Below are 144,179 nucleotides of genomic sequence, written 5' to 3' on the forward strand. Positions count from 1 at the left end.
TCTGTACCTGAGCACGAGGCTATGCGATCCTATATTAAGGAGGCGTTGGAGAAGGGTCATATTAGACCATCCTCGTCACCCTTAGGTGCCGGTTTTTTTTTTGTAGCCAAAAAGGATGGATCATTAAGACCTTGTATTGATTATCGTGCCCTCAACAAAATTACTGTTAAATATCAGTATCCGTTACCCCTGATTTCTGATCTATTCTCCAGAGTTAAAGTTGCTTGCTGGTTTACCAAGCTTGACCTCAGGGGGGCGTATAATCTTATTCGCATTAAGCATGGGGATGAATGGAAGATGGCGTTTAATACTCCGGAGGGACATTTTGAGTACCTGGTGATGCCTTTTGGGCTCACTAATGCCCCTTCTGTCTTCCAGTGCTTCATGAACGATATTTTCCGAGATTTTGTCGATAAATTTTTGATTATCTATCTGGATGATATTTTGATCTTCTCCAAGGATTGGGATTCTCATGTGGAACATATTCGGCCTGTGTTCCGGATCTTGAGGGAGAATTCCCTGTATGTCAAAGGATCTAAATGCCTTTTTGGAGTACAGAGGATTTCTTTTTTGGGATTTATTTTGTCCCCGTCAACTATTGAAATGGACCCGGCCAAGGTACAGGCCATTTACGATTGGGTTCAGCCCACTTCTTTGAAGGCCCTCCAGAAGTTTTTGGGTTTTGCTAATTTTTATCGGAAATTTATAGCAAAATTTTCTAGTATTGCCAAGCCATTGACTGATTTGACTAAGAAGAGTGCTGATGTGTTAAATTGGTCTCCGGAGGCTGTTTCCTCCTTTCAGGAGCTGAAGCGAAGATTCACTTCCGCCCCGGTTTTGCGGCAACCTGATGTCTCACTTCCGTTCCAGGTAGAGGTGGATGCTTCTGAGATTGGTGCAGGAGCTGTTTTGTCCCAAAAGGATCCTGTAACATCTAAAATGAATCCCTGTGCTTTCTTTTCCCAAAAGTTCTCTCCATCTGAACGTAACTATGATGTGGGGAATCGGGAACTGTTGGCCATGAAATGGGCATTTGAGAAGTGGAGACATTGGTTGGAGGGAGCTAAGCATCAAGTCGTGGTCCTCACTGACCACAAGAATTTGATTTACCTAGAGTCGGCTAAGCGCTTGAACCCTAGACAGGCTAGGTGGGCCTTGTTTTTTACACGTTTTGATTTTGTGGTTTCTTTTCTTCCTGGAACTAAGAATGTCAAGGCAGACGCCCTCTCTAGAAGCTTCTTTGCTGATTCTCCTGTGGTGACCAAGCCTGCTACCATCTTAGGCGAAGGGGTAGTTCTTTCTGCCATCTCGCCCGATTTGAGACGTGCTCTGGAAGAGTTCCAGGAGGACAAACCTGAGCGTTGTCCCAGGGGAAAGTTGTATGTTCCTGACCAGTGGAAGAAGAGAGTGATGTCTGAAGTTCATTGCTCTGCTTTGGCTGGTCATCCAGGTATTTTTGGTACTAGAGATCTGGTGAGTCGGTCTTTTTGGTGGCCCTCCTTGTCTCGTGATGTCAGGAATTTTGTGCAGACCTGTGGGACGTGCTCCCGGTCTAAATCGTGCTCTCGCTCTAGTGGGTTGTTGATGCCTTTGCCTGTCCCCAAGAGGCCATGGACCCATATTTCAATGGATTTCATCTCTGATATGCCTGTCTCTCAAAGGATGACTGTTATTTGGGTGATTTGTGATAGGTTCTCTAAGATGGTTCATCTTGTACCACTCCCTAAGTTGCCGTCTTCCTCTGAGTTGGTGCCCCTGTTTTTACAACAGGTGGTTCGCTTGCACGGGATTCCTGAGAACATTGTATCTGACAGAGGAGTCCAGTTTGTGTCTAGATTTTGGAGAACTTTCTGTTCCAAGCTGGGAATTCAGTTGTCCTTCTCCTCTGCTTTTCACCCTCAGACCAATGGGCAGACAGAGAGAACAAACCAGACCTTGGAGTCATATTTGAGATGTTTTATTTCTGCTGATCAGGATGATTGGGTTTCATTTTTGCCCTTGGCCGAATTTGCTTTAAATAATAGAGCTAGTTCTGCCACTTTGATGTCACCTTTTTTTTGTAACTTTGGGTTTCATCCTCGATTTTCTTCAGGGCAGGTGGAGCCCTCTGCCTGCCCAGGTGTTGACACTATGGTGGAGAGAATGCACCAGATCTGGGACCAAGTGGTGGATAAGTTATCTCTCTCCCAGGAAAATGCCCAGCGGTTTTCCAACTGACATAGGACCATTGGTCCCCAGTTTAAGGTTGGTGATATGGTGTGGTTATCATCAAAAAATATTGCTATCAAGGTGGCTTCTCCTAAGTTTAAGCCTAGATTTATTGGACCTTACAAGATTTTGGAGATTATTAATCCGGTCTCTTTTCGTTTGGCTCTTCCTGTCACATTTAAAATCCATAATGTGTTCCATAAATCTTTGTTGAAGAGGTTTGTTGAACCTGTTGTTCCGGGGGTGGCACCTCCAGACCCTGTATTGGTTGAAGGTAACATGGAATATGAGGTAGAGAAAGTGCTGGATTCCCGTCTGGCTAGACAGAGACTCCAGTATTTGGTTAAGTGGAAGGGTTATGGTCAGGAGGATAATTCCTGGGTCTCTGCCTCTGATATTCATGCCAAAAGATTGGTGCGTGCCTTTCATCGGGCTCACCCTGATCGCCCTGGTGGCGTGGTTGAGGGTTCGGTGACCCCTCCTCAAGGGGGAGGTACTGTTGTGAGTTCATTTTCCCCTTCCTTACTGAGGCCCGGGGAACTCCCTCTTCTGGTAAAGAAAGGTAGTGAGCCTGATTATCAAACACCTGAACCTGATGATGATGACTGGCTGAGTGGAGTTACTGACTGGATATAAGGCTGCCGACGCCCTTCTGCCCTGCGGGTGATTTCTCTGTGGGATCCTTGGAGACCAGTCTGAATTCCTGCTCTTCTAAAGCTAAGTTTTCTGCTCGGCTTTTTGCATTTGTGCTTTGACTTTGTTTTGCTTTGTTTTTCTGGATTTCTGCCATCCCCTGATGGGGTGTGCTGAATTCCTTTAGCTCTGTCTTCTGAAAATACCTGAGTGCTGATTTAGTTTTTGAAGCCTAGCTGCTTCAGGGTCTTTTTCCATATCAGCTTGTTGGCTTATGTCTTTGATAGGGTTTTGGCAGATTGCAGACAGCATCCTTCCTTTCCTGTTCTGTTTAGTTAGCTTGGGCCCCATCGTTTGCTCAGTCTATCTTTCTATCTGTGTGAGTGTTTTTTCATCTTGCTTCACTGTCATTATATGTTGGGGGCTGAATTTTACTTTGGGGTCTGCTCTGGGGCAGTTTAGATTTCCTTTTCTGTCTTTAGGCTATTTAACTCTCCGGCTGTGATCGAGGGGTCTAGGGCATCTTAGGAACCCCCCACGGCTACTGCTTGTTGTGTTGATAGGTTCAGGGGTCTGCAATCTGATAGTTGCCAACTTCTCTGGTTTTCTGGACGTAGCTTCTATTTTTGTGTCTGCCTCCTACGGTGACTCAATCATAACAGTGAACCTTGCCACTCGGCATTGCTGACACCGATTCTCCTCTGCACAGCTCCATTAAAGAGACAGCTGCCAGCTCTCCATTGACACCATGACACAGCAGCAATGTCACCTTTCCACAGGACAGCTCCTCCATGTTTTCAGACTGTGTTTGAATGCTGTAGCTGCCTTTACCCAGGACCTTCAATCTTTACATTGCAATCGCCTGTGCTCTCTGGCACTTCATGCCCGCATTCTTCACCAATTGTAGGGATTCAGGTAGGCATTGGGTAGCGTCTACACAGGCAATGTAGTTTGCTTCAAACAGGTGCGGTTTTATTGCTTTTATAAAACTCCAAGGGATTCAAAACCAAAAACAGCCTCTTCTGGGCACAAAGGTATCACAGCAAATAAACAGTTAATTCATCAGGCACATATATGTCAGTGTGGCTCACACTAACAGAGTACAGTTCTTTCTCCAGGAGCAGACTTCATACACAGAAGAGGTACGGTCCTACCATTTTCAGTATTCCCTTCAGACCAAGCTCCTGCAGCTTCTAGAACCAAACAGAAATGTTCAACTCCAGATACAGTTCACACTAAATAGGCTGCAGCTTCCACACATTACTCTGCAGCTCCAAGTCATGGACGGATCAGCTTTCCTAGCTGTCTTGCATAGTCTCCTTTTAAGCTACAACTCACATTTTGGCTGGTCACTCACCAGTATCAGCATTCTCGACTCTGCTCAACATCCAACAGACTAACACAACATGGTGAATCCATTTCCTGGTTCTTAGTCAAAGCTAGCCATGTGCATCTCATTAAGTTCTGCAGTGCTTGGATTTAACCCAGTTCTACCTGAGTTTGCAACAATTGTTATTTCTTCTATCCATGATCTGGTTATCAAGAACATCCACTTCTATTCTTCCAGGTTCCCTGTAAATGTGGTGCTTTACATATTGCAAATAAGTTGAATTTTTTGCTGTAAGTTCATGCATATTACAGCAAAATTAATAAAACCAAACATTTTTCCCATGAACTGTATACTCAAAAATGGTCACCTGTTTGGTTTATGGCCGAGATTTTTTTCCGTGTTAAGGTCCGTTACCTTTTAACCTTAGGTAATGCTCCACCATAATGATGGGATGGAGGGGTTTATACAGTAAACCTAGTTAAGAGAAACCTCTTTGAGATAGAGTTGAGCGACTTTGGTCGGATAGAGTTGAGCGACTTTGGTCGGATCGGGTTTCATGAAACAAAATTTGAGTTGGATGAAACTGGTCCGACTAGGGCAAAAAAAGTCGGAGTTTCATCTGAAACCTGATCCCAATGCAAGTCAATGGGGAATAAAAATCGGCATTGAGCGGATGACATTCATCCACTCAATGCCGACTTTTATTCCCCATTGACTTGCATTGGGGTCGGGTTTCGGACGAAACTCTGACTTTTTTTGCCCTAGTCGGACCAGTTTCATCCAACTCAAATTTTGTTTCATGAAACCCGACCCGACCAAAGTCGCTCAACTCTACTTTGAGACAATCGTCCAAAGCTGCATTGATTGGGCTTCAAGGGAATGGACTTTAGAATTGAGCAAAGATTCCAGCGGCCATGTTGTTAGTCCATGGCTACAGAACCAGAGCCCTAGAACCTGCTGCCACTTGCCGGCATCCTGGCACCGATGCAACGCCATGCAGGTGTAGTGCTGCGATAATGACATCATGCTGGGCCTACTAAACAGAAGAGGAGCCAGGTACCCCAGCAGGGAGGAGGTGCGGGGGGCTCACCCAGCCATGGAGTAGTCTTGTCAAAGTCTGTTCTGGACTAGGGGGCCATCCCCGTGTAGAGGGGTTCTTTTGGAGAGCTTTCTTGTATTCTTTGTAGAGAATCTTGTAGCCAGATTGTTACAACTTTCTGCTACAAACATGTAACCACCGAGCCATAACTGATACATTATTACATCGCTGCTTCCCATGTCATCAGTATCCCTACAATACCTTCTCCAGCATGTTCCCTGAATATGGCAGATCTTTCAGGACGGATGAGCTCGGAACGAGGTTTCAATTTCGTCCCCATGTAATCAACACCGACTCCCTATCTCTGATCAGCGCCAACATCTGTAACCCAAGTCAAGTTGGCAATACTTCGACATGTTGGTGAATAGGGTCTCTTCACATCCCCCCTAGATGCCTGCACTGTGCCAACCAAATGCCAATAGCAGCAGAATAAACAGGGTCTTAGGTCCCCGGGGGCTTTGTATTAGGTAAACCTCTGACATTATGTTATAAGCTACATTTGGTGGCGGTGGTGGCAGCGGCTCACCACGAAACGAGGGACTCGGTGTTCCGTTTCCTTATATAACAGAGCCCTTGGATATGGACACCCGATCGGTGTCTGGTCTGCAAGTATTTTTAATTACACTTGTATCTGACCACCTGGTCTCCACAGCCAGTCTATGAATTGCACCATTGATATGGAGCCCTGCTGAGCCCCTGCACCCTGCAATCACATCCCTATAGCATTTGCAAAAGAAAAAGAAATTGATAAATGACAATGGAGAAGGGGGTGCAGCTGGGGTCTCAGGAAGTGGCGCAGGATCATTGGCTTGTGCTGCTGGAGAATTAGGAGGCATGCATGGAATCTGTGTTATGACTAGCAATAGATGCGATGTAACCAGAGCCTGGAGCTTTCCAGGAGCACAGGCTGGAGCACAAGGGGGGCAGTGCAGGCTTGGAAATTTCAACTTGTCGTTGATTTGTGCCCTGTTTCTCTGTCCTTCGGCATCCCCCTTATTTGTCGTCACCCCCCACCCTCTCTACCTCTTTCTGCTGGAGCATAAGGGAGGCATTGAAGATGAAATGTTCTTTCTGCAAGGCAGGGGCTGGTGCTAATGTCTGCAGGAGCCCGGCTGCATGCAGAATAGGGAGCCACAGAAAGCCAGAGACTAGTGGGGAGCGCTCAGGTGCCTGGAAGGAGCAAGAGGGGGTGCGCAAGGTAAGGAAGGGGCCAGGGAACGACCACCGGGCACGGCTCGCCCATTATTACCATGTACTGCACATTAAGGGGCTCAGATCTACAAGATTAGCAGCCTGTGTCTCCCACGGAGACTCCACTTCCCCGGCCCCGGCGGAGCTGCCCACGGACCGTACTGGCCTCAGCCTCACCTTGCTGGAACCTGTCCACACAATTGGTTTTATTGTCTGGTTTCCCTCTTGTTTTCCACTTTTGCCCCCTTTAAGTTCCAGGTAGGAAGACGCCCCCCACAGGGGCCCCCCCGAGACGACATGAAAGATGAGCTGCCTCCCTGTGTGTGAGGGGCCAGCAGAGGTGCGGGCACTGGGCACTAATGGCTGCAGGGTGGAAGGATGGAGGTGCTGAATGCAGGGTGGGATGCGAGCCTTCTCCCTCCCCCCTATTTCTTCTTCTGAGTTTAGTGGATACAGATGCTCTGATCGTTCCCTTGACGAACAGCCAAGAAGCAGTGAGGCCCCGTGTCCAGGGCAGGGATGTAGAGGCTCCATACACTGCAGCCAGGGCAATGATTGGGCAGAGGCTCCAGACTGGACCTTCTTGGGGTGAGCTGGGCCATCACTTGGTCCCCCCCATCCCCCACTAGTGAATGAGGGGCTGCACCCCATCTCTAGTTATTCAGCATCTGAGTGGCTGCATCCTTAACCCCTGCATTGCTGCAGCAGTGCCGAGGGGGTCGTTTACTTTCGTGTTCCTCTCCCAGTAGGGGCGTGGAGGAGCTCTGCACCCCTCACATTCCCTGAGACCCTAACTTGTGATGTTTTGCTTGTGATATCCACGGGTTGGGCTCTCGGGAGCTGGGAGTTGTGCTTTCTGCATCAGTCATAGGCTCCAGGATACTATCTAGTGCAATTTTGAAGGACCACAGTGATCTGTATGGCACGGCCATGGGTGGGCTGCCGGCACCGTAACCTCCTGTGCACTTTGCAGAGGATTAATACTTGCAAAATTTGCATGGTACTTGTCGGAGCTCCGCCCCTTTTATGCAATTAAAGGGATAGCATGAAGCTGAATAATGTAAGCCATCGCAGACAATGATCCAGTGAATATATTTCCTTTTCCTCCTTTCTTTTTTCAAACCTTTCTTCCTTTGAGAGCAGCGCAAAGTACCCCGGGGCGTATCCAAAGCAGCTCAGTACAGTGCAGCCTGACCTCATAGCATCTCATCTAAATTCCCAGCGTGCCTCGTGTTTAAGAATTCTGCCATGTGGTGCAGGTCCCCAGAAATGCCACCTGCACCTGGCGTGTATGACGAGTGTGGTGCAGGGGGACACATTGCGACCACTCCTTTGTCTCCGCTTATTAATCTTCTGATTGCATTTGTGAATGAAATGATCGAGCCGCTCTTTGTTCCATAGGATGAGGCCATCGGGGGACCCCAATCTTCCATTTGTGCTCCATTGCCCATCCCTTTAATAATTTGCCTTTGTGTCTTTTCCTTTGTACTTGTCCCTTATTACACTGAGCAGAATGGAGAATACGGCCCCTGTGCCGCCAGGTATTGGGGGGCTGTCTAGACCGGAGGATCCTACTTTTACTCGTGTCATGGAGGGATAGAGGACGCCTGCATTGTGATCTTATATGGGTGGTATATAGAGGGTCAGATGCTCGGGACCCTATATACCATGGTCGGTGTTCGGTATATACCACTCATCCCTCTCTCTACACAGGTATATACATGCCCCTCCCATATATACACCTTTCATACAGTAAAAGTGTATAGATATATACCCACCTCTCTTACAGTATAAAGATATATACCCACCTCTCACACAGTATATACAGTGGTGAAAAAAATATTTAGTCAGCCACGAATTGTACAAGTTCTCCCACTTAAAAAGATGAGAGAGGCCTGTAATTTACATCATAGGTAGACCACAACTATGAGGGTGTGTGCACACGTTGCGGAATCTGCTGCAGATTTTTCCACGCAGATTTTACAAAATCCGCAGGTCAAAAGACCTGCGTTTTATCTGCGGATTAGCCTGCGGTTTTCCCCTGCAGTTTGACACCTGTACAATGGAGCAAGTGTCAAACCGTTGTAGATTCCGCACAAAGAAGTGATATGCGGCGGATTTAAAACCGCAGCAAATCCGCGCATAAAAATCTGCAGCATGTGCACTGCGGTTTTCATTTTCCATAGTAAATAAAGGTACTGTACAACGCAGCAGAAACTGCTACGTATCCACAGGGCGAAATCCTCTACGGATCCGCAGCAGAATCCGCAACGTGTGCACACACCCTGAGAGTGAAAATGAGAAAACATCCAGAAAATCACCTTGTCTGAATTGGCAAGATTTATTTTGCAAATTATGGTGGAAAATTAATATTTGGTCATTAAAAAAAGTTCATCTCAATATTTTGTTATATATCCTTTGTTGGCAATGACAGAGGTCAAACGTTTTCTGTAAGTCTTCACAAGGTTGGCACACACTGTTGGTGGTGTGTTGGCCCATTCCTCTATACAGATCTCCGATAGAGCAGTGATGTTTTGGGCCTGTCGCTGGGCAACACGGACTTTCAAATTCCTCAAAAGGTTTTCTATGGGGTTGAGATCTGGAGACTGGCTAGGCCACTCCAGAACCTTCATATGCTTCTTACGAAGCCACTCCGTTGCCCTGGCGGTGTGCTTGGGATCATTATCATTCTGAAAGACCCATCCACGTCCTTGCTGATGGAAGGTGGTTTGCACTCAAAATCTCATGATACATGGCCCCATTCATTCTTTCATGTACACGGATCTGTCGTCCTGGTCCCTTTGCAGAGAAACAGCCCCAAAGCATGATGTTGTCACACCCATGCTTCACAGTAGGTATGGTGTTCTTTGGATGCAACTCAGTATTCTGTCTCCTCCAAACACGACGAGTTTTGTTTCTGCTAAACAGTTCTACTATGATTTCATCAGACCATATGACATTCTTCCAATACTCTTCTGGATAAACCAAATACTCTCGAGCAAACTTCAGACGGGCCCAGACATGTATTGGCTTAAGCAGTGGGACACGTCTGGCACTGCAGGATCTGAGTCCCTGGCGGCGTAGTGTGTTACTGATGGAAGCCTTTGCTACGGCGGTCCCAGCTTTATGCAGGTCATTCACTAGGTCCTCCTGTGTGGTTCTGGGATTTTTACTCACTGTTCTTATGGTCATTTTGACCCCATGGGGTGAGATCTTGCATGGAGCCCCAGATCGAGGGAGATCAGTGGTCTTGTATGTCTTCCATTTTCTTATTGCTCCCACAGTTGATTTCATCACACCAAGCTGATCGTCTGTTACAGATTCAGTCTTACCAGCCTGGTGCAGGGCTACAATTTTGTTTCTGGTGTCCTTCAACAGCTCCTTGGTCTTCACCATAGTGGAGTTTGGAGTGTGACTGTTTGAGGCTGTAGACAGGTGTCTTTTATACTGATAACAAATTCAAACAGGTGCCATTACTACAGGTAATGAGTGGAGGACAGAGGAGCATCTTAATGGCAAATGAAGATAATAATACCAAAGAATTTGTGTTTGCAATCATTTTCAGGAAGAAACTGAGTATTATCTGACAGAATTGCAGGGGTGTTAATACTTTTGGCCACAACTGTACATACCCATGTCTCATACAGTATATAGATATATACCCACCTCTCATACAGTATATAGATACATACCCACCTCTCATACAGTATATAGATATATACCATCTAACACATAGTATATAGATATATACCAACCTTTCATACAGTATATAGATACATACCCATGTCTCATACAGTATATAGATATATACCCACCTCTTTAACAGTATATAGAGATATACCCACCTCTCATACAATATATAGATACATACCCACCTCTCATACAGTATATAGATATATACCATCTAACACATAGTATTTAGATATATACCAACCTTTCATACAGTATATAGATACATACCCATGTCTCATACAGTATATAGATATATACCCACCTCTCATACAGTATATAGAGATATACCCACCTCTCATACAGTATATAGATACATACCCACCTCTCATACAGTATATAGATATATACCATCTAACACATAGTATATAGATATATACCAACCTTTCATACAGTATATAGATACATACCCATGTCTCATACAGTATATAGATATATACCCACCTCTCATACAGTATATAGAGATATACCCACCTCTCATACAGTATATAGATACATACCCACCTCTCATACAGTATATAGATATATACCATCTAACACATAGTATATAGATATATACCAACCTTTCATACAGTATATAGATACATACCCATGTCTCATACAGTATATAGATATATACCCACCTCTCATACAGTATATAGATACATACCCACCTCACATACAGTATATAGATATATACCATCTAACACATAGTATATAGATATATACCAACCTTTCATACGGTATATAGATATATACCCACCTCTAATACAATATATAGATACATACCCACCTCATACAGTATTTACAATGGGGAAAATAAGTATTTGATACTCTGTCGATTTTGCAAGTTTTCCCACCTACAAAGAATGGAGAGGTATGTACAGTAATTTTTATCATATGTTTCGCTTCACCTGCGAGAGACAGAATCTAAAAATAAAATCCAGAAAATCACATTGTATGATTTTTACATCATTAATTAGCATTTTATTGCATGAAATAAGTATGTGATACAACAGAAAAACAGAACTTAATATTTGTACAGAAACCTTTGTCTGCAACTACAGAGGTCAGACGTTTCCTGTGGTTCTTGATCAGGTTTGCACACTCTGCAGCAGGGGTTTTGGCCCCCTCCTCCATACAGATCTTCTCCAGATATTTCAGGTTTTGGGTCTGTAGCTTGGAACATTGATTTTCAGCTCCTCCAAAGATTTTCTATTGGGTTTAGGTCTGGAGACTAGCTAGGCCACTCCAGGACCATGAAATGCTTCTTATGGAGCCACTCCTTAGTTGTCCTGGCTATGTGTTTTGGGTCATTGTCATGCTGGAAGACCCAGCCATAACCCATGTTCAATACTCTTACTGAAGAAAGGAGGTTTTGGCCAAAATCTCTCAATACAATATCCCCATCCATCCTCCCTACAATACGGTGCAGTCGTCCTATCCCCTTTACAGAAAAGCTCAACCAAAGTATGATGTTTCCCCCGCCATTCTTCACGGTTTGGATGGTGTTCTTGGGGTTCTATTTTGATCTCCTCTGACCACATGACCTTCTCCCATGTCTACTCTGGATCATCCAGATGGTCATTGATGAACATCAAACGGTCCTGGACATGTGGTGGTGTGAGCATGGGGACCTTGCGTGCCCTGCAGGATTTTAGTCCATGATGGCGTAGTGTGTTACTAGTGGTAATGTTTGAGACTGTGGTCACAGCTCTCTACAGGTCATTGACCAGTTCCTGCTGTGTAGTTTTGGGCTGATTCCTGACCTTCCCTGAATCATCTTTACCTCACAAAGCGAGATCTTGCATGGAGCCCCAGAGAAAAGAAGATTGACAGTCATCTTGTGTTTCTTCCGTTTTCTAATAATTGTGACAACAGTTGTTGCCTTCTCACCAAGTTGCTTGCCTATTGTCCTGTGACCCATCCCAGCCTTGTGCTGGTCTACAATTTTGTCCTTAGTGTCCTTAGATGGCTCTTTGGTCTTAGCCATGGTGGAGAGGTTGGAGTATGATTGATTGTGTGCACATGTGTCTTTTATTTAGGCAACGAGGTCAAACAGATGCAATTAAAGGGAATCTGTCATCAGTTTTTTGGCCTATCAACTAAAAATATCATCTAATAGAGTGTGAGCTATACATTCCCCAACTACTTGTGAAACCCCCTGACTCCCCATGAATCCCCCATAAAAACCTTTTATATTGCTCCCGCACTGTATGTAAATATCCTCGGTCCGGTCCGATGGGCGTTGGTTCTGGTCCCTCTCCCACCCCAAATCGGCGTGCTGTACGCATTCCATTCTGTGAATAGCAGTGTTCCCTTACAGGTTCCGCACGTACGCAGTATGCTTTGCCCAACTGCGGGCAAAGCCGAAAAGCATTAGTGCGCATGCGCCGCTGAACTATGTCCCAGAACACAGGAAAATACTTCCGGGACATGGTCCTCCCCGGTCCTCCTCGCGCGGTGGCTGCTACATTCCCGCATCTCTCTCTGTTTTCCCGGCTTCCAGCAGCACTTCCTGTATTCAGCGGTCAGGTGATGCCGCTCATTAAAGTAATGAGTATGCGCTCCACCCCTATGGGCGTGGAGACATGTCCATATTCATTACTTTAATAAGCGATACTACGTGACTGCTGAATACAGGAAGTGCTGCTGGAAGCCGGGAAAACAGAGAGATGCTGGGACGCTGCAGCCACCGTGCCAGGAGTGGGTGAGTATGCTGTCACAGCTGCTCTGTCCTGCCGCTCCCCCTTCCCCGCTTGCTTATACTCGAGTATATACCGTATGTCACTTGCGCAGGCGCAAGTGACACTGCCGCGGTGCCTTACGGGATTCGGTGACAGCGGCCAACTGACAATTATATATGTAGATTGTGTTTCTCACAGGTGAAGTGTACCTACGATGAAAATGACAGACCTCTTCATTCTTTGTAGGGGGGAAAACTTGCAAAATCGGCAGAGTATCAAATACTTATTTTCCCCCACTGTATATATATATATATATATATATATATATATATTGTAAGGATTCGGACTCGCTTAGGTGCGGCGGGAGTCAAACATGAGGCACGTTCCTTTAAAATTTCACAGGGTTTATTACTCCATAAACCAGAGACAGCACATAAACAGTCCTTAGCTGGGCTGTGTTCCCTCAGGTCCTGTGCACACAGGTCAGGGCAATGTCCAGAGCAGCGCTCTATCTGCAGCCGCAGACACAGGAAGGCTTCTCCTTCCTTGGAACACAGACCACTCTCTGTAGTGTCGCACCTGGACACATGGAAGTCTGTCCACACTCTGCCAGACTTCCTCACAGTCTCCCTCACATGTGCCAAACACCTTAATTACATAGCCCTTTAACCACACCCATAGGTGAGATATGGATCACATGAGCTGGTCACATGGTCAGGACTTCACCACAGGTCCTGAACATACACATATCTTCAGGCAAAACGGAGTACATTCCGCACCCAGTGCACTAAATGACATCTTTAGTGCTCATGTACACTATAGGCAAAATACTCCGGGTTGCATCGCAAGGAGCATCCCTCCATGTGACATATCTCCCATTAACCACGTGATCACCTGTCACACCACATATCCCCCTCCTCTGCCTAAAGCCGTGGGGCTTGGCACTTTCTATTACTCGACCAGAGATCCTTCTCGGTCGTCTCTGCCAGTCAAATCGTCTATCAAAGTCAGGCCCTGCTAGTGAACTCTTCAGTAGGCGTCCCTTATCCGACTCTGTCTTGTTCTTTGATAAAGATGTGCCCACGTCAGACCACCCGCATCCCTGGCGGTCAGTATGGTGTTGCGACTCCCTTGCCCCCATACCTCTTGTCTGGACTGACTCTTTGTCACCACGTCTTCTACAGGGTCTCCTGCCTAGGTCACTCAGCTCTGAGCTAACTGAGGCATCACTACTTCCTCTTCCATCAGGCCACCTACTGTCCTCTCTCTACTGGCCATTTCTCCTAAGGTCTATAAGGTCCCGAGAGCAGCCCTTCCATTTATCTCTATGTACTCTCTTATCTCCATCTTTAGGACTTCCAGTCTTAAGTGAACCTCTTTGCCTTTTTATACCACGAGTTGAAGGAGGCGGCCATCTTCTTTCCATTTCCTCCAGCTCTCTACTGATCTGCTTCCTCTCAAGTCTTAGCTGCTCTACTTCTTTCAGGTATGACACGCGATACTCCAGGAGCATCCGGATATTCCCAAGGCTCTCCATGGACCCGACAACGAGGAATGGAACCATCCCATCTTCACCCTTGTCCTGGGTTTCGTCATTAGCCGGAATCCTCACTCTCATCACGCCAGACCTGTTCACCATGTCCTGCATCACTTTCCCAAACCTTCCGATGACTTTCCTCACCAGACCTCCGGGCACTTGAATGATGTCTTCTGCAATGCCCTGCTGACTTTGAACTTTCCTCGCACACTCTAGACATCGAGCGGCTTCTTTTTTTCCCAACAGGATCATCTGCCTTGTGCGGAGGCATTGTAGATGCATATCCCTCAGGATAGTAACCCGCTTCCTTGTGACTTCCTTAGATGACAGTATGACCAGCTGCTTCGTCTCTGGTGCCCAGATCACACTACATGCTTCTATAGCCTTCCTAAAGGCCTCATGCACACCTTCCTCAGCACAGGCTTCCTGCATGTCTTCTGGTACATCAAATACAACCTTGAAGGTCGTGGACTTGCTCTCATCCTGAACAGATGGCTCTGGGTTCCCTACGGACACTTCCCTCAAGATATCTGTCACGATTGGATGACTGTCTTGTGCAGCCCTTGGCTCACCATCTTCCTGAGATTTACAGTCTTCAGGACCCTTTTCCAAGATGGGCTTTGGCAGTTCTGCCTTGCTATCAGGCAGGCACGGCTGCTGTACGTCTTCGCCCATCCACTTCTCCCGTAGAAGACCTTTTCCTACTCCACTGAGTTCTTGCAGAACTTTATCTCGCTCCTCTGCCAGGTAGCGACGCTCATCCTCTCTCCTGAGAATCTCCTGTTGATACTTCTCTTGGGCCTCTCTGAGCACCTCCATATCTTCCAACAGGGTCTTGTTCATGGTTTTACACGCTGACAGGTGACCTCTGAGCTCAGAGACTTCCTTCTCCAGCTCATCCATTCTGTGCTCAGTCACTTGTCTCAGTGCTTTGCCTGCCAAGAGCTCGGACTCTAGGTGGTGCAACCGCTCCACCTGCGCGGAGTTGGCGACTTCCAGACTCGCCACCTTCAGACACTCCCTCGCCAGCTGCTGACACATCTCTTCGCGCCCTTACTCCAAGTCTCGTAGGTGCGCTTCTACCTGGTGCAAACTGTCATTACACTGGATTCGTGCTTCTGTCTGACAAACACTGTCTTCAGCCCTAGTGGTTGCTACTGGCAATAACATATTACAGTCACGCCTGGTACCTGTGTCACACCCCACCGCATGGGAAACGTTCATGTTGCTCTCTGTTCGGGTGTCAGGTCCACTCTTTTTAATTACCACACCACTATCAGTCTCTCTCTGGTACCCGTCAGGTGACATCATGTCCGTAAGTGGGGCCGACGCACTGTTCTCTCTGGTCATGCTTAACTTAGGTCTGTCAACTTTAGGAGGCGGACTTTTCACACCATTACCTCCCATACACATTATATCAACAGACACTTCTCCTTTTGTCCACCAGTCCCACAGGGCTTCTAAGTCCCGCCCTATTACCATAGTATACTGTAAGTCTGGGTCTACTGTCACTACATGGTACGTGGAACTCTCAGTCGTGTCAATGTAGAGGTATGCTGTCAAAAGTTCTTTATCGTCCCCACCAAACGTCATCAAACAAAACAAAGTCCCGGCCCCTCTCCCAGGCATAGACTAAGTCCCGTGGTATCCCTCCCCCTTGGCACTCACCACCTTTGGTCCCCTCAAACACTTCTCTGTCTACTGCATAGTTCACCGTGACCCCGTGTTTACAGCGAACCCTGACGTTTTTCTCGGACAGAGAGAAAGTGAGAGGAGTTCCTGTCAGAGTCACCTGATTCTCTGATTCCAGCCGACCAAAGGCTCCTTCCCGGTGCAGCATCACTGTACACATCTGTGGCCTGTCATTACTACCTGGAAAGGATATTCCACATTCTGAAAAAGACCTGCACATACACTGCGGTACTCCAGACGTACCCAGTGCTGTCACTTCTTCAAACTTGGCCCCTTTCTGGACCACCACCCCGCTTTGGGTTGCCGCCCCCTCCCGGGACTCCACCCCATTTTGGGTTACCACCCCAATTTGGGCCACCGCCCCCTTTGGGGACTCCACCCCTTTACGGGCTACCACCCCGAATTGGGACTCCACCCCTTTTCTGGATGTCCCCATGTCTGTCCTGCAGAACCTCTTAGGCCACAGTTCACACAGTACAGTTTATGCCTTTTTCTGGTACTGGCCCTTTAAGCACGACACCACACCAATTCCATCTGGCACTGCCCCAGCTCCTGCCGTCGCTCACAAGCAGCTGCTGGTGTCTCTGCAGCTCCTGCTGCGTCATCTTCGAGGACCCGCCGATCCACCGGAAGCCACTTGTCACCCTCAAAGATAAAAAAACCACAAAAGCGCGCCCATAGGGCCTTACCAGTGCAGGTATAATGGGTATAAGGACATAATACAGGGTACTCACCCTTAATAGTTGTGTAAAGCCACAACTACTGTATCCGCTTAGTCATATGCAATAAAGCTGCAGCAGGATGGTGTAGACAGACAGCGTCTGCTACCAATGCTCAAATAGGAGATCCCAAAAAGAAAAAACATCAGGTCCCCGCGCTGCGAGACCTTCGTGAGCGTACTGAGCCACAGCAAGCACTTTCAGGATTTTTTTTTTTTTTTTTTGCAGAGAAGCGAGGAAAAGGGAAAAAAAAACACAAGCACAGTCTCTCACTGACTCTGGTCAGTGCAACACGGATTCCGTTACCTGCTGGTGTCAGCCACACAGGTTCTCGGGTACCTCTTCTCCTCATAGGCATCCCACAAATCTCCATACAGTCATTTCCTCTGACCTCGATCAGTATTACTCACGATTTTCCATACCGTCTGTGCTCCTGGGAGCCGTGCCCACATTCTCCACCAATTGTAAGGATTCGGACTCGCTTAGGTGCGGCGGGAGTCAAACATGAGGCACGTTCCTTTAAAATTTCACAGGGTTTATTACTCCATAAACCAGAGACAGCACATAAACAGTCCTTAGCTGGGCTGTGTTCCCTCAGGTCCTGTGCACACAGGTCAGGGCAATGTCCAGAGCAGCGCTCTATCTGCAGCCGCAGACACAGGAAGGCTTCTCCTTCCTTGGAACACAGACCACTCTCTGTAGTGTCGCACCTCGACACATGGAAGTCTGTCCACACTCTGCCAGACTTCCTCACAGTCTCCCTCACATGTGCCAAACACCTTAATTACATAGCCCTGTAACCACACCCATAGGTGAGGTATGGACCACATGAGCTGGTCACATGGTCAGGACTTCACCACAGGTCCTGAACATACACATATCTTCAGGCAAAACGGAGTACATTCCGCACCCAGTGCACTAAATGACATCTTTAGTGCTCATGTACACTATAGGCAAAATACTCCGGGTTGCATCGCAGGGAGCATCCCTCCATGTGACATATCTCCCATTAACCACGCGATCACCTGTCACCACAATATATATACACAGGTATATACGTCTCCCTCTCCTATATACACCTCTCATGCAGTATATAGATATAGACACACATTATGTCTCGCTCCCTCCATTTTAGGTCTGGCCCACGTAAGTTATGGATCAGTATGGGGCTTGTGTCTTATGTGCTGCTCATCAAACGGTAACTGCCGGCATCGGTCTTCTTTATACTGGTACCAGTCATATGCTACTGTATATACAGTATATTCTGGGTATCTCCTCCCCCCGATCTTGCTTAGGTTCACACATTTCAGTGTCACGTCCTGGAATCTCTAGGATGAGCGCTAGAAGAGAGGTGAAAAGGGTCAATATAGAGGCAAAAACAGAAATCAATCAGCCTAATGACGCTGACACTTGGGGAAAAGGATAATGACGCTGACACTTGGGGAACAGGATAATGATGCTGACACTTGGGGTACAAGGTAATAACACTGACACTCAGGGTACAGGATAATGACGCTGATACCCGGGGTGCAGGATAATGACGCTGATACCCGGGGTGCAGGATAATGACACTGACACTTGGGGAACAGGATAATGACGCTGACACTTGGGGAACAGGATAATGATGCTGACACTTGGGGAACAGGATAATGATGCTGACACTTGGGGTACAAGGTAATAACACTGACACTCAGGGTACAGGATAATGACGCTGATACCCGGGGTGCAGGATAATGACACTGACACTTGAGGCACAGGATAATGACACTGACACTTGAGGCACAGGATGATGACGCTGACACTCGGGGAATAGGATAATGACACTGACACTTGGGGTACAGGATAATGACACTGACACTTGGGGTACAGGATAATGACACTGACACTCGGAGTACAGGATAATGACACTAACTCTAGGGGTACAGGATAATGACACTGACACTCGGAGTACAGGATAATGACACTAACTCTCGGGGTACAGGATAATGACACTAGTACGCTGAAGTATTTTCTTATTTTAGGGTATGTGGGTGTAAATGGCTTATTTACAGCTGTAGATCATGTAAACCCCCCAGGTCTGATAATGATGGGTTCCCAGGATTTTGACTTATATAATACACGTCCTTAAAGTCCAGGAAGCACAAGGGTTAAACAGAAGCGACTCTTGTAGAAGGCAGTGACTGTGTGTAAAGGCCTCCGCATCTGTGCTCGGGTGGTCGAGTGCCTATCATGTAATTGTGAGAAATCTCAGGACAAGTTAGGAGTTTCAATTCATGCAGCTTTTATATAAGGGGCAATTACGAGGCTGGAAGAGAACGCAACACGAAGCCCCCACATGTTAATTGTCCTATGTCATTCACTGCAATGGAATAGGACAGCTCCATTGTGAACAGCTAAGAATTCAAAGAAATGTAAAATAAAAATACATCCCCCTCCGACAGTAAGTGAATGTGAACCGTCTGCTAATATCAATTCACCTGCATATTATTACGTGGAAGGAGCCTCCGTAGTTACCCCCAAGCTACAGGCGTAACTATAGATTGTACTGCCAAGTATTTTCTGCCAAACAAGAGAACAGAATTATTAGTTACGGTATATCTAACTATAATACTGCCCCTATATAGAAGAATATAACTACTATAATACTGCCCCCAATGTTCAAGAATATAGCTAGTATAATATTGCTCCTATGTACAAGAATGTATTACTGTAATACTGCCCCTATATACAGGAATATAACTAATACAGCTCCTACGTACAACAATATAACTACTATAATACTGTCCCCTATGTACAAGAATATACCGTACCTACAATAACACTGCCCCATGTGCAAAAATATAAATACTATAATACTGCACCTATGTACAAGAATATAACTACTGTAATACTGCTACTATGTACAACAATATAGCTACTATAATACTGCCCCATTTACAAGAATATAACTACTATAATACTGCCTATTATTTACAAGAAAATAACAACTATAATACTGCGCCTATGTACAAGAATATAGCTACTATAATACTACTCCTACTGTATGTACAAGAATATAACTATTATAATACTGCTCCTATGTACAAGAATTTAACTACTATAATACTGCCACCCATGTAAAAGAATATAACTACTATAATACTGCTACCCATGCACAAGAATATAACTACTATAATACTGCTCATATGTACAAGAATAAAACTACTATAATACTCCCCCTTATGTACAAGAATATGACTACTGTAATAGTGCTCCTATTTATAAAAATATAACTACTATAATACTGCTCCTATGTACAACAATATAATGACTATAATATTGCTCCTATGTACAAGAATATAACTACTATAATACTGCCCCTATGTACAAGAATATAACTACTATAATACTGCCCCTATGTAAAGGAATATAACTACTATAATACTGCCCCTATATACAAGAATAGAAATACTTTATTACTTCCCCCTATGTACAAGAATATAACTACTATAATACTGCTCCTATGTACAAGAATATAAGTACTATAATACTGCCTCCTATGTACAAGAATATAACTACTATAATACTGCCCCCTATGTACAAGAATATAACTACTATAATACTGCCTCATATGTACAAGAATATAACTACTATAATACTGCCCCTATGTACAAGAATAGAACTACTTTATTACTGCCCCCTATGTACAAGAATATAACTACTATAATACTGCCCCTATGTACAAGAATATAACTACTATAATACTGCCCCCTATGTACAAGAATATAACTACTATAATACTGCTCCTATGTACAAGAATATAACTACTATAATACTGCCCCTATATACAAGAATATAACTACTATAATACTGCTCCTATGTACAAGAATATAACTACTATAATACTGCCTCCTATGTACAAGAATATAACTACTATAATACTGCCCCTATGTACAAGAATACAGCTACTTTATTACTGCCCTCTATGTACAAGAATATAACTACTATAATACTGCCCCCTATGTACAAGAATATAACTACTATAATAATGCTCCTATGTACAAGAATATAACTACTATAATACTGCCCCTATATACAAAAATATAACTACTATAATACTGTTCCTATGTACAAGAATATAACTACTGTAATACTGCCCCCTATGTACAAGAATATAACTACTATAATACTGCCCCCTATGTACAAGAATATAACTACTATAATGCTCCTATGTACAAGAATATAATACTGCCCTGTGTTTACTGTATATAATTACATATTCTGAAATGCTGTATATGGTCAGTGTGATGATACATTTTCTCTCCTCCGCCCTCTTTCTTATGTGTTGGTCCTCTATGCTCTGGCCTTTTGTATATGTGATCCTTGCGCCGAGGTTGGTGGGTCTCTGTTGCCCCCTTTGTCTACACCTCCCTGTCTTTTTGTACCTGCCTCTCTTTTATTGCCGTCAGTGGAGGGCAGGTTACAAATAGAACAAGTACCGCCATCGCTCCCCCCCCCCACCGTTCTCGGCTCGGTTTCTGCTGTGAGTTGCTTTTCAGTGGCGCTCCATGAAATGAATAATTAGCAGCCGCTTCCCTCAGAGCACGTCGCCTTGGCTGGGTCTCACCAATTAAAGGGGGCTCCATATTATTATTTATTCCTAACGCATGATAATTGTGGGAGACGTAATCCGGTTCTTGTGCCCAATCGTTTAACATCTACATGTAGAAATGGACGAGCAATAAAACCTGTTATGGAGCCTGCGGGGAGCAGAAACAAAAATGCGTCTCCTTCTCCCCCTCGTGAGTTCACTGAGGACATTGGCTTGTCTGAATCTCTCGCTCGCTATACGTCTCCCTATGTTATCGCCTTACAGAAAGGCTCTCTGAATGCGAAAAAACACAGAATTCTGCCACTATTTCATAATCCATGAAAACCGCCACCTGAACATGGCAGCCGTGGAGGAGGGAGACGCCTTACAAACCGAAAAACCGCTACAATATTCCTTGTGTCTGTAGAATTCTCAGGAAACGTTACCTAAATAAAAAGGAAAAAAGCAAATTGGCACAGTCCTGGTCTGTAGGGAACCAACACTGGGGTTTACTGAGCAGCGGGGGCTCGACTGTGCCCGGGGGTCCACAGCTGAGTAGTCATTATATGACTCCCCTGGACCTCAAGCTTTAAGTGCTTTCATCTCTATGGTCAGTTGACCATGGAAATAACCCCAACATATGGAAACTGCCTATACCCCACTGCATTGTTACAGAACCTTGCTACCAACCAAAATGCAAGGATCCTCGAGCACTACGGTAATTTAATATCTATGGATAACATGCGCGCATAATATATAAAACTGTGAACATCAAACAAAAAGAAGTATGCAGCTACATTGAGATCACCATCCGAAAATAGTCTTTATTGCAAATAACAAAAGGAGCACAAAATACAACAATATAAGAACATGTAAAAAGCCACTAATCAGGTATGTCTATAATGTGACGGCCTCCGGTTCTCATCTGCCCGGTGAAAATCGCTACAAAGGAAATACAAGACAAACCCTAATATAAATGCAATCAATAAGTTATGTATCACATGCCTGTATAAGACAACAAAACACCCAAAACAATGAGGTAATACAAGCGAGTAGGGTCATAAATGGTGATGCCAGATCATATGTGTCGTGAAAAATCACACATTATTCAAGAAACTGAAACATAATCACAAAACAAATCAAGTGGAACCAATCAAAATATGTGATAATATGGAAGAAAATAATGCGAGAGTATCACCAAGGACGGGGTAAATGCAAATGATTATAAAGAAGCCAGAAAAATGCATGAATGGGTAAATATAAAGGAACTAAGCAATAGATAAGTCAAAGTGTGTTATCAGGCAAGAGATAAGACAAGGGCTTGTTCCAGTAGGTGTACACGCGTACACGAATGATGCACGGCACAGAGCACGTTTGCTCGTTATAGTCTATGGCCCCGTCAGCACATGCGTTTAGCAGGGATTCGGTCGTCAGCCCCGACGGAACCACTGAACGGAGCCTGAACGCAGTGTGATAGCCCTATACGGGTTTGTCTTTATTATCCTGCTGTATTTCCTTTGGACCGATTTTCACCAGGCAGATGAGGATCCCTGGTGGTCTCCTTACAGACATGCCTTTATAAATGTTTTCATATTTGTGTATTTGTGTGCTCCTCTTTGTTATTTGCATATGGTGATCCCAGTGCATTTAGTTACTTCTTTTTCTTTGATGTTGGTATTTTCTTAAGTATGTGCTTGGCTGATCCCGATGTATTTGGTAGCACGCGCCCTCAGTTACTCCTTTTTCTAATGTACAGATCTGAATAACCAATGTCAAGCAGCTGCTGCCAAAGCACACGCAGTATTGAGGAACATAGATAAGAAACTAGATACATTTCTAAAATCCTAGACAGATTACAATTGAAGTATTTGGCACTTTATCCCTATATCCATGATACAGCAATCTGCTTAGCGATCATTTCACACCCAGGCCAGTAAATATAACTTGGAGGCACTTTTTTTTTTGTACAACAGAAAAATGTTTAGTGGTCCAATTAAAAAATGGCTTTGACTGTAAGTAGAGTCATACTATGGAACTGCCACACTGGCCGCGTAATGTCCCTTCTAGATATAAACAAGAATGTCTCCATTCATTGACAACAAGTAAGCCACAAAGTTTGCTGGAAAGTCACACTACTTTTCCTTAGGCTGTGTTCCCACGTAAGCGTTTTTTTTTTCGTGTTTTTTGCAGGGAAAAACGCTTCAAAACCGCATACATTAAGCATCCTATTATTAGAATGAAATCCGCAATTTTTGTGCACATGATGCGTTTTTTTCCGCAAAAAAACATTGCGGAAAAAAACACAGCATGTTCATTAATTTTGCGGAAAAAAACGCATTTCCAACTATATTCTATGAACATGTGGATGCTCCTGCAAAAAAAATGTGCGTTTTTCCTGGAAAGGAGTCCGTTTTTTTTTCTGCATACGTGGGTACATAGCCTTATTTGCAAACACTGGACCTGTTCCTAATAGTTAACCTAGGAGGGGAAAGATAGTTACTGAGAAATATTTTGAGAATTTCTGGTGCTGTGGGGTCACGTCTGTGGATTTAGCTGCAGATAATGTTTGTAGGGTTTGGATAGTGTCGGGTGTGGATGTTACATAATATCTACTGTTTCACACAGACCCCAATGTGTTTAGGGGTCGGGCGGCCGTATAACTAATATTTCCCACGCATGAATAGTTGGGGATCTCCAGATATTATTGAGACCACAATAAGGTGCAGCCCCATGTAAAATCCTTCTGAGGGTAAGTGCACACGTAGTTTTCAGGGTGTGCGGATTTTGTTGGAAAATCCGCAGGTAAATCTGCAGGACTATCTGCGGATTAGCCTGCGGTTTTGCCCTGCGGTTTCACACCTCACAATGATAAGGTGTGAAACCGCAGCGGAAACCGCACAAAGAATTGACATGCTGCGGATTGTAACCCGCAGCAAATCCGCATGGAAAAATCCACAGCATGTGCACAGCATTTTTTTTTTCCCATAGGATATAAAGGTACTGTACAACGCAACAGAATCTGAGCCAAAACCGCTGCGGATCCGCAGCAGAATCCGCAGCGTGTGCACATACCCTAAATCCCAGCTTCCAGTGGAATAGCCAAATATGTATTACTCGTGAGGCACAATGGCTCTGAGGTCTGCAGCACTAAGGTTTTATTTGACGCATCATCTAAATGACGTGCAGAGCTGCAGTATAAAGCACAGCGATCAGTAGCTTGAGCATCTGATGAGCCAAGAGATGAATTTCAGACCAACATAGATGGGGCGACATTGGCCCCAATTCATCGTTGTTCTTGTGCCTGTTTTTTGGAATAAAAATGGTTCTGCTAGTAAGTTTTTATTGGCACTTCATTCATTTTTTAATTTGCACCTTTTCGTGATCATTTTACGTAGTTTCAGCTCTGCTTTTTTTCTTTCGATGGTGTGGGTGTGCTTTCAGTTACTCAGATGTTTTCACCTAATTCAGTATTTGCGACTTCTTGAAATGTCACCAACTTTTTGCACAATTGTAGACAGGTAACCATGGAAAAAAATCTGTCTCAGTATTATTTTTGTGCACTTGAAGAATCACGAGTGACATTTTAAAGATTTAAGCTGCTTTCTGCTCTAAGAGGCACAAAAAAGTACAGTACTTGAAAAAATGCAAATCAGGGAAAATACTTTTAGCTTTTTTGGTGCTTTGTTTTCCTTCCCATGTGCTGTAATTTACAATTTCAATACTTTTATATGACGTATAGAGAAAATTATTCCAGTATTTGCTTCAATGTAAGTTTTTTATGGGCCGACATATCACTTTTTGTAAGTCACTTTTCTTTTTTTAGTCTTATGGTATCCAATGAACCTATTTTTTGAGCAAATTCTTCAAAATGGCCCAGTATTATAGTAGTTATATTCTTGTACATAGGGGCAGTATTATAGTAGTTATATTCTTGTACATAGGAGCAGTATTATAGTAGTTATATTCTTGTACATAGGGGCAGTATTATAGAAGTTATATTTTTGTACATAGGAGCAGTATTATAGTAGTTATATTCTTGTACATAGGTGCAGTATTATAGTAGTTATATTCTTGTACGTAGGTGCAGTATTATAGTAGTTATATTCTTGTACATAGGAGCAGTATTATAGTAGTTATATTCTTGTACATAAGAGCAGTATTATAGAAGTTATATTCTTGTACATAGGAGCAGTATTATAGTAGTTATATTCTTGTACATAGGAGCAGTATTATAGTAGTTATATTGTACATAAGAGCAGTATTATAGAAGTTATATTCTTGTACATAGGAGCAGTATTATAGTAGTTATATTCTTGTACGTAGGTGCAGTATTATAGTAGTTATATTCTTGTACAAAGGGAGCAGTATTATAGTATTATATTCTTGTACATAGGAGCAGAATTATAGAAGTTATATTCTTGTGCATAGGAGCAGTATTATAGTAGTTATATTCTTGTACATAGGAGCAGTATTATAGTAGTTATATTCTTGTACATAGGAGCAGTATTATAGTAGTTATATTCTTGTACAAAGGGAGCAGTATTATAGTAGTTATATTCTTGTACATAGGAGCAGTATTATAGTAGTTATATTCTTGTACATAGGAGCAGTATTATAGAAGTTATATTCTTGTACATAGGAGCAGTATTATAGAAGTTATATTCTTGTACATAGGAGCAGTATTATAGTAGTTATATTCTTGTACATAGGTGCAGTATTATAGTAGTTATATTCTTGTACAAAGGGAGAAGTATTATAGTAGTTATATTCTTGTACATAGGAGCAGTATTATAGTAGTTATGTTCTTGTACATAGGAGCAGTATTATAGTAGTTATATTCTTGTACATAGGAGCAGTATTATAGTAGTTATATTCTTGTACATAAGAGCAGTATAATAGTAGTTATATTCTTGTACATAGGAGCAGTATTATAGTAGTTATATTCTTGTACATAGGTGCAGTATTATAGTAGTTATATTCTTGTACAAAGGGAGCAATATTATAGTAGTTATATTCTTGTACATGGGGCAATATGATAGTAGTTATATTCTTGTACATAGGTGCAGTATTACAGTAGTTATATTCTTGTACATAGGGGCAGTATTATAGTAGCTATATTCTTGTACATAGGGGGCAATATTATAGAAGTTATATTCTTGTACATAGGGACAGTATTATAGTAGTTAAATTCTTGTACATAGTGACCAGTATTACATACCAACCATCCCGGATCTGGTGGGACAGTCCAGATTTTGACCTCCCCCCCCCACGCTGTTCAGCCCAGGAGCTCATTTTTTCCGCATTGTACTGAGCTGTCACGCCCCCCCCATGCACCGACCCCTTCCTCGCCCTCCCAGAGAGACCCACCGGCCACCGCTGCCTTTCACTGATAAATCCCAGCAATGACGTCGCTGGGCTCCTCTGTGCATACAGGACCTGTGATGAGGTCACAGGAGGGGAGGAGTCAGGGATCACATGATCAGGGACCTCAGTCCGAGACCCCTGATCGTGTGACCCCCCTGACTCCTCCCCTCTTATGACCTCATCACAGGTCCTGTGCGCACAGCCCTCGGTGTATGCAGGACTTTGCTGTGCTGGTTGTCATCGTGCTGAATGGGGGAAGTTTACATGTGGGGTCAGGAGGGGTTTACAGGGTGGATGTAGCAGAGCCATGTGTGTACAAGGTGTACGGAAAGGAGCCGTGTGTGTACGAGGTGTACGGAGCGGAGCCGTGCGTGTACGAGGTGTACGGAGCCGTGCGTGTATGGAGCGTAGCCGTGCGTGTACGAGGTGTACGGAACGGAGCTGTGTGTACGAGGTGTACGGAGCTATGCGTGTACGAGGTGGAGCTGCGCGTGAACGAAGTGTATGAAGCAGAGCCGGGCATGTACGAGGTGTATGGAGCAGAGCCATGCGTGTACCAGGTGTACGGTGCAGAGCCGCGCATGTAAGAGATGTATGGAGTGGAGCTGCGCGTGTACCAGGTGTATGGAGTGGAGACGCGTGTGTACGAGGTGTACAAAGCGGAGCCGCACGTGTGCAAGGTGTACGGAGCGGAGCTGCGCATGTACGAGGAGTATGGAGCGGAGCCGCGTGTGTACGAGGTGCACGGTACGGAGTCGCGCATGTATGAGGTGTACGGAGCGGAGCCGCACATGTACGAGGTGTACGGAGTGGAGACGCTCGTGTACAAGGTGTACGGAGCAGAGCTGCGCATGTATGAGATCTACGAAATGGAGCCGTGTGTACGAGGCATACAAAGCGGAACCGTGTGTGTATGAGGTGTGTGGAGTCATGCGTGTACAAGGTGTATGGGGGGGAGCATTCATACCTCCCAACCATCCCGGATCCAGAGGGACAGTCCCGATTTTGAGAGAGAATCTGCCCCACTGCCCCAGCCGGGAGCTTACTTTTCCCACGGACACAGGTGTACACAGCAGAGCCCAAAGGAGCACTTTAAAATTCGCACGTGATGTTCCACTGGAAGTGAGATGCTGGAAGCTGACAGGAAATGAGGTAATTTCGGGATGAGATTGCGACGGAACCATGGAGGCACTTCAGGGAATGCTTCAGATCCATCACTGTGTCCTCTGACAGCGCGGACAGCAGGATCACCTTGGATTCGGGGATGTCGGCAATGTGAGCGGATCATGATATGTCCTGCACCGGGAGGCTCAGGTGGGCATTACAATGAGAGCCAGGCTGCTATAGTATCTTTATAGAATCTTTCTTTCTCGCTCTCTAATCTTTCTTTCTCTCTCTGTTCCTGTACTTTCTTTCCTCTCTTTCTCTCCTTTCTCTCTCTCTCTGTTCTTTCTTTCTTTCCCCTCTTCCTTTCTCTCTCTGTTCTTTCTTTCGCTCTGTTCTTTCTTTCTTTCCCCTCTTTCTTTCCCTCTCTAATCTTTCTTTCTCTGTTATTTCTTTCTCTCTTTGTTCTTTCTTTCTCCCTCCCTATGTTCTTTCTTTCTCTCTCTGTTCTTTCTTTCTCTCTCCGTTCTTCCTTTCTCTCTCTCTGGTCTTTCTTTCTCTGCTCTCTTTCTTTCTTTCTTTCTTTCTTTCTCTCTGTTCTTTCTTTCTCTCTCTCTCTGTTCTTTCTTTCTCTCTGTTCTATCTCTCTCTCTGTTCTTTCTTTCTTTTGCTTTCTCTCTCTGTTCTTTCTGTCCCCTCTTTCTTTCTTTCTTTCTTTCTTTCTTTCTTTCTTTCTTTGCCCTCTTTCTTTATCTCTGTTCTTTATTTCTTTCCCCTTTCTTTCTCTCAACCTCGCTGGTCTTTCTTTCCCCTCTTTTTTCTCTCTCTCTGTTCTTTTTTTCTGTCCACTCTTTCTTTCTCTCTCTGTTCTTTTTCTTTCTTCTTTCTTTCTTTCTCTCTTTCTTTCTTTCTTTCTTTCTTTCTCTCTGTTCTTTCTTTCTTTCCTTCCACTCTTTCTTTGTTTCTCTCTTTCTTTTCCCTCTTTCTTTTTTTCTCTCTCTGTTCTTTCTTTCTCTCCCCTCTTTTTTTCTCTCTCTAATCTTTCTTTCTCTCTCTAATAATAATAATATTTAGAATAATAATTTTATTTCTATAGCGCCGACATATTCCACAGCACTTTACATTTCAGAGGGGACGTTGTCAAGGTACAACTGAGGGGCGCCCTGAGTCTAGATGTAAAACAGGCTGCAAAAAGCGTGTTAGATCCCAGAGTTCCCCCTCATATGAGAGACGTAGAATCGCTGGTGCTCCATGGTAAAATGTGTGTTAGAGATAATCTAAAGTGCAGGAATGTATCAGACAGATCCTGTTCCAGAGAAGAGTGGCCTCATATACTGGAGATGATGGACCATCTGCTGTTAGAGTGTCCCTTTAGTATGCAGGTATCAAAGACTGTGTCCTTGTCCCTAAAGTTACTGCACCTGGTGGGACAGTGATATGGTCAGAAGCACTCTGTATATAATATACACTGCTCAAAAAAATAAAGGGAACACTTAAACAACAGAATATAACTCCAAGTACATCAAACTTCTGTGAAATCAAACTGTCCACTTAGGAAGCAACACTGACAATCAATTTCACATGCTGTTGTGCAAATGGAATAGACAACAGATGGAAATTATTGACAATTATCAAGACACCCTCAATAAAGGAGTCGTTCTGCAGGTGGGCAACACAGACCACATCTCAGTACCAATGCTTTCTGGCTGATGTTTTGGTCACTTTTGGATGTTGGTTGTGCTTTTATACTCATGGTAGCATGAGACGGACTCTACAACCCACACAAGTGGCTCAGGTAGTGCAGCTAACCCAGGATGGCACATCCATGCGAGCTGTGGCAAGAAGGTTTGCTGTGTCTGTTAGCGTAGTGTCCAGAGGCTGGAGGTGCTACCAGGAGACAGGCCAGTACACCAGGAGATGTGGAGGGGGCCGTAGGAGGGCAACAACCCAGCAGCAGGACTGCTACCTCTGCCTTTGTGCAAGGAGGAACAGGAGGAGCACTGCCAGTGCCCTGCAAAATGACCTCCAGCGGGCCACAAATGTGTCTGCACAAACGGTTAGAAACCGACTCCATGAGGATGGTCTGAGGGCGTAACATCCACAGATGGGGGTTGTGCTCACAGCTCAACACTGTGCAGGACGCTTGGCATTTGCCACAGAACACCAGGATTGGCAAATTCACCACTGGCGCTATGTGCTCTTCACAGATAAAAGCAGGTTAACACTGAGCACATGTGACAGACGTGACAGGGTCTGGAGACGCTGTGGAGAGCGATATGCTGCCTGCAACATCCTTCAGTATGACCGGTTTGGCAGTGGGTCAGTAATGGTGTGGGGGGGAATTTCTTTGGAGGGCCGCACGGTGTTGGGCTGAGAGAACAACCCCCATGTGTGGATGTCGGGCACTCAGACCATACTCATAGAGTCGGTTTCTAACCGTTTGTGCAGACACACATGCACATGCATTTGCTAAAATGGATCAGTTTATGGTAATTAAGGATGTTTTTCTCTTCGCATGTAAACTTCTGCTGAAAAAATATCATAATGATCAACGCTCATCTGATGGCATTTTTTCCACAGAAGAAGAATTGGCGGCGATACAGACACTAGAAGTTCCCTGATTTCATTAAGAAAAAATCAAAAACCTTTCCTCCATTGACAATGAACTCCTCAATAGAAGTTTTTGTAAGAATGGTCTGCAATGAATTACAAGATATACCGCTATATAGACCATATGACAATCTTAGTCATGAACAGAGAATTGCCTTGGATGAGTTGAATAAAATGAGAGGAATTGTTTTCAAACCATCTGACAAAGGTGAAAATGTTGTGATATGGCCATGTGCGCAATATGAGAGAGAAGTCTTCAGACAGTTACATGATCCAGTATGTTATCAGTATCTACCACAAGATCCAACTCCTATCAGAAGGAGTTATTTGATATTTTTGACTCAGCATTAGAAGAGGGTATTTTGACGAAAAAGGTTTAGGAAGGCCTACGCATCACTTCTCCTTCTGTTCCAAGATTTTATGCACTATCAAAAGTGCATAAAAGTGTTAGGAGTCGGATTTCTGCGTTTACTCAGCAGGGATCCAGATCCTCGCATTCTGCGCTCTCCTCCAATTTTTCCACTGCAGAGGAGATTGCCTTGCAGCAAATCTCTCCTGAGGCTAAGTCCTTCTGTCCTCTTACTGGGCATGCTCATGGGACGATCTCCCATTGGAGATCGGGAGTCATGTGCTCAGGTCCCGCTCCAGTTCTCATTGGTCCATCTCAGAGATCTGGAAGCGTGCAGAAGGTCCCGGCTGCTATAAAAGGCGCGCATGGCTGTTCCGCCATTTGCTAGTATAGTCTATACTTGCTATGTGTGAACAGGGGTGGATTAAGGGTAGCCAGGGCCTGGGGCAGTTCAGACTCTGTGGGCCCCCCTCGTCACGTGACGGGGGTCACGAATCGTAGAGCCACACTCTACATAGAGAATAATGGGGCCTCCAGCACCGACCTCCACCCGCAGAGCCGCACTCCACATAGAGAATAATGGAGCCTCCAGCACCGACCTCCACCCGCAGAGCCGCACTCCACATAGAGAATAATGGAACCTCCAGCACCGACCTCCACCCGCAGAGCCGCACTCCACATAGAGAATAATGGAGCCTCCAGCACCGACCTCCACCCGCAGAGCCGCACTCCACATAGAGAATAATGGGGCCTCCAGCACCTACCTCCACCCGCAGAGCCACACTCCACATAGAGAATAATGGAGCCTCCAGCACCGACCTCCACCCGCAGAGCCGCACTCCACATAGAGAATAATGGAGCCTCCAGCACCGACCTCCACCCGCAGAGCCGCACTCCACATAGAGAATAATGGAGCCTCCAGCACTGACCTCCACCCGCAGAGCCGCACTCCACATAGAGAATAATGGGGCCTCCAGCACTGACCTCCACCCGCAGAGCCGCACTCCACATAGAGAATAATGGGGCCTCCAGCACCGACCTCCACCCGCAGAGCCGCACTCCACATAGAGAATAATGGAGCCTCCAGCACCGACCTCCACCCGCAGAGCCGCACTCCACATAGAGAATAATGGAGCCTCCAGCACTGACCTCCACCCGCAGAGCCGCACTCCACATAGAGAATAATGGGGCCTCCAGCACTGACCTCCACCCACAGAGCCGCACTCCACATAGAGAATAATGGGGCCTCCAGCACTGACCTCCACCCGCAGAGCCGCACTCCACATAGAGAATAATGGAGCCTCCAGCACTGACCTCCACCCGCAGAGCCGCACTCCACATAGAGAATAATGGGGCCTCCAGCACCGACCTCCACCCGCAGAGCCGCACTCCACATAGAGAATAATGGAGCCTCCAGCACTGACCTCCACCCGCAGAGCCGCACTCCACATAGAGAATAATGGGGCCTCCAGCACTGACCTCCACCCGCAGAGCCGCACTCCACATAGAGAATAATGGAGCCTCCAGCACTGACCTCCACCCGCAGAGCCGCACTCCACATACATGGCTTATCTCAGTGCTCTGTGCTGTGCGCACAGGACCTGTGATGAGGTCACAGGAGGGGAGGAGACAGGGGTCACATGATCGGGGGCCCTGACACCTTCCCTCCTGTGATCTCATCACAAGCCTTTGCACGCTACCAGCAGCATCAGCGTTCACGCTACTTGTAGATGCTGCTGGTAGCAGAGCACATAGTGCCGCCCCCACGGTCACTCACTTTTAGGTGGGGAGAAGATGGAGTGCCATTGCAGCAGCCAGCAGGAATGTGGTGGGGGCCCCGGGGCTGAAGCCCCGCCTGCCCTGCCTATAATCCGGCCCTGCGCGGTGGCGGATTATAATGGGGCAATTTACTGGCCTGGGCTGTGGGCCCCTTAACCCCACTGGGCCCGGGGCAACTGCCCAAATTGACCTCATTATAATCCGCCACTGTGTGTGAATGGTGACGGATGTATGACTCTGGTGACTGACTCATTTGAAACCCCTTCCCTCTGATATTACGCATGGTGATAGGTAATTAGTTTAGTAGTCAGCGCGAGTCAGTGGCAAGCCTTAAGCCACTGTTCTCACCGCTATCTGGCTTTGTCGTGTAGCGGCAGTGTCCTACGCCGCGCTGCAGTTGCAGCCCTTCTAGGCGTTCGCAGCAGCGACGTCGCACGCACGGTAGGTCTAGATGGACGCAGCTCCTCTGTCTTGGGTCCTGCTCCTGTGACCAGATACCGTGTGTGCATCTACCTGAATCCTGTGTCACTAACAGGTTCAGCGTTTTGTGTGTTTTTTGTTGCGGCACCTCTGTGTGTGAACAGAGGCCGCTCTGCGCACTCCGGGTGAAGTTTAACCCGTGTGCATTATACCGCCATATTGCTCCTGCCACCACTTAGCGGTTATATCACCTACTGCACGGTGGACCCTGAGCGGCGAACGCACTTTATTATTATTTTTATTTTAGTGCATTCCACCGTTCCTAACAAAAAGCATGACTGACCCTCCAGGACGCCCAATTATATCAGGGAATGGATGTCTTTTGGAACCCATCTCTCAATTTTTGGATTATTATTTAAAATTGATCGTATCCGAATTACCATCATATATTAAATATACAACGGAAGCATTACAGAGATTAGATGGTATATACATGAGTGGGGACATGTATATTAGAACCTGTGATGTAGAATCCCTATACATGTCAATACCCCACCAACTAGGCCTTGATGCAGAAAAAAGATATCTATGTAGCCGAAATGTTGATGATTCCCTGATAGGATTTCTTATTAAAGTTTTAGAATTTGCTTTGTCTCATAATTATATTGTTTTTAAAGATACATTTTATCTTCAAAAGAGAGGTGTGGCAATGGGTGTGGCTTTTGCACCCTCTTTTTCAAACCTCTTCATGAGATCATGAACATGTATTGAATATTGACACTAATTTTATGGGATCAGTAACATCTTGGATGAGCTTTATTGATGATATTCTATTCATATGGCAGGGACCAAGAACTGGACTGGAAGAATATATGAAAAATTTGAATAATAACACCGCCAATATTGAACTTACCTGGACTATTATGCAGGACTCAATCAATTTTTGGATTTGGGAATTTCGGTGAATGAATCCAGCCAGCTTCATATGAAAATCTACAGGAAAGAAACAAGCGTTAATTCATTTATTCATGCCAGATCCTCTCACCCTGCCCATGTCATTCGAGCCATACCCAAAGGTCAATTTTTAAGAACCAGGAGGATATGTGATCAAGATGAAACTTTTGAATTGCAAGCTAAAGAACTCACCTCTAGATTTCTGCAAAGAGGTTATCATGCCAATGATATTAAGAAGGCATATACAGGGGCCAAGGAAATGGATCGTCAATCTCTTTTAAGATCTAAAGTGAAATCAAAGGAGAGTGATGGACAGGTTCGATTTATTACAAACTACCATTCAAGATGGCGGGAAATGAGTTACAAAGTTTTGGCCAATCCTTTTACAAGATCCAACTCTTGGTAAAATATTGCCAGAACATCCATCTATTATTGCCAAACGTAAGAAGACCTTACGTGATTCTTTGGTTCATAGCCACTAATGTTCCTCCGATTTCTCGATATATGTTTGAGTCTAAAGGTCCAACATGGGGGTCTTATAAGTGTGGCACATGCAAGGCTTGCCAGTATGTAATCAAAACAAACACTTTTTGTGATTCATCTGTTATGACATAACCGTCACTATTGCAATCAATGATGAATCAGCGTCGCCATGGCAACAATTGTGACATCATAATGAAGGGCGGGGCTTGATGCACACACTTTTTCCCCATTATGTAGACAGGGGCAAAATTGTTTGGTGAATTGGAACGCGCGGGGTTAAAATTTTGCCTCACAACATAGCCTAGGACACTCTCGGGGTCCAGACGTGTGACTGTGCCAAATTTTGTGGCTGTAGCTGCGACGGTGCGGATGCCTATCCCGGACATACATACATACACTTGAGCTTTATATATTAGATAAATTTAATTTTTCTCTAATTTTTTCCTTGCTTGCTTATTCTTATTTTTTATGTTATTTTTTAATTTTAAAGTATTATTTTCTTCTATGAGCAGCAGTAATTCCTATTGCAGAAACGTTTAATTATTCCACGGATATATTATGATGGGCTAATTATATTGATGAAAATAATATAATATTGCCATATTTTCCATTACAGTATAAATGGATTATTCCTATTAAGATTTTTCACTATGAGCACCTTTATATTATTTAATATAATTATACATATTTTTATATATTATTTTTCACTCATTATTATTATTTTTTATTTACTTTTTTATTTATATTTATTTATTTTAATATATTTATGTTTTCATATTTTTTGGATAATTTTTCCCTATTATTTTATTATTTAGTAGTGAGAAATATTATTATTATTATTATTTATTGTTATAGCGCCATTTATTCCATGGCGCTTTACATGTGAGGAGGGGTATACATAAAAACAAGTACAATAATCTTAAACAATACAAGTCATAACTGGTACAGGAGGACAGAGGACCCTGCCCGCGAGGGCTCACAATCTTCAAGGGATGGGTGATAATACAGTAGGCGAGGGTAGAGCTGGTCGTGCAGCGGTTTGGTCGATCGGTGGTTACTGCAGGTTATAGGCTTGTCGGAAGAGGTGGGTCTTCAGGCTCTTTTTGAAGGTTTCGATGGTAGGTGAGAGTCTGATATGTTGTGGTAGAGAGTTCCAGAGTAGGGGTGATGCGCGAGAGAAATCTTGTATGCGATTGTGGGAAGAGGAGATAAGAGGGGAGTAGAGAAGGAGATCTTGTGAGGATCGGAGGTTGCGTGCAGGAAAGTACCGGGAGACGAGGTCACAGATGTATGGAGGAGACAAGTTGTGGATGGCTTTGTATGTCATGGTTAGGGTTTTGTAATGGAGTCTCTGGGCAATTGGGAGCCAGTGAAGGGATTGACAGAGGGGAGAAGCTGGGGAATAGCGGGGGGACAGGTGGATTAGTCGGGCAGCAGAGTTTAGAATAGATTGGAGGGGTGCGAGAGTGTTTGAGGGGAGGCCACAGAGCATGAGGTTGCAGTAGTCAAGGCGAGAGATGATGAGGGCATGGACTAGGGTTTTTGCAGATTCTTGGGTGAGGAATGAACGGATGCGTGAAATATTTTTGAGTTGAAGTCGGCATGAAGTGGAAAGGGTTTGGATATGTGGTTTGAAGGAGAGATCAGCGTCAAGGATTACTCCGAGGCAGCGAGCTTGTGGGACTGGGGAGAGTGGGCAGTCATTTACTGTAATTGATAGGTTCGTAGGTGGGGTCACGTGAGATGGGGGAAAGATGATGAATTCTGTTTTGTCCATGTTGAGTTTCAGATATCTAGTGGAGAAGAAGGATGAAATAGTGGACAGACATTGAGGGATTCTGGTTAGTAGGGAGGTGATATCTGGTCCAGAGATGTAGATCTGTGTGTCATCAGCATAAAGATGATACTGAAAGCCATGAGATTCTATGAGCTGTCCCAGGCCAAAGGTGTAAATAGAGAACAGCAGGGGCCCAAGGACTGAACCTTGTGGGACTCCGACAGATAGGGGGCGAGGTGAGGAGGTGGTGTGTGAGTGGGAGACGCTGAATGTCCGGTCTGTTAGGTATGATGAGATCCAGGAGAGGGCCAAGTCTGTGATGCCAAGGGATGAGAGGGTCTGTAATAATAGGGAATGGTCCACTGTGTCAAAGGCAGCCGACAGGTCCAGGAGGAGGAGGACAGAGTAGTGTCGCTTGCTCTTGGCAGTTAAGAGGTCATTGGTGACCTTAGTAAGGGTAGTTTCAGTGGAGTGGTGTGACCGGTAGCCAGATTGTAAGCGGTCGAAGAGGGAGCAAGAAGAGAGATGGGAGGACAGTTCAAGGTAGACGTGTTGTTCCAGTAGCTTGGAGGCGTATGGGAGAAGTGATATAGGGCGATAGCTAGATACAGAGGATGGGTCAAGAGAGGGCTTTTTGAGGATAGGTGTGATGGAGGCATGTTTAAAGCTTGAGGGGAAAACACCAGTTGTTAGTGATAGGTTGAAGAGATTGGTTAGGGTTGGGATGAAGACTGTGGTGAGGTTTGGGATGAAGTGGGATGGGATCGGGTCGAGTGCACAGGTGGTGAGATGTGATCTTGAGAGTAGAGTGGAGAGTCGATCTTCTGTAATGGTGGAGAAGTTGGTTTTGAAGGTGGAGGGCTGGGAAGTCGGGAGGAAGGGCTCTGGGGGTTGTTGACCAAAACTGTCCCTGATGTTATCAATTTTCTGCTTGAAAAATGAGGCAAAGTCTTCAGCTGAGATGAGTGGGGAGGGAGGAGGTGCTGGGGGGCGGAGGAGAGAATTGAAGGTGTTGAATAACTGTTTAGGGTTGTGAGACAGGGAGGATATGAGAGATGAGAAGTAGGTTTGTTTAGCTGTGGCGAGTGTGGTCTTGAAAGTAGTGAGGGACTGTTTGAATGTGATGAAGTGCTCGTTGGAGTGGGATCTTTTCCATCTGCGCTCAGCAGCCCTGGAAGCTCGCCTCAGCTCTTTGGTCAGGCTGGTGTGCCAGGGCTGTCTGTTGATTTTGCGAGTTTTGGTATGTGTAAGTGGGGCAGCGGATTCCAAAGCTACAGCTATTGTGGTGTTATATAGAGCGGCAGCGTCATCCGCATTGTGTAAGGAACTTATATCTGTAAGAGGGAGGAGGGATTCAGAGAATGAGTGTAGGTCAAGGTGTTTAAGATTCCTGCGAGGGTGTGAAAGTTTGTGGGGTGGGGATTGTAGACATGGAGTGAAGAGGGAAGAGTGAAGAAATATGTGTTAATATGTGTAATCTAAATTAGTATTTTTACTGAATTTTACCAGCGCTACTATTTCCTGCCCACAGTATGGGTGTCTTTTGTTATAAATACTCTCTTATATAAGATGGCTGAGATACCTTATATGCCATGCTGTGTATGCGCCCGCCTTATTTTATGGATTAGTATTGTTCAGGGCCGCATCATTCATGAGTCACTGTGAGAATTCCGCTCAGTCGGTGCTCAGGCTCTGAAGACGGGGCGGCAGAGCGGCGCCGTCCCCTGCAATCAGATAATGTGGTGCTGACGCCATGCTCCTGCAGTGCTGCTTGCGGTGATGGTGGGTCACTCATTGTGTTTGTAGGTGACAGTGTGAAGCAGTGGCGTAGCTACCGGGGGAGGGGGGCAGAGGTTACGCTGCTGCCTGTAACTGTATCTGTGGCAGACCAAGGAGAATCAATCATCTCCCTGCTCTGCCACACTATATTGTCTCTGCCACAGGACCTGTGATGAGGTCACAGGAGGGGAGGAGTCGAGGTCACATGGTCAGGGGCCTGGTGCTGGATGAAGGGAAGTTTCTGTGTGAGGTCAGGAGAAGTTTACAGGGTGAATGTAGCAGTGCCGTGTGTGTACGGGGTGTACGGAGCAGAGCCGCGTATGTACGAGGTATACGGAGCGGAGCCGCGTGTGTACCGAGGTGTACGGGGCGGAGCCACATGTGTACGAGGTGTACGGAGCGGAGCCATGTGTGTATGAGGTGTACGGAGCGGAACCGCGTGTGTGCGAGGTGTACGGAGCGGAGCCGTGTGTGTACGAGGTGTGCGGAGCCGCGTGTATACGAGGTGTACGGAGCGGAGCCGCGTGTGTACGATGTGTAAGGAGCGGAGCCGTGTGTGTATACCTCGCACACACATGGCTCCACTCAGTACACACATAGTCCACTCCATAAACCTCGTGTGTAAGGATTGTACGGATACGGAGAGGAGCTGTGTGTGTACGGGGCGTACAAAATGGAGCCATATGTGTACGAAGTGTACGGAGCTGTGTGTATGGAGCGGAGCAGAGCCATGTGTGTACGGAGTGGAGCCACATGTGTATGGAGTGGAACCGCGTGCACGAGGTGTATGGAGCAAAGCCGCACGTGTACAAGGTTCACGGAGTGGAGCCATGTGTGTACAAGGTGTAAAGAGCATGGCCACGTGTGTAAAAGGTGTACAGAGCAGAGCCGCATGTGTACGAGGTTAACGGAGTGGAGCTATGTGTGTACTGAGTGGAGCCGTGTGTGTGCAAGGTGTATAGAGCGGAGCCGTGTGTGTACGAGGCATAAAAAGCGGAACCGTGTGTGTATGAGATATGCAGAGCCATACGTGTACAAGGTGTTTGGTGGGGAGCATCCATACCTCCCAGCGGGACAGTCCCGATTTTGAGAGTCTGCCCCGGCCTGAAGCTTACTTTTCCCGCGGACACAGGAGTACACGGCGGAGCCCCGAGGAGCACTTTAAAATTCGCACATGACGTTCCACCGATAGTGACATGCTAGAAGCTGACTGGAAATGAGGTAATTTCGGGAGGAGATTATGACGGAACCATGGAGGCACTTCAGGGAATGCTTCAGATCCATCACCGTGTCCTCCGACAGCGCGGACAGCGGGATCGCCTTGGACTCGGGGATGCCGGCCATGTGAGCGGATCATGATATGTCCTGCATCGGGAAGCTCAGGTGGGCACTACAATGGGAGCCGGGCTGCTATAGAATCTTTCTTTCTCTCTGTTCTTTCTTTCTCAGTCTAATCTTTTCTTTCTCTCTCTGTTCTTTCTTTCCTCTCTTTCTCTCTCTCTTCTTTCTTTCTCGCTGTTCTTTCTTTCTTTCCCCTCTTCCTTTAACTTTCTCGCTGTTCTTTCTTTCCCCTCTTTCTTTCTCTCTAATCTTTCTTTTTCTCTCTGCTTTCTTTCTCTCTGTTCTTTCTCTCTCTGTTCTCTTTCTTTCCACTCATTCTTGTTTTCTCTCTCTGTTCTTTCTTTCCTCTCTTTCTCTTTGTTCTTTTTCTCTCTGTTCTTTCTTTCCCACCTTTCTTTCTCTTTCTGTTCTTTCTTTCTTTCCCCTATTTTTTTGTCTCTCTCTGTTCTTTCTTTCCCCTCTTTCTTTCTTTGTTTTTTATTTATTTCCCCTCTCTCTCTCCCTCTCTGTTCTTTCTTTCTCTTTCTTTTTTTCTCTCTCTGTTCTTTTTTCTGTCCATTCTTTCTTTCTCTCTCTGTTCTTTCTTTCTTTCTTTCCCCTCTTTCTCTTTCTCTCTGTTCTTTCTTTCCCCTCTTTCTTTCTCTCTGTAATCTTTGTCTCTCTAATCTTTCTTTCTCTCTGTTCTTTCTCTCTCTCTGTTCTTCCTTTCTTTCTCTCTGTTCTTTCTTTCTCTGTTCTCTTTCTTTCCCCTCTTTCTTTCTATTCTTTCTTTCAATCTCTGTTCGTTCTCTCTCTCTCTGTTCTTTCTTTATTTCTCTTTCTTTCTCTCTCTGTTCTTTCTTTCCCCTCTTTCTTTCTCGCTCTGTTCTTTCTTTCCCCGCTTTCTTTCTCCCTCTCTGTTCTTTCTTTCCTCTCTTTCTTTTTCTTCTCTCTCTGTTCTTTTTTCTGTCCCCTCTTTCTTTCTATCTGTTCTTTCTTTCTTTCTCTCTGTTGTTTCTTTCTTTCTTTCCCTTCATTCTTTCTCTCTACGTTCTTTCTTTCCCCTCTTTCTTTCTCTCTCTGTTCTTTCTTTCCCCTCTTTCTTTCTCTCTCCCGCTCTGTTCTTTCTTTCTTTCCCCTCTTTCTTTTTTTCTCTCTCTGTTCTTTTTTTCTGCCCCATCTTTCTTTCTCTCGCTCTGTTCTTTTTTTCTGTCCCCTCTTTCTTTCTCTCTGTTTCTTTCTTTCTTTCTTTCTTTCTCTCTCTGTTCTTTCTTTCCCCTCTTCCTTTCTCTCTCTCTTCTTTCTTTCTCTCTCTGTTTTCTTTTTCCTCTCTCTCCGTACTTTCTTTCTTTTCCTCAGTACCGGTACCCACAGTAACGGTAGAATAAGAGGGGTAGGAAACTAGGTGGCACTGGTCACATTGATCCTTTCATACTTTTTACTGGTGTATAATCATATGCCCTGAGCACCCCCATAAGGTGAGCCAGCCCCAGACAACAGGGTACAAACAAATCACTATTACTATCAGTCCAAGTGGACAATTATTTAGGTAAAGTTAATGATGTCCCTGTGCCAAGCAGTGCGGAGGATCAGAATACACTGAGGAGACCAGAGCAGCGGGGTATGGTGAGAAGAATTATATGGGGCCCATTATGCTGTATGAAGTAATATATGGTGCCCATTATACTGTATGAAGTAATATATGGGGCCCATTATACTGTATGAAGTAATATATGGGGCCCACTATGCTGTATGAAGTAATATATAGGGCCCACTATGTTGTATGAAGTAATATATGGGGCCTACCATGCTGTATGAAGTAATATATGGGGCCCAATATACTGTATGAAGTAATATATGGGGCCCATTATGCTGTATGAAGTAATATATGGGGCCCAATATACTGTATGGAGCATTACATGGGGCCCATAATACTGTATGCAGTAATATATGGGGCCCATAATACTGTATGGAGCACTATGTGGGGATAGGGGATGACTTTCTGTTTGTTGTGGATCTGACCGCTGGGACCCCCATGATCCTGGGAAACGTAGCTTTGAAGAGCACCATGTAAATGGAGCTGTGGTCAATCATACGCACTGTGGTGCCATTCACATGTGGCTCTTCAAATAACTCCTTTAAGAGAGTGATGAAGGGACGACAAAGTATAGCAAAAATTCACTGATTGGGGCTGAGGAGTGTTATAGTTTGTGGGCTGGTGGGATTTGTGTGGCAGGGCTGCATTTTTGTCCCAGTCCGGCCCTGTGCCAGGCCTACCATTGCCATTAATGACCCTTGTTCTGGATACTTCTGTGTTGTTCTTGTATGTGCGTGTGATGGCGCTGACATCCTTGTGTTTAGACACCTTTTTTTTCTATTTATCTAAATAAATCAAAATGTCCACTATTGAACTCAGTTTTACAGGATAGATATGAAAATTTACTTTGTGTGCGGGGGGGGGGGTCATTTTGCTGCTCGCCTCAGGCATCAGAGAGGCTAGGTTCACCCCTGGTATTGTTACAATACTATATATTGTTTGCCCACAATATAGGTGTTTTCTGTTATAAACCTTCCCTAAATGAAGATGGCTGCGGGACCGTCGTGCGCCGCACTGCGCATGCGCCTGCCCTTTCCTGCGGTTTGTTGCCTGGATCTGCATCACTGACTGTGACATCAGTCGCACTCACTATTGCATTTCCGGGTTGTCGACCCGGGATGGCGGCGATTGTGTATGTCGGTGTCGGCGCCATGGCGCTCTCAATTATTAATTACAGCTGCCAGCACATCATATAAGGTGAAATGCCCCTGCTCACTTCACTCCCTGACGAAGCGGAAGCGAAATGTGCGTTGGAGTGGTGTGTGCAGGGGGCAGGAAGGAACCAGGATCAGTATGATTCTCAGTGTGAGCGTCATTTTCACAATCTATTAAGCGTCACTTGTGGTATGCTATTTGTGAAGTGCAGGAGATGTGTAAGCACTTAGCACTTTATTCTCTTACATGCACTGTTTCATGGAGAGTAATTGATTGAGAATAGCACTCTTTTCATAGCTGCCATCATATTATTTATAGGTGTGGGAGACCTATATCATATTGCACACAGCACTTTATATTTTTTCATATGCACTAATATATGCAGATTCTTGTATAAATTCATCCTAGGAGCACTTTTTATGCTTATTACGATGCACTATAATTATATGGATACATTTTGATACATGATATATTATTTGCTATTTATGCACCTTATTTTTATATTGGTTATTTCTGGGTCTTCTTCCTGACTGTTGGGATTCTTTTTGTGCCCCCTGCACATATTTGTATTTTAAATGCTTATGATTTTATTGATTTTGTGAGAATAAAAATAAAATTCTTTTTGTTACATCTTATCTCTGTCATCATTAAATATTTTATTATATAAAGGCTATTTTTGGTGGTATCTAATAAAATTTAGTTGAAATATTTTGCAGGGCTCTGGCAGTGCTCCTCCTGTTCCTCCTTGCACAAAGGCGGAGGTAGCGGTCCTGCTGCTGGGTTGTTACCCTCCTACAGCCCACGTCTCCTGGTAGCGCCTCCAGCCTCTGGAGACTACGCTGACAGACACAGCAAACCTTCTTGCCACAACTCGCATTGATGTGCCATCCTAGATGATCTGCACTACCTGAGCCACTTGTGTGGGTTGTAGAGTCCGTCTCATGCTACCACGTGTGGGAAAGCACAACCAACATTCAAAAGTGACCAAAACATCAGCCAGAAAGCATTGGAACTGAGATGTGGTCTGTGGTCCCCACCTGCAGAATCTCTCCTTTATTGAGGGTGTCTTGATAATTGCCAATAATTTCCATCTGTTGTCTATTCCATTTGCACAACAGCATGTGAAATTGATTGTCAATCAGTGTTGCTTCCTAAGTGGACAGTTTGATTTCATAGAAGTTTGATTTACTTGGATTTATATTCTGTTGTTTAAGTATTCCCTTTATTTTTTGAGCAGTGTATGTGGTGACCATCTACCATCTGTGGTGTGCGCGGTGCTGCCTACTCATCAATAAGGAAGTCCTGTCCTGTGATACTGTCAGGTATAAGATCCTAGAAAGTCTCAAGGCTGTATATAAGAAGGATATAAAGGGGAACCCAGGTAATGTGGCCTGGAGGAACATCCATGTGTCAGGATTTGTCAGTGTTTGCCAATGCTATTGTGCAAGAGATGTAACAACACAAAATTTATTTCCTTTATTTATTGTTTTGAGATTTTAATGTAATATTTTGTAATATATGGTTGTCAGTTTTTAAATAGAAAGATCATTTAGTAGTTATAGTCTTGTACATATGGAACAGTATTACAATAGTTACAGTGGGGCAAAAAAGTATTTAGTCAGTCAGCAATAGTGCAAGTTCCACCACTTAAAAAGATGAGAGGCGTCTGTAATTTACATCATAGTTAGACCTCAACTATGGGAGACAAACTGAGAAAAAAAAATCCAGAAAATCACATTGTCTGTTTTTTTTTCATTTTATTTGCATATTATGGTGGAAAATAAGTATTTGGTCAGAAACAAAATTTCATCTCAATACTTTGTGATATATCCTTTGTTGGCAATGACAGAGGTCAAACGTTTTCTGTAAGTCTTCACAAGGTTGCCACACACTGTTGTTGGTATGTTGGCCCATTCCTCCATGCAGATCTCCTCTAGAGCAGTGATGTTTTTGGCTTTTCGCTTGGCAACACGGACTTTCAACTCCCTCCAAAGGTTTTCTATAGGGTTGAGATCTGGAGACTGGCTAGGCCACTCCAGGACCTTGAAATGCTTCTTACGAAGCCACTCCTTCGTTGCCCTGGCGGTGTGCTTTGGATCATTGTCATGTTGAAAGACCCAGCTACGTTTCATCTTCAATGCCCTTGCTGATGGAAGGAGGTTTGCACTCAAAATCTCACGATACATGGCCCCATTCATTCTTTCATGTACCCGGATCAGTCGTCCTGGCCCCTTTGCAGAGAAACAGCCCCAAAGCATGATGTTTCCACCACCATGCTTTACAGTAGGTATGGTGTTTGATGGATGCAACTCAGTATTCTTTTTCCTCCAAACACGACAAGTTGTGTTTAGAATCATAGAATCCTAGAGTTGGAAGGGACCTCCTGGGCCATCTGGTCCAACCCCCTGCTCAAAGCAGGATTCGCTAAATCATCCCAGTCAGATGTCTGTCCAGACTCTGTTTGAAGACTTCCATTGAAGGAGAACTCACAACTTCTCGTTTCTACCAAACAGTTCCAGTTTGGTTTCATCAGACCATAGGACATTCTCCCAAAACTCCTCTGGATCATCCAAATGCTCTCTAGCAAACTTCAGACGGGCCCGGACATGTACAGGCTTAAGCAGTGGGACACGTCTGGCACTGCAGGATCTGAGTCCATGGTGGCGTAGTGTGTTACTTATGGTAGGCCTTGTTACATTGGTCCCAGCTCTCTGCAGTTCATTCACTAGGTCCCCCCGCGTGGTTCTGGGCTTTTTGCTCACCGGTCTTGTGATCATTCTGACCCCACGGGGTGGGATTTTGCGTGGAGCACCAGATCGAGGGAGATTATCAGTGGTCTTGTATGTCTTCCATTTTCTAATTATTGCTCCCACAGTTGATTTCTTCACTCCAAGCTGGTTGGCTATTGCAGATTCAGTCTTCCCAGCCTGGTGCAGGGCTACAATTTTGTTTCTGGTGTCCTTTGACAGCTCTTTGTTCTTCACCATAGTGGAGTTTGGAGTCAGACTGTTTGAGGGTGTGCACAGGTGTCTTTTTATACTGATAACAAGTTTAAACAGGTGCCATTACTACAGGTAATGAGTGGAGGAAAGAGGAGACTCTTAAAGAAGAAGTTACAGGTCTGTGAGAGCCAGAAATCTTGTTTGCTTGTTTCTGACCAAATACTTATTTTCCACCATAATATGCAAATAAAATGAAAAAAAAACAGACAATGTGATTTTCTGGATTTTTTTTTCTCAGTTTGTCTCCCATAGTTGAGGTCTACCTATGATGTAAATTACAGACGCCTCTCATCTTTTTAAGTGGTGGAACTTGCACTATTGCTGACTGACTAAATACTATTTTGCCCCACTGTATATTATTGTACACAAGGCTAGTATTATACAGTTTTGCTCAAAAGTTTACATACCCTGGCAGAATATTTGCTTTCTTTGTCTTTTTTTCAGAGAATATGAATGATAACACCAAAACTTTTCCTCCACTCATGGCTAGTGGTTGGGTGAAGCCATTTTTTGTCAAACTACTGTGTTTTGTCTTTTTAAATCATAATGACAACCCAAAATATCCAAATGACCCTGATCACACCAATGGCGTGGCTTCCTCAGGGGAAATGGAGGTGGACCAATAGTCACAGAAGCAGAAGGCGTCCTTTTAAGTATCGTGAAATCAATAAAAATTACCTGAGGAAGCCACGCCATTGGTGGCGATACGCGTGGGATTTCCCCTTCCTCCTCCTGTGACACCATGCGGGCATTAGGTCTTTGTTCATGATTTTATCAGAACGCAACCCTCCTTTGGGTTTGTGGTTTATGGGCATAATTTTGCATTTTATATATATCTTTCTTTTGAGAGTTGTTTAAGCTTTGCCATTCGACCTTCCAGTCAGCTTATTTTTTGCTCATACAGTTCTTTATTTTTGTTTCCACTATTTCCCATATGGGAACCTATAGGTTTTATAGTGGTCTTGTATGGTATCCATTTGTGCTCGTTTGGCAGCTTGCAATGGTTATATTGGTGACTTGCACTTTATTGCTTGTTTGCACATAGCATTTTGTCATGCCATATATTGTTCCAATATCTGAACAAAAAATATTTTTTGGCAGTTTCCATTAGCATTATCGGCTTATCCGCATATATTTGCACTTTGTTGCTCATTTGCACATAATGCCTTGTCATGTCTCATATTGCTATCATATTTGATATATGCTATATATGAGCCCTGTATTGTGAATATCTTCCTTATAGCTATATTTATTATGCTATATTCATCTTTTTCCTTGCATTTTGGAGGAGATGAGCTTTGGGTCCTAATTTTGGGACCTTTTTTGGAGTGTAACTTATGCCAGACAGTTTTGGCTTTTTAATTGTTTTTAATCCAATCAATGTCACTTTTTGTGTGGAATTTTTTGGTATGTGAATAAAATGTATTATTTGTTTCATGTTAATTTATGGTTATGATTATGGGGTTGATCGCGTCCTTTATACACACTCCTTTTCTCTTTTTTCTTGATTTCTATTACAAGTGTGTGGTCAGCGGTCCCCTTTAATATTTGTAGTGCCCTCAAGTCATTTTGCTTTCTACAATTGTTTTTGTTGGGTAAGCCTAACCTTGCTTGCTGCACTATGCCAATGGGACGGCTGTTTTCTAGTCGGTTATCAGTGGCCATGGGGGTAATTAGCCCTGCACCATTTTATATGCATTAACCCCTTTCTGCCATGAGACGTACTATCCCGTCTATGTGCCCTGGGACTTAATTCCCAGGGACGGGATAGTACGTCATAGCGATCAGCGGCGCTCACGTGGTGAGCGCCGCTGATCTCGGCCGGGTGTCAGCTGATTATCACAGCTGACACCCGGCACAATGTGTCAGGGGCGGTCACGGACCCCGACACGTTAACCCCTTGTACACCGCAATCAAACACGATCGCGGTGTACCGGGGGTTAAAGGGGAGCATCGGCAGGGAGGGGGCTCCCTCCATGCTTCCCTGAGCCCCCCACGGCAGCGCAATGTGCAGCGCTGCTGCGGGGGGCTCTTTCCCTACCCTACAGGCCCCCGGATCCAAGATGGCGACAGGGACCTTCGGGGGCCTGTAGGGAGCTGACTTCCTCACTGCCTGCAAAGCGCAGGCATGAGGAAGTCTGCAGCACTGCCTGTGACAGATCGCTGATCTGTCACAGTGATCTGTGATGTGACAGATCGCTGATCTGTCACAGGACAGTGATGTCCCACCTGGGACAATGTAATAAAGTAAAAAAAAAATGGTAAAAATAATTTTAAAAAAATCGCTAAATAAATTAGTAAAAAAAAAAAAAATTCCCCAATAAATTCATTTTTTGAAAATAAAAAAAACAATAAAAGTACACATATTTGGAATCGCCGCGTCCGTAACGACCCGCCCTATAAAACTGTCCCATTAGTTAACCCCTTTAGCGAACCCCTTAAAAAATAAAAATAAAAAACGAAGCAAAAAATAATGATTTATTATCATACCACCGAACAAAAAGTGCAATAACGCGCGATCAAAAAGACGCATATAAATATCCATGGTACCGCTGAAAACGTCAGCTTGTCCCTCAAAAAACGAGCCACCATACAGTGTCATCCGCAAAAAAATAAAAAGTTATAGCTCACAGAATAAAGCGATGCAAAAATAATTATTTTTTTTATTTAAAATAGTTTTCATTGCATAAAACCGACAAAACATAAAAAAAACGACATAAATGAGGTATCGCTGTAACCGTACTGACCCGAAGAATAAAATCGCTTTATCAATTTTACCGCACGCGGAACGGTGTAAACGCATCCCCCCAAAAGAAATTCATGAAACGCTGGTTTTTGTTCATTCTGCGTCCCAAAAATCGGAATAAAAAGCGATAAAAAAGTCACGTGCCCGAAAATGGTACCAATAAAAATGTCAACTCAACCCGCAAAGAATAAGACCTCACATGACTCGGTGGGTCAAAATACGGAAAAATTATAGCTCTCAATATGTGGTGATGCAAAAACTATTTTTACAATAAAAAGCGTCTTTTAGCGTGTGACAGCTGCCAAACATAAAAACCGCCATAAATAGTAAATCAAACCCCCCGTTATCACCCCCCTTAGTTAGTGAAAAATAATAAAACTAAAAGAAAATGTATTTATTTCCATTTTACCATTAGGGTTAGGGCTAGGGTTAGGGCTAGGGTTATGGCTGAGATTAAGGTAAGGGGTGTGTTGGGGGTAGGGTTGGAGTTATAATTGGGGGGTTTCCACTGTTTGGGCACATCAGGGGCTCTCCAAATGGAACATGGTGTCTGAGCTCAATTTCAGCCAATTCTGCGTTGAAAAAGTCAAATGGTGCTCCTTCCCTTCCAAGCTCTGCCATGCGCCCAAACAGTGTTTTACCCCCACATTTGGGGTATCAGCATACTCAGGACAAATTGCAAAACAACTTTTGGGGTCCAATTTCTCCTGTTACCCTTAGGAAAATAAAAAATTGGGGGGAAAAAATATCATTTTTGTGGAAAAAAATGATTTTTTTATATTCACGCCCAGGCGTTATAAACTTCTGTGAAGCACTTGGGGGTTCAAAGTGCTCACCACACATCTAGATAAGTTCCGTGGGGGGTCTAGTTTCCAAAATGGGGTCACTTGTGGGGAGTTTCAATAGTTTAGGTACATCAGGGGCTCTCCAAAAGCAACATGACACCCGCAGACCATTCCATCAAAGTCTGCATTCCAAAACGTCACTACTTCCCTTCCGAGCCCCGACGTGTTCCCATACAGTCGTTTTCTCCCACATATGAGGTATCAGCGTACTCAGGACAAATTGGACAACAACTTTTGGGGTCCAATTTCTCCTTGTACCCTTCGGAAAATAAAAAAATTGGTGACTAAAAGATCATGTTTGTGGAAAAAATACGATTTTTTTATTTTCACGCCCGGGCGTTATAAACTTCTGTGAAGCACGGGGGGGTTCAAAGTGCTCACCACACATCTAGATAAGTTCCTTGGGTTGTCTAGTTTCCAAAATGGTGTCATTTGTGGGGGGCCTCTACTGTTTTGGTACATCAGGGGCTTTCCAAACGCGTCATGGTGTCCGATCTCAATTCCAGCCAAAAACGTCAAATGGCGCTGCTTCCCTTCTGAGCTCTGCCATGCGCCCAAATAGTGGTTTACCCCCACATGTGGGGTATCAGCGCACTCAGGACAAATTGCACAATATCTTTTAGGGTCCTGTTACCTTTGGAAAAATAAGAATTGAGGGTGAAAAGATCATTTTTGTGGAAAAAATAAGATTTTTTTTAATTGTACGGCTGTATGTTATAAACTTCTGTGAAGCCCTTGGAGGTTCAAAGTTCTCACCACACATCTAGATAAGTTCCTTGGGGGGTCTAGTTTCCAAAATGGTGTCATTTGTGGGGAGTTTCCACTGTTTTGGTACATCAGGGATTTTCCAATCGCGACATGGTGTCCGATCTCAATTCCAGCCAAAAACGTCAAATGGCGTTGCTTCCCTTCCGAGCTCTGCCATGCGCCCAAATAGTCATTTACACCCACATATGGGGTATCAGCGTACTCAGGACAAATTGCACAATAACTTTTATGGTCCTGTTACCCTTGGGAAAATAAAAATTGGGGGTGAAAAGATCATTTTTGTGGAAAAAATATGATTTTTTAATTGTACCGCTGTACGTTATAAACTTCTGTGAAGCCTTTGTGGATTCAAAATTCTCACCACATATCTAGATAAGTTCCTTGGGGGTCTAGTTTCCAAAATGGGGTCACTTGTGGGGGGTTTCCACTGTTTAGGTACATCAGGGGCTCTCCAAACGCGACATGGCGTCCGATCTGAATTCCAGCCAATTTTGCATTGAAAAAGTCAAACGGCGCTCCTTCCCTTCTGAGGTCTGCCATGCGCCGAAACAGTGGTTCCCCCCACATATCAGGTATCTGCGTACTCAGGACAAATTGCACAATAACTTTTGCAGTCCAATTTCTCCTGTTACCCTTGGTAAAATAAAAAAAATTGAACCTGAAGTATTTTTTTTGTGAAAAAAAGATAAATGTTCATTTTTTTTTAAATATTCAAAAAATTCCTGTGACGCACCTAAAGGGTTAATAAACTTCTTGAATGTGGTTTTGAGCACCTTAAGGGGTGCAGTTTTTAGAATGGTGTCACTTTTGGGTATTTTCTATCATATAGACCCCTCAAAGTGGCTTCAAATGTGATGTGGTCCGTAAAAATAAAATAGTGTTGCAAAAATGAGAAATTGCTGGTCAATTTTTAACCCTTATAACTTCCTAACAAAAAAAAATTTTGGTTCCAAAATTGTGCTGATGTAAAGTAAACATGTGGGAAATGTTATTTATTAAGTTTTTTGTGTGCCGTATCTCTGTGATTTAAGGGCATAAAAATTCAAATTTGGAAAATTGCGAAATTTTCAAAATTTTCACCAAATTTCCGTTTTTTTCACAAATAAACGCAAGTTATATGAATGAAATTTTACCACTAACATGAAGTACAATATGTCACGAGAAAACAGTGTCAGAATCACCGGGATCCATGGAAGCGTTTCAGAGTTATTACCTCATAAAGGGACAGTGGTCAGAATTGTAAAAATTGGCCCGGTCATGAACATGCAAACCACCCTTGGGGCTTAATGGGTTAATCAGGAGATTATGGCCAATCTGGAGGTTTGGGATTCCTATGTAAAAGAATACAATGGTCGTATGTTGTGGATGGATAAGGTGGTGTCCAATGGTTATTTGCAGCTTTACACGGATGCCACAGGTTCTGGTTTTGGTGCATTCTCTCAGGGTCACTGGTATGCTGGGCATTAGCTGAAGTCATGGCAGGCAGCAGGTTTAGTGAGGAACCCTTTCTTTGTTGGAAGCATTTCCAATAGCTGTGGCTATTGAGCTTTGGGGGTCGGCATTTACTTGTAAAAAGATGTGTTTTCTTTGTGATGCTCTGTCGGTGGATCACGCATTAAATTCACTTTTGGCTAAGCCTCCTCCAGTAGCAGCTTATTTGCGTCATTTGGTTTTGTGGTGTTTGTAGTGGATTGTAGACGTAGTAGCCTGACAAGTTCCAGGGTTATCCAATGATGTGGCTGATGCACTATCTCGTTTTCAGTTGTACAGCTTTTGAGGCCTGGTACCATGGGGGGATGAAGTGGGAGCCAAATGTCCCAATTGTGGAGCCTTGTATCGGTGTAGTATTTGCGTTAATCAGGCACTCGGTGACTGAGTTTACTTGGGTCCATTATCAAGAAGTTTGGAAGGAATGGGAGGAATTTAGTGGTAATACAAATGTGAATTCTTCTGTTAGGGATAGACAGTTTTTAGTATTCTCCTTCTTGGGGCGGGATTCTGTGTCCGGTAGATCAATGTCAGCAGTGACACAGAGTTTGGATGTAACAAAGGAATTTTTGGTGAGCCAGGCGTTGGAAGAATATTTGTAAAGTAGTAAACAGTCGGAATAGAAGGAGACCAGTTTCCTTTGAACTGTTGGGTAGGTTGCTGTGTTCTGTGAGGTCAGTTCACCTTTCTAAATATGATGTGTTGTTTTCAGCAGCTTTTGTTTTGTCTTTTTACGGCGCTTTTTGTATTAGTTAATTGGTTAGTCCTTCAAGGTTGGTTGAAGGTGGTTGGTAATGGGTGATGTCTGCCTATGGAACGATAGGGTAGAATGTTTTTTACGGCATTCTAAGACAGATCAGAGCGGTCGAGGCAAGTTGCTGGTCTTGTATGCAGTTCTGGGTCATAAGACTGCCCTATTGCGGTGGTAAAACATTTCATGGAAATCCGGGGTGGATAGCCAGGTTCATTCTTGAGTCATAAGTTTGCCTCGTCTCTTTCAAAATATCAATTTATTGCAGTTTTTCTGAAATGTTTATTGCGTATGGGTGCAAGGCCTGAGGAATATGGGTCATATTCCTTTCACATTGGGACAGGGACTGCAGCTTCATGTGGGTCTAGGTGAGGAGATTGTTCGCCATGTTGGGAATCGGCACAGTTTCGTTCTTATTTTGGCCCTCATCTAGTGCGTTTATCATGTGCGGGTCTGGAGTCATGTTTTATTTTTGTAATAATGCGAGTGTTAATTTGGTGATTGTTTTGTTTCACAATAAGTGCTTGCTTACTGTAATTTGGATCCTGGACTACTTTTAATTGTTCTGTGGGGTGATGCGGGCCAATGTTAGTCCAGATAATCGGCAGCTCAGGCAAGCTGGGTCCAATGCGCTGATCAAATGACTTGGAATTCGTGGGATGACTTTGGGGGAGGGTTTTGCCCATAGTCTCTTACTATTGCAGAATGGATCAACCACCGAATGTGCTGGTGTTGCATGTGACCTCACAGATCATCTCGGGAGTTAATTAGAGACATTAAGTTTAATCTTTTAAGGTTGTGGTCCTCCTAGCCGAGATCTATCATTGTTTGGTCGGACGTAGTGGCACGGTGTTACGGCTCTGTTGTTGGGTGTCCCGGGACCAGGGGTTCCTTACCTATCCCTAACACTCGGGGCACCTTAGCTTGCCCTATTCCCCAGATTACTTCTGATGGTGAAGACACCGGGTCTGCATGCCTTGTCTCAGCTCCTGAATCCACTCTCGGTCTGTACCCTTTCCCCACACAGGGAAGAGGGGAGTAGTAGTGTACCATAATATACTGACCAGACTAACAGGATAATACGTGCAGGGATAAAGAAAAATACCAATCATACAAATATACTCACACAACAGCAGTATACACCGGTGAGTGGAGGCTGGGGTAAAACCAAAGTAGGAGAAGAAAGAAAATGATCACATACTCAAAACCTAGCAACAGTCACAGATAAATCCACCAAATGCCTTCTCCAATAACAACCACCAACAACCTCCAGCCATGCAGCATAAGCTACTCTGGCAATGAGTGCTATCCAGGACCCAGATTATATCGGAGATGGGAGTGGCTAACAGTGAACAGCTGTTTTCTTAATGCAGGAAAGCTTCCAGGAGTGTTCAACTGAGCAGATTAACCCCTGCACTGCTAGAAGAAATCTGCAAAGTTTAATATGAAGGTGAAGTCCTTCTAATCAGTGCAGGAGTAGGAGGAATCAGACGCTGCAGTCTTCTGGCTCCTCTCTGTCGCGGTAAACCTGTGACATGTGGCTTATCTGAAGTATGCAAAATCAGTGGAGCGGATTAATAAGACCATTATTATAGTTAATAAAACAGTGGCTCGTTTTGTTGCAAGGAATGGCAATATAGTGGTGAGACACAAGGAGTTGGAGGTGCCATCAAGTTAGCACTTGAGGTTGGATGGAGTTCATTTCAATGTGATTGGTGTTGATTTATAGATGTTGGGTTTAAGGGAAGGAATCGAACAAGCCTTGGAGGTTTGGTGGGTCCAGGCCATGTAAGGTGTCATGTGACCAGGTCTGTTGTGGAGGAAAGGTCTGGTTCAGTGGCTGGTTTATTGGTAATGTCCGTTTGGGTGGAAAGTCACTAGTGGGGAATAGTGGCTTCTGTTACAAGCCAAGGTAACTTACGGTGTAGGTCCTGTAAGGGAAGGGGCATTAATTACTGGATATTAATACCTCATCCCTGGGCTAGTGTGCTGCGGTGAGGGATTCGCATTGGGATTTGTTTCTGGACCAGGATTGTTGTTAGGGCTAGGGTTAGTTTGGTGAAGAACACGGGAGTGGACCCTCTGGGTCGTGGCTCCAGAGCCCCCAAGGGCGAGCGGACCAGGTGAAGGCCACCCCCTATACAGGGAGTGTTAAGAGCAGGCCCAAGGGAGATAGAACCACAACAGCCGGAGCCAAAGGGCGATTCAGGGCAGGGCAGAGTGAACTGGATGCAGTACTCTGGAACGGAAGGCACGGGGGGGGGTCAACGGAGCCAGAGAGACCAGGGCTGGTGGGGCTTTTATGCTGAAAGGGAAAAACGACAAAAATAAGGAGGCATCGATAGGACGGTACCGGGGATGTGGGCCCACCACGACGGATACCGGAGTGGGGATGAACACGGATGAGACACAGGGCAGACAGGCACGACAGACACAGGACCGAGGCAGGGCAGACAGGCAAGGCAGAGGCACGAAGCATACAGGCACGGCAGACACAGGACTGAGGCAGGGCGGATAGGCAAGGCAGAGCCACGGAGCACACAGGCATGGTCGAGGCACAGAGCTGACAGGCATGGCTGAGGTACAGGGCTGACAGGTACGGCTGAGGCAGGGGACCTGAGGTGTGAGTCGGCGCTAAGCGCAAGGACACCAGCGCTAACCCGCTGTGATAATCAGGCGTCTTACCTTTGCTGACGCCGTGCAGAAATACCCGGTGGGCTCCGCCATGTTGGAGGCGGAGCCACCGGGTCAGCGCACCCAGGGACCCTTGCGGAGGAGAGACAGCAGGCGCGTATGCGCCAGGAAGTGAAGGGAGCAGCTGCCGCAGGGACGTGCTAAGGGGCGGCGAAGCACCGGGGAGCGGGCACGCGCCGGTGAGTAATGGCGGTGTCCGTGACAATTTTCATCTGTTATTATATGGACCATTGTGGCTGCTGCAGGTGGTGTGTTATATGTAATAGAAGGCTGCTGTGTCCATGTAACCCAAGTCACAAGCAGTCGGGGGTTCATTTAACTGGGTTAGTAAGAAAGGTGTTTGGGAGGGAATGGTATGACTAAATCCCTCCTTGATTCTCAAGAAAAGTTGCTGATAAATATATTGCAGCATTGTGTGGCCAGCGTCTGAGCTGTATGGAAGTCTGAGCTCTGTGCTTCTCTCCAGGGCGGCCTACCAAGCGGGGAAGGAAAGCGAGATATAAGCCAGGACTGGCGTGGAAAGTTTGCGGAACCTCCACAGACACCAGCGGTGCCCTCACATCATGGATCCGCTCAGTAAAAGAGCAGAAAAAACAAGAAAGCTGGAGCGCTCTCCCCTTATGCTGAGGAGCCAAGATGGCGCCCGCCTCACAGGAGCCACAGCCTGCAGCCCCAGCCTGAGCGGCGCACAGCAGGAGAGAACGCCACAGAGGCTGAAACATGCGGCATACAAGTCAGGGGGTAAGTCTGCCCCCATCCCTGCTAAAACCGCTGCTCTATCAGATAAAGAAAGCGGTAATTTTAATGTTAAAAGCAGCGCTGTGAAGAAGCAAGCGAAATATCGCGAGACTGACCGGGGGACAGGCGGGATTGCGCAGCAAGTACGCAAATTGCGCACCTTAAGCCAGAATCTTGCGCAGTCTACAAAATCTAGTGCAGCAGCAACGCTCACCGCTGCAATCAAGGAAACAAATATAATGAGAAGTGCCTCTTCTTGCCCAGACATTTCTAACATATCAGATACCCCTCTAACGCCGCCACAGAGGGAACTGTCCCCTTCTTCACATTATAGTCGCAGATTAAGCAGCAGCTCGGCTGAGCTGCAACAAGAGTCACAATTGGAGGACTCATGCTCCTTAGACATTCCCGTATCTGAGAACATTTTACATGTATTAACAGAGGTAGAGGCTACCAGCAATGCAGCCTCAGAATTATTCATAAAGAATATGATATGCCTTCTTGCAAAGACATTTCAAAAACAAATAGAGGGCTACAACACGAACCTCCAAAATAACATAGACAGTCTGGGCCAGAGGGTGGACCACTTAGAGTCCAAAATGGAGGAAATGGTCAAGTCTCATAATACCCTAATAGACGAACACTATGCTTTAGAAAAAGAGGTTACTTTTTTAAAGTCAAGGTTGATAGAACAAGAGGACAGAAGTAGAAGAAATAACCTTAAATTCAGAGGAATACCTGAAAATATCAAAGACAGGGATCTTAACTCATACGTGCAAAAAATGCTCCATACTATGCTCCCGGGGGCCACCAAAGGGGAACGTATACACAGACTCCCCAAATACAAGTATGCCCCGGAAAAGGCTCCAAGGGATGTTATTGCTTATTTTCACTACTTCCCGACAAAGGAGGACATTCTGAGGAAAAGTAAACAGTCACCTATCTTACCAAGGCCGTATGAGGACATTAGGATCTTTGCAGACTTTTCAAAAGCCACTTTTCAGAAAAGGAGAGACTTTTTCCCTATCACTACCCACCTGAGGGAGCACAAGGTGTTGTACAGATGGGGCTTTCCCACGAAAATATTGGTTATGAAGGAGAACACTACCTTTGCCTTGTCTAACATTGATAATTGTACCAGATTTTTTCAGGATTTAGGTATTCCTCCAATGAAGACTCCATCATCATCATCCTACAATCAAGAGAGGAGCAACTCCCCGCAACATCCAAGACGTCTGTCACAGTCCTGGACCACACAAAAGAAAAGATAATGGACTTGGTAGGTGCTGACCCTGGCTCTTGGCCTGACCTTTTTCACCCCCCACGTGCTAACTGAGAGATTTTCTCTTGGTATCATTTCTTTTGAGAAATTTAACCTTCCTGTTAACAAGTTTTTGTTCTTTCTAGGTTGTAATATGTTTTTATTCACAGGCACACCAGGCACTGACAAAAAATACACCAGGCACTGACAAAAAATTTCTAGAGAAACACCATATTCCTTGGGTACATGTTCAGGTTGAATACTCTATCTTATTGAGTAATTTAATGCATTTACTCTTTCTGATATATTATGGAGTTGAAAATCTTGTCATTTAATGTAAATGGGCTTAACAGTCCCTTTAAAAGATTTGCATTGTGGAGGGAGATCAATAGATTGAAAGCAAATATTGCAATGATACAGGAAACCCATCTCCTGGAGATTGATAATATAAGATTTAAAAACACAGACTACCCTCAGATTTTCTTCTCTAATAATGAAGGAAGAAAGAAAGCTGGAGTAGCCATTGCCTTCCACAAAGACCTACGTGGTAATTTCAGATATATATAGAGATAACAAAGGCAGACATTTGGCCATCAACTTTACGTTAGAAGGTATGGAATATACTGTAGTCAATGTATACACCCCTAATGTAAGACAAATTAGCTTCCTTAACAATGTCAAAAGAAAACTATCCAACTTTAGTAAGGGACAAATCATATGGGGAGGGGATTTTAACTGTATTGTTAACCCAGACACTGATTGCTCTTCCTCTGCTCCATACTATAGGAGTGTGAATCTGGGGAAGTGGTTGGGAAATTCCAACTTACACGATAGTTGTAAAATATTGAACCCTACCTCAAAAGAATACACCCGATTCTGCCCCCACAATAAATCTTATACTAGAATAGATCACATATTTACCAGTTTCTCGTTACTGGACTCGTATATAGACTTTCAAACTGGCCCCATCACATGGTCAGATCATGCTCCGATTCTGCTGACATTACGTATTTCCTCATTAGTTCAAAGACACTACAACTGGAGATACAGCAAATTTGTTGTAGACTCTCCAGATAATATATCAACAATAAGAAATACCCTAATGAATTATTTTAAAGAGAATAATTCTCAGGAGATCACACCTGAAACTTTATGGCTGGCACATAAGTGTGTCATCAGGGGTCATTTGATTCAGATGGCCTCAAGACAAAAGAAGGAAAGAGAAAGCAAACAAAGGACTTTACTTGAACAAATCAAAAAATTAGAGAGCCAAGCCAAAACAGATAAAAATTTTACCAAATATAATGAGCTATATTCTCTCAGATTGGAACTTAGAAATCTTCTTATAAATATTTACGAGAAAAAGACTCTGTTCAACAGAGCAGGGTTTTATGTAAACAATAATAAAACCTCAAAGATTATGGCTAATAGATTTAAACCCATAAATAAAAAACATCTAATCAAAAAAATATCTCAGAACTCACTGACTATAGAAAAACCAAAAGAAATAGCTTTGGCCTTTGAGAAATTCTACTCAAACTTGTATAACATAGGGGAAAGTGGGGCTCATCCCCCCCCTACAGAAGAGATGATAAATAACTTCCTGGGAAAGGTAAAGTTGGGATCCCTATCTCCAGAACAGAGGGGACTCCTTGATGCACCTTTTTCGGAGGGAGAAGTCTCTCTAGTAATTAGTAATCTAAAAAGTAATAAGGCTCCAGGCCCAGACGGTTTTCCTATAGAATATTATAAAACATTTCAAAAAGATCTTGTCCCACACTTAACAAATACCCTAAATTTTATAAAGTCAAAAGGTACATGCAGTGCAGATATGCTGAGGGCCACAATAGTGGTAATTCCCAAGCCGGACAAAGACTCCACAAAAATTGAAAACTATAGACCCATATCCCTTCTGAACGCAGACATCAAAATCTATGCAAAAATACTAGCAGAGAGAGTGCAAGATGTTATTCCATGTCTTATACATCCCGATCAAGTGGGTTTTGTAAGATATAGACAAACTTCTGACAGTTCTAGAAGTGTCCTGCACCACATACATTTATGTAATAAGGAAAAAATTCCCAGTCTGTTTGTAGCCCTTGATGCCGAGAAAGCCTTTGATCGGATCAATTGGGCTTATGCATTTGCAGTACTGGAGAAGATGGGTTTTGGTGAAGAGATGTTGAGGAGTGTTCGAGCTTTGTATTCTCAGCCGTCTGCCTCTGTGCTGGTCAATAGTACGATGTCAGAAAAATTTTCTATAACAAATGGGACAAGACAGGGCTGTCCTCTGTCCCCAATTATTTTCATCCTGAGTCTGCAGCCATTGGCTCAAATGATAAGAGATTCGGATGGGGTACATGGTGTACGGCTAGGAGACTCAGAGCATAAAATAAACCTATATGCAGATGATATACTCACACTGACGGATCCTGTTGATTCGTTGAGGGAGATTTGGGATATTATAGATTTGTTTGGTTCGGTCTCATACTACAAACTTAATGTAAAGTAAACTAACGTTTTGTCACTTTTTATTTCAGCCCCCATTAAGCAGCAAATAAGGGACAAGTACCCTTTCAATTGGGATTGTACCAAGATCCCATATCTAGGAACTTGGCTTACAGGTAACCTCACAGATATGAGCGAGATAAACACTGATTGTCTTTTGCAGTCTCTCGACCTTAAGTTGGAAGAACTGTCAAAAACCCCGGCCACTTGGATGGGTAGAATAGTCCTGTATAAGATGTTCTGCCTTCCAAAGGTGCTGTTTTTTTATAGGAATGTTCCCCTACCTCTTTCAATGCAGTCCATACAGAAACTAACTCACCAAATGAATAAATTTATTTGGAATAATCGGAAACCTAGAGTGAGGAAACATACACTACTCAAATCCAAGGAAAATGGTGGGATAGCCCTTCCAGATCTAGAGGCATACTACTTTGCCACCACGACTGAGTTAACAAAAATGTGGTTCACAAAACAGACTGAGTTGGGATGGCCAGAGATTGAGAGAGACCTGATGCCTAACAAGGAACCGACACTATTTATATCCTATTTCCTTCTGCACAGAAAAGAGATCATGAACATAAAGAACCCAATACTTAGAGCATCTATGCTTTGTTGGTCACACATATGCAGAAGAAGGTTTAATATTTCTCCTCTTTCAACTAAAAAGTTGAGACTCCCTTTTTTGTCACCTGTTAAGATTTCTTTAAGACCAATGTTTGACAGTTGGACGAAATTCCCCAACACATTTGTGGATGACTTACTGGAGAATAATAGAGTTGTGCCCTTTGAGCTGGTTAAAATCAAGTTTGGAGTCCCCAATACTGAATATATGAAATATCTCTTGCTCAAAGAGGAATATAGTAAGTATAAGAAACACTTCTGCGGAGTGGTTTTGATTAACCATACCATTCATAACTTAACTAATACATCTCCAAGTCACAAGAGTTTTCTTAAACCCTTATACAGCATCCTAACTGGTAAATACACCTTTTCTAGTAGGGGATGTTTTGAGAGGTGGGAAACCACTCTGCAGAAACAGATACAAATCCCCCAATGGACAACATCTTTTAAAATTGCGACAAAGTCCACAAAGTGTATGAACATACTTGAGACACACTATAAATTGGTCCATAGATATTATCTTACCCCGAATAGACTCAGATATTTTGGAGGGGGGGGATCTGGACTATGCTGGCGTGGATGTGGATCTCAAGCTGATTTGCTCCATGTTTTTTGGGGATGCCCTGTATTGAAAATATACTGGCTCAGGGTTTTTAACTTAATCTCGATCATATGTAACGGGTGTGTCCAACCACACCCTGCCTTAGCCCTGCTACTCATTGGTATTCACAAACTCAAAAAAGAAAAGTTTCTGGTCGCCCACATTCTAATGTCTGCAGTGTATCTTATAGCGAAAGGTTGGAACAACATGCAACCTCTGGATATTGTCACACTGATTATGCTGGTTGATAAGCATTGTACTTATGAAAAAATTCACTATATTAATAACCTATCAATAAAATTATTTGGTGACAGATGGTATAAATGGTTGAAACTCAAGTCTAAAATAGAAGAGGAGTTTATATCCTGAATCTTTGTTTTCTCTCTTTTATTCATTAGGTGCCAAAATTTTATATATCTAGGTGTCTGCCTGTGCTTTTACAATTGTCTTTTTGTCCTGTTCGGTTCATTGTTAATCGCACTCATTTCAAGTGCTGATATGATTGTAATAGTATTATACTGTGATGTTATGATTTACATTACTCCAAATTTCATTTGGATATGATTATATGAATGTACATTTTACATTTTATTACTCTGGAAACTCTAATAAAAATATTGTTTAAGAAAATAGAAAAGTCAGCCTCTTATTTCATCCTATGTGAGTCTGCGACGTCTGCATGGTCTAGTCCCGCCATGTCTGCAATTCAGCGACTTTCAAATTTTTTTTAATAAATGTACATATACATAGAAAGGTTCCTGCATGTGGCAACCCCTTCTGGTATTGGTAATTCCACCCCTGGTGCCTCCTGAAATCAGCACCATCCATGGGCACCATACCCCTAATTCTCAACTGGCAAAATCCACAATTTGAAGTCTTTCAGCCTTATGACACAAAAACATTAGTGTACCTGGATGGATTAATTGATTTGTGCGGGACGGGTGAACAGTAAAAAGGAGTTTAAAAAATAAAATCTCTTCATTAAAGTCTTGTCTGGTCTGTATAAATCAGAGCACATGCAAAGTGTTTATAAAAGCACTGAATGTCCCAACTTGCCTCTTCTTAAAAATCCTCTTTGTTCTCAGAAATGGAGGCACTGTCAGTTGTAGCGCGCACTGATCGGTGCTTAGTTACGTATAACCACTGCAGTCTATCAGAGCTGGTCGGTTTCCGAAACAGGAAACAGGACTTTTTCCTATAGCTACCGTTGCTCTGAAACTGGACAGATTACTGGATGCGACCAGCTTCAATGCCCCCAGGGTTTCTCCATTACTGGATCCCACCAGCTTCAATGCTCCCCAGTTTTTCCATTACTAGATCTGACAAGCTTCAGTGCCCCTACGTTTCTCCATTACTGGATCCCACCAGTTTGAGTGCCCCTACGTTTCTCCATTACTGGATCCAACCAGCTTCAGTGCCCCGAGGTTTCTCCATTACTGGATCCTACTAGGTTCAGTGCCCCTACATTTCTCCCATTACTGGATCTTATCAACTTTAGTGCCCCTATGTTTCTCCATTACTGGATCCCACAAGGTTCAGTGCCTCTACGTTTCTCCATTACTGGATTCAACCAGCTTCAATGCTCTGAGGTTTCTCCTTTACTAGATCCAACCAGCTTCATTGCCCCAAGGTTTCTCCATTACTGAATTCAACCAGCTTCAGTGCCCCGAGGTTTCTCCATTACTGGATCCCACTAGGTTCAATGCCCCTACATTTCATTACTGGATCCAACCAGCTTTAGTGCCCCCCAGTTTCTCCATTACTGGATCCAACAAGGTTCAGTGCCCCTACATTTCTCCATTAATGGATCCAACCAGCTTCAGTGCCCCGAGTTTTCTCCATTACTGGATCCAACCAGCTTCAGTCCCATGAGGTTTCACCATTACTGGATCCCACTAGGTTCAGTGTTTCTACGTTTCTCCATTACTGGATCCCACTAGGTTCAGTGCCTCTGCATTTCTCCATTACTGGATCCAACCAGATCCAGTGCTCCAAGGTTTCTCCATTACTGGATCCCACTAGGTTCAGTGCCCCTATGTTTCTCCATTACTGGATCCAGCCAGGTTCAGTGCCCCTACGTTTCTCCATTACTGGATCCCACATGGTTCAATGCCCCTACATTTCTCCATTAATGGATCCAATCAGCTTCAGTGCCCCGGGGTTTCTCCATTACTGGATTCCACTAGGTTCAGTGCCTCTACGTTTCTCCATTACTGGATCCAACTAGATTCAGTACCCCGAGGTTTCTCCATTACTGGATCCCACTAGGATCAGTGCCCCTACGTTTCTTTATTGCAAGATCTGACAAGCTTCAGTGCCCCTACGTTTCTCCATTACTGGATCCAACCAGCTTCAGTGCCCTGAGGTTTTTCCATTACTGGATCCCACTAGGTTCAGTGCCCCTACATTTCTCCATTACTGGATCCAGCCAGCTTCAGTGCCTCAAGGTTTCTCCATTCCAGTAGGTTCAGTGCCCCTATAATTCTCCATTACTGGATTCAACAAGCTTCAGTGCCCCGAGGTTTCTCTATTACTAGATCCCACTAGCTTTAGTGCCTCTATGTTTCTCCATTACTGGATCCAACCAGCTTCAGTGCCCAGAGGTTTCTCCATTACAAGATCTGGCAAGCATCAGTGCCCCTACTTTTCTCCATTACTGGATCGAACCAGCTTCAGTGCCCCTACTTTTCTCCATTGCGGGATCCCACCAGCTTCAGTGCCCCCAGTTTCTCCATTACAAGATCTGACAAGCTTCAGTACACCGAGGTATCTCCATTACTGGATCACACCAGGTTCAGTGACCCTACTTTTCTTCATTACTGGATCCCACTAAGTTCAGTGCCTCTACATTTCTACATTACTGGATCCAACCAGGTTCAGTGCTCCTATGTTTCTCCATTACTGGATCCCACCAGGTTCATTGACCTTACGTTTCTCCATTACTGGATCCAACCAGCTTCAGAGCCCCTATATTTCTCCATTACTTTATGTGACCAGCTTCAGTCCCCCCAGTTTCTCCATTACTGGATCTGACCAGCTTCAGTGCCCCTAGGTTTCTCCAATGCTACAAAGTCCAAGTTTCCTCTGTTTGCAGCATGAGAAAGCACACAGTTCAGACCAGTGGCAGCAACATGCAACTGATCCAAACTGTTAATCATCAGGAGCTCATTGCTTTGGCAAGCAGAAAGCAAGAGCCAGAAAAGCGCAGTGCTCCTCAAGAAAGTAGATTAGAAAACCCTTTGAGGAAAACCAATAAATCTGTGAGTGATCGGGTCCTGAATAGCTGAAACCGAAGATGTTATTATCTTCATTTTATTGAAGGATTAAAATCCACATTCACATAAATCCACAGTCCGGCAACAAGAATCAGAATAGTAATGTGTGGAAATTTGCAACAAGTGTATTGTTATTTGTATGTATGATATATGTGTCACTATAAAAGCTTTTTGCTTAGAGACAATGAGGAAAGAGTGGAGAAGTGAATATTGTTAAGGTAGGAATGTCAGCAGTCTACAGGAATAGGATTTATGCAAATAAAAACTGATAATTACACTGCCACTGTGTAATTTAATAATAATAATCTTTATTTATATAGCGCCAACATATTCCGCAGCGCTTTTCAGTTTAACAGTTTCAAAACACAAGTCATAAGTAACAATGTTAACAATACAATATGTAATTTATGTGTACATATGTAATTTATGTGTACATAAATTACATTACTGATCCTGTACTGATCCTGAGTGACATCCTGCATTATACTCCAGAGCTGCACGCATTATTCTGCTGGTGTAGTCACTGTGTACATACATTACATTAATGATCTTGAGTGACATCCTGTATTATACTCCAGAGCTGCACTCACTATTCTGCTGGTGCAGTCACTGTGTACATACATAACATTACTGATCCTTTACTGATCCTGAGTTACATCCTGTATTAAACTCCAGAACTGCACTCACTATTCTGCTGGTGCAGTCACTGTGTACATACATTACTGATCCTGAGTTACATCCTGAATTATACTCCAGAGCTGCACTCACTATTCTCCTGGTGCAGTCACTGTGTACATACATTACATTACTTATCCTGTACTGATCCTGAGTTACATCCGGTATTATACCTCAGAGCTGCACTCACTATTCTGCTAGTGCAGTCACTGTGTACATACATAACATTACTGATCCTTTACTGATCCCGAGTTACATCGTGTATTATACCCCAGTACTGCACTCACTATTCTGCTGGTGCAGTCACTGTGTACATACATTACATTATGGATCCTGGAATCACATCCTGTATTATACTCCAGAGCTGCACTCACTATTCTGCTGGTGCAGTCACTGTACATACATTACTGATCCTGAGTTACATCCTGTATTATACTCCAGAGCTGCACTCACTATTCTGCTGGTGCAGTCACTGTGAACATACATTGCACTACTGATCCTGAGTTACATCCTGTATTATATTCCAGAGCTGCACTCACTATTCTGCTGGTGCAATCACTGTGTACATAAATTACATTACTGATCCTGAGTTACATCCTGTATTATACTCCAGAGCTGCACTCCCTGTTCTGTGAGTAAATATATTTATGTTATTTCTTGTTTAGATGGATGTAGCAGAAACTTGCTCCATGAGGACAGATCCTTTCAGCAGGCCGGAGACTGTGGGGTAGTAGGGTCTGGAATGATTTGTTGTGGTCTCTTTTCTCATCTTCAACTGTCTCCATGGTTACAGAATCTGATCTGTCAGTCATGGGACATAAGTTATCAAGTAGTGGAAAAAGATGGAGTCATGAGAACTGCAGAATTTGTCTAAAGTCTGTCACCATGGAGACACATCAGTCTGCATTGGGACTGTTGACACAAAACAATAGGAGACCTTTAATAAAGAGTTTGTAAATTTGCCTCATTTTTCTTTCTAGATGAATTGGATATAAAAGTATTGATTCACTGTTTATTGTTCCTGGGCTGTGTATCTCTCCATATGTTTATTTGTTACATTGTATATAAATGTATTGTTTTCGTCTTTCCTCACGTGTCATTATTTCCTCTGCGGATCACATGAATGTATCGGCTGCAGCAACCTCTGGACGTCTCTGCGCCCCAACGTGCTCCCTCTTCTATCTGTGTGACAAGTTCTCTGTGGCCAAAATGTCTGTGAGGATTTCAAAGGAGGCCGGGAACTGAGCGCATGAAATTCCACACGCGGTTCACAAAGAGGCCATGATTTGGGGGAGGACGAGGAGCGAAATCCTGAAGTGACATAGATGAGAATGATGGCGCATGTGACATGACAGAAAGCACACACTGAGATGCACACATGCAGGGCATTTACATGGAGGACCCCCACAACACCCATGGAGCCCCCATAAGCTACAGACAACTGATAAGTAGATAGATTAAACCTATAAATAAAATGAAGTCTTACGCCAAGTACATAAAATTATATTGAATTCTTTATTAGGACACATACATACAATAGTTAAAAAAGTGCATTTTCTGGGGTTGGATACAAATACAAAAATTTACTGCATTCGCGGAGTGTGCACTAAGTTCATCATCATGATTAAATAACATCATGTTTCCATGATTAACCAGTTAATCTTAAGGAATAGTTTACAGGTTTGTTTATGACCAATGTAAGTACATTGAAAAAAAGTCCATTAGAAAAAAGGGGCATCACAAGGTGCACATAGTGCAGATAAATATACTTGCTGCAATTAAATTGAGTATAGGTAAAATGCCTTACAATTGCTAATTTTTCCTTTCTACCCAGATATTTGTTCTCTTTTCCATTAGGCCTATGACATCACATGATTAATAACAGAGGAACTGAATCCTTCTAAGCTAGAATGAAGGTCAATTTTTTCTGCATGAATCATAAGTCACCGCAAAGTCCCAGGGTGGGGGTGGGGGCAGCTGGGATAGGAGGGGAATGATAAATGCAGGGACAAGAGACTCCCAACCTCTGCAGCTGAATGAACAGGACTAGGTCAGGAATGTTTTTTAACCTCTAGCTGTATTAGGAAAGTTTGTAATCAGTGACAGCAAGCAGAACTCTTGGTTAATATTTATTGTATTATTGTATCTTTTTCCGTCGTTGTAGATGTTTTTACATTACAGTAATTAGAGGCCATGTGTCAGTCCAAACTGACAGTATACATTAAGCACACCCCCTTGTAGCAGATATTAACTCTATCCCACCTATATTGATCTAATTGCTGCTTTTGTTGTGTAGAAACTGGTTTATTCAAACATGCTAATTGGGATGATTTATGGACCCTGGGTGTGGCCAAGAGGCTCATCTGCCCCGCCTCCCTCACTGATGATTGACAGCGCTCTTTCTGTAGACAATGTGCTCTCCAGACAAGTGTGAGTGTCAACCACAATTGCAGGAGGCAGGGTATGTAAATCCAGTGGTGCAGCAGTACAATGAGCCTTTTGGCCACGCCCAGGGTGCACACATCAGACTAATTAACATATTCAGTTAATCTTCAGTTTCTACAGAACAGAGGCAGCAATTAGGTCACTACAGGTGGGATTTTTGTATCTGTGATATACTCTACAAGGCAATGTGCTTAGTGTATATGTATACTGTCAGTTTGGGCTGACACACTCCCTTTAAAGATTCTTTACTAAAATCTCTTGCCTGGGGGTAAATTGAAGATCGTATGGCTCCTATGCACATTGTGCTTCAGATCTGCAGCGATTCTTCACTTTATGACATGGAGACAATCATGACGAGACATCTGTATCTGTGCTGAGCTGTCAGTCACAGGGCGGCCATGCTCAGCCGCTGGCAGTGTACACCGGGGGCTGCCATGGCCTGTTCCAGGCATGTCTCACAATACTTGCACATTTATAGTGGGATATTGCTCTGTCCTATTGCAACGCCCGCCGGGGGTACTCGGTCCGGGCTGGTCAGTTCTTCAGCGGATGTCACGGCAGCAGTGACCCGGTCCGTGGCCCTGGGCGTGCAATAAAATGTAAGGGGAAAAGTTATAGGGGAAAGCTCATGATGCCACCCGTGATGTTCGGCAATAAGAAGATGGCTGACGCTACAATTCAGATCCACTGGGGCGGTTGGTGACGCAGCAAAGATGTTACAGCTCTCCACAGGTAGAGCTAGGCCCCAGGGCAGATATAAAATAGTAGAGGATAATGATTGTAGTGCAGGGCAGATGACGCAGTAAATCTGAGGACACAGCGGGGTACAGTCTTCACACTTTTACTCACGGTCTTTCGGGTAACAATCCCCAGCCAGGGTGCTGTGTCCTCCGGGTTTGTGGTCCACCCAGCTCTCGGGTAATTTGGGGTACACTTTGCCAGAACTCCCTTCCTTATGTTCCTTCCCTGGTCGTCTCTCTGCACTGGCTCCCGCCTCTCCTGCCCTGTGCCTCACACATAGTGTCCCAAGCCTGCAGCCTCGGATCCTGTAGGGCGATGATCTCCTGGCTCCCTTGAGTGACGCTATATGGCTGCCTTTTCAGCGAATGTGTGTGGATTTGGCTATCGCACATACACATACTTCAGCCTCTCCACTAGTCTGGGGCCGGTCCCCAACTGCGACCTGGTCCTTCCACCCGTGTACGGTCGGTGTGGATTCGGGTGCTACGGGTTGATTCTTCACTTCCTTGGCCCCTAGGACCCCTTTAATCCACTTTACTCTCCAGTCCTGGGATGAGCTCCTGACTCCTTCAGTCTCCTCCACAAACTGTCTTCTTGTCCTGACTCAGCTTTCTCTCCAGCTGTCCTACCCTTATCTACTTCCTCCACCCACACCCTCTACCTATTTCCTCCCTGGCCTAAAGAGATGTTGTGTTGGGTGCTAGTGGGTGGGTATCGGGTAGTGCCCCCCTCCTTACCTGAGAGTGGGGTACCACACCTCTGGCTGAGGTGCAGTATCTCTGTGGCGACTGGACCCTCAGGGGTGTCACACTATGTCCAGAGGTGTGAAACTACAACCCACAGCATTTCCTGCAGGTTAGAAATGACAGGCGCCTTCTTATCCAGTCACTTGTGTCCTGTCTAGGATTTTTCCCCTCTGCTCCATAAATGGTCCATGACTCAGAAACTGCGTCCTCCTCGGCTTCCTGAATAAAATCCTAGGATCCGCTGCTAATGGATGATGAGGGTTATGAGTCACATTCAGGGGTGCTAAGGATGGGAGAGATTTAGGATCAGCTCCATGCCTTGTGCTGATCATCATCACCGTCCCTCCACTCACCATTCCTGACTTCTTACCACTACAGCTATGATTCTGGAAGCTGCAGATGAAGAATGTTGTTATCTACCTTGGATGGAAGGACACCGCTGGATCATATACAGTGTTCCCACCACTTGTGAAGCATGTTGTCATTTCTTCGTTCATCCTGAGCCTCCAGGTTCATGAATTGAATGCCAGACTAAAGTAAAGACTGACACACAGAAGCAGAAAAGCAGAAAAAAGGGAGGGTGTATCTAAGTAACCATAAAGACTGATGGGCCATTCATTCAAAATCTGTGGTTACACATTATTCCCTGTGGCCCTCCCATAGCGGCATGTCATGAAGGACCGGGCCCCTCCACCTCATCTCAGCCAGCTCACACTTCCTCGGATCCCTGACTCACATTCATACTGAGGTTAGTATAGGGGCTGAGTCGTACTTGATGGAGTGGAATATTCTAAGATGTGAGACTTATGCACTGATCAAGGAAGTGTTGCAAATGATTCAAGTATGCCCGGTGGCACAACCTCAGGGAGAACGCCAAAGATGCAAAAGGATCCCAATAAAGAGGTCTTACATTCAATAAACCTTTATGAATTTTGGTGATTGTAGCCCAGTGTAGTTCTATGAGGCTGTACCACACACAGCAGGCTTAGATACATCAGCGCAGTATATAGTATTACATATGATTCGTGTTCTGTCCAGCCATATAATTGCTGTCTAGAAAGTCATTTTTGTGTGTATTAATCCTTCATATATTTCATACTGTAAGGTAACAGCACCACCTGCTGGCCATTTAATGCATAGATTCTAGTTTAATTTGCAATGTATTGTGGGATTGTTCCTGTTACATCATAGTCTTGTTTATGACACTGTGAGGGGAACAGCAGCCATTATTCCTCCATATGTTTTAGGAGAAACTACACCATTTGTGTTCTTCATGCTTCTTAAACAGCCTGCTCTAAGCATAGTTGGTAAGCACTATCTAGGTGTTATAATCCTGTCTTTATAATGTTGTATTAAATAGGTAATCATCAGCTATGTATTACCTCATGTTACCTATGCATTACCTCATGGTACCTATGTATTACCTCATATTACCTATGTATTACCTCACGGTACCTATGTATTACCTCATGGTACCTATGTATTACCTCATGTTACTGTGTATTGCAGACTATTTGTATTTTTATGCTCTGCAGTTATATATTCTGAAATGCTCCTGTTATTGCATCCTATAGTTTCACCCTTTCCTGTCACATCTGCAATCAATAAAAGAATGTTACAATTTTACAGCCCAGGGGGTTTAGCTACGTCTCATTGCACACCCTGCTAACGTGTATGAGGACAGTATAGTTAGATACACAGCTCAGCAGAATCACTCCCATGATAAGATTAGATACTCAGCTAAAGAAGAATAACATGGTGGGCCACAAGGGTGCCAAATCCTGTGGGGAGCAAAATTTTACCCCATCTTGTCTGACGTTCAATTTTAGAACAGCGCATGGGCACAGTGAGTTTTTAAATGAGTAAAGTCCATTGTCTTCTGGGTTGCTGCCTATCCAGAGTGCAGAAGTTGAAAACAAACTCATCATGGCTACTGCACTCTGCATAGGCAGTAACAGAGATGATAGAGGATAAGCAAGATATCCGAAACGTGAAATGCACACGTGCTACATTTTGCTCTGCTGCAGTTTTCTGCCTCTTCTCTCACTTGTAATTTTGTGAAAGGAGAAACGGAGAACTGGTAGTGAGATGTCCGATATTTATCACATTGTCCTTTGTAAAAGAAAAAACAACACAAATATAATAAAAGTTTAGGGATAAGGATGTGGATGGGGTTAGGGATAAGGCTGTGGATGGGGTTAGGGATAAGGCTATGGATAGGGTTAGGGATAAGACTGGATAGGGCTAGGAATATGGCTGTGGATAGGGTTAGGGATAAGGCTGTAGATAGGGTTAGGCATAAGGCAGTGGATGAGATTAGGGATAAGCTCTGAATAGGGTTAGGGATAAGGCTGTGGATAGGGTTAGGGATAAGGATGTGGATAGGGTTTGGGATAAGGATGTGGATACGGTTTGGGATAAGGATGTGGATAGGGTTTAAAGAGAACCTGTCACCCCCCAGGCTTTTTTATGTAGAAGTGCCACCTTGTGCAGCACTAATGCTGCATTCTGTCAATGTGGCTCTGTTACTTAGCTTCCGTTCCACCGCATAAATCTGTGGGATCTGTGGCCGCACGATATGAAGGCCAGGATGTGATCTGAGAGGACGGGCACGTCGGGTAGCGCTAACTGCGCATGCCCACGAAACTATAGTACAGCGCAGGCGCCAGCATTTCAAAAGAAAGCTGAGGAGGCGGCACCAAATACGAAATGACTGATGGATGCGAGGCGTCTGTCAGAGGGGGAAAGACCTGCCCCCCTGTCAAATTTCAGGTATTTTTGAACAATTTTATAAACGATTATTTCTGCGGTGGAACGGAAGATAAGTAACAGAGCCACCTTGACAGAATGCAGCATTAGTACTGCACAAGGTGGCTCTTTTACTTAAAAACGCCTGGGGGGTGACAGGTTCCCTTTAAGGTAAGGCTCTGGATTGGGTTAGGGATAAGGCTATGGATAGGGTTAGGGATAAAGCTATGGATAAAAATGGGGATAATTCTGTGGATGGGGTTATGGATAAGGCTGTGGATCGGGTTAGGGATAAGGCTGTAGATAGGGTTAAGGATAAGGCTGTGGATGGTGTTAGGTTAAACGCTATGGATGGGGTTAGGGATAAGGCTGTGGATAGGTTTATGGATAAGGCTGTTAATAAGGTTAGGAATAAGGCGGTGAATAGGGTTAGGGATAAGGATGTGGATGGTGTTAAGGAAAACGCTATGTATGGGGTTAGGGATAAGGCAGTGGATAGGGTTAGAGATAAGGCTGTTAATAAGGTTAGGAATAAGGCTGTGAATAGGGTTAGGGATAAGGCTGTCAATAGGGTTAGGAAGGTTAGGGATAAGGCTGTCGATAGGGTTAGGGATAAGGCTGTTGATTAGAGTTAGGGATAAGATTCAACCGAGCTATCAAGACTAGCTCTCCAGAACCTCTTAGCCGACCCAAGCTTGGACTCTCTGTATTGGTCCAGCCCCAACGATCCCATTGAGACATCAGTCGTCCCATTTGGACCTCCACCTAGGAAGTTATGACCCATCCTAGATATTGAGAGTTATTTCAGCTAGGAGGTCAAGGGAGAATTCAGTCCAACCCAGAGAGGCGGTGGTAAATATGTGAGGGGGTGAGCTTGGGATTAAAAGCTAGCTACACACCTTTAGCCTTTGTCATTGTTCTGCCATGGAAGCCGCATCATGCCACGTGTGGAGATGGACCAGAAAATAAGAGGGTGCATGTAGATAAGAGAGCTTCCCTTCATCCACAAGTTAAAAGGAATGTTAACGTGACACATACAGCTAACTGCAATCCCCAACCTGTACCCTACTTTTATCTGTACTTCTGGATGTAATATCTGTATATTACTCTGTATATATTTGTATTATCTTTCGGCAATTACAATATCAATTAGTTTTGGGCTACTTTTTTTATCTCAAAATCCGATTTCCTGGGTCTGTTTTTCTGCGTAGTACTTACTCCCCATCTGGGGTTGGATTCTGACCTCACATAAGCTTGTTAATGGACCGAGCTTATATCTAATGAGGAACTGGCGGCAGCATACCATTCTGGTGTTATTTGGGGATACTGGCAGTGATGGACTGGAGGTTTACAAAATGTATTCCCGGCCTGGGACTGGTGATATATATACTGCCATCACTGCAGAGTGCCCCAATAACCAGGACAGGGCAGCATCTCCAGAGACTACTTATCTTAGGTGCAGTTCCCTGACTGAACTGAGGGTAAGGGGGGCGCCAGAGAGCTGTGACTGTGTAAGCTCTGTCACAGATTGGTAACAGTGGGGAGAAATCCATATCCTCTGGCTCCCTCTTGTGTGGTTTCCTTAAAATAGGGTTAGGGATAAGTCTACGGATGTGGATAAAGATAAGGCTCTGGATGGGGTTAGGGATAAAGCTGTAGATAGGGTTAGAGATAAGGCTATGCATAGGGTTAGGGATAAGACTGGATAGGGTTAGGGATAAGGCTATGGATAGGGTTAGGGATAAGGCTACGGATAGGGTTAGAGATAAGGCTGTTGATAGGGTCAGAAATAAGACTGGATAGGGTAAGGGATAAGGCTATGGATAGGGTTAGGGATAAGACTGGACAGCATTAGGGATAAGGCTATGGATAGGGTTAGGGATAAGGCTATGGATATGGTTAGGGATAAGGCTGTTGATAGGGTTAGTTATAAGACTGAATAGAGTTAAGGATAAGGCTATGAATAGGGTTAGAGATAAGACTGGATAGGGTCAGAAATAAGACTGGAAAGGGTTAGGGATAAGGCTATGGATAGGGTTAGGGATAAGACTGGATAGGAATAGGGGTAAGGCTATGGATAGGGTTAGGAACAAGACTGACTGTGGATAGGGTTAAGGATTAGGCTGTGAATATGGTTAGGGATTAGGCTATGGATAGGGTTAGGGATAAGACTGGATAGGGTTAGGGATAAGACTGTGGATAGGGTTAGGGATAAGACTGGATAGGGTTAGGGATAAGGCTATGGATAGGGTTAGGGATAAGGCTGAAGAAAGGGTTAGGCATAAGGCTGTGGATAGGATTATGGGTAAGACTGGATAGGGTTAGGAATAAGGCTGTGGATAGCGTTAGGTATAAGGCTGTGGATAGGAATGGGGTTAAGGCTGTGGAAGGGGTTAGGGATAAGGCTATGTATGGTGTTAGGTATAAGGCTGTGGATGGGGTTAGCGAAAAGAGTTTGGATGTGGTTAGGGATAAGGCTGTTGATGAGGTTAGGGATAAAGCTGCAGATAGGGTTAGTGATAAAGCTGTAGATATGGTTAGGGTTAAAGCTGTAGATAGGGTTAGGAATAAGGCTGTGGATGGAGTTAGGGATAAGGCTGTGGATAGGGTTAGGGATAATGCTATGGATAGGGTTAGGGATAAGACTGGATAGGAATAGGAGTAAGGCTATGGATAGGGTTAGGAACAAGGCTGGCTGTGGATAGAGTTAAGGATTAGGCTGTGGATATGGTAAGGGATTAGGTTATGGATAGGGTTAGGGATAAGGCTCTGGATAGCGTTAGGGATAAGACTGGATAGGGTTAGGGATAAGGCTATGGATAGGGTTAGGGATAAGGCTGTGGATAGGATTAGGGGTAAGACTCTGGATAGGGTTAAGAATAAGGCTGTGGATAGCGTTAGGAATAAGGCTGTGGATAGGAATGGGGATAAGGCTGTGGAAGGGGTTAGGGATAAGACTATGGATGGGGTTAGGTATAAGGCTGTGGATGGGGTTAGCGAAAACACTTTTGATGTGGTTAATGGCTGTTGATAAGGTTAGGGATAAGGCTGCGGATAGGGTTAGGGATAAAGCTGTAGATATGGTTAGGGTTAAAGCTGTAGATAGGATTAGGGATAAGGCTGTGGATGGGGTTAGGGATAAGGCTCTGGATAGGGTTAGGGATAAGGCTATGGATAGGGTTAGGGACAAGACTGGCTGTTGATAGGGTTAGGTATAAGACTGAATAGAGTTAAGGATAAGGCTATGAATAGGGTTAGAGATAAGACTGGATAGGGTCAGAAATAAGACTGGAAAGGGTTAGGGATAAGGCTATGGATAGGGTTAGGGATAAGACTGGATAGGAATAGGGGTAAGGCTATGGATAGGGTTAGGAACAAGACTGACTGTGGATAGGGTTAAGGATTAGGCTGTGAATATGGTTAGGGATTAGGCTATGGATAGGGTTAGGGATAAGACTGGATAGGGTTAGGGATAAGACTGTGGATAGGGTTAGGGATAAGACTGGATAGGGTTAGGGATAAGGCTATGGATAGGGTTAGGAATAAGGCTGAAGAAAGGGTTAGGCATAAGGCTGTGGATAGGATTATGGGTAAGACTGGATAGGGTTAGGAATAAGGCTGTGGATAGCGTTAGGTATAAGGCTGTGGATAGGAATGGGGTTAAGGCTGTGGAAGGGGTTAGGGATAAGGCTATGTATGGTGTTAGGGATAAGGCTATGTATGGTGTTAGGTATAAGGCTGTGGATGGGGTTAGCGAAAAGAGTTTGGATGTGGTTAGGGATAAGGCTGTTGATGAGGTTAGGGATAAAGCTGCAGATAGGGTTAGTGATAAAGCTGTAGATATGGTTAGGGTTAAAGCTGTAGATAGGGTTAGGAATAAGGCTGTGGATGGAGTTAGGGATAACGCTGTGGATAGGGTTAGGGATAATGCTATGGATAGGGTTAGGGATAAGACTGGATAGGAATAGGAGTAAGGCTATGGATAGGGTTAGGAACAAGGCTGGCTGTGGATAGAGTTAAGGATTAGGCTGTGGATATGGTAAGGGATTAGGTTATGGATAGGGTTAGGGATAAGGCTCTGGATAGCGTTAGGGATAAGACTGGATAGGGTTAGGGATAAGGCTATGGATAGGGTTAGGGATAAGGCTGTGGATAGGATTAGGGGTAAGACTCTGGATAGGGTTAAGAATAAGGCTGTGGATAGCATTAGGAATAAGGCTGTGGATAGGAATGGGGATAAGGCTGTGGAAGGGGTTAGGGATAAGACTATGGATGGGGTTAGGTATAAGGCTGTGGATGGGGTTAGCGAAAACACTTTGGATGTGGTTAGGGGCTGTTGATAAGGTTAGGGATAAGGCTGCGGATAGGGTTAGGGATAAAGCTGTAGATATGGTTAGGGTTAAAGCTGTAGATAGGATTAGGGATAAGGCTGTGGATGGGGTTAGGGATAAGGCTCTGGATAGGGTTAGGGATAAGGCTATGGATAGGGTTAGGGACAAGACTGGCTGTGGATAGGGTTAGGGATAAGGCTGTGGATAGGGTTAGGGATAAAGATGTGGATAGGGTTAGGGATAAGACTGGATAGGGTTAGGGATAAGACTATGGCTATGGTTAGGGATAAGGCTGTGGCTAGGGTTAGGTGTTATGAATGGGTCACCAAGGAGGAAAACAAGACCAAGCGAAGCTACAGAAAACCAGAGAGGTTGGTAACTAAGAGGATTGCAGACCCCTGATCCTATCCACACAACTAGCAGTAGCCGTGGAGCGTGCCTACGATGATTCTAGATGCCTCGACACAGCCGGAGAACTAAATAAGCCTAAAGCAAGAAAAAGGGAAATCTAAACCGCCCCAGAGCAGACCCCAAAGGAATAGACAGCTCCCAAACATATATTGTCAGTGAGACAAGATGAAAACACAAACAGGTAGGAAAGTAGGCTGAGCAAACGATGGGGCCCACACTAACTAGAAAGGAAAGGAAAGACACTGCAATCACGCAAAAAACCCTGCAAAAATGTCCAACACTTCTGATAGCAAAAACTCTGAAGTCACTAGACTCCCACTATATCAGCACTCTGGCATATTCTGAAAGCAGAGCAAAAAGAGGCCAATCTAATAAGGGACAAAATCAAACTGACACAAACAGTAACATAAGGATGGAAATTCAGCACAGCCCCAGCCGGGGCTGGCTGACTACACAAAACTGAATAGACAAAACCAAATCAAATGTGAACAATAGCAAAGAACACTTAGCTTGAGCATGCAGGAACTGAACTAGAAACTAAGACCTCAAGAGGCAGGAAAAATCACCAGTAGGGATAAAGGGAGTCGGCTGTCTTAAATCCAGTCAGAGACTCCAGATGTCCAGTCATCATCCTCATTATCAAGTGTCAGGCCTCTGTGAATTAGATCAGCTCCATTACCTCCTGTAACCACCAGAGGGAGCCCGGAAAGAGAACTGGCGACTCCTCTGTCCATACAACCAGCTCCACTACCTTCACTAGCAACCAGAGGTAGGCCAGAAAGTGAATTCACAACAGTACCCCCCCTTGAGGAGGGGTCACCGAACCCTCATCCACGTCACCAGGCCGATCAGGATGGGCCCGGTGAAAAGCATGAACCAATATATCGGCATCAATGTCAGAAGCAGAGACCCAAGAATTATCCTCCTAGCCATAACCCTTCCATTTGACCAAGTACTGGAGTCCCCGTCTAGCCAAACGAGAATCCAATATTTTCTCTACCTCATATTCCACATTGCCTTTAACCAATACAGGGTCAGGAGGTGCCGCCATAGGAACTACTGGCTCAACAAACCTCTTCAACAGAGATTTATGAAACACGTTATGGATCTTAAACATAGCTAGAAGAGCCAATCAAAAAGAAACAGGATTAAGAATCTCCAAAATCTTATAAGGTCCAATGAATCTTGGCATGAACTTTGGAGATGCAACCTTCATAGAAATATTCTTTGACGACAACCAAACCATATCACCCACTTTAAACTGGGGACCAATGGTCCTATGCCGGTTGGAAAACTGCTGGGCTTCTTCCTGAGAGAGGGACAACTTATCCACCACTTGGTCCCAAATCTGCTGCATTCTCTCTACCACAGTGTCCACACTTGGGCAGGTCGAAGATTCCACCTGCCCTGAAGAAAATCGAGGATGAAACCCAAAGTTACAGAAAAAGGGCAACATCAAAGTGGCAGAACTAGCTCTATTGTTTAGCGCGAATTCGGCCAAGGGCAAAAATGAGACCCAGTCATCCTGATCAGCAGATATAAAATATCTCAAATAGGACTCCAAAGTCTGATTTGTTCTCTCAGTCTGTCCATTGGTCTGAGGATGAAACACAGAGGAGAAAGATAACTGAAGTCCCAGATTGGAACAAAAAGCTTTCCAAAATCTGGAAACAAACTGGACTCCTCTGTCCGACACAATGTTCTCAGGAATCCCACGCAACCGAACCACCTGTTGTAAAAACAAGGGCACCAACTCTGAAGAAGATGGCAACTTTGGGAATGGTACAAGATGGACCATCTTAGAAAATTTATCACAAATCACCCAGATAACAGTCATTCTCTGAGAGACAGGAAGATCGGAAATAAAATCCATTGAGATATGGGATCATGGCCTCTTGGGCACCGGCAGGGGCATCAACAACCCACTAGAACGAGAACAGGGTTTAGACCGAGAACAAGTCCCACAGGACTGCACAAAATTCCTGACATCACGAGATAAGGCAGGCCACCAAAAAGACCAACTCACTAAATCTCTGGCACCAAAACTACCTGGATGACCAGCCAACGAGGAGCAATGAATTTCAGACATCACTCTCTTCCTCCACTGGTTAGGAACATACAATTTTCCCATAGGACAATGCTCAGGTTTGTCCTCCTGAAATTCCTCCAGGGCACATCTCAAATCGGGCGAGATGGCGGAAAGAACTACCCCCTCACCTAGGATGGCAGTAGGCTTGGTCACAATAAGAGAATCCACAAAGAAACTCCTAGAAAGGGCGTCCGCCTTAACATTCTTAGTGCCCGGAAGAAAAGTGGCCACAAAATTAAAACGCGAGAAAAACAAGGCCCACTGTCATGAACTCATTTTCTGCTCCACCAGTTGAGAGTTCCCCTTCCGTTCTCCCTCTGCTGGTGACAGGAGGTAGTGCGTTGGTTTAAGTGGTAGTGATTTGCCACCTGATGAGGAAGATAACGATTGGATCTCTGGAGTATCAGACTGGATATAAGACTGCCGACGCCCTATCCGGGTGCTGGTGATTCAGTCTGCTTCTCAGGTCCTGGACTTCAGCTCTCTTCCAGTCTTCTCAAGTTAAGTTTGTTTTTTGCTAATGTTCACACTTGTGCTTGTTGGTCAATTCAGTTTTTTTGTGTAATCAGCCTGCACCTGCTGGGGCTATGCTGAAATTCCACTCCTATTAATCAGTATTTGCCAAGCTGCTTTTTGTCCCTTATTAGATTGGCCTCTTTTTTGCTCTGTCTCAGAATATTTCAGAGTGCTGATATAGGTTTAGAAGTCTAGTGACTTCAGGGTTAATTTTGCTATCAGAAGTGTTGGACTTTATTTTTGTAGGTTGTTTTTGGCAGATTGCAGACAGTGTCTTTCCTTTTCTGTCCTTTTTAGTTAGCCGGGCCCCATCGTTTGCTCAGCCTATTATCCAGCCTTTGTTTGTATTTTCATCTTGCTTCACCGTCAATACATGTGGGGGGCTGTCTTTCCTTTGGGGTCTGCTCTGGGGCAGTAAGTTTTCCTCTTTTCCTGCTTTAGGCTTATGTAGTTCTCCGGTTGTGACGAGGCATCTAGGACCAATGTAGGAACGCTCCACGACTGCTGCTAGTTGTGCGGGTAAGATCAGGGATCTGCAATCTGCATAGTTACCAACTTCTCTGGTTTTCTGAGACTTAGCTTGTTGTCTTTTTTTCCTCCTCGGTTTCCCATTCATAACAGCCCACCTAGCCTGTCTAGGATTCAAGCGTTTGGCTGATTCAAGATAAATCAAATTCTTGTGGTCGGTGAGGACCACAACTTGATGTCTAGCTCCCTCCAACCAATGTCTCCACTCTTCAAATGCCCACTTCATGGCCAACAATTCCCGATTCCCCACGTCATAGTTACGTTCAGTTAGGGAGAATTTTTGAGAAAAGAAGGCACAGGGATTCATTTTAGAAGTCACCGTATCTTTTTGGGACAAAACAGCTCCTGCACCAATCTCAGAAGCATCTACCTCCACCTGAAATGGAAGTGAGACATCAGGTTGCCATAGAACTGGAGCAGAAGTGAATCTCCGCTTAAGCTCCTGAAATGCCGAGACAGCCTATGGAGACCAATTCAGCACATCAGCGCCCTTCTTGGTCAGATCAGTCAGTGGTTTGACAATACCAGAAAAATTACCTATAAATTTACGATAGAAATTAGCAAAACCCAAAAACTTCTGGAGAGCCTTCAAAGAAGTGGGCTGAACCCAATCATAAATGGCCTGTACCTTGGCCAGGTCCATTTCAATAGCCGACGGAGGCAAAATAAATTCCAAAAATAAAATCCTCTGTACACCAAAGAGGCATTTCCATCCCTTAACATACAGGGAATTTTCCGGACATGTTCCACATGAGAATCCCAATTACTGGAAAAGATCAAAATATCATCCAGATAGATGATCAAAAACTTATCCACAAAGTCCCGGAAAATATCATTCATAAAGGATTGGAAGACAGAAGGGGCATTAGTGAGCCCAAAAGGCATCACCAGGTACTCAAAATGTCCCTCCGGAGTATTAAACGCCGTCTTCCATTCATCCCCGTGTTTAATGCGAATAAGATTATACGCCCCCCTGAGGTCAAGCTTGGTAAACCAGCAGGCACTTTTAACTCTGGAAAATAAATCAGAAATCAGGGGTAATGGGTACTGATATTTAACCGTGATTTTGTTAAGGGAACGATAGTCAATACAAGGCCTTAATGAACCATCTTGCTTGGTCACAAAAAAACCCCAGCACCTAAGGGTGAAGAGGATGGTCTAATATGACCCTTCTCCAACGACTCCTTGATATAAGATCGCATAGCATCATGTTCGGGTACCGATAAGTTGAAAAGCCGACCCTTGGGAAATTTACACCCGGGCACCAACTCAATTGCACAGTCATAACTCCTACGAGGAGGCAAAGATGCAGACTTACTCTCACTAAATACATCAAAAAAATTAGCCAAATAATCAGGAATATCATGAAACTGGGGAGAGGTGGAGAAAACAGGAGTGTCACTAAGAACACACTGACAACCCCAACTCACCACAGGCACAGATTTCCAATCCAAAACAGGATTATGAGTTTGCAACCAGGGAAAACCCAGAACAATAGTATCATGCAAATTGTGCAGCACCAAAAATTTACAAACTTCTTGGTGGTCCGGGGCGACCCGCATTATCACCTGGGTCCAAAACTGGGGTTTATTCTCTGCCAAAGGAGTAGCATCAATACCCCTCAAAGGAATAGGCATCCGCAGGGGTATCATGGGAAAACCACAACATTTAGCAAAGTCCAAATCCATGAGATTCAAAGCTGCTCATGAATCCACAAAAGACTTAGTGGAAAATGTGGATAAGGAGCAGATCAGAGTAATTGCCAAAAGGAACTTAGGTTGTACACTGCCCACAGCAAATGTGTGTGCAAAACGTTTCTCTCGTTTAGGGCAGACAGAAATAGTATGAGAGGTGTGTCCACAGAAAAAACAGCTTATTACGCCTTCTAAACTCCTGACATTGCACCCTAGACAAAACCCTATCACATTGCATGGGTTCAAACGTTTGTTCAAAAGGCGGCAATGCCTCTCATGTAGTTTTACGTTCACGTAAACGCCGATCAACTTGAATGGCTAATGACAGAGAATCATCAAGACCAGAGGGAGCAGGGAACCCCACCATAACATCTTTTACGGTTTCTGATAAACCCTTCCGAAAGAGAGCTGCTAAGACACCATCATTCCATGTAGTAAGGACCGCCCACTTTCGGAATTTTTGACAGTATAACTCTGCAGAATCCTGACCCTGGCTTAATGCCAATAGGGTTTTCTCAGCTTGATCAATAGCAATAGGTTCATCATACAACAACCCCAAAGCTTGAAAAAATGCGTCCACATTAGAATAGGATTTCCAGGTGTCAGAGAAAAAGCCCAATCCTGGGGATCGCCACGCAGCAAGGAGATGACAATTTTAACCTGCTGCACAGAGTTCCCCGATTAGTTAGGCTTCAAGGCAAGAAATAATTTGCAATTATTCTTAAAATTCAAAAATTTAGACCGATCCCCAGAAAACACATCAGGAGTAGGGATTTTTGGTTCAACAACAGGTGATTGAGCGAGATATGCGGAAATTCCCCACACTTCAGCTGCGAGCTGCTCGACACGATCAGACAATTGCTTAATCTCCATTAAAGAAAAATTCCCCCTACGGCCCCAGAGAAAAAGAGGAAAAAATACATATAAAAAAAAAATTCTGACACTTTTTTTTTTTTTTTACAATTTTCTCCTGCTTTTGAGTACCCTAGAATCTGTGGTTTAGGCTGGTGATTCTGTTATGAATGGGTCACCGAGGAGGAAAGCAAGACCAAGCTAAGCTACAGAAAACCAGAGAGGTTGGTAACTAAGCGGATTGCAGACCCCTGATCCTATCCACACAACTAGCAGTAGCCGTGGAGCGTGCCTACGATGATTCTAGATGCCTCAACACAGCCGGAGAGCTAAATAAGCCTAATGCAAGAAAAGGGGAAATCTAAACTGCCCCAGAGCAGACACCAAAAGAATAGACAGCCCCCAAACATATACTGTCAGTGAGACAAGATGAAAACACAAGCATAGGTAGGAAAAAAGGCTGAGCAAACGATGGGGCCCACACTAACTAGAAAGGACAGGAAAGGAATGACACTGTCTGCAATCACGCAAAAAACCCTGCAAAAATGTCCAACACTTCTGATAGCAAAAACTCTGAAGTCACTAGACTTCTCCCACTATATCAGCACTCTGGCATATTCTGAAAGCAGAGCAAAAAGAGGCCAATCTAATAAGGGACAAAAATACAAACTGACACAAACAGTAACATAAGGATGGAAATTCAGCACAGCCCCAGCCGGGGCTGGCTGACCACACAAAACTGAATAGACAAAACCAAATCAAATGTGAACAATAGCAAAGGACACTTAGCTTGAGCATGCAGGGACTGAACTGGAAACTAAGACCTCAAGAGGCAGGAAAAATCGCCAGCAGGGATAGAGGGAGTCGGCTGTCTTAAATCCAGTTAGAGACTCCAGATGTCCAATCGTCGTCCTCATTATCAGGTAGCAGGCCTCTGTCAATTAGACCAGCTCCAATAGCTCCTGTAACCACCAGAGGGAGCCCAGAAAGAGAACTGGCGCCTCCTCTGTCAATACAACCAGCTCCACTACCTTCACTAGCAACCAGAGGCAGGCTAGAAAGTGAATTCACAACAGTTAGGGATAAGACTGGATAGGGTTAGAGATAAGGCTGTGGATAGGGTTAGGGATAAGACTGGATAGGGTTAGGGATAAGACTGGATAGGGTTAGGGATAAGGCTATGGATAGGGTTATGGATAAGGCTATGGATAGGGTTAGGGATAAGGCTGTGGATAGGGTTAGGGATAAGACTGGATAGGGTTACAGATAAGGCTATGGATAGGGTTAGGGATAAGACTGGGTAGGTTTAGGAATAAGGCTGTAGATAGCATTAGGGATAATACTATGGGTAGGGTTAGGAATAAGGCTGTAAATAGGGGTAGGCAAAAGGCTGTGGATTGGGTTAGGGATGAGGCTGTTGATAGGGTTAGGGATAAGGTTGTGGATAGGATTAGGGATAAGGCTGTGGAAGGGGTTAGGGATAAGCCTAGGGATGGTGTTATAGGGCTGTGGATGGGGTTAGGGATAAGGCTGTAGATAGGGTTAGAGATAAGGCTGTGGATGGGATTAGGGATAAGGCTGTGGATAGGGTTAGGGATAAGGCTGTGGATATGGTTAGAGATAAGGCTGTGGATAAGGTTAATGATAAGGCTGTGGATAGGTTTATGGATAAGGCTGTGGATAGGTTTAGGGATAAGGCTATGGTTGGGGTTAGGGATAAGACTTTGAATAGGGTTAGAGATAAGGCTGTGGATAAGGATAGGGATAAAGTTAGGTAATATTATATTCCTATGGGGAGTTATTACATCACAGAAAATATTCCAATGATCACTTAGAAGCTTCCGGTCTCTTGTGACCATATGTTATACTGAGCTGACATTATATACGCACATTTGGGAACTGCAGGTGAAATCCGTCCAGTGATGTCACAGAACTGGTGGACTCTGCCCAGATAATGTTGATTCAACTCAGGGCGCCATATACTGAGGGTAATGTATACTGAAGGTGCTGTATACTGAAGGCGCTGCATACTGAGCACAGCATTTACTGAGGATGGCGTATACTGAGGGCGTCGTATACAGAGGGCGGCATTTACTGAGGGTGCCATATACTGAGGATTGCGTATAATGAGGATGTTGTATACTAAAGGCGCCCTACACTGAGGATGGCGTATACTGAGGGCGTTCTACACTGAAGGCGGCGTATACTAATGATGGCATATACTGAGGGAGCGTATACTGAGGACAGTGTATACTGAGGATGGCATATACTGAGGGCTGCATATACTGAGGGCACCGTATACTGAGGACGGTGTATACTGAGGATGGTGGATACTGAGGGCGATGTATACTGAGGGCACGTATACTGAGGGCGCCATATACTGAGGATAGTGTATACCGAGCATGGCGTACAATGAGGATGGTGTATACTGAGGGTGGCATATACCGAGGATGGTGTATACTGAGAGTGGTGTATACTGTGGATGGCGTATATTGAGGATGTTGTATACCGAGTATGACGTATACTGAGGATGGTGCATACTGAGGGTGGCATATACTGAGGATGGCGTATACTGAGGGCGGCATATACTGAGGATAGTGTATACTGAGGATGGCATTTACTGAGGGCGGTGTATACTGAGGGCAGCATATACTAAGGGCACCATATACTGAGGCCGGCATATACCAAGGATGGCGCATACTGAGGGCGGCATAGACGGAGGACATCATATACCGAGGATGGCGTATACTGAGGGCGGCATAAACTGAAGGCGCTGTATACTGAGGGCACCATATACTGAGGATGGCGTATACTGAGGATGGTGTATACTGAGGATGGTGTATACCGAGGATGGCATATGCTAAGGGTGGTGTATACTGAGGGCAGCATATATTTAGGCCACCATATACTTGGGGCACAGTATACTGAGGATGGTGTATACTGATGTAGGAGTATACTGAAGATGATGTATACCGAGAATGGCATATACTGAGGGCAGCATATACTGAGGGCACTGTATACTGAGGACACGTATACTCAGGATGGTGTATACTGAGGTCGGCGTATACTAAGGATGGTGTATACCGAGGATGGCTTATACAGAGGGTACCTTATACTGAGGGCACCATATACTGAGGGTAGCATATACTGAGGTTGGCGTATACTGAGGGTGGCGTATGCTGAGGGTGGTGTATACTGAAGGTGGTGTATAGTGAGAGCGCAGTATAGTGAGGGCAGTGTAAACTGAGGATGGTGTATACTGAGGGTGACATATACTGATGGTGGCGTATAATGATGATGGAGTATATTGAGGGCGCCGTATACTGAGGGAGTGTGTGCTGCATGTTGGGGATGTTTTCCTTGCAATGCTTCCTGAGATCCCGGGGAGCTGTAATAAGAGGTGTTATTACGAATATCTCCGTGCTCCCCTCCCCCACTGTTTGCTGTAATGAATTCAGGGTCTGTGTCCAGTGCGATGGTTGACATGACAACACAGCCGTATTATTGGGGAGAACTGCACACATTTCTGTTATCAGCTCCCTGCCACGGCCCTGTAAAGATATACTAGCAGGAACGCGGGATGCAGTGATGGGACGCAGGCAGGATAAGGGTTAACAGGTTTATTTACAGGGGAATTTACTCCACACAGGGAGTGAGGGATTGTAGGGTGACTATAAGGAATGGGGCACAACTGGGAGAGTGGCAGGGTAGGTCAAGGATGAATGAAAGTTCAGTAATAAAGAGGTGAAACATATCAGTCTGAAGTCTTCTTGGGTGCAGCTCCTCAGGGTTCCAATGGTGGCACCAAAAACAGCGGCACGTGACGTCTCGGTGCGGTCTGAACAGGCGGGGATCCAACGGTGGCACCGACAACAGTGGTGCAATGTCCTTTCCAGTGGAGCCAAGTAAATGACAATACCCCGTCCACTGGTGACTATGGTCAGTCTCCGGTACCTTCCACTGTCCCTAGTCCATATACTGTAGTGGCTAAACAATGGTAAGGGCCACAGTCCTGTACGAGCCCAGAGTGGCTCTGCAAGTATACAAAGGCCAAGTCAAGTCACAAGTGTCTGGGGCCGAGATTTACTAGCACAGTCAGGGTGTAGGTTGTAGTCACCCTACTGGTCTCTCAGGTGGTACACGCACGGTACTCACGATCCTGAAGTGTCTGGCTCCTGGCTTTATGTCGGTCACCGGGCACACACTGCCCATCTCTCTCTCTCTGGTCCCCACGGTGGGCGGTGGGCGACAGCGGTCGCTGGTCTGTGTGGAGCTGGTGCTCCCTCGATGGAGCACTTCTCTCTCTTGTTGCTGCAACACCCGGCTCAGCTTTGCTCTGTGTGCAAGGCTCTGCATGGCTCTGATTTGCTGACATGGCTCTGCTTTGCTGACATGGCTCTGCACGGCTCTGGTCTGCTGGCACGGCTCTACTCTGCACAGCTCTCTGCAGGCGATGCAGGCTCTTTCTATATGGCCCATCGCCACACCGGTACTCTCTGTTGGGGGAAGCAGAGTACGCTGCTCACCACTCTGCGGCCTGCTCTCCGCCGGCGGCAGACTTCTCCGCTTCGTGAGCTTTTTCTTTTTATGCCTCTGCTGCTGTGTGCCCTTTTCTGGCTCTCCCCACTTCTTTGGGTCAGCAGGAAGCTCTGTCTCTCTGCTCCTTCCCTCCTGCAGCAGGGGAAGGTCCGCCCCACTCAAGTTTCCCCCCAGGAACAAAGGATGCAGCCTTTCTAGTTCCGGACCTGGCATGCAGGTACCCGCGGTCCGGTCTATCTCCTTACAGCCCCACGACTGCCACAATATCTGCTACTTATAAAAACTGCCTGTACATTACACAGAAGCATTAGGAGCCTGCGAGTAGAGATGAGCGAACCTTTCAAGGTTTGGTTCGATTGGCTGAACATTTAGCTCAGCAGGAGTCAGCCATTGGTCATGCATGAGGTATCAGTGTCTGGCCCAGCATCGACAGCTTGGAACTGAAGTTTCAATGAGGACCTGGTGGTTAAGGGAGCAGTGTAAGCCTTCTTTGCTGGGATCCTTGATACCTCATGCAACACCTCCTATTTTTTTTTCCAGCCACACTCAGATCACACAAACATCAGTTTTATAGACTACTATTAATAGAAAACTCTAAGGAAAGTACCACAGGTAGTTGACTGAAAGTAAGTGTTGGCCTGCCTGTCTGGGAGACTTACTTAAACAGGCAACCCACCAGATGGAGACCCAACTCGAAGTCTCCACATTTAAAAAGAATTATGGTCACACACCGAAAAAGTGGCTTCAATTTCTACAAACAGTATAACATGCCTCTGATACGCCTTCTACCACAGACAACCCAGCAGATGGAGACCCAACTTGGAGTCTCCACATATCAAAAATTGTTTGTAACATCTGCAGCAGTAGCCACATCAGGCACAGAAGCCATGGCAAAGGTGTTACACGCAGCAGTAACGCGATATCAATGCATGACACTAAAAACAGCACCATTACCTAGTCTTCCCAGTCTGCAACTGGGGTGTAAAAATCACGGAGATCCATGACTTTTTAATTTTGATGAAAGTGAGGCAGTCTACACTTTGATGGGAAAGCACCTGCAGCGCTAAAGATATGTTCTGAGAGAACGCTGGCTGCCTGGCATGACGAAACCTCCAAGGTGTGACAGGCGAGCTCAGGCCATGCTTCCATTTTTGAAGACCAAAATGAAAAAGGATGTAAACCCCCTGATGGCATTGTCATTGAGCTCCAAATACTCCTGTACCATCCTCTCCAGTCCTTCACAAAGTGTCAGACTTGTACTCTGTTCTGCTGGTGCACAGGTTGGTCTAAAAACTGCGTGAAATGACTCACAGAAATTACTTATGCCACTTACACTGCTTCTAATGTTTTTGCAATGACGCCTTGACCTTCCCAGAGTTGGACGACTACAACTGCGATGCACACTGTGTGCCTTACTGTTGTATTGGGCAAAACCACTCTTAAGATTGTCTACAAGAATGTTTCAAAACGGCAGCATGCGCGTGTCCCTTTCGAGGGGGGGAAAGCTTCTGCCTAAATTTATTCTTGTACCATGGATCTAACAGAGTGGCAACCCAGTATTCAATGCTATTTCTAACCCTAAGAATACAGCCAACATGGTGAAGATAGTGCAGCAAAAAGGTGCTCATGTGTTGGGCTTATCCATGAGGTCTAAGTCCATGGTGTGTTGGTGGCGGGGTAACACTCAAGGTTGTTTCTTCCGTCCCCTCCAGCCAACCACAGACAATAGAGAGGGTATCATTATCCTTTTCGTCTCCTGACTGTTGTGCGTCCATCACCTCTTCCTCCTCTATTTGTTCCTCGGCTTCTGCACCTTCACTAACAGTTTGTCTGGTACCATGAGACCCTCTCGATCGCTGTAAGCCACCCTCCCATGGCAACCGCCTGGGAGACAACAGTCTGAAAATTTGAGATAATGTTATCCCTACTGCATCCTCCTCTGCTTCCACCTGTTCCTCTGGGAAAAACCCCCCTCACACAGACTATTCAAAGTGCGCTCCAGCATGTAGATGACCGGAATATGATGGTTATGACAGCATCGTCAGTGCTAACCATCTTAGTAGTTATTTGAAAACTGTACAGAGAGGTGCAGAGGTCCTTCATCTGTGCCTACTCCGCAAATGTGATTTGCACCATGTCTGTACTTCGCTGGCTCAGACTATGCAAAAGGACATACTTTGCCTGGGCTCGTCGCTGTTGCCACAGTTGCTGCAACATGTGCAGAGTGGAATTCCACAGTATCGGAACATCGCTAATCAAATGGTTAACCAGTAGGCCAAAAGACCTCTGTAGCGATGCAAACCTGATGACATGCAGAGAACAGGACAAACTGCTTGGCTGTGAGTGAGATGCTACGGTGGACTGATAAAGATGTGTTGTGCTAGGTGGCATAAAAGAAGCAGTCATGTCCACTTCCGTAACAGCTGATGGGACCCCGACTGTAAAGGGTAAGCAAAGCGCTGTGGAATTAATGGCGCTATATAAATGAGTAAAATAAACGAATAAAAAATAGAGTTTCTGTGGCCGGAGACCTGTGTGAGAACACTTGGAATGGTGACGTAGAAGGAAGAAGCGGCATCTGTTCTGTGGTTGATGGAATGGACGGTGGTTGGCGAGGCCCACTAGTCTGCATTTTAGCGCAGTAAGATTCCCAGACTAAGGCATGTTGATCGCTAGCATGTGTAACAAGGTGGCACGGGATGGTAGTCATGGGTGAGTTCACTAAGCAACAGTCAGTGAGCACCCCGGCACCTTGCACATGAAGAGATGAGTACTCAGTATGTCTGCTGGAATTCTAGCCCCATGAAGCACCACAAAGCCACAGTCTTTGTTCCAGCAGTTAAACTTTAGTAAATGGCAAGATATCCATCACATCCAGAGGTACAGTTCACACGGGTCAACATTGCTTTCCCTGCCGTCTCTATGGACTATTCGGATCCCATCCATCCATTAGGCGTCATGAGCTCCCGTCCTGGTCTCAGACCCCGAATTCTTTCGGGGGACGATCCCGTTGAGCCAATGCCCATTCCCGCTGCTCTCCTGGCTTGAAGCAACTGTATCCTCCATGATCGGGGAACTCTTTATGCATGCTGATGTACATGTCCAGCCCTGGGCAAGACTGCCCGGGCTTCTTCCACTACCCAGGAAATGCTTGAACACAAAGAATACATAGTCCAGTTAATATACGGTTTGACCCGGAACAAATTCCAAGAAAGCGTTTTATGATTTTTTTTATTACTATTATATGTGGGGTACAACATATTAAAAGTTTTCCAAAAATTGATCACCACAAAGGTCATAAGACGATGACAGCCATCGCACTAAAAATAACAAATATTTCCCTATTTCAAAGCTGTAGCTTTAGGTTACACAAGAGTTTGCATTTTGTATACTATATATTTTCATATAACAATTTTTATACAAAGTTTTATACTAACTACATGGACAGGCGAGGTCATGACGTATTCAATGACATCATGACATACTGTATATGTACATTCCTAGAAATTATAGAATTAATACACAGTGCATTTTAAGACCTACTTCATCACTGAATAAGCGTGTCAGGTCAATAGTCACTATTTTCATCATCAGACACTGCTTCCTCACTCATATTGTCACAATGCCCTTCTTGACATGGTCCGATACCCGTGAAGAGGAAAGTCCATGTCTTTTGCAAGTGCACCGTAGTGTACTACAACCACGAGAACAATTGCAGTGAATTATTTTCAGAAGTGTTTCTGGCGCGGGTGAAGTATCCATCATCACTGGAACTAGACTGTTGTTCTGAAATTCCCATCCCCATTCAGTAGTGTCCATGGCCTCACCATTGTCCATCCAAAGCATCACTTGGAGGTAACTCCGAAGGGCATGATACTTCGTTGCAGAGGAGGTCGGTGGCAGTCGTTCAGGTGTAACAAAGATTTTGGCTGAACCAACTTTTTTGCAGAGAGTAGAATCCCTCATTGCAGACAGATTGTCTCCAGGCTTGCCCCTGAACAATGCCACCACCGCTTTACACCCAGCGTCTTCAATCTCAGCTCTGTTTTTGTTAGGTGTGGAAAAGATTTTAGCACAACTATTTAAGACCGAGTCTCCCTTCAAAACCTTGTGTAGACCGAGTTTTTTTCCAGATTCCAAAAACCACGGAAGTGGTACCGCAACTAGTGAATGCATGAAGGAACAGAAGACTGCGGCAGACATGGTTTCCCAGTAACTTCTTCATAACCTTAATGTCGTATACTGTTGCCGGATTCCCTTTATCCGAGTAGAAATAAAGCTTGTTGCCATCGCTGGTTGACGCGTGATGAAGTAACAACACCAAAAGATCTGTATCTTCGCCAATGAGACTAGTACTTTTGTTGGATGACATTGACACTGCTGCCTTAACAATCTCCACATCTGCATTCCCCTTTGATTGTATTACGTGGCAACCTCTGTCATTCATGCGCTGTGAAACGAGATTGATAAGAGACTGTTTGTTCTCCAGATTCGAAAGGAAGTCCTCCTTTTTCCCGACAAATTTAGTTCCTTCAGCAATGTTCACTTTGTTACTTGTTCGTTTTTTGCACCGTTGCTGATGGGTAATGTCCTTAGTGTTTGGTCCTCCAATGTAACCATCAAATACTATCGTAGCCTTACCATAGTGCTTTAGTGTGAAAGATGCATAATCTTCAGCGATTGAACAATATGTCTTTTCTTCTGACCACTTCAGTCGATGGAGAAGAGAACCTCCGTCAAGAACATAATGTTCCACTTCTGGTACATCCTTGAGTACTGCATCATCTGAACTCTGTTCTTTTATAGCAGCCATCAGTTGTGCTTTGTTTGGTTTGCGTAAGAGATGTTTTGCCTCAAAGAGGGATGGTGGGTATCGTGAAAGTTCATAGGCCATCACCTCATCAAGGGAAAGATCAGCAGTTTGAGGCACCACAAGAAACCTTTGGAACAAAATAGTGGGGTCTATTGTTTTGTCCTTAGCATCGTCAATAGCCTCACTGGATGCCAGGGTCTTGGCTTTCATTGACCGCTTGTACTTAACTGAAAACAGTGTTTGACCCTCCATTGTTGCCACTATTTCTCTGCCAATGGTGAACAGGTTATGGACATTCACATCGTTATTTGCATTGACACCGGTGATAATGTTGCGAAGAGACACTTCATCAGAGAAAGGTGAAAAGGTCTCGAGTTTATCTGCAATTTTCTCCAGGTCTTCACGATCTCTTCTCGTCCTTGACGTTCTTGCCTCGTGTTGTTCACTGGTGACAAAGCTCTGGCGAGTGAAACCCTGGATCGCATCACTGTAGGAAGAGGACACTGGCATAGACAGAGTCCACAAGGCCCTCTGATGTTCGGACATTCCACTTCCTCTGGTGAGTCCTCCTGCAGTTTTTAGGGAGCGCATCAGAGCTTGCTCGATGACTACGTCGCAACCCAGGCCTGCCCAGTACTGATCAGTCCGCCTTACAACATGCAAGCCATTCATAAATCTATGGAAGACTAATGGCATATCATCTTCCAGAGTGGTCATAGACTGGAAGTAAAGGTAGGCGGCCTTCACATAGTTCCCATGCCCAGCAGCTGTAAGAATAGGCAAACATTCGGCTACAGCATGAAGGTGCATCAGCCAGGATCCTGTACGATCGGCCTCGATAAGCTCCCTTGCAATTCCAACCATCTGTTAGTAATTCAGCCATAGTTTACAGGTGCGAGAGTGAGCGGATAATCCGTTTCTTTTGGTGGACAAGAGGTGGACAATTTCACTAAGGCAGGTAGATGTGATGACCGAATTCAAGTCACTCTCCCCTGTCAGTGTCCGAGCATACAACTGCTCAAGTTCTTGCAACAGGTCTGCAAAACCGGGATAGTCGCAAAGCACTTTGTCTGCAACTTGCTGAGTAAGGCACTGATCAAGGAGGAGATGGCCACGAACTGCATGCTGAACTGCCTTTCCAGTCATGATGTGTTGCACAGCATTGTCACCGTAAATTGTTCCCAAGATCTCTTTGATTCCACTCCCATCCATCAACGTTCTTATGGCACCCATAAGATTTATCAATGTGTGGAAGCTCCAGAGCATCAGTACAACATCTCGAACCGTGCTGTCTTCAGGCACCTCGTGTTTGATTTCTGACGCTTTCCAGTAGAGTGGCTGATCGAATGTGACAACTGCAGCAGATCGGTGTTTATCAGCAAGGTTGCACAGATACTCAAGAGTAGAGAAGATGCATGACTTGTCTCCGGAATACATGTCAATGATGGGCAGGAAGATTACCGAAGACGACCCCGGATGATCACAGTCTTTATGTAGCATGTGCATCATTCCATTCCAGCTCGGTGCAGGCTGTTTGAAGCGTAAAGACATCTCCCACAATACATCAACACGATGGTCAATGGCGTCGAGAAATGTCAAGGGCTTTAATTTTATGTTTCGGCGAGTGTGTTTTGTGAAACGGTATTCCCTTACATCAACTCTGCTTTGTTCAACTATCTCCAAGTCCGCAGTCTTCCATCTGAGAACTGTGCGACTGACCTTCCTTCCTGGAGTCACAGTAGCTACCATCCCCATGCCATGGAAAGTCCCCTTCCCATCTAACGTGATGATATTATGATCGACGCTGTCCGCAGCGAACAGCAGTGCCGTATCCAGTCTGTTTATGGTACCACCGAGTACATCCTGGCCAACAGAAGCAGCAGCGTTTTCCTCGAATCGCTGAACTTCCAAATATGATGAACAATATCCCATGGCTGAGAGACCGTCTACAAGAAATTGAGACCTGAAATGATGATGGAGCTGGACTGCTAACCCAAGCTGCAATGGAGCTACTACAGCCCTGGGACGTACAGCCTGAACATCTGATTGTCCAATGCTTGCGACCTTCCTGTGAATGTCCTTTCCAACGAAGAGGGTTTCAAGCAAGCAAAGCAAACTCAGGGGGAGATAATCTAAGGCAGACTGACATTCAAGCGAAGAAGTCTTCGGATATTCATCGGTTGAAGATGGGATCTTAGACTTGATATCGCTCTTGATTAGTTTGGCCACAGTCTCTATGATGGCTCTCTTCTGGGCTTTTTCATCCGTTTCCTGACTACGGAAATAGTCCCTCAGGATTATTCTGGTCTTTTCACGGAACGTTACAATGTTAGGCAACCCTATCAATAGCGAATCGCAATACCTCTCCTCCAGCCTATACCTCAGCCATTTATTACTATAGGCAGCACTGTCTCCTTCTACTAGATACTCCGTGATTTTCTTTGCAAGATCTGTGACAGTCAGTTGCTCTTCATCGTTGTCCTCGAGAAATGCACACATTCTCAAGAACGCTTGCTCTTGGTCCATGTTCATCGGCCTCCCTACCTTCCGCGGTTTCTTTGTAGTAGATCCACCACCATGATGCATAGGAATTCCGTAATTTGTCCGAAAGTTAATGTCACATGAACGATGATACAGACAGTCTGCAGCATGTAAGTCCTTCCCAAAGTACGCGATTCTCCCTTGAATGGTGATTGCCCAGTCATCATTACGCTGTTTGCAATGTGACAAGATGGACCTTACAAATCCATTTTAACAAAGCTATAGTCATCGAAATCACTACTAGATCTTGTCTTCACCACTTCATGTCCACAGAACAAACACTGCATCGTGCTATCATAGGATGCAGTAGACACCCGTGTACCTCTCTTGGCAGGTGAACGATGAACGGAAGTAGCTTTCTTATGCAAGTCTATCTGCTTCTTGTTTATGTAGTTCATACGACATCTCTTGTGCACCACTGCTCCAGCAACTACCACAGTGCTAACGCCCCTCTCAGTACTGGCTTTATTGATCCCTTCAGCTCCTTTCGCACCAATCACCACTCTTTCTCCGTCATCTTCTACTTCATGGCTGCATAAGGGTAAGCTCTGTAAAAGAAGATAAATAAATTGTTAAATAATAAATATAATAATAGTAGTAATTGTAAAAGAAATATGATAGACACTGAAAGGCGAGTTGATTTTACATTTTACAGCTTTGGCGGCCATATTCTTTGACGTCACATTTGGACCCTTTGTGGTAACCCTATCTTGGTAAACTTTTAGTATGTTTTTCCCTACATGTAATACTACCAAAAAAAACAATAAAACGCTTTCTTGGAATTTGTTCAGGGTAAAGGATTTTTTTTTCTTATTTTGACTGGACTACATGTAACACATATCCAGTCTATGACAAATATGACAACATTGTCATGTCACAAATTATATAAAAGTATATAACACCGCCACCCTGAAAACATTGCCAAGACACTTCAAGGTGTTTCATGGATGTGATAGGGCGCTCTTGAGGGCTCGTGGCATTGATGCCCTGAAAATAAACATTAGGGGTGGACAATTGGCTAAACATCTAGGGAGACTTGAGACATGCTGGATATGGATGCTCCAGACTGTCCAACCCTATGGACTGAATGAGAATCTTTCCTTTGTCCCCTTTTTGTGATTCCCCGATCGCTGCGCATCGTATGTGCCCAATTTTTCCGCATTGCTTTGTTTATATTTGATTTTAACGCTTTTTATTCTATTATTTCTAGTACCCTTTGACTATTGTGCGGTCTTCCATGGTATATTGCACACAATGGATCCTGGATTCCTCCATTCCTCATTGACTGACATGGATACAAGATTTATACTACTCCATTGTTGCCATCTATGTATGGAATACTCTTCTGCACTCCATGCAATTAATATACACTCACTGGCCACTTTATTAGGTACACCATGCTAGTAACGGGTTGGACCCCTTTTACCTTCAGAACTGCCTCAATTCTTCGTGGCAGAGATTCAACAAGGTGCTGGAAGCATTCCTCAGAGATTTTGGACCATATTGACATGATGGCATCACACAGTTGGCGCAGATTTGTCGGCTGCACATCCCTGATGCGAATCTCCCGTTCCACCACATCCCAAAGATGCTCTATTGGATTGAGATCTGGTGACTGAGGAGGCCATTTGAGTACAGTAAACTCATTGTCATGTTCAAGAAACCAATCTGAGATGATTCGAGCTTTATGACATGGCGCATTATCCTGCTGAAAGTAGCCATCAGATGTTGGGTACATTGTGGTCATAAAGGGATGGACATGGTCAGCAACAATACTCAGGTAGGCTGTGGCGTTGCAACGATGCTCAATTGGTACCAAGGGGCCCAAAGAGTGCCCAGAAAAAATTCCCCACACCATGACACCACCACCACCAGCCTGAACCGTTGATACAAGGCAGGATGGATCCATGCTTTCATGTTGTTTACGCCAAATTCGGACCCAACCATCCGAATGTCGCAGCAGAAATCGAGACTCATCAGACCAGGCAACGTTTTTCCAATCTTCTACTGTCCAATTTCGATGAGCTTGTGCAAATTGTAGCCTCAGTTTCCTGTTCTTAGCTGAGAGGAGTGGTACCCAGTGTGGTCTTCTGCTGCTGTAGCCCATCTGCCTCAAAGTTCGACGCACTGTGCGTTCAGAGATGCTCTTCTGCCTACCTTGGTTGTAACGGGTGGCAATTTGAGTCACTGTTGCCTTTCTATCAGCTCGAACCAGTCTGCCCATTCTCCTCTGACCTCTGGCATCAACATGGCATTTCCGGCCACAGAACTGCCGCTCACTGGATTTTTTTTCTTTTTCGGACCATTCTCTGTAAACCCTAGAGATGGTTGTGCGTGAAAATCCCAGTAGATCAGCAGTTTCTGAAATACTCAGACCAGCCCTTCTGGCACCAACAATCATGCCACGTTCAAAGGCACTCAAATCACCTTTCTTCCCCATACTGATGCTCGGTTTGAACTGCAGGAGATTGTCTTGACCATGTCTACATGCCTAAATGCACTGAGTTGCCGCCATGTGATTGGCTGATTAGAAATTAAGTCTTAACACACAGTTGGACAGGTGTACCTAATAAAGTGGCCAGTGAGTGTATATTCATTATGTCTATATGTATACACTATTATTGCAACACTAGTATATTTGTATGTATCTTAATATTTTTTGTGTGTTGTTTTTTCTCACATGTGTTGCATGTGAGGGGTTAAGTATACCTATTATAATTCTGGATTTACATTGTAACATTGGTTGTATCTCTGCTCCCCTCGTATAGACATGCTTGCCACTGTATGCAGGTTATGTGCATTAATCATTATGTGTGATTTGCATATGGAGTATTTTTTATGTATGTTTCTATGCATGTTTTAAATATATCCATTTATTATATTATATATTTGATCACTTTGTAATTTAACTATGCAATTTATTTGTGTTTTCTCCATATATACCGTCATTATGTATCTATTTTCAATCTTCCGATACAACCTTAGCAATATTTGATATATCCTTGTGACTTGCCCTTAGTCAGTATGGCTGGTATGCGTTAGTTCCATTTTTGCCACGCATGCGCTATTTTTTGGATTGGTTTATCCTTTCCTTTACAATATTCCTTGGTTTAATTTTGCCCATTCATGTGCCCCCAATTAAGATGGCCGCGATTTGCCTTGTACGCATGCCCGGCCCCGTCACTTCCGGTTCCTGTTATCGCTGTGCGGACGGCGTTTGATTACATGGGGCACCATGTATTTCAGCACCTGCTGACCGAGCAAACAGTGTCCGGTTGTCATGGCGGCACCCCCGGCAATACTATTTTACTTTTAGCCCATATGATTATAAAATCTCAGTCCGCTGATTGTGGACACGCCCCGTGAGGAAGGAACTTTTCCGAAACATGCGTTGGGGTGGGCAGGGCATGCACGTGTGGTCTACCACTGTTCATCTGGTATGTGTATTTGTGTATTTACCGTTATACTTTCTACATAATACCATGTTATATTGATTATATCTGTTTCTCTATACAGTATGCCCAAACTCCATATGACTATTCATTCTACATACAATTTTCTTAATTTTCTTATTGTTGTCAACTGGAGATGGTGCTGTTATGTATTGATTTTATTGCCCGCATGTGTACCACCTGCCCATCTGTGAGTGCTGGTTCTTTTTGGCACATTTTTACCCCACTGTGTCTTCTACCTGCCATTATTCAATAAAGTTTTTTTCACATTTGCAACTTTGGACTGCATGACTGCCTTTGTCCTGTTGGCTATTCCCAGGAAATGCTTGACCTATAACCCCCCCGTGGCTCTGCACTGTCACACCTTAACTCCTCCCATCTGCTTCAACCCCTATGTTGCCCATACCTTGATAACACTCCTTTCTATCCCTAAGCTTATGCAAGATACATAACAATACATGTACATTACAATACACACAGTGGTAAAACATTGAATAACATCAGGGCACCACACGTGGCACAGGAGAACAGTGTTCAGGAGAGGGAAGGCAATTGAGGGTCCTGACACCTCCTTACACATGTAGTTGTCAAATTAGTGCAATTTTTGCCTCTGATGAGTTTTTTCTTTTAAAATTTGGCAGATAACATGAGTTGGGTCATCCTTTGCGGTCTCAAAAAAGGCCCAGGCTAGGCACCTCTTGCCGCCCCTGCGAACTGCACACTCACGACCAGTGCTGGCCACAGCCAAGAGTTGGGGCTGAAGATGCAGTGCTTGTTATGGTTGCATTACTTGATGTTTGTTAACCACAATGTAACCTCCTTGTATTCCTTTTCCTCTACCTCCTATGCTGAGCTACTCAGCTGCATACCTCTGGGTTCACACCAAGTGTGATCTACAACCTCATAGTCATCCTTTCTGTTCCCACACTCCTCACCCTAGGAGTCACCATCCTCTTATTCCTGCCCTGACACCACAGTCCAGTCCGCATACTTCTCTGGTATCTGAGTCTCATCAGGATCATCTCCACCCCGATGGTTAACGTCTGGTGCCGAGGGTCTGGATTCTGCTCGGACCCTTCTTTGCCTGGCCTCTGATCTAACATGAAAAGATTTTGGGCATCGGTGCAGATGCTTTCCTCTTCTGGATTCTGTGAATCTTCAGAGCAGACATCTGATGCTCATGGAATTCAATGTGTGAACAGCCCTTCAGAATTACCCATCTGTGGTTCCACACAATCAGCTTGGTGTTTGGAAATTTGTGACATGGGGGAAACAAGGGTGATTAGGTTACCACCTCTGGCAGAAGAGGCAGAGAGGCCACTTGATGCAGTGCTTGCCATCCGTTGGAGCATATACTGTTTCTGACCCTCATCTACAAGGCGTACCGCTGTGCAGCTGCCAAAGAAACAAAGGGGAGTAGGCCATCCAGTTACAGATGTTGTCAGTGGCCTTTTGAAAGGACAAGACGGTGATTGTTCAGTTGCGCTTTCATTCAAATTAACACCTAACCCACGTACACATTGAACACCGAGCCTATTCCCCCTTCCACCATGACCTTGCTTTTTCCCCACTCATGTTGTAAGCAGCCTTCCCCTCTTGTACCCTGATGTTTCACAACCTTAGGCCCACAGCTGTCAGTCACTTGTCACTAAATGAACAATCACTATTTATATTCTTAGCTAGTGTGCCTGAACAACTCTATAATATCTAATGATTTTTAAGAAGAAATGTAGTCTTCTGATTTCTCACTGCAACACAGTTTTGTCACAAACTATTTGGATTAGCAAATTGGGCCTCCTGACTGAATCCCAATATTAGGCCTAATGATTTTTAAGAGGAAATCTGGCCTTCTTATTTGTCTCTGAAACACAGTTTTACCACAAACTATTTGGATTAGCAAATGTGGCCTCCTGAGACTTCAACACAGTTTTTGCACAATGTAGTTAGATGCTGGATCAATTTCACACAGCACAGGATCCTGTGTAGCTAACTGACTAGTTCACTTGCAGCAGCAGCACTACCACAGGAGCAGTCCCTCTGCACTGTGACACTGAGAAAATGGTGCTAGCAAAACAAGATGTCCTCTTTTTATATGGCCAGGGACATGTGACTTCAGAAGCCAATCACAGAAGACCTTGTGTCATGACATTGTGGATGGTTTCTGCACCCTGATTGGCTTCTGGAATGTACACAAAAAATAAAAAAAATTGCATTCCGCCACCCCTCTATCCAGGACAGAGGAGTCTGGAGGAGGACAGAGGAGTCTGGAAGAGGAGAACAGAGGAATCTATGTAATAATCTGCAGGTACAGATGATTTCGCCACGGATCCGAGACAGACCAAGTGTTAAAGGTTTATTTACAGGGATTTTCTCTCCATGCAGGAAGGAGCAGTAGGGGGTTAAATGTGACAGAGAAAAACAGTAAAGCAGAACAATGGATGTTCTGCCTTCATCCACGTATATGATGCTGTGTGGATTCCAGCATACGGCTAAACCCTTCATCCACTCCCATAAAAAGACTGTATGGGTGCTTAAGTCTATGTTTATTGAGATGATGATGTGAACCTTGTGACAGTGAACAACAATGGTGGATGATAACGGGCAAAAACTACAAAGAAATAGACAGTAAATCAGTACTGGCAGATAACAGAACAACAGCAATAGTACAGGATGCTATTACATCAGTAACAGGCAATAATACAGGGTGCTATTACATGAGTAACAGGAGTATTACAGAGGTTGCGCAATACAACACATAATGCACTTAAGAGGGATATCTAAAGCAAACGTAGGCTGCCAGCATTGCACTACCCTAAACAGAAATGCATCTATCTACATGCAGTACAAAGAGCATTACAATTAGCTGGAAAATACTGTACATTGCACCATATACTCTCATAAGACACAGCATGGTGGCTGCATAATGGCTAGCTAGCACAGATACATTGCACAAACACATAACTGTATTAACCCTCATCGGAATCCGCTTGACAGAAGCAGTGATTTGTAGGGAGAGCAGGAACACGTGTGTGTGTAACTCAGATGTCTGGGGTGAAATGGCTACAAGTTTCCAAGTCCCCAGGAAACTGAAGGGGCGGTTCTAAACAGAACAAGCTATTAAAGGGAGAGGTTCCTAAATCCAGGAACAGAAAAAGAGAACAACTATGACATCTAATGTTTGTAACTGGTACAGCACTTATGAAAATACTTGCTGCACATAAATGGGCAGAACAATGGAGCTGAAGGAAACAATTAAATGGTAATGCAGCGTTTAAATGGTTAAACTCAGGTAATTATAACTTATCAGTCCGGGGAAAGCTTGATTGAAGAGTCTACGTCTCCCACATTGGCACCAGCAACAGCAGCGCTTGCAGTCTCTAAAGTCTCTGCTCTAGATGAAGTTGGGACCTCCAGGGGTTAATGCAGGGAACTGGGAGCTGATGCGAACCTGGGTCTCCCTGCTCTGAGTCTCTGTATGACACCTCATCTGTCTCACTGTAGGAGCGATGCTGCGCACACTGTTAAGTCTCTTTATCACACTCAGGGGCTCCGGCTCATCACTGTGGTCCCCGGGACTGCGCGCTCGTGTCGCTGTCTCTGTACTACTAGGGGGAAAGTCTCCTCTGGTCACGGAGGCTACCGAGTCCACGTACTCACATATGCACTCACAACGCCTTGTCCTTCAGTCTCAGTCCTCAGATGGGGAACTCTCTCTGGGAGCGCGGTGCAGCCACCTGCTATCTTTCCCACGTGCTCTGCTTTCATGTCATGATGCCGCACAGTTTCCAGTCCACCGCCCCTTCTTTCCGTTCACAGCCCCCCATGGTCACATGGTCTAGACGGTCCAGGTGAGAAAGTCTTCCCCCTCGGCAACCCTGCTGTCTGGCTAGGTGGTTCCGGACACGGAGCAGGAGCGGTAACCCCTTTTGTGCTCTTCTCCCTCTTCACCCCCTTACATCTAGAGAAGGGGGACAGAGGATTCCTGAGGAGAACAGAGGAGTCTGCATGAGGAGGAAAGATAGAGGATTTTAGAGGAGGACAAAGGAGACTAGAGGAGGACAGAGAAGACTAGAGGAAGAGGGAGATCAGAGGAGTGGGGAGGAGGTAAGGAGGCTGGAGAAGGAGAGAGGAGTCTGGAGGAAGCCAGAGAAGTCTGGAAGAAGAGGAGGACAGATGAGTCTGCTGGAGGACAGAGGCGTCTGGAAGAGTCAGAAGAACAAAATAGTCTGGATGAGGAGGAAAGACAGAGAAGTCTGAAGTACAGAGGAGACTAGAGGATGAGGGAGGACAGAGGAGAGCAGAAAAGGTAAGGAGGCTGGAGGAGGAGAGGGAGTCTAGAGGAGGCAGAGTAGTCTAGAAGAGGAGGAGGGCAAAGGAGTCTGGAGGAAGCCTGAGGAGTCTCTTAGAGGAGGACAGAGGAATCTAGAAAAGGGGGAAAGAGGATTCCTGAGGAGAACAGAGGAGTCTGCATGAGGAGGAAGGATAGAGGATTCTAGAGGAGAACAGAGGAGACTAGAGGAGGACAGAGAAGACTAGAGGATGAGGGAGAGCAGAGAAGTGGGGGGAAGGTAAGGAGGCTGGAGAAGAGAGGAGTCCAAAGGAGGCCATAGGAGTCCAGGAGAGGAGGAGGACAAAGGAGTCTGGAGGAAGCCAGAGAAGTCTGAAAGAAGAGGAGGACAGATGAGTCTGCTGGAGGACAGAGGCGTCTGGAAAAAGCAGAACAGAAGAGGCTGGATGAGGAGGAAAGACAGAGAAGTCTGAAGGACAGAGGAGTCTAGAGGATGAGGGAGGACAGAGGCTTCTGAAGGAGGAGGACAGAGGAGACTAGAGGATGAGGGAGGACAGAGGAGAGGGGAAAAGGTAAGGAGGCTGGAAGAGGAGAGGGAGTCTAGAGAAGGCAGAGGAGTCTAGAAGAGGAGGAGGACAAAGGAGTCTGGAGGAAGCCCAATGAGTCTGGAAGAGGAGGAGGACAGAGGAGTCTAGAGGAGGGGGGCAGAGGATTCCTGATGAGGAGGACAGAGGAGTCTGTATGAGGAGGAAAGATAGAGGTTTCTAGAGGAAGACAGAGGAGACTAGAGGAGGACAGAGAAGACTGGAGGATGAGGGAGGGCAGAGGAGTGGGGAGAAGGTAAGGGGCTGGAGGAGGAGAGAGGAGTCTGGAGGAGGCCAGAGGAGTCAGGGAGAGGAGGAGGACAAAGGAGTCTGGAGGAAGCCAGAGAAGTCTGGAAGAGGAGGAGGACAGATGAGTCTGCTGGAGGACAGAGGCATCTGGAGGAGGGCAGAGGAGTCTGGAGGAGGATAGAGGAATTAGAAGGAGGAGGAGAGAGGAGCCTGGAAAGAGGAGGAAGAACAGAAGAGTCTGAGTGAGGAGGAAAGATAGAGGAGTCTGGAGGAAAGAGGAGACTAGAGGATGAGGAAGGACAGAGGCTTCTGGAGGACAGAGGAAACTAGAGGATGAGGGAGGACAGAGGAAAGCAGAAAAGGTAAGGAGGCTGAAGGAGTAGAGGGAGTCTAGAGGAGGCCAGAGGAGTCTAGAAGAGGAGGAGGACAGACGAGTCTGGAGGAGGTGGAGGAGGACTGAAGAGTCTGTAGGAGGGGGACAGAGGAGTCTGAATGAAGAGGAAAGACAGAGGAGTCTGTAGGAGGACAGAGGAGACTAAACATGAGGGAGGACAGAGGATTCTGGGGCAGGAGGACAGAAGAGACTATAGAATGAGGGAGCGCAAAGGAGTGTGGAGACGGTAAGGAGTCTGAAGGAGGAGAGAGGAGTCTGGAAGAGGCAGAGGACAGCGGAGTCTGGAACAGAGGAAGACAGAGGAGTCTGGAGGAGGAGGACATAGGAATATGCAGGAGGGCAGAGGAGTCTGGAAGAAGAGGAGGACAGAGGAGTATGCAGGATGACCGGAGTTTGGAAGAGGAGGAGGACAGAGGAGTCTGCAGGAGGACAGACACATATGGAGGCAGACAGAGAAGTTTAGAGATAGAGGAATCTGGAGGCAGAGAGAAGACAGAGGAGGCTGGAGTAAGACATTGGAATCTGGAGGATGAGAACAGAGGAGTCTGCAGGAGGTGAGAGGACAAAGGAGTCAAGGAGGAAAAGGACAGAGGAATCTTGAGGAGGAGGACAGAGGAGTCTGAAGGAGGACAGAGAAGTATGGTGGAGGAGAAGGGATAAAAGAGGAGTCTGGAGGAGGGATGATGACAGAGGAATCTAGATGAGGACAGAGGAGGAGGAAGGGAGGAGGAGAAGGAGGGAGGACAGAGAAGTCTGGAGGGGGACAGTGGAGTCTGGAGGAGGAGGAGGACAAAGGAATCTGGAGGAGGAGACGGAGGACAAAAGAGTCTGGAGGAGGAGGGATAGGCTAGAGGAATCTGCAGGAGGACAGAGGAGTCCAGAGGGAAGTGGAGACATAGGGGTCTGGAGGAGGACAGTGAAGTCTGTGTAATATCCCCACTGGGAGCACATGAACAATGGTCCGAGCTGCTGGTGTGTGGGATGGTCGATGGATAATGCTGTTGGCCTATGGGGGTTTGTCTGATGGCCCTTTACAGTGTATTTCTGACTTATATCTTGTGACCTCACTGCAGCAGCTGCGTTAGTGTACCTGAGGACAGTAGTGATGCAGATTCAGCACCTGTGCGATTCAGAGTAGCCGATCCCATGTGGAAACATTGTGGATACTGTTGTCTGGATCACGCCTTGTTCTGGTTTGGAGATTTTTTAGCTTCTGGTTTCATTTTTGGAAAGGAAAAATTCTTGTTGGCGGCCACGGCGGCGGCTCTGCTGTCTGTTACCATGGGAACCGAGTTCTATTATTCCACCTTGTCATTCATCAGGACAGGATCCCTCTTGACAGAGTGAACAGCCTGCAGTCAGCAGCGATAACACCGGCGGCTCCTCCATCCTCTCCGGGAGGAGGGGGGCGCACAGATTTATCCGATTACTGACGTTTTACTCATCAGAATTGATTTTATGACTGAGATTCTGATCTACAAACATGAAGACAGAAACAAAGGATCACGTGGGACCAGGGGCGGACAAAGACTGTAGTGGGCCCCTGAAATTTTTCGGGCCCCCCTGCCCTTCATAGGGCAACAAAGTTATTTGTTGTTATCTAATATTGAGGCTATGCAGGGCTGGATATATCTGTAGGGTGCTGCTGGGCTGTATTTATTATTTGCCAGTTGCAGCCTCCAAATTATATATACAGGCCAGCCCAGCCTCCAAATAACATATGGTATACAGCCCAGCATAGCCTTCAGTTAATATATACAGCCCAGCACAGCATCCAAATAACATATACAGCCAGCATTGCCTCCAGTTAATATATATAGTCCAGCAACAGCCTTCAGGTAATATATACAGCGCCCAGCACAGCCTCCAGGTAATATATACAGCCCAGCACAGCCTCCAGTTAATATAAACAGCCCACCACAGCCTCCAGGTGATATATACAGCCCAGCACAGACTCCAGTTAATATATACAGCCCAGCACAGCCTGCAGGTAATATATACAGCTCACCACAGCCTCCAGGTAATATATAAAGCCCAGTATAGCCTCTAAATAACATATATAGCCCAAGACAGCCTCCAGGTAATATATATATATAGGCACCCCCAATTCCCTTTGTTTCATAATGCTCTCCCCATATGCGGTCTACTTTTGCCATAGTGCTTCTCGCCCTATGTGGCCCCCCCAGTTTATGCTGCCTCTCCCCATGTGCCCCCCGTTTATGCTGCTTCTCCCTCTATGTGGGCCGCCCGATTCATGTTTCTTCTCCCCCATGAGCCGCCCCATTCATGAGCAGCCAAGCATCTCCCCCAGGGCCCTCCCCCATTCATGAGCAGCCATGCTTCTCCCCAGGGCCCCCCCCCATTCATAAGCAGCCAAGGCCATGCTTCTCCCCAGGCCAGGGGCCCCCACATTCATGAGCAGCCAGGCCATGCTCTTCTTCTCCCCAGGCCAGGGGCCCCCCATTCATGAGCAGCCAGGCCATGCTTCAGTTCTCCCCCAGGATGGAGACCCCCAAAAATCATGCCTGCCATGCTTCAGTTCTCCCCCAGGAGCCCCCCAAAATCATGCCTGCCTCGGTCCCAGTCTCTCAGTCCTGCTCAGCTCTGGTGCAGGCAGGGCAGGCCAGACCAAGAGGACCAAGAGGAGAGAAAGAGGGGAAAGAAAGAGGGGAAAGAAAGAAGAGGGGAAAGAGGGGACAGAAGTAAAAAAAGAAAGAGCAGAGAAAGAGAGGAAAGAAAGAAGGGAAAGAAAGAACAGAGAGAGAGAAAGAAAAAAGAGAGGGAAAGACAGAACAGAGAATGAGAAAGAAACAGAGAGAAAGAAAGATTCTATAAAGATACTATAGCAGCCCGGCTCCCATTGTAATGCCCACCTGAGCCTCCCGGGTGCAGGACATATCATGATCCGCTCACATGGCCGGCTTCCCTGATTCCAAGGCGATCCTGCTGTCCGCGCTGTCGGAGAACATGGTGATGGATCTGAAGCATTCCTGATTCCGTCACAATCTCCTCATGAAATTATCTAATTTCCGGCCAGCTTCCAGCACATCACTTCCGGTGGAATGTCATGTGTGAGTTTTAAAGTGCTCCTCGGGGCTCTGCCGTGTACTCCAGTGTCTGTGGGAAAAGCCCACTTTGTATGCCTCGTACACACTTGGCTCCGCTCCGTACATCCAGTATACATATGGCTCCACTCTGTACACACACGGCTCCGCATACCCCATACACATGCGGCTCCGCTCCGTACACCAAGTACACACATGACTCCGCTCCGTACACATGCGGCTCCGCTCTGTACACATGCGACTCTGCTCCATACGCCTCGTACACACGCGGCTCCACTCCGTACGCCCCATACATGCGCTGCTCCACTCTGTACACATGCGGTTCCGCTCCGCACACCTCATACACACGTGATTCCGCTCCGTACACCTCATACACACATGGCTCCGTACATTGTACACGCGCTGCTCTGCTCTGTACACCTCATACACACAGGGCTCTGCTCCGTACACCTCGTACACACACGGCTCTGCTCCGTACACCTCGTACACACACGGATCCGCTCCACACGCCCCATACATGCGCTGCTCCACTCTGTACACATGCGGTTCCACTCCGTACACCTTGCAGACACACAGCTCCGTGCCGTACACCTCGTACACACACGGCTCCGCTCCGCTCACCTCGTACACACACGGCTCCGCTCTGTACACCTCGTACACACACGGCTCCGCTCCGTACACCTCGTACACACACGGCTCCGCTCCGTACACCTCGTACACACACGGCTCCACTCCGAACACCTCGTACACACACGGCTCTGCTCCGTACACCTCGTACACACGCAGCTCTGCTCCGTACGCCTCGTACACACACGGCTCCGCTCCGTACACCTCGTACACACGGCTCCGCTCCATACACCTCGTACACACACGGCTCCATTCCGAACACCTCGTACACACACGGCTCTGCTCCGTACACCTCGTACACACGCAGCTCTGCTCCGTACGCCTCGTACACACACGGCTCCGCTCCATACACCTCGTACACACGCGGCTCCGCTCCGAACGCCCCATACAAGCGCTGCTCCACTCTGTACACATGCGGTTCCACTCCGTACACACGCGGCTCCGCTACGTACGCCCCATACACGCGCTGCTCCACTCTGTACACATGTGGTTCTGCTCCGTACACATCATACACACATGGCTCCGTACACCTTGTTCACGCGCCGCTCCGCTCTGTACACCTCATACACACAGGGCTCTGCTCCGTACACCTCGTACACACATGGCTCCGCTCCATACACCTCGTACACACGCGGATCCACTCCGTGCGCCCCATACACGCGCTGCTCCACTCTGTACACATGCGGTTCCGCTCCGTACACCTTGTACACACACAGCTCCGTGCCGTACACCTAGTACACACACGGCTCCGCTCCGTACACCTCGTACACACACGGCTCCGCTCCGTACACCTCGTACACACACGGCTCCGCTCTATACACCTCGTACACACACGGCTCCGCTCTTTACACCTCGTACACACACGGCACCGCTCTTTACACCTCGTACACACACGGCTCCGCTCTTTACACCTCGTACACACACGGCTCTGCTCCATACACCTCGTACACACGTGGCTCCACTCTATACACATGCAGTTCCGCTCTGTACACCTCGTACACACGCGGCTCCGCTCCGTACGCCCCATACACGTGCTGCTCTACTCTGTACATATGCGGTTCCACTCCGTACACACGCGGCTCCGCTCCGTACGCCCCATACACGCGCTGCTCCACTCTGTACACATGCTGTTCTGCTCCGTACACCTCATACACACAGGGCTCTGCTCCGTACACCTCGTACACACACGGCTCCGCTCCATACATCTCGTACACATGCGGATCCGCTCCGTACGCCCCATACACGCGCTGCTCCACACTGTACACATGCAGTTCCGCTCCGTACACCTTGTACACACACAGCTCCGCACCATACACCTCGTACACACACGGCTCCGCTTCGTACACCTCGTACACATGCGGCTCTGCTCCGTACACCTCGTACACACACGGCTCTGCTTCGTACACCTCGTACACACGTGGCTCCACTCTGTACACATGCGGTTCCGCTCCGTACACCTCGTAAACACGCGGCTCCGCTCCGTACACCTCGTACACGTGCGGCTCCGCTCCGCACACACAAGGCTCTGCTTCGTACACCTCGTACACACACGGCTCCGCTCTGTACACCTCGTACACACACGGCTCCGCTCCGTACACCTCGTACACACACGGCTCCGCTCCGTACACCTCGTACACATGCGGCTCTGCTCTGTACACCTCGTACACACACGGCTCTGCTTCGTACACCTTGTACACACGCCCCATACACGCGCTGCTTCACTCTGTACACATGCGGCTCCACTCCGTACACACGCGGCTCCGCTCCGTACGCCCCATACACGCGCTGCTCCACTCTGTACACATGCAGCTCCACTCCGTACACATGCGGCTCCGCTCCGTACGCCCCATACACGCGCTGCTCCACTCTGTACACATGCGGATCTGCTCCGTACACACATGGCTCCGCTCCGTACACCTCGTACACGCGCAGCTCCGTACACCTCATGCACACGCGGCTCTGCTCTGTACACCTCGTACACACACGGCTCCTCTCCTTACACCTCGAACACACTGCTACATCCACACTGTAAAACCCTCCTGACCCCACACAGAAACTTTACCTCATCCAGCACCAGCCATGACAACCAGCACAGCAAAGTCCTGCAGAGTGCAGACAGACACATTGGCAGACAGGCCCCTGATCATGTGACCCCTGACTCCTCCCCTCTCACAGGTCCTGTGCGCATAGAACACACACAGCCGAGCCACATTATTGCAGGCGCAGGGTCTATCTGGGACGGTGAGCATGGCTTCGGTGGATGGGGGGCGTGGCGTCTCAGTGCAATGGGAGATGGTTGGAGCCATGAAGTAGCCATGCGTTGCTGGAGGCTGGAGGGGCCCCCTCTCCCCCGGGGCCCCCCGTGCAATGAACAGGCTGCACAGGCGGTAGGTACACCCCTGCGTGGGACCCGAGCATCTGACTGCTCCGCTCCGTGCTTGGGGGGATGTGGCCCCCAGTGCTGCTCTGCGCCTTCCAATACCACTGCCATATACCAGAAATACAGTGCTAGTCATGGTGTCAGTCAAGATCATGATTTGCTGTTTTATTCAATTACTCACCATTTTCTGCTTGGTGTCAGTGAATGCTTGTTTCATTGGTGGTCACAGACAGAAGAACCCTGTGCCTGAACAGAATATGGACCCTTTGCAGTCTATCATCATAATCAGGGAAAAACGCCGTGAGCACAACTTAAGTAAGGGTGCTAAAGGTTAGGTTCCCAAACCAAGTAGTAATAAGTTATAAACCTAGCACTCAACTTTAGGATATTCAGAAGAATATTTATTGTAGTACGTAAAAAAAGTTTTGGTCAAATTTTGACCTTCTTCAGTTACGTACTGTACCAAATACGTGGTAATAGGTATTAAACCTATCCATGCAGTAGATACTGTGTCTGGAGGCACGTCCTGCCCCATCTACTGGCTGACACAAGGCTGTAGGAGGTATCTCCCTAGTAAACAGCATATGTTGCCTCATCTACTGGCCTCTATAAGCATACTACAACAGGCAGTGGGACGGATCATCCCAATTAAGAGCACATGAATCTTCACAATAGGTTTAATACCTATTACCACGTATTTGGTACAGTACGTAATACTTCTCACAGCTGAAGAATTGCTGCATTTGTATCCAGTCCAAATAATCGTTTGTGAGCTAAACACAACACAACAATTATCAATGTAAATCAAAATGAATATCCCATGGAGGTCTGGATTTGGAATGATGCTCAAAATCAAAGTGGAAAATCAAATTACAGGCTGATCCAACTTCAGTGGAAATGCCTCATGACAACGAAAAGATGCTCAGTATTGTGTGTGGCCTCCATGTGCCTGTATGACCTCCCTACAGCGCCTGGGCATGAGGCGGCGGATGGTTTCCTGAGGGATCTCCTCCCAGACCTGGACTAAAGCATCCGCCAACTCCTGGACAGTCTGTGGTGCAATGTGACGTTGGTGGATGGAGCGAGACATGATGTCTCATATGTGCTCAATTGGATTCAGGTCTGGGGAACGGGCAGCCAGTCCATAGCTTCAATGCCTTCATCTTGCAGGAACTGCTGACACACTCCAGCCACATGAGGTCTGGCATTGTCCTGAATTAGGAGGAACCCATGGCCAAGCACACCAGCATATGGTCTCACAAGGGCTCTGAGGATCTCATCTCGGTACCCAATGGCAGTCAGGCTACCTCTGACTAGCACATAGAGGGCTGTGCGGCCCTTCAAAGAAATGCCGCCCCACAACATTACTGACCCACTGCCAAACCGGTCATGCTGAAGGATGTTGCAGGCAGCAGATCGCTCTCCACAGCGTCTCCAGTCTCTGTCACGTCTGTCACATGTGCTCAGTGTGAATCTGCTTTCATCTGTGAAGAGCACAGGGCACCAGTGGCGAATTTGCCAATCTTGGTTTTCTGTGGCAAATATCAATCGTCCTGCATGGTGTTGGGCTGTGAACACAACACCCATCTGGGGATGTCGGGCACTCAGACCATCCTCATGGAGTCGGTTTCTAACCATTTGTGCAGACACATGCACATTTTTGGCCTGCTGGAGGTCATTTTGCAGGGCTCTGGCAGTGCTCCTCCTCTTCCTCCTTGCACAAAGGCGGAGGTAGCAGTCCTGCTGCTGGGTTGTTGCCCTCCTACGGCCCCCTCCACGTCTCCTGGTGTACTGGCCTGTCTCCTATTAGCGCCTCCAGCCTCTGGACACTACGCTGACAGACACAGCAAACCTTCTTGCCACAGCTCGCATTGATGTGCCATCCTGGATGAGCTGCACTACCTGAGCCACTTGTGTGGGGTGTAGAGTCTGTCTCATGCTACCACGAGTGTGAAAGCACAACCAACATTCAAAAGTGACCAAAATATCAGCCAGATGTCCGTGACATGTATATATGCAGGGGTGGGATTCAAATTTTTAACAACAGGTTCTGTGTTTGTGTGTTTGGAGAGCCACACCCATTTCCAAGCCACACCCATCTCTAAACCACACCAATTTTAAGCCACACCCATTTTAAGCCACACCTTTTCCTCATATACAAGTAGGGGCACCAAGCTAGCAGACAGTCAAGAGCCACAATTCACAGAACCGCAAATCACATGTGGCTCCCGAGCTAAAGGTTGGGGACCCCTGATCAATAGAGTAAATATCCATAATGAGATGCGAGGCCCAGGACAAAGCTTAAGGCAAACTCAGACTGTAAAGGAGAAGGCATAGGACACATAATCGGGCGTCCAAAATAATGAGGCACAGGACACATTTCAGGCTCTGACCTGGTATTGGTGCAGTCCAGGTACAATACACATTAATGGGCACAGCACATATAGGGTATACTTGTAACTTGGTACATTATGGGGCACAGCACACAGAGTATACGTGGTACATTTCAGGGCACATTTCAGAGCACAGCACGTGGGGACACACAGAGGGCAAACTAAGTACATTTTGGGGCATACAGCACAGGCCCAGGGCATACTTGGGACATTGATTTCAGGACACATTTCAGGGCACAGCACGACCGGACACACAGAGGGCATACTAGGTAAATTTTGCCAAAATGTACCTAGTATGCCCTCTGTGTGTCCCGACATGCTGTTCCCTGAAATGTGCCCTGAAATCGATGTCCCAAGTTTGCCCTGGGCCTGTGCTGCATGCCCCAAATTGATTTTGGGGCATGCAGCACAAGCCCAGGGCATACTTGGGACATTGATTTCAGGGCACAGCACGTGGGGACACACAGAGGTACATTTTGGGGCATCCAGCACAGGCCCAGGGCAAACTTGAGACATTTCAGGGCACATTTTGGGGCAAGTTGAAGCAGCCGCACTCACACATGGTGTAACTGTCATGTCACCGTGTTGGGCTCTGACCTGGCATTGGAGTGATACTGTACACAGGCAGGCTGCGTCTGAAGTAAGTCCCGGCGGTGGATGACCAGGCCTCCTGGATGGCCCCCAGCCCCTGCACCGCACCGCACACACCATCCTGCTCCACTGTGCACACACACTGGCAGCACACCACCGCACCGGTGACCGGGGTGATGAAGACGACACCTTTGCGACATCATACCCCGAGGTTAGTAATGGAGAGGTGTCAATAAGACACCCCTATTACTAACCCTATAGTTAAATTGTAAAGAAAACACAAACACCTAGTAAAAAATCCTTTAATTGAAATAAAGACACAGACTCCTTTAATATTCTTAATTAAACCATACTTACGAACTCGCCTATTCCCCTCGATGCCCTTGATCTCCTGTAATAAAAGTGAAATAAGAAACAAACAATATACCATACCTGTCCGTCGTAGTGTCCCATGCCGTAATCCATATCTGAGGGAGAAATAGTTTTCAACCTGGATGGTGCCAAGATGGTGAATGAGCTGCTGGGAGCGCAGACTCAGTGACTAGTGGTGATGTCACTGAAGCTGCGCTTCCTCACAGCCTGAACTGCAGTGATCTCGTCCGAGATACGCAGCAACGCCACACGCACACATACAGAAATTGGTGAGTTTTTTACCCCAGTATTTGTAAGCCAAACCAGGAGAGGGTGAAAAATGCAGAAGTGGTGCAAATGTTTCTATTATGCTTTTCCTCTGATTGTTCCATTCCTGGTTTTGACTTACAAATACTGGGTTAAAAAACTCACCAAATACTCAATGTGTGCATGAGCCCCAATATGCAGCATGCTGCGATTTTTTTTCTCAGTCCGATTTCAGCTGAGAAAAAAAATCGCAGATGAGATGTAACCCATTGAATAACATTGGTCAGAGTGCAATCCGATTCTTTATCGGATTGCACTCGTCCGTTTTTCTCGCAAATGAGTACGAGTCCTAAAACTGATTTCCACTTTTTTTCTCCACCTCTTGACTGGAAAGAGTTTGCAACATTTTGTGCAATATTCTCTTTAAAAAGATGCACATCATAAAAACGGCTAAACTGGTAGAATGTTCAGGAACCCGTCACTATTGACGCACAAAAAATAAAAATGACCGATTTGGTGCAGAATTCTTCACAAATGGCACAAGCCTTCAATAAGTGTGGTTACAAACTATTCTGCTGCAAAATAAATGGTGTCTCCTCTCAAAGTTCACTCAAAGTTGTCGAACTTCCCATTATACAGAGATTAGCATTTCTTTATATCAGACTGGAGCAATCTGTTACTTCATGGTGACGCATTGGTGGCACGCTATACAGCGCGGACGCCATGGAAAAGGAAAAATCAATGCAATTGATGCTATGCATTAAACCATGCAGCCAAAGATAAAAACTCAGCCTGCTCGGGGATAGATGGTACATAATGGTCAGAAATTGGTAGCAAATTAAAAGTGTTCAACACCTGTAAGGATCACTTTTTTCTTACTTAAATGTATATATTTTTAGCTAGAAATCATTTTTCTAATTAGGTTTGATTAAATATGTTGCGCCAATTGCCTTCTATAACTTTTGTTTTGCACTGTCTATTGCTGGCTACAAAATTAGTTAACTGAGGATCTATCAGTGACCCGTAACAGGGGTGTTTATAACTCTTTTCTCTCTTCTTCTGAGCTTTTCTCAGCTGATTTATAAGCACAGATCACATCAATGTATAACGTGCAGGAAACAAAAAGCCTGTAAAAGCCAAACGGTGCAATATTTTAAATCAAATGCAGGAAAAAGAAGAATTGTTCCAGCTTCTGGTAAAATTTTGTAAAGCAATTAAAAATATAATGGACAGGAACAGGAGCAAATGAAGCGTTTTAAGCTTGATAAAGAACAACCGTGTTCGAAACACGTCGCTTGCTCCTGTTCTTGTCCCTTATATTTTAATTCTTTTTTTAATACTCTGAAAACTTTATCAGAAGCTGGAACATTTCCTCTTTTGCCTGCATTTGCTATACATGAGTGGTCGGTTCGTGGTTCCGTGCACGCTGGATTCCTATAAACTTCAATGGTGAGCTGGCACTATTCTTTTCTGTTTTCTGCATTTTTAATCAAAACCGATAGCAAAAAAATGATTTTTAGCCCCAAATACATACAATAAAGCAAAAAAAATGTCCAGCGGTGGAAAACCCCTTTAAACCACAGTCTCAAACTAAGAACTTTTTGGCATGAGGAATACGTGAACAAATTGCCATTGAAATGTGTCACGCTGCGCTCACCGGGAGGCGGGACTTGGGTCCCGACGTCATTTCTTCCGGAGCCGTGGCCGCTTCGGGGTTCTCGTCGGGTGCGCACGCGCACTTCTCGTACCCAGGTTTCCACCTCCTCCATGTCATGTTTGCGTTTGCGCGCTCTTGTCAGTTCAGTCTCCAGGTCGGTCCTCTCTATGGTAAAGGAGGACCTGACCCGGAAGCTGTAGTGGTCATGTGATATCAGGTTAGAGGACCTAACCCGGAAGCTGTAGTGGTCATGTGCTATATCAGGCTACCTGATTATTGTTGTGCTTCCAGGCTTGGTCTGCTGTGTCCCTGCCTGGCTGTGCTGTATTCAGGTCCTGTATTCTGCGTTGTTCTCTATTGTGCCTCCTGGCACACGTTCTGAATCTTCACTTTGCTTCATGCTCAGTTGTGCCTCCTGGCACACTCTCTGATCCTGTGCTCTGTCCCTTGCTTAGTCGTGCCTCGTGGCACTCACTCTGTCCCTGTGCTCTGTTACACCTCCTGGCACGACTGCTGCTCAATTCAGTACTCTGTCGTGCTCCTTGCACGCGTCCTGCTTTGCTCACCTCCGGACGTACCACTCGCTACACACCATACGTGCTCACGTGTACCCGTCTTGCACTATCCTGTAGTTAGCGCACTTCCGTGTACACACCTGGTGTTCACTAGTATACTGTACCTTCCTTCAGACACACTCACCCATGTCTCCCGAGAGCCAGCCGCCTGGTGCCAGCAGTCGTGGTAACTCATCCCCTGGGGCTTGCTCCTGACACTCCCTGTATAGGGGTGGTCCTCACTAGGCCAGCTCGCCCTGGGAGGATTGGTGCCATGACCCAGAGGGTCCACTCCAGGAGTTGTCACAAGATGCAGTAAATACTGGCGCCAATCTCTACTGTTCTCCTACAGATGCACCCTTTAGGCTATGTGCACACGGTGCGGATTCTGCTGCGGATCCGCAGCGTTTCAGGCTCTGCGAGTCTGCAGCAGATTTAGGTGCGTTGTACAGTACCATTGTTTTCAATGGTAAAATGAAAAACGCTGTGCACATGCTGCAGATTTTTCCGCGCGGATTTGCTGCGGGTTCAGATCCGCAGCATGTCAATTCTTTGTGCGGATTCCGCTGCGGTTTCACACCTCCATTGTAGAGGTGTGAAACCGCAGGGCTAAACCGCAGGCTAATCCGCAGGTCTTTTGACCTGAGATTTTACCTGCGGATTTTTACAAATCTGCGCGGAAAAATCCGCAGGACCAAAGTCTACGTGTGCACATAGCCTTATGTTTGGATATTTGGAGAGATGGGTGTATTACTGCGGGATGCCGGTCTCTGATTGGCCGGTTTACTCAGGTACGATACATTGTATCACACTGCTCTCGGAATGTCTGTGCCATTAGAATGGTGATTTGATTTTAATATTCGTCAGCCTCAGCCGCTGATTTCACGGTGAAACATTAACAAGGGCTGACACGAGATTAGATGCAGACAGCAGGAATGCTGGCTCTTTGTTGCAGGATGGAACGTGGCCAACAGCGAAACGCTGCGGCCAAGAGAGACCTGGGAAAGTCTTCAGAATAAAGGAGTGAAGAAGGTATTTCTGTGTGAGGCCCATGAAAGCAGATAATTAGCAATCCCGTCATCCTCCAACATCTCATTAACCTTTAGGAGGAGGACACGAGTTTAAAGGTAAAGAATGTCAGGAAATGTATGCTGCAGCGCAATTTACCACATTTGCTTTTTTTCTTGTTTTTTTAACCTGAAAACGAAAACATCATCTCTTCTTCCAGGCAACTTCTGTGCCACAGTAGATGGGCACACATGACTCCACCTGCTTCATGGGGTCTGCTTCTTAAAGTGAAAGTGTTAGGTGGGTCCGGAGCATTAGGCCACACCCTTAGTGTATAATCACCACGACCATTTCAAGGCGTGAACACGTCCCTCGCTGAGGATGATGGAAAGAAGAGTCATTAGAATTACTAAAACTGATCAGGATCATTTTTTAATTTGGCAGAAAAGTGGATTTCTGTAATGTAACTTAGGTAGAAAATATGCAAATTAGCACTCCTCTGGAAGGAAGCTGTCCCCTCTGCTGTCATCTAGAGGGGGCGTAGATGATCTAGAAGTGGTAATCACTTATGTTATATATTCTGCAGCCCATGGTAATAAAGAGATCAGCACATTCATAGCAGGATAAGGGGAGCAGACTGTGCCCCCCCCAAAATTGAGAAAAACCAGAAATCTAGAACTAAGTCGCTCCCCTTATCTAAGCTCCTCCCCGCCACACTATCTGCTGAGCTTATGTTTATACACAGCAGCCTGTTGTGTGTTCATTTTTCCCTTCACCAGTGAGGTCTGATGAACTCCCTCTTCTGGCGAAGGAAGGTAGTGAGGCTGATTACCAAACAGCTGAGCAGGTAGATGATGACTGGGTCACAGGAACTGATGACTGGATATAAGGCAGCCGACGCCCTGCTGCCTTGCTGGTGATTTTCCTGCTGGATTCTTGGAGACCAGTCTGATTTCTGCTTCTCAAAGCTAAGTTTTGCTCTGCCTTTTGTACACTTTAGTTCTGATATTGTTTGCCTTGTTTTTTGGAGTTCAGCCATCCCCGGCCGGTGGTGAGCTGAATTCCATTTTTGTCTCTGATCTGTTGATCTCTGGCTCTGTCTTCAGAATTTACCTGAGTGCTGATATAGTCTTTTTGAAGCCTAGCGACTTCAGGGCCTGTTTTTCCTATCAGTCTGTTGGTACATTTTTTGGATAGGGTTTTTGCGGATTGCAGACAGCAGCTTTTCTATCCTGTCCTATTTAGTTAGCTTGGGCCCCATCATTTGCTCAACCTATCTTTCTATCTGTTAGTGTTTTTCATCTTGCTTCACAGTCATTATATGTTGGGGGCTGCCTATTGCTTTGGGGTCTGCTCTGGGGCAGTTTAGATTTCCCCTTTCTGTCTTTAGGCTAATTTAGTTATCCGGCTGTGATCGAGGGGTCTAGGGCACCGTAGGAACCTCCCACAGCTACTCCTAGTTGTTGTGGATAGGTTCAGGGGTCTGCAATCCGATAGCTGCCAACTTCTCTGGTTTTCTGGACTTAGCTATTATTTTTGTTTTTTCCTCCTTCGGTGACTCATCCATAACAGAATCACCAGCCATACCACAGATCCTAGGGTGCTCAATAGCAGGAAAGAATTGTAAGAAAAAAAAAGGTGTCAGAATTTCTTTGTGTATATTTTTTCCTCTATATCTCTGAGGCCGTAGGGGGAATTTTTTTTTCTCTCAATGGAGATGAAGCAATTGTCTGATCGTGTGGAGCAGCTCGCTGTGGAAGTGCGGGGAATTTCCGCCTATCTTACTCATTCACATGCTGCTGAACCAAAGATCCCTACTCCTGATGTGTTTTTTGGGGATCGGTCTAAATTTTTGAATTTCAAGAATAATTGTAAATTATTTTTTGCCTTGAAGCTTAACTCGTCGGGGATCTCCGCGCACGGGTTAAAATTGTCATCTCTTTGCTGCGCGGCGATCCCCAGGATTGGGCGTTTTCTTTGAAACCTGATGATCCTATTCTAAATAATGTGGATGCATTTTTTCAAGCCTTGGGGTTGTTGTATGATGAACCTAATGCTATTGATCAGGCTGAAAAGGCCCTGTTGGCATTGAGCCAAGGTCGGGATTCTGCAGAGTTGTACTGTCAAAAATTCCGAAAGTGGACGGTCCTTACTACCTGGAATGATGATGCCTTGGCAGCTCTCTTTCGGAAAGGTTTGTCAGAAACCGTAAAAGATACTATGGTGGGATTTCCTGTTCCCTCTGGTATTGACGATTCTATGTCATTAGCCATTCAGGTTGATCGGCATTTGCGTGAACGCAAGACCGCATGAGAGGTGTTGCCACCTGTTGAACAAATGTCTGAACCTATGCAATGTGATAGAGTTTTGTCCAGGGCGCAATGTCAGGAGTAGAGTTGAGTGACTTTGGTCGGATCGGGTTTCATGAAACAAAATTTGTTTCAGATGAAACTGGTCCGACTAGGGCAAAAAAAGTCGGAGTTTCGTCCGAAACCCGACCCCAATGCAAGTCAATGGGGAATAAAAGTCGGCATTGAGTGGATGAAAGTCATCCGCTCAATGCCGACTTTTATTTCCCATTGATTTGCATTGGGGTCGGGTTTCGGACGAAACTCCGACTTTTTTTGCCCTAGTCGGACCAGTTTCTTCTGAAACAAATTTTGTTTCATGAAACCCGATCCGAACAAAGTCGCTCAACTCTAGTCAGGAGTTCAGAAGGCATAATAAGCTGTGCTTTTTTTGTGGAGATGCCTCGCATATTATTTCTGTTTGTCCTAAGCGAGAGAAACGTTGTGCTCACACGTTTTCTGTGGGTGGTGTTCAACCTAAGTTTCTTCTGGCAATTACTCTGATCTACTCCCTGTCCACATTTTCCGCCAAGGCTTTTGTGGATTCGGGAGCAGCTCTGAACCTGATGGTCAGGCCCGGATTGGCAATATAACCAACCGGGCATTTTCCCGCTGGGCCGCTGTCACCTGGGCCGCGGGCGGCAGCGCCCGATCATCTGGCCGCTTGCCAGCTGCTGCGGCCACTGTTGCTCCTGCCGCCGGCCCTCTGCGGGCACGACGGCGGTGATAGTTTACAAGTTCCTCCCGCACTGCAGGGAGATAAGCCGCCACGCCCCCCCCTCGCACCCCATCCTCGCCTTAGCATGAGACCCCCTCCCCCCCGCAGCCACTCACAGCGTCGCACTCGCTTGCCTGCTCGCTCTGTTCGCAGGACCTGTGATGAGGTCACAGGAGGGGAGGAGTCAGGGGGTCACATGATCAGGAGCCTTTGTCCAGACCCCCGATCATGTCACCCCTGACTCCGCCCCTCCTGTGACCTCATCACAGGTCCTGTGCGCTCAGCCTTGCCTCTACCGTCTGCGACTGCAAGACTCTGCTTTGCTGTTGTCATGGTGCTGGTTGAGGTAAGTATGTGTGGGGTCAGGATTTACAGTGTGGATGTAGCAGAGCCGCGTGTGTGCGAGGTGTACGGAGCGGTGCCGCGTGTGTACGAGGTGTACGGAGCGGAGCCGTGTGTGTACGAGGTGTACGGAGCGGAGCCGCGTGTGTACGAGGTGTACGGAGCGGAGCCGCGTGTGTACGAGGTGTACGGAGCGGAGCCGCGTGTGTACGAGGTGTACGGAGCGGAGCCGCGTGTGTACGAGGTGTACGGAGCGGAGCCGCGTGTGTGCGAGGTGTACGGAGCGGAGCCGCGTGTGTGCGAGGTGTACGGAGCGGAGCCGCGTGTGTACGAGGTGTACGGAGCGGAGCCGCGTGTGTACGAGGTGTACGGAGCGGAGCCGCGTGTGTACGAGGTGTACGGAGCGGAGCCGCGTGTGTACGAGGTGTACGGAGCGGAGCCGCGTGTGTACGAGGTGTACGGAGCGGAGCCGCGTGTGTACGAGGTGTACGGAGCGGAGCCGCGTGTGTACGAGGTGTACGGAGCGGAGCCGCGTGTGTACGAGGTGTACGGAGCGGAGCCGCGTGTGTACGAGGTGTACGGAGCGGAGCCGCGTGTACAAGGTGTACGGAGCGGTGCCGCGTGTGTACGAGGTGTACGGAGCGGAGCCGCGTGTACAAGGTGTACGGAGCGGTGCCGCGTGTGTACGAGGTGTACGGAGCGGAGCCGTGTGTACGAGGTGTACGGAGCGGTGCCGCGTGTGTACGAGGTGTACGGAGCGGAGCCGTGTGTACGAGGTGTACGGAGCGGAGCCGCGTGTACGAGGTGTACGGAGCGGAGCCGTGTGTGTGCGAGGTGTACGGAGCGGAGCCGTGTGTGTACGAGGTGTACGGAGCGGAGCCGTGTGTGTACGAGGTGTACGGAGCGGAGCCGTGTGTGTACGAGGTGTACGGAGCGGAGCCGTGTGTGTACGAGGTGTACGGAGCGGAGCCGTGTGTGTACGAGGTGTACGGAGCGGAGCCGTGTGTGTACGAGGTGTACGGAGCGGAGCCGTGTGTGTACGAGGTGTACGGAGCGGAGCCGTGTGTGTACGAGGTGTACGGAGCGGAGCCGTGTGTGTACGAGGTGTACGGAGCGGAGCCGTGTGTGTACGAGGTGTACGGAGCGGAGCCGTGTGTGTACGAGGTGTACGGAGCGGAGCCGTGTGTGTACGAGGTGTACGGAGCGGAGCCGTGTGTGTACGAGGTGTACGGAGCGGAGCCGTGTGTGTACGAGGTGTACGGAGCGGAGCCGTGTGTGTACGAGGTGTACGGAGCGGAGCCGTGTGTGTACGAGGTGTACGGAGCGGAGCCGTGTGTGTACGAGGTGTACGGAGCGGAGCCGTGTGTGTACGAGGTGTACGGAGCGGAGCCGTGTGTGTACGAGGTGTACGGAGCGGAGCCGTGTGTGTACGAGGTGTACGGAGCGGAGCCGTGTGTGTACGAGGTGTACGGAGCGGAGCCGTGTGTGTACGAGGTGTACGGAGCGGAGCCGTGTGTGTATGAGGTGTACGGAGCGGAGCCGTGTGTGTACGTATACCTCGTACACACACGGCTCCGCTCCGTACACCTCATACACACACGGCTCCGCTCCGTACACCTCGGAGCGGAGCCGTGTGTGTACGAGGTGTACAGAGCGGAGCCGTGTGTGTACGAGGTGTACGGAGCGGAGCCGTGTGTGTACGAGGTGTACGGAGCAGAGCCGGATGTGTACAAGATGTACGGAGAGGAGCCACGCGTGTACGAGGTGGACAGAGTGGAGCCGTGTGTGTATGGAGTGGAGCCATATGTGTACGGGATGTACGGAGCGGAGCCAAGTGTGTACAAAGCATACAAAGCGTGCTTTTCCCACGGACACAGGAGTATACGGCGGAGCCCCGAGGAGCATTTTAAAACACACACATGATGTTCCACCTGAAGTGATGTGCTGGAAGCTGACCGGAAATGAGATAATTTCTTGAGGAGATTGTGACGGAACCAGGAATGCTTCAGATCCATCACAGTGTCCTCCTCCGACAGTGCAGACAGCAGGATCGCCTTGGAATCGGGGATGCCGGCCATGTGAGCGGATCATGATAGGTCCTGCACCGGGAGGCTCAGGTGGGCACTACAATGGGAGCCGGGCTGCTATAGTATCTTTGTAGAATCTTTCTTTCTCTCTTTTTCTTTCTCTCTCTGTTCTTTCTTTCTCTCTCTGTTCTTTCTTCCCCTCTTTCTTTCTTTTTCTTTCCTCTCTTTCTCTCTGTTCTTTCTTTCTTTTCTTTACTTCTTTCTTTCTCTCCCTGTTCTTTCTCTGTCTCTCTGTTCTTTCTTTCTTTCCCCTCTTTCTCTGTCTCTCACTGTTCTTTCTTTGTCTCTCACTGTTCTTTCTTTCTTTCCCCTTTCTTTCTCGCTCTCTCTGTTTTCTTTTTTCTCTCTCTCTCTGTTTTCTATCTTCCTTAGTGCCAGCCACTGTGCCCTCAGTACCAGTCAGTGTGATCAGCAGTGCTAAATGGGTGCGATTAGGTGTGGACATGGGTGTGACTATTTTTGACATGGGTGTGGCTGGGCGTGGCCAAAATTTGCAGCGGCGCGCTGCACGCGCCGCAGTCTTTGTCCGTCTTTCCCTTCTTCAAAAGTTGGGAGGTATGATAGGGGCGGCTATGACCAGGGGGTCTGGTTGCCCAATAGAGAGCAGTTCTGCCAGGAATTCTGTAATCATGCATACAAAAGGGGACAGAGATTTGGGAGGAGTACTGTACCTAAAAGCAATAAATAGGACTGAGCTGAAATACTGGGCACAGCTCTGACTACATGTTATATAGTCGTGTTAATCTCCTCTCACTTCTTGTAAACTACAAGTGTACAAAGATATTATATAGTCACCATGTGACTAGTGGGCCTGTGTAACTTCAAATGCCAGGGCTGAATTTTAGTCCCAGTCCGGCCCTGCTGATGGTCTTGGATTTTGCTAAACGTTGTGAATTTCCTATGACGCCTTTGCAGACGCCTATCCCTTTGAGGGGTATTGATGCGACTCCTTTGGCGAAAAATAAACCTCAGTTTTGGACCCAGGTGGTAATGCGGGTCGCCCCAGACCATCAAGAAAATTGCAGATTTTTGGTGTTGCATAATTTGCATGATACCATTGTTCTGGGGTTTCCCTGGTTGCAAATCCATAATCCAGTTTTGGATTGGAAATCAGTGTCTGTGGTGAGTTGGGGTTGTCGGTGTGCCCTTAGTGATGCTCCTGTTTTCTCCACCTCTCCCCAGTCGCATGATGTTCCTGACTATTTGGCTGACTTTTATGATGTATTTAGTGAGAATGAGTCTGCGTCTTTGCCTCCTCATAGGAGTTATGACTGTGCAATTGAGCTGAACCCGGGGTGTAAATTTCCCAAGGGTCGGCTTTTTAATTTATCTGTACCCGAGCACGAGGCTATGCGATCCTATATTAAAGAGTCGTTGGAGAAGGGTCATATTAGACCATCCTCTTCACCCTTAGGTGCTGGGTTTTTTTTCGTGGCTAAAATAGATGGTTCATTAAGGCCTTGTATTGACTATCGTGCCCTCAACAAAATTACTGTTAAATATCAGTATCCGTTACCCCTGATTTCTGATCTATTCTCCAGAGTTAAAGGTGCTTGCTGGTTTACCAAGCTTGACCTCAGGGGGGCGTATAATCTTATTCGCATTAAGCATGGGGATGAATGGAAGACGGCGTTTAATACTCCGGAGGGACATTTTGAGTACCTGGTGATGCCTTTTGGGCTCACCAATGCCCCTTCTGTCTTCCAATCCTTCATGAACGATATTTTCCGAGACTTTGTGGATAAATTTTTGATTATCTATCTGGATGATATTTTGATCTTTTCCAAGGATTGGGACTCTCATGTGGAACATGTTCGGACTGTGTTCCGGATTTTGAGGGAGAATTCCCTGTATGTCAAGGGATCGAAATGCCTTTTTGGGGTACAGAGGATTTCATTTTTTGGATTCATTTTGTCTCCGTCAACTATTGAAATGGACCCGGCCAAGGTACAGGCCATTTATGATTGGGTTCAGCCCACTTCTTTGAAGGCCCTCCAGAAGTTTTTGGGTTTTGCTAATTTTTATCGGAAATTTATAGCTAATTTTTCTAGTATTACCAAGCCATTGACTGATTTGACTAAGAAGGGTGCTGATGTGCTGAATTGGTCTCCGGAGGCTGTTTCTTGCTTTCAGGAGCTGAAGCGAATATTCACTTCTGCTCCCGTTCTGCGGCAACCTGATGTCTCACTCCCGTTTCAGGTAGAGGTGGACGCCTCTGAGATTAGTGCAGGAGCTGTTTTGTCCCCAAAAGATCCTGTGACATCTAAAATGATTCCCTGTGCTTTCTTTTCCCGAAAGTTCTCCCCATCCGAACGTAACTATGATGTGGGGAATAGGGAACTGTTGGCCATGAAATGGGCATTTGAGGAGTGGAGACATTGGTTGGAGGGAGCTAAACACCAGGTCGTGGTCCTTACTGACCACAAGAATTTGATTTACCTGGAGTCGGCCAAACGCTTGAATCCTAGACAGGCTAGGTGGGCCTTGTTTTTCACACGTTTTGATTTTGTGGTCTCTTTTCTTCTGGGCACTAAGAATGTCAAGGCAGACGCCCTCTCTAGGAGTTTATTTGCTGATTCTCCTGTTGTGACCAAGCCTGCTACCATCTTAGGCGAGGGGGTAGTTCTTTCTGCCATCTCGCCCGATTTGAGACGTGCTCTGGAAGAGTTTCAGGAGGACAAACCTGAGCGTTGTCCCAGTGGAAAGTTGTATGTTCCTGACCAGTGGAGGAAGAGAGTGATGTCTGAAGTTCATTGCTCTGCATTGGCTGGTCATCCAGGTATTTTTGGTACTAGAGATCTGGTGAGTCGGTCTTTTTGGTGGCCCGCCTTGTCTCGTGATGTCAGGAATTTTGTGCAGTCCTGTGGGACTTGCTCCCGGTCTAAACCTTGTTCTCGCTCTAGTGGGTTGTTGATGCCTTTGCCGGTGCCCAAGAGTCCATGGACCCATATTTCAATGGATTTTATCTCTGATATGCCTGTCTCTCAGAGAATGACCGTTATTTGGGTGATTTGTGATAGATTCTCTAAGATGGTCCATCTTGTACCACTCCCTAAGTTGCCATCTTCCTCTGAGTTGGTGCCCTTGTTTTTGCAACAGGTAGTTCGCTTGCACGGGATTCCTGAGAACATTGTGTCTGACAGAGGAGTTCAGTTTGTGTCTAGATTTTGGAGGACTTTCTGTTCTAAGCTGGGAATTCAGTTGTCCTTCTCCTCTGCGTTTCACGCTCAGACCAACGGGCAGACGGAGAGAACAAACCAGACTTTGGAGTCGTATTTGAGATGTTTTATTTCCGCTGATCAGGATGATTGGGTTTCATTTTTGCCCTTGGCCGAATTTGCTTTAAATAATAGAGCTAGTTCTGCCACTTTGATGTCACCTTTTTTTGTAACTTTGGGTTTCATCCTTCATTTTTCTTCAGGGCAGGTGGAGCCTTCTGCCTGCCCAGGTGTTGACACTGTGGTGGAGAGAATGCACCAGATCTGGGACCAAGTGGTGGATAAGTTGTCTCTCTCCCAGGAAAAGGCCCAGCGGTTTTCCCACCGGCATAGGACCATTGGTCCCCAGTTTAAGGTGGGTGATATGGTTTGGTTGTCATCAAAAAATATCGCTATGAAAGTGGCTTTTCCTAAGTTTAAGCCTAGATTTATTGGACCTTACAAGATTTTGGAGATTATTAATCCGGTCTCTTTTCGGTTGGCTCTTCCTGTCACGTTTAAGATTCATAATGTGTTCCATAAATCCTTGTTGAAGAGGATTGTTGAACCAGTAGTTCCTGGGGTGGCACCTCCTGACCCTGTATTGGTTGAAGGTAACATGGAGTATGAGGTAGAGAAGATACTGGATTCCCGTCTGGCTAGACGGAGACTCCAGTATTTGGTTAAGTGGAAGGGTTATGGTCAGGAGGATAATTCCTGGGTCTCTGCCTCTGATATTCATGCCGAAAGATTGGTGCGTGCCTTTCATCGGGCTCACCCTCATCGCCCTGGTGGCATGGATGAGGGTTCGGTGAGCCCTCCTCAAGGGGGAGGTACTGTTGTGAGTTCATTTTTCCCTTCACCAATGAGGTCTGATGAACTCCCTCTTCTGGCGAAGGAAGGTAGTGAGGCTGATTACCAAACAGCTGAGCAGGTAGATGATGACTGGGTCACAGGAACTGATGACTGGATATAAGGCAGCCGACGATCTGCTGCCTTGCTGGTGATTTTCCTGCTGGATTCTTGGAGACCAGTCTGATTTCTGCTTCTCAAAGCTAAGTTTTGCTCTGCCTTTTGTACACTTTAGCTCTGATATTGTTTGCCTTGTGTTTTGGAGTTCAGCCATCCCAGGCCGGGGGTGAGCTGAATTCCATTTTTGTCTCTGATCTGTTGATCTCTGGCTCTGTCTTCAGAATTTACCTTAGTGCTGATATAGTCTTTTTGAAGCCTAGCGACTTCAGGGCCTGTTTTTCCTATCAGTCTGTTGGTACATTTTTTGGATATGGTTTTTGCGGATTGCAGACAGCAGCTTTTCTATCCTGTCCTATTTAGTTAGCTTGGGCCCCATCATTTGCTCAACCTATCTTTCTATCTGTGTTAGTGTTTTTCATCTTGCTTCACAGTCATTATATGTTGGGGGCTGCCTATTGCTTTGGGGTCTGCTCTGGGGCAGTGTAGATTTCCCCTTTCTGTCTTTAGGCTAATTTAGTTCTCCGGCTGTGATCGAGGGGTCTAGGGCACCGTAGGAACCCCCCACGGCTACTGCTAGTTGTTGTGGATAGGTTCAGGGGTCTGCAATCCGATAGCTGCCAACTTCTCTGGTTTTCTGGACTTAGCTATTATTTTTGTTTTTTCCTCCTTCGTAGACTCATCCATAACAGCAGCCATTGTGAATGAGCAGAGCTGCAGTGTAAAGCATGGAATAGCGACATAGCAATCTGAGCCCAAAAAGATGTCAGGAGGAAAATTAGAGACTCCATCAGACTCCAATTGGGAGTGCAGCGAAGATGGGTTCACTTATCATAACAACATAGACTGCAGACACCACTGCAGGATAACGCAGATATTACTGTGCGAGACTCGCGCCCGACCGACGGCGTTACAGCAACTGTGGTGACCGGAGATGAACAATGAGATTTGAATTTGTAAAGAATTATAGAAAATTTGTTGGATCCATCAAATTCAAACAATTTGTGATTTGATTTTGCGAATCCGTAAGTTTCAGATGGTGTAATATGGGGCCTTAGTTTGGGAGCTTATTTTTTGATAACACATAGATTAGAATGGGCGAGTCTTATCCAACCCACGTAAGAAATGACTGCGGCTGCGAGGGTATTCAGTCAGTGAAAAACATCATCATGTCATCTGACAGCCCCCTGGAATTACAGTGGTCCTGATGCTGAGCGAGTAAAGGTACTGTCACACTAAGCAATATCGCTAGCAATATCGCTATAACTTGTGACGTTATAGTGATATTGCTAGCGACATCGCTGTGTCTAATACTTACTTACGATCCGCTCCCCCGCTGGTTATCGCTGATCGCGCGAGAACGTCCAGGACCATTTCTCGTCGTCAGCTTCCTGCGGCGCTTCCTGTGGAGAGACGAGCGACGAGCGTGGAGCCAGGCGGGAGGACGCAGGATCGCCTAGTGTGACAGGTAAGTAGCGACCCCCGTCCCCAGCGATGTCACTGGTGAGATCTGCCTGTGTGGCAGCTCACTAGCGACCACTTAGCGATGTACCAGCGATCTTGACCGCGTCATATCGCTGGTCGGGATCGCTGGTACATCGCTAAGTGTGACAGTACCTTAAGATCAGGTGTTTTCACGGACAGCAGTCAGACAGAAAATAGGCTTGTGTGAACAAGTACAAACCTCACATCTGTCGACTACAGAATGAGACTGCAAATTATCTGAGAGCGCTCGGCAGGACATGAGACAGCTCAAGTCTCCACCATCACCACTCTGGGATTCTGCTGGTTTATCTCTGATTTTCAGTTGTCTCTGAGTTAGTGAGTATAGTCTAGCTACAATGATGTCTCCCATACTCAGGATGTACAGACATGGTAGACTCCTGCTCTCCTGTCTCTCTGCAGCACATGGGCAGGAGAGGACACTTTACATCAGTACTGAGCTATATAGCTGTGTATCCATATCATGAGTGAGTTTAAAAAAAACTTTCTAGACAGCAGCATGAAGAACATTATAAGGCAATACTGAGCAGTGTAGCTAATCAGTCTCTGACGTGAGATTAAACACTTTCTAGAAAGCAGCAGCACAAAGTGATCCACCTCTGTGCTTTACAGTAGGAATGGTGTTCCTTTCATCATAGGCCTTGTTGACCTCTCTCCAAATGTAATGTTTATGGTTGTTGCCAAAAAGTTCAATTTTGGTCTCTTCACTCCAAATTACCTTCAGGCTCAGAGTGGAACATAGGTTAACAGGGCAATCCCTCGGGGGGGGCCTTCAACCCCACTGTATGGGCAGTACATGGCATAATTCATTTGATTCACTCCGTACAGAAAAAAACAGCATCTCATCATTCAGTTACCAAAGTACTCAGTTTATTATAATATAGAGATATAGGTAAAATTGTGAACGAAGGTAGTGTAATATTTGTATGTAGGTGAAAAGTGCCCCCCCTCCCAAGTCAATATTACTGGTGGTACTCTGATTACCTTGTTCCACAAGTTTTGAGGCTTGTCTCTGTGCTGTTTTGCGTATTGTAGGCGAGATACTTTGTGGCATTTGCACAGTAATGGCTGTATTCTGGCGACTCAACCATGCAGCCCATTTTTCTTCAAGTGCCTCCTTATTGTGCATCTTGAAACAGCCACACTGCTAGTTTTCAGAGAGTCCTGTAATTCAGCTGATGTTATTTGTGGGTTTTTCTTTGCATCCCTAGCAATTTTCTTGGCATTTCACACAGGTCACAGGTGAGGATGTTACCTTTAGTACCATTCAAACCCATTTGTGTCAACTTCTGTGCATGTTATCTTGTCAAAATCACTAGGATATGCAAACTTTTGATCAGGGTCATTTGGATGTTTTCGGTTGTCGTTATGATTTAAAAAGAAAAAGCACAGTAGTTTGACAATAAATGGCTTCACCCAACCCACTGGCGGACACAGTCAGAAAAAGGGCCCCTGTGCAAGAACAATATATGGACCCTTTGCAACCCAAGAGCTCCTAAAAGTGCAAAATTGCACCTGTTTTGGAGGTAGAAATGGGCCCCTTCACACCTGGGGCCCCTGTGCGGCTGCATAGGTTGCACCAATGATATGTCCGTCCCTGACAACCACTAACCATGAGTGGAGAAAAAGTTTTGTTGTTATTATCATTCATATTCTCTGAAAAAAGGCCAAGAAAGTACAGGCCCCCATCACCAACCTCAGCGGTGAGGATCTGGCCACTTATTTCCTAGAAAAAATCAACCACATACATCAGGATATCTCAGCCCTATCTCCTCAGTGCCTGGATCCCCTTCCCTGCCGCACCTCAAGCTCACTAGACATCTTTGAGCCTGTTTCAGAAGAAGAAGTTTCCAAGCTCCTCGCTTCTGCTCGGCCTACAACCTGCAACAGTGACCCTATTCCTTCACAGCTCCTGCAGTCTCTCTCACCAGTGGTCACCACTCACCTGACTAAAATATTTAACCTCTCTCTTTCTTCAGGTATATTTCCCTCCTCATTTAAACATGCCATCATAACCCCTTTACTTAAAAAGCCATCCCTGGACCAGAACTGCACTGCTAACTACAGACCTGTCTCTAACCTTCCCTTCATCTCTAAACTCCTGGAACGCCTGGTCCACTCCCGTCTAATCCGCTATCTCTCGGATAACTCTCTTCTCGACCCCTTACAATCTGGTTTCCGCTCTTTACACTCTACTGAAACTGCCCTCACTAAAGTCTCTAATGATTTAATAACAGCTAAATCGAAAGGTCATTGCTCCCTGCTGATTCTACTGGATCTCTCTGCCGCATTTGACACTGTGGATCACCAGCTCCTCCTCACTATGCTCCGCTCTATAGGCCTCAAGGACACAGCCCTCTCCTGGTTCTCCTCCTACCTCTCTGACCGCTCCTTCACTGTATCTTTTTCCGGCTCCTCTTCCTCTTCTCGTCCCCTTACTATCGGGGTCCCGCAGGGCTCAGTCCTAGGCCCCCTCCTCTTCTCTTTATACACTGCCCCTATTGGACAAACAATCAGCAGATTTGGGTTCCAGTATCATCTCTATGCTGATGACACCCAATTATACACTTCTTCCCCTGACATCACCCCTACCCTAATTCAAAATACCAAGGATTGTCTGTCTGCTGTCTCTAGCATCATGTCCTCCCTCTATCTGAAACTAAATCTCTTTAAAACTGAACTTCTTGTGTTTCTCCCCTCTACTAACCTCACTCTACCTAACATCGAAATAACCCTGGAGGGTTCAACCATAACTCCCAAGCAGCATGCCCGCTGTCTTGGGGTCATATTCGACACTGAACTTTCCTTTACTCCGTACATCCGATCACTCAGTCGCTCTTGTCACCTGCATCTTAAAAACATCTCCAGAATCCGACCTTTTCTCACCTTTGAAACTGCTAAGACTCTTACTGTCGCTCTTATTCATTCTCGTCTGGACTACTGCAACTCTCTTCTGATCGGTCTCCCTCTTACCAAACTTTCTCCTCTCCAATCCATCTTGAATGCGGCAGCCAGGGTCATATTTCTGTCCAGCCGCTTCACCGATGCCTCCATCTTGTGCCAGTCATTACACTGGCTACCTATTCGCTACAGGGTCCAGTATAAACTCATCGCTCTCACCCACAAAGCTCTCCACTGTTCTGCACCGCCTTATATCTCCTCTCTCGTCTCTGTCTATCGCCCTACACGTGCCCTCCGTTCTACAAATGACCTAAGACTAACATCCCCCGTAATCCGAACCTCGCACCTCCGTCTCCAAGACTTCTCTCGTGCTGCTCCAGCTCTCTGGAATGCACTTCCCCAGACGATCAGACTGATACCTAGCCCTGACCTATTCAAGCGCGCTTTGAAAACCCATCTCTTCAAACAAGCCTACCACATCAACTACTCAGCAAGCTAACTTTGCCCTGTTCCCTCCTTCCAAATATTATTCTGAATCTGCACCCTACTATTCATCTGTCTCCACACCCTTCATGCACATGATAACTGCATTTGATACTTGTCTATTGCACTTAAACACACGGGCTGATGACCGGATCATGCAGCTTTATATGAAAATCCCTATTATAATTGCCAGACCTGAATTAACAAGCATTTCTCACCTACTGTGTCCCCCCATTTCCTTGTAGATTGTAAGCTTGCGAGCAGGGACCTCACTCCTAATGTCACTGTTTGAATTGTCTTAACTTGTATTGAATTTATTGTCTGTACATGTCCCCGCTTAATTGTAAAGTGCTGCGGAATATGTTGGCGCTATATAAATAAAAATTATTATTATTATAAGAAAGCAAAGATTTTGCCCGGGTATGTAAACTTTTGATCACAACTGTAATGTAGTATCAAGAAGAATAGGAAGAAATCCAGTTCCCAGTTTAGATAAATCACTTACTAGACAACATGAGCGTGGAGGACATTATAAACCAGGATTGAGCAGTGTAGTTGTAAATTGAGCACAGAAATGAGACAAAAAAAATATTAGAAAGCTGTAGCAGCAAGGAAAATATACAGTAGTACTCAGCAGTGCATCTCTAAATTCAGCTCTGTGGTGAGATAAAACAATTACTATAAAGCCACATAGATGACATTTTCAGGTGCATGGAGCAGTGTAGTTGGGATTCCAACTCTGTGATTAGATACAACACTTTATGCAAAGCGGAAGCATGGAGGACATTATACAGCAGTATTGAAGAGAGTAACTCAGAAGTCAGCTCTGAGGTGAGAGCAGCAATGGTTTGAGTTTATCTATACCTCTGTCTTTCCTACTCCACTCCTCCCTCTTCCTCCCATATACTTCATTTTTCAGCTGTGAACTGATCCCTCAGTGCGCTGGCAGTTCGGCTTATCTTAAGCAGGATAGATTTTAGCATTTTTCAGAGTGAAGGATGAGTTCTGGGGCAGGAGGAGATGAAGAAGTGGCTCCTAACTTGAGAAAGGGGCAGTTTTCTCTGACTAGTTGAAGTTTCTTCTAATCACTTGTGGAATTACGGATAGTATATTGACGTGACAGCGACCATTTAGGTTTCATAAAAACTTTTCATATGTACAGTTAATGCTGAACTTTTATTAAAGTGACGGTACACCTTTGTATACCGGAGAATCATCTCAATCTACATTTCTGATTGGGTAGATGTCAACTGGAGTTTGCAGAGCAGAGTTGTTGGGTGCCGATGTAGTAGAGCCAGAGCACCATGGGCAGTTTCTCAATTAATTTATTTTGATAAGTTGCTATGAGTTTGCGTTTTAACAGTTTCCTCTTGTTTCTTGCAAGCAGAGGTAAAGTGACATTAGAAAGAAAATAGCATTCTCTCTTAATCTGCTAATCCCGGCTCCAGACAAGATGTTTTGTTTTTTTTTAAATCAACTGCCATTTTCTCAGCGCAGTGGAGCACAGATCCGGGCTGATATTATGTGGAACAATAGATTCTTTTCACAAGAGACTGGCCAGGATAAGACCACAAAAGGGCGGCCGGATCCTGAGCAGCAGCTCCCGCACCAAATCCACAAGAATCACAGCACGTTTTGTTGGCGATTGATAGAATGATGGATCCTCGTGTGAAGTTTTCAGATTTCACACAAAGAGATTGCACAAACCGCCATCTTTCCACCTCTGCGAGAATTCTATGAGCGGGAAGAAGAAATGAGAGAAGTTTTCCCATTGTGAGACCGACGACTGCAACAAAGTAACAAAGTGAAAAGAATTATCAGAATCATTAAAGGCAAAGTCAGCGTCGGACTGGAGCACCGCCAGAGAAAATCACTCTTGGGGCCCACTATGTAGGTACATAGAAATAAATACAAGACCACCAATTGTGCGGTAAAATGCGCTAATATCCAGGTATAATATAAGGTAGTACAGGTCTTAATTAAGTAGCAGGTGTTGGGGTAGCCCCCATAATAGAATATAATGTAGCTCCCTCATAGAGTATAATGTAGCCCCCTCATAGAGTATAATGTAGCCCCCTCATAAAATATAATGTAGCCCCCTCATATAGTATAATGCATCCCCTACGTAGAACAAATGTGGCCCCTCACAGAACTTAAAGTAGCCCCCATAGAATATAATGCAGCCCTCATATAGTATAATGCATCCCTCTCATATAATATAATGTAGCCCCTCATAGAATATAATGTAGCCCCCTCATAGAATACAATGCTGCCCCCCATAGAATATAATGTAGCCTCCTCATAGGGTATAATGCAGCCCCCACAGAATATAATGTAGCCCCATCAGTGTATAATGCAACCCCCTCATAAGGTACCGTATAATGCCCCTCCCCCATAGAATACAATGTTGCCCCCTGATAGGGTATAATGCTTCCCCTCATAGGGTATAATGCACCCCCCTCATAGGATATAATGCTGACACTTCATAGGGTATAATGCTGCCCCCTCAAAGCGTATAATGCTGCCCCCTCAGCGTATAATGCACCACCTCATAGGGTATAATGCTGCCCCTCATAGGGTACAATGCTGCTCCTCATAGGGTATAATGCTGCCCCTCATAGGGTATAATGCTGCCCCCTCATAGGGAATAATGCTGCCCTCCTCATAGGGTTCAATGCAGCCCCCTCATAGGATACAATGGAGCCCCACATAGGGTATAATGCACCCCCCTCATAGGGTATAATGCTGCCCTATCATAGGGTATAATCACCCCCTCATAGGGTATAATGCTGCTCCTCATAGGGTGTAATACTGCCCCTCATAGGGTATAATGCTGCTCCTCATAGGGTATAATGCTGCCTCCTCATAGTGTACAATGCAGTCCTCCTAATAGGACACAATAGAGCCCCCCCCCCATAGGGTATAATGAACCCAGGACACACTGATATACACTCACTGGCCACTTTATTAGGTACACCATGCTAGTAACGGGTTGGACCCCCTTTTGCCTTCAGAACTGCCTCAATTCTTCGTGGCAGAGATTCAACAAGGTGCTGGAAGCATTCCTCAGAGATTTTGGACCATATTGACATGATGGCATCACACAGTTGGCGCAGATTTGTCGGCTGCACATCCCTGATGCGAATCTCCCGTTCCACCACATCCCAAAGATGCTCTATTGGATTGAGATCTGGTGACTGAGGAGGCCATTTGAGTACAGTGAACTCATTGTCATGTTCAAGAAACCAATCTGAGATGATTCGAGCTTTATGACATGGCGCATTATCCTGCTGAAATTAGCCATCAGATGTTGGGTACATTGTGGTCATAAAGGGATGGACATGGTCAGCAACAATACTCAGGTAGGCTGTGGCGTTGCAACGATGCTCAATTGGTACCAAGGGGCCCAAAGAGTGCCAAGAAAAAATTCCCCACACCATGACACCACCACCACCAGCCTGAACCGTTGATACAAGGCAGGATGGATCCATGCTTTCATGTTGTTTACGCCAAATTCTGACCCTACCATCCGAATGTCGCAGCAGAAATCGAGACTCATCAGACCAGGCAACGTTTTTCCAATCTTCTACTGTCCAATTTCGATGAGCTTGTGCAAATTGTTTCCTGTTCTTAGCTGAGAGGAGTGGTACCCAGTGTGGTCTTCTGCTGCTGTAGCCCATCTGCCTCAAAGTTCGACGCACTGTGCGTTCAGAGATGCTCTTCTGCCTACCTTGGTTGTAACGGGTGGCAATTTGAGTCACTGTTGCCTTTCTATCAGCTCGAACCAGTCTGCCCATTCTCCTCTGACCTCTGGCATCAACAAGGCATTTCCGGCCACAGAACTGCCGCTCACTGGATTTTTTTTCTTTTTCGGACCATTCTCTGTAAACCCTAGAGATGGTTGTGCGTGAAAATCCCAGTAGATCAGCAGTTTCTGAAATACTCAGACCAGCCCTTCTGGCACCAACAATCATGCCACGTTCAAAGGCACTCAAATCACCTTTCTTCCCCATACTGATGCTCGGTTTGAACTGCAGGAGATTGTCTTGACCATGTCTACATGCCTAAATGCACTGAGTTGCCGCCATGTGATTGGCTGATTAGAAATTAAGTCTTAACACACAGTTGGACAGGTGTACCTAATAAAGTGGCCAGTGAGTGTATATGTATATAAAAAAACTTACACAATACCTCTCCTCCTCTCCCCACGCTGATTCCGGCTCTGCTCAGATGTCAAGAGCTGTGCTGCCGTTTGCCCGGCAAACAACAGGTATGCGATGAAGTGACGTCATCGCGCACCAGATGTGTCAGTGGCAGAGGGGAATGATGGGAGAGGGAGCATCATCTGACGCTCTCTCCTCCATTATTGCTTTCAACTGTATCGGCTTCAATGATGCCGATACAGTTGAATGCGGCGCACAATGAGAGGTGACACTGCCGCTGGGTCCCCCCCAACTTACTGTTCTATAGCGGCTGCGTGGGCTGGGGCTCAGGTGTGCCGGCCCTGATAGCGAGATGTGTTAGCCGCACCCTGCAGCTAACACTGCCCGCTATTAAAGTGAAATGAATATTCAGATCCTCTCCACGCGCATTGGGGCGAGGGGAAGAGTGAATATTTATTTCTCTTTAGCAGCAGGGACAAGCTTTAGTCGCAGCAGCCGGCTTCTGCCTCGTGTCACCTGCTTCTGCTCCGCTGGCACTGGGGCCCCCTCACAGCAGCTGCACGGTGTGTCACTGTTAGCAACACGCCACTGGCTGGAGGCCCCTGGAGCAGCAGGGGCCTTAGGCAGCTGCTGGCCCTGTATGCCAGCAGGTGTCAGTGTCTGGGCCCACCAGAGAATACTCTGGTTCTCCGGTGGGACAGTCTGACCCTGGGCAAAGTAACCAAATGTATCCAACCACGACACTGAAACCTCTCCTACACCATACTTATCACTGTGCAGCTTATACTACAGCTTATCATCTATTACTGATGACAACCAGTTTGTACACATGTGTGAGAGGTTGTCGGCCCCGCCCCTGGTGATGACATCATTGATATAACTGTAGTAATATCACTGTATTGATTGATCATCAATCTATCTTAAACGTGTATTACACTTCCAGTGTTTTTTTTTGTTGGGAGGAGAAATATATTCTGCACCAGTTCTCAGCGAGTTAGTTGCCAGCTGAGGATGAATGCTAGCCGCTGGTAATTCAGCAGACCTTGGCATTGCTCCATTCAGTGGCTCACCATGCCCAAAGGCAGCGATTTAATTTGAGCCCTGTAGCATTGATTTTGGTGAACAAATAGCAGTCTCTTTGTTGCTCCCTGTTAACCAGTTTTTAGACGGACAGTATGAGAGGCTTTTAATTAACTACTAATTTCTTCTTTCGTGACGGCAGTTATCCTAATTAACAAGCCTCATAAAGCGTTGTACAGACAGGGGAAGCTTGATCGCTTTTTAATGCTAAGTTTTGTGCTCTGCTAAATCATTCATTTGAATTTCAAAGACTCATGTGGAGACATTTACTGCATCAGAATCCTACATATCCAGGGATTCCACCAATCACCACAAAACGGAAAAGTGAAAATAATACAAAACCCAAATAACAGACAAAAGATTGAAGTTGAAAAAAAGACATTTTATACTGAATGTGATCAAAATCTTGAAAATGTTGAAAACAGATGCAAAACAAAATTAATATAATATTACCTCCTATATACAAGCCTATAACTATTAGAATACTGCCCCTATGCACAAGAACATAACTACTAAAATACTGCCCCTATATACAAGAATATACAATTGTGCTCAAAAGTTTACATACCCCGGCAGAATTTTTGCTTTCTTGGCCTTTTTTCAGAGAATATGAATGATAACAATCAAACCTTTTTCTCCACTCATGGTTAGTGGTTGGGTGAAGCCATTTAGTTTCAAATTACTGTGTTTTCTCTTTTCAAATCATAATGACAACCCAAAACATCCAAATGGCCCTGATCAAAAGTTTACATACCCCATTTCTTAATACCATGTATTGCCCACTCTAACATCAATGAAAGCTTGAAGTCTTTTGTGGTAGCTGTGGATGAGGTTATTTATTTTCTCATATGGTAAAGCTGCCCACTCTTCTTGGCAAAAAGCCTCCAGTTCCTGTAAATTCCTGGGCTGTCTAGTATGAACTGCGTGCTTGAGATCTCCCCAGAGTGGCTCAATGATATTGAGATCAGGAGACTGAGATGCCCACTCCAAACCTTGGCTGCTGTAGCCAATGACAGGTTGACTTGGCCTTGTGTTTTAGATCGTTGTCATGTTGGAGCGTCCAAGTATGTCCCATGCGCAGCTTCCGGGCTATTGATTGCAAATTTGCCTCCAGTATTTGCTGATAACATGCTGCAGTCACCTTTCCTTCAAATTTTACCAAGTTTCCTGTGCCTTTGTAGCTCACACATTACCAAAACATCAGCGATCTACCTTCATGCTTTACAGTAGGAATGGTGTTCCTTTCATCATAGACCTCTCTCCGAATGTAACAAACACACCACCAGATTTCAGAGAGTCTGGTATTTCAGCTGCTGTTATTTGTGGGTTTTTCTTTGCATCCCGAACAATTTTCCTGGCAGTTTTAGACAAAATTTTTGCATGTCTACTTGACGGTGGTTTTGTTTTTACAGAGCCCCTGATTTTCCATTTGTTAATCACAGTTTGAATGCTGCTGACTGGCATTATTAATTCCTTGGATATATTTTTGTATCCCTTTCCTGTCTTATACAGTTCAACTACCTTTTCTCGTAGATCCGTTGACAATTCTTTTACTTTCCCCATGTCTCACAATCCAGAAATGTCAGTGGCTAGATGAAAGATGCAAGAGTCTGTCGGGATCCCAGAAAGTCGCTCAGCTTTTATGCAGGAAAGATGTATATCTTTGCACCGTGTTAGCCAGTAGATAGAAAAATATTCAGGATTGAGAGTCCTCAGTAGTTGATACCTATCAATGGCTAACTGAAAAGATGGTAACACATTGCAAGCTTTCGAGACTACTCAGGTCTCTTCATCAGGCTAGACTAATACAAAATCTGAAGTCACATATTTATGCACAATACAGCCTAGAAAAAATGCAATAGGTAAGACAAGTGACGTGAAGCAGAACTATCAATATGGGAGAGGGAGAAACATAAATATAAACATTGGACCAGTTCATAGATAAGGAGTCCGGATGTTTTATGGTCCTCTGATTGGGGTCTAGTTCTGTGTTGTGATGCCCCCACAAGGTTTTAAAAGGAAATTCCTTAATTGATGTAAAAAGACATAAATCCATGCGACACATTCATTCCAGCACTGAGAGTGTCAAAGGTCGTCATAAATTTGTACTCCCAAACTCGTCTCTCTCTCTGAGAATTGAAGTTACCTTTCAATACCAGTAATTTCATATCCACGTTGCTGTGATCAGGGATACAGAAATGTTTTGCCACAGGTAGATCCATTCTTTTTTCTCTTATTGTGTGACGATGAGCATTCATCCTTGTTCTAAGCTTTTGCCCTGTCTCCCCCACAGTATGTTGGCTTTTGAATTTAAGCATTTCTTTCTATTTGGGCAAGAAAACTTACTTTTGTTTGTGTAAGCCTGTAATATTGACTTGTATATTGCGCTTATCCTTCATGACTAGCCATGTTTACTGATATGCTAATTAATCATTCTCTAGACCAGGTAGTTTGATGATTTTTTAAAACAGAGGTGGAAGAACTATGCAAATTGATTAAATAATCAAGTAAAGCTACTTGATCTCATCTCCATTCTCACCCTAGAGAAAGAGAGAGACTGCCAGAGATTCTGCCAAAATATAAAAACATCCAGGGGATCCTACAGGACTGCTGCCAATTCATCATGGCTCCATCAAGAGGACACAAATCTATCATTCTACAGGAAACAACCTAGGGGATCTCTGATCCGGTTAGAAGAATACAGATCTGCTCCATTGACCATCGCTGAACCATGGACATGTTTGGAGAAAGCCAGGATTGGGACCAGCTGGTCGCCTGGCTCCATAGAGATGCTTGGAGAAGCCAGGTTGTGACCCTCGGGTCTACTGGCTTGTACCTCAATGGACTGTCATCTTCCTATGCTTGTCATTACCTCCTCTCTGTGTGTGTGCCACAGATGGGGTAGTTGACTCTGAAAGCTCTGAAGTAACAGCTGCTGTTATCCAGGCGAGTCAGTGGAAGAGTGAGACTCTGTAATATGCACCATTTTGGGGTATTTTGCTGGGACTGTTCTATGTGATATCTACCTGTTTTGTGGTTCAATAAAGCATTGCCACACTGTGTTACCCTCACACTGTGTTGTCTGAGTAGCGTTATGAAGATCACTGGTCCTTGTGGTTCTGGCTAGCGGACCTCGGTGCCTGCCAACCCCCCGTGTCTCCATACAGATATATTAGCTTATAAACTTTAGAGTATAGTTTTTAACACAAACTAGATGCTACCATAGATTTTTCTCTGGGGGTTTGTATGGGGTTGACCAATAATAAGCAGGTAGCAACATACAGGGGAAATAAGATTATGCCGCCTAAAAAAGCTTTGAACAGGTTTTCTCCCGAATTGGACATGTGACGACAGTCTGCTAACCTGTCTGATATCACTGCTGAGCTGAGTGTGATTATTAACAATTCTTTATCTTTCATCTCACAAAAATCCACTTGTGGGACGAGTGGATACAGAAGAGACAGGACCTGAGCGTTAACTGCAGAGATGTTACTAATAAGACAAATCTCAGCTTTGCTGCATCTCCCCCACACTGACCACCATGAGATGAAAGCTGAAGTGTATGTAATCACACTCATGTCTGCATTACATGTCTCACACTGAAAAACCTGCTCTAAGCTATAGTGTTTTTCTTGGTGGGTGTCTTTTTTCCCTGCATGTTGCTGCCTGCTTATGATTGGTCTACTTTATATTTGGACCTCCACCTCCCATACCTTCTCATCTACTTTCATCTTTCTCCTTTCTCCCCTTCTTCCATCCTCCACTTCCTTTTTCATACTCCTCCTCTTCTTTTTCTATCCTCCTATTTTTCCTTCTTCTTTAAGTCACCTATATCCTCCTCCATTTCTTTTCTCGTCCTCTTCCTTACTTCTGAATCCACCTCTTGCTCACCCTTTTTTGTCCCCTTTCCTTCTCTCTTTAAACCTCCTCCAAATGGTTTCAACTTTCTCATACTATGTCCTCCTCCTTCCCTTTCTCCCCACTTTACTCCTTATCTTCCTTCCTCCTTATCCTCCTCTTCATTTCTCCTCATTTACCTTCTTCCTACCTTCTTTACTTCTCTTCTTTCCTGATCCCATCCTCCTTCATCCTAATCTTCATCCTTCTTCCGTTCCACTTTTTTTATGCCTCGTGTTCCTCACCCCTCTTCATTTCTTTTTTCTCCTCCCCTTTTCCTTCCTCTTCCTTCAGCTGTTTTCCTTGTTCCATTCATTTTTGTTTCTCTTACATTTTTCTTTCCTTCCTCCTCTTCCTCCTCTTCTTCCTTCCTCTTGCTGTTTTTCTATTACGGTATCTTGCCTTCTTCATTCTTTCTCCTTTACTTCCTACTTGATTCTTTTTCTTTCATCCTTATTTTCTTTCCTTCTTTCCCAGTTTGTCTTCCCATTTCTTCTTTCTCATCTTCCTTTTATTTCCTCCTCCCCCTTTTCCTTCCTTCTCTTCTTATTCCTCCTTCCTCTTTTCTTCCATCCTCCCAGTCCTCTTCCTTCCTTCCTCCTCCTATTTTATTTTTTTCTTTTTTCTGTCCTTCAATGAACACATCTTGCGTTTCTCACCCGTCTGCTTCATTCGTGCACTAGTTGTGTGATGGAAGATGAGTGAATTTCTTATTATGTGATAAGGTTTCGGACATAAACAAGGAAACTATTGAGACTTCTTTAATTAAAGCAATCTCCTGAAATTACAGCCGCGCTCTCTCCTCTCAATATGCAGGTCGCTGGTGAATGTGCCTCGTTGTTTTGTGCTGGGGGGAAGTCAGTTCCCATTGAGCACTTTTCGCATAATTAAAGAATTCACAAATCATTTGTTTTACATCAAGAGCTCCTAAAATTGTCAAATTATAGCCTTTATTTTATAAATGTTCAGATCTCGTGGGTCAGCAGCGCAGAGGGGCAAGACTTCCTAGACATGTAGGGGTTAAGTCAATCCTCTTATCTCAGGTGGTTACTTGATTTCTAGGCTACAAAAAACAGTTTACACTTTGTGACTGGTAACTTGTAAGGTCTGAGCATCACCCTATGGGGGCTTGTAATGTTTTTGAGCTACCCATCAAGAACGTAGGAAACCTCTGCCCAAACACATAGGTTGTCAGGTAATTCTAGCAAGAGGAAAGATCGAGAGAGTAGATAGATAATAGATAGATAATAGATGATAGAAAATATATAATAGCATACCTGTTATGATTGAGTCACCGTAGGAGGCAAAAACAGAACTGCTAGCTAAGTCCAGAAAACCAGAGAGGTTGGCAGCTATCGGATTGCAGACCCCTGATCCTATCACAACAACTAACAGTAGCCGTGGGGGGTTCCTACGATGCCCTAGACCCCTCGATCACAGCCGGAGAATTAAATAGGCCTAAAGAAAGAAAGGGGAAATCTAAACTGCCCCAGAGCAGACCCCAAAGCAATAGGCAGCCCCCAACATATAATGACGGTGAAGCAAGATGAAAACACTAACACAGACAGAAAGATAGACTGAGCAAAGACGGGGCCCAAACTACCTAGATAGGAAAGGACAGGAAGGCTGCTGTCTGCAATCCGTGAAAAACCCTATGAAAATAAGAGCCAACAGACTGACAGTGAAAAAGGCCCTGAAGACGCTAGTGTCAGAGACACCGCACTGCACTTGCTCATAGAGCCAGTGCTCGTGTCCTGAGTACAGAAGCAGTGCTAAAAGATACCTGTGGAGCGGGCAGCAGAGGTGACCATGCGTGCTTCAGGCTAATAGTGTCAGGGTCCAGTCAGCGCTGGAAAGTAAAGAGGCATAGGACCTGCGGACACTGAAACTGAATAGTCTGCACGGGACCTATGGTCATGTGACAGCAAGGGGGCGGGGCTTAGCGTCCTGTATTCAGATAGGATAGGACAGGACACCACACAACAACTCAGAGTCAGGCAAAACAGAGGTCACAGCAGTACGGGCAAACGAGGTACAGAGGGACAAACAGATGGGTAGTCAGACAGAGCCAAAGGTCATACACAAGAGGGCGGTGCGGTACCAAGGGGACGAGCAGAGAGGAGTTGGGTCACAAGCAGAGAGTCATACACGAGAGGTAGCGCAGTACAAGAGGGTCAGGCAAAACTCGTAACAGGGACAGAACCAGATCACAACCGAATAAGCAAGCAAGTTATCACGCACAAGGCACACGTATACAAGAGGTCACTTAACTCAGCCGAGGGCAGGAGTATAACTGACACCGGACCCAGGTCCAGTGAGCACTAAATAGCCTCCTGCTGCCAGAGAGAGGCAGCACAATTAACCCATAGTCTAACCAGGACGGGTCAAAGTGAAATCCCGTCCTGGATCATGACAGTACCCTCCTCTCAATGGGGGGCCACCGGACCCCCAGGTCTCTCAGGGTACTTGGCGTGAAAGGCTCGGATCAACCGATCCGCATGAACTGATCGAGCAGGAACCCACGAGCGTTCCTCAGGACCATAGCCCTTCCAATGTATCAGATACTGAAGGGCGCGACGGACCAACCTGGAGTCGCCAATTCGTTCCACCTCGTACTCAGCCTGCCCATCTACCAGAACCGGTGTCGGGGAAGATGATGATCCCTCCCCAGTGGACCTCACAGGTTTCAAAAGGGCCTTATGGAAAACATTAGGGATCCTTAGAGATGGCGGAAGACTCAACCGAAAAGCCACCGGGTTAACTGCTTCTGTAATTACATAGGGACCTATAAACTTGGGTCCAAGCTTCGCAGAGGGGACCTTTAGCCTTATATTTTTGGTGGATAACCATACCTTATCTCCGACCTGAAACACTGGACCCACGGATCGTTTTTTGTCCGCAAAAAATTTAAATTTGTCCTGGGCCTTCGTAATGTTATTCTGGACCTCCCGCCATACCTCCCCCAACCGCTGGATCGTCTCGTCCGCCCCAGGACACCCAGAATTCAAGCGGGAAAATTCTCCAAAATGAGGATGAAACCCATAATTGCAAAAAAAAGGAGATATACCCGTAGACTGGTTAGTGCGGTTGTTAAATGCAAACTCAGCCAATGGTAAAACAGAACACCAATCATCCTGTCGGGCTGAGGTCAAACAACGCAGAATTTGCTCCAGAGACTGATTGGTCCGCTCAGTCTGCCCATTAGTCTCTGGATGGTAGGCGGATGAAAAGGACAGACCAATACCCAACCTCCTACAAAAAGCTCTCCAAAATTTGGACACAAACTGCACTCCCCTATCAGACACCACATTCAGGGGTAACCCATGCAACCGCACCACATGCTCCACAAACAATCTGGACAATGTTTCCGCATTAGGTAGAGCTGCCAAAGGTACAAAATGTGCCTGCTTACTAAACCTGTCCACTACGACCCAGACCACGGAATTACCCTTGGAAGGGGGAAGGTTGGTGATGAAATCCATGGACAGATGAGTCCATGGTCTCTCAGGAATTGGCAGTGGTACCAATTCCCCGGCCGGCCGGTTATGGGGAGTTTTCGCACGGGCACAAACCTCACACGCAGACACATACTCCCCAACATCAGAGGCTAAAGAAGACCACCAGAATATTCTAGCAATGGCCTTCCGGGTCGCTGAGATCCCTGGATGTCCACCCAGAACTGAGTCATGGAACTCCTGGAGGACCTTGAGACGAAACTGAGCTGGCACAAAAAGTTTATCCAACGGCTTAGCTGGAGGTGCAAGAGCCTGGGCTTCTCGAATCTCCCATTCCAACACATTAGAAACCTCTGCCACCACCACCCCAGGCTGAAGAATGGAGGATGGAGGTTCCGGGGGGGACACCGGATCAAGACTGCGTGACAACGCATCCGCTCTGATATTCTTGGATCCTGGTCGAAAAGTGATCGAGAAGTTGAATCGGGAAAAAAAAAGTGACCATCTAGCCTGTCTGGGAGTCAACCTTTTAGCCGACTCAATGTAAGCTAGGTTTTTGTGGTCCGTGATTACCGTTATAGGATGAACAGCCCCCTCCAAAAAATGCCTCCATTCTGCAAAAGCCAATTTTACGGCCAGAAGTTCCCGATTCCCCATATCATAGTTTCTCTCCGCAGGGGAGAACTTCTTTGAGAAAAAGGCGCAAGGTCTTAAATTGGTCAAAGTGGCGGGTCCCTGGGACAATACCGCCCCCACCCCCATCTCTGAGGCGTCTACCTCAACAATAAATGGTTCAGAGGGGTCCGGTTGGATAAGAACCGGGGCCGACATGAAACATTTTTTCAAAAACTGAAATGCCGCTACCGCTGCGGTTGACCAATTCTTGATATCGGCCCCCTTTTGAGTCATGTCTGTGAGGGGTTTAACCACCTGTGAGAACCCCCTTATAAATTTCCGATAATAATTAGCGAACCCTAGGAAACGTTGCAGACCCTTCAAATCACACGGTTGAACCCACTCGAGAATGGCCTGCACCTTATTAGGATCCATGCGATACCCTTCAACAGACACGATGAACCCCAGAAAGGACAGTTCCTGAACAAAAAATAAACATTTTTCAAGTTTAGCAAACAGACAGTTCTCCCTGAGCCTTTGGAGAACTGCCCGAACATGACCAATGTGAGTCTGTTTATCAGGCGAGTAGATTAAAATGTCATCCAAATACACCACCATAAAACGTCCAATCAAATCGGAGAACACATGATTTATGAAATTTTGGAAGACCGCTGGAGCGTTGGTCAGGCCGAAGGGCGTGACCAAATTTTCAAACAACCCTTCAGTAGTGAGAAAAGCGGTCTTCCATTCATCTCCGTCCCGGACTCGGATAAGGTTACACGCTCCCCGTAGATCTAATTTCGAAAACCACTTAGCTCCGGACAACTGATTGTATAAATCAGGAATAAGTGGAAGGGGATAAGTATTCCTCACAGTTATTTTATTTAACTCACGAAAATCGAGGCATGGGCGCAAACCACCGTCTTTTTTTTTTTTTTTTACAAAAAAGAACCCTGCCGCCACAGGAGAAACAGAAGGACGAATATGTCCCTTACGGAGGTTCTCGGAAATATATTCCTTCATCGCAGCCCGTTCCTGACCCGAGAGGTTATACAGGCGGGCTTTGGGCAATTTAGCACCTGGAACCAGGTCAATGGCACAAAAGCAATGGGCGGTGTGGTGGCAAAACCTCAGCCTCTTTTTCGGATAAAACGTCAGTATAATCTATCAGGCACTCCGGAATGCCTTCTAGACCCACGGACGACACAGACACAGAAACAAGACATTTCTCAGAGCAATAGGGACCCCATTTAACAATATCCCGAGATTCCCAATTAATCACAGGATTATGCAGCTGTAACCAGGGGAACCCCAACACCAGTCCCGCAGGCAGGTTGTTCATTACAAATAGTGTTGAGCATTCCGATACCGCAAGTATCGGGTATCGGCCGATACTTGCTGTATCGGAATTCCGATACCGACTTCCGATATTTTTTCAATATCGGAATTCGGCATCGGAATCGGAAGTTCAGTTGATTGACAGCCTGACGTCAACATGATGCGCGGTGTGTGCGCATCATGATGCGCCG

The 144,179-nt window shown here is 45.7% G+C and overlaps 1 long non-coding RNA gene across 1 annotated transcript; it reads left to right on the forward strand.

The window, feature by feature from the left end:
* The first annotated feature begins 6,333 nt into the window (after positions 1 to 6,333).
* On the forward strand, positions 6,334 to 71,872 carry LOC141097593 (uncharacterized). Its single transcript, XR_012234007.1, has 2 exons — positions 6,334 to 6,468; positions 64,704 to 71,872. It is a non-coding gene; the product is annotated as an uncharacterized lncRNA (long non-coding RNA).
* The last annotated feature ends 72,307 nt before the right edge of the window (positions 71,873 to 144,179 follow it).

This window comes from Dendrobates tinctorius, unplaced genomic scaffold, assembly GCF_039654945.1.
Source record: "Dendrobates tinctorius isolate UK_male_01 unplaced genomic scaffold, ASM3965494v1 ptg000086l, whole genome shotgun sequence".
Classification (NCBI taxonomy): domain Eukaryota; kingdom Metazoa; phylum Chordata; class Amphibia; order Anura; family Dendrobatidae; genus Dendrobates; species Dendrobates tinctorius.